This window comes from Humulus lupulus, chromosome 4, assembly GCF_963169125.1.
Source record: "Humulus lupulus chromosome 4, drHumLupu1.1, whole genome shotgun sequence".
Taxonomy (NCBI): Eukaryota; Viridiplantae; Streptophyta; class Magnoliopsida; order Rosales; family Cannabaceae; genus Humulus; species Humulus lupulus.
The window spans coordinates 244139837-244283665 of record NC_084796.1 but is presented as its reverse complement, the minus strand read 5'-3'; the positions used below and the strand labels follow the sequence as shown (position 1 = coordinate 244283665).

The window sequence follows — 143829 nt, the reverse complement described above, 5'->3', positions numbered from 1 at the left end:
CAGGATAATCATTCATCAAATTGATGGACAACGGTTGTTGCAGCGACTGATAAATATCAGTAACAAATTCCGGAACACCAGCCTTACAGCACAACATCGTGGTGACAGATCCATGGGCCAAACCTCCAGTGGTGTGCCCCTTTTCAATAAAATTAATGTTGGACTTGATCCATATACCTAGATTAACACTCATGCCCATCATCAACGCGTACATCAATAAGACTCGATCTTTAGTCATATCAGACACATGACTAACCGGCATAAATCGAGCACACACAAAAAACGCCCAAAATCTCGCCTCAATGTTAAGCTGGCACGATGCTATACTCTTAGGTAGACTGCCAGATAAATTCCAGGGAGCACCTTCAAAGCATAATTTATCAGCTACAGCCGTAAAATCTATAGATCCATTCAAGAACTGAGTGTATTCCTCCTCATCCTGTTTTATGTGCGGGGCTTTGAACACCTTATTTATAGCTTCAGCAGTGAAAGGCACCCGTTTACCTCGAACAAAAACTGTATCATTGTGTTTATCTCTTAAATTCGCATAAAACTCATATACCAATGATACATTAGCCTGTGCCAATTTAGTCACAAAATCTTCCCATTTTCTATTCATAAGATTTGCCCGAACCCGTTCAAAAATCTGATGAGTAAAAGGTTCAGACTGATATTCCACTTCACGCTCAGGAATCAAAGGCTTTCTAACAAATTTCTCATAGCGCTCCTGAGCCTTAAAATTGATAAACCTAGTCTCATCATACTCGTGCTCTGAACTATCCTCCCTTGGTTGAGAAGCAGATGCTTGTCCCTTTCCTTTATCCTTATTTCTACCCGCTCTACTCTTGGGAGCCATTATCCACACTCTCACCACCCCACAAGACAGAATTTTGACAGCACCTCCCCTACAAATGAACCCTTTTCCTCTTCACAAACACTTACAAGATGCACTCTTTCAAACAAATAAACTAAGATCCCCAAACCCAAACCACAGAAGGGATCCACCCTCAACAATCAATCAAAGCAATCCAATCCCAAATACCACAAAAATTTGAGGAGGAAAAGGAGAGGAACCACTTACCAAACCATTACAATGGACTCCCTTATGCTTGAATTAGAACATCCCCTTGAAAATTTCCATCTTCATCAAGAAATTAAATCAGTGAATTTCTAGGGTTTCAAATGATTGGGAAAAATTTGAATGGGTTGGAGAAGAAAGCAAAGAAAGGAGAGAAATAGAAGAAAAAATGAATGAGAGAGGGAGAATGTGTGGTGAAATTTCTGGGGAGAGGTTGAAAGGAAAGATCTATGGGGCTATGAAGGAGATGGGAGAGAGAACAAGAAATGAGGAAAACAAAAAAGTAGAAGGAATGAGGGAAAAATCGAAACCCCTCTGTTATTTAAAAATAATTATGGTCATAGCGCTGTAGCGCTATGTGTATAGCGCTGTAGCGCTATGTGTATAGCGCTGTAGCGCTAATACCCGATCTGGGATTCTGGCCTCTGGAACCAGTGCTGTAGTGCTAATTAACCCCCAAACTTTTTTCTTCTCTGAGAATAGCGCCATAGCGCTACGAGTATAGCGCTATAGCGCTATGGCACCTCCAATCACCACATTTTTTTTTCTTTTCACGATTTTCATGGTTCAACCAATACATTAAAATAAAAATAACAACTAAAAACAAATTTTCTTCATTGTTCAAAAACAAATAAAATAAAATAAAATGAATTGACAACTGAGAACTGAGAACTGCCTCCTCAAAGAGCTGTCTTTAACGTCATTTAGCCGGACGCTGAATCCCTCTTCATAGAGGCTTCAAAAGAAGGATCGACTTTGCTTGATCAAAATGACCACCCAAGTAGGGCTTCAGTCTCTGACCATTGACCTTAAAAGAATCACCTGAGTTGCCCTGAACTTCCACAGAACCATATGGAAAGACCCGAACAATAGTGAATGGTCCTGACCATCTTGACTTCAATTTTCCAGGAAAAAGTCTCAATCTTGAATTAAAAAGAAGTACCTTCTGCCCTAGTTGGAACTATTTCCTGACTAAGTTCTTGTCATGCCAAGCCTTTGTTCTCTCCTTATAAATCTTGGCATTTTCATAAGCCTCATTTCTGAACTCATCAAGTTCATTCAGTTGCAACGACCTTCGTTCACTGGCTGCACTCCAATCAAAATTCGATTTTTTCATAGCCCAGAATGCCCTATGCTCCAACTCAACTGGTAAATGACACGCTTTACCAAACACCAACCTGTAAGGAGACATGCCTAATGGTGTTTTGAATGCATTTCTGTAAGCCCAAATCGCATCATCTAACTTCTTCGACCAATTTTTCCTTGAACTGTCAACGGTCTTCTCAAGGATACTTTTCATTTCTCTGTTTGAAATTTCAGCTTGCCCATTTGATTGAGGATGGTAAGGCAAAGCTTTTTGATGATATACTCCATAACGAGCCAGTAATGCATCAAGTTGTTTATTCACAAAGTGTTTCCCTTCATCACTAATAAGAGCTCGGGGAGTGCCAAATCTAGTAAAAATATGTTTATGAAGAAAATTAAGCACAGTTTTACCATCATTGGCTCTAGTTGCTGCAGCCTCCACCCATTTAGATACATAATCTACTGCCAAAAGAATGTATTCATTGTTGTAAGATGGTGGAAAAGGCCCCATGAAATCAATGCCCCATACATAAAAAAGTTCCACTTCGAGAATTTAGTGTAAAGGCATCTCATTTCTCCTTGAGATATTACCAGTTCGCTGACATCTATCACAGGCCTTGAAAAAAGCATTAGCATCCTTGAATAATGAAGGCCAATAGAAACCACTTTGTAATACCTTGGCTGTCGTTCTGGATGCTCCAAAGTGCCCACCACATTGTTGAGTGTGACAATGGTTGAGAATTGACTGCATCTCTTCTTCAGGAACACACCTTCTGATAATCTGATCAACACAATGCCTATAGAGAATAGGCTCCTCCCAATAGTAGTGTTTAACCTCAGAAAAGAATTTCTTTAATTGTTGCTTCGACATTTCAGGAGGCACAATCTTGGCAACCAAGAAGTTCACTATATCAACAAACCAAGGGACAGCTAAATTCTCACTTACCCCAAACAACTGTTCATCAGGAAAGTGATCATTGATTTGCACTGCTTTCTTATTTTCAGTCTCCTCCACCTCAAGTCTAGAAAGGTGATCAGCTACCACATTCTCGCTGCCCTTCTTGTCACGAATTTCCATGTCAAATTCTTGAAGTAAAAGAATCCATCTAATCAGGTGGGGCTTGGCATCTTTCTTTGACATCAAGTATTTAATGGCAGAGTGATCAGTGTAGACAATCACTTTATTACCAATTGGATACGGTCTAAATTTATCACAAGCAAACACAATAGCTAGCAACTCTTTTTCTGTATTAGCATAATTCAATTGAGCGTCATTTAGAGTCCGACTAGCATAATAAATAGACCTGAATACCTTGTCAATTAGCTGTCCCAAAACTGCCCCCACTGCATAGTCACTGGCATCACACATCAACTCAAAAGGCAATTCCCGATCTGGAGCTATCACAATTGGAGCAGAACTAAGCTTTTCTTTCAAAAAATTGAAAGCCTTCAAACATTCATCATTAAAATCAAAGACAACTCCATTCATAAGCATATTCAAGAGAGGCTTGGACACTTTAGAGAAATCGCTTATGAATCTTTGATAGAACCCAGCATGACCAAGAAAACTTCTTACACCTTTGACTGAAACTGGTGGAGGCAGTTTTTCAATGGTAGAAATTTTTGCTCTATCTACCTCAATTCCCTCACTCGAAATTTTATGGCCAAGAACAATCCCCTCTTTTACCATAAAATGACATTTCTCCCAATTCAACACCAGATTTGCCTTCTCACAATGATTCAACACGTTTTCCAGGTTACCCAAACAGAGATCAAATGATGAGCCAAAAATAGAGAAATCATCCATGAATATCTCAATACACCTTTCTACCATATCTGAAAATATAGCCATCATGCACCGTTGAAATGTTGCAGGGGCATTACATAGTCCAAACGACATTCTCCTGAAAGAAAATGTGCCATAGGGACATGTAAATGTTGTTTTCTCTTGATCCTCTGGTGCAATAGCGATCTGATGATATCCTGAATACCCATCCAAGAAACAGTAGTAGCTATGGCCTGCCAATCTGTCAAGCATCTGATCAAGGAAAGGAAAAGGGAAGTGATCCTTCCTTGTTGCCTTGTTAAGCTTGCGGTAATCTATACAAATCTGCCACCCCGTTACAGTTCTTGTTGGAATGAGTTCATTGTTCTCATTTTCACTACTGTCATACCACCCTTTTTAGGTACCACTTGCACAGGGCTCACCCATGCGCTATCAGAAATTGGGTAGATCACCCCAACGTCCAACCATTTAAGAATCTGCTCAAGTACGACTTCCTTCATGGCTGGATTGAGTCTTCTCTGGGGCTCTATGGATGGCTTGCTATTCTCCTCCAATAAGATTTTATGCATTACTGTTGATGGGCTTATTCCTCGAATATCCGCCAAGGTCCACCCAATGGCCAATTTATGCTCCCTTAAAACCCTCAACAGTTTCTCCAATTCTATCTTTGACAGGTCAGCTGACACAATGATAGGTAAAGTTTCATTCTCTCCCAAATATGCATATCGCAAATGATCTAGGAGAACCTTCAATTCTAGCTGCGGTGGCTGCTGAATGGATGTTAGCGGTTTATCAGGCACGTCTGCTAATTCTTGAAACTTCTTCCAGTATGGTAGGAAGGAATTTATCCAGTTTACACAATCTCTTATCTTAGCATCATCATCGTCGACCTCATCACCCAATAATACTGCCTCTAAGGCATCACTATTCATCCTTCTCTTCAAGACTGCCTTCTCTATCACATCCACACTATAGCAACTGTCACTAGCCACCGGATACTTCATGGCCTTGAAGACATTAAGGACCACCTCATCTCCTTGAATTGAACTCTAAGCTTAAGCTCTCCCTTTTGAACATCAATAAGAGCTTGACCTGTGGCTAGAAATGGTCTACCAAGAATAATAGGTACATCTTTATCCTTCTCCATGTCCAGAACGTTAAAGTCAGCTGAAAATATAAACTTATCCACCTTCACAAGAACATCTTCAATAATACCCCGTGGATGTGTCACCGATCGGTCTGCTAGTTGTAGAGTGACAGTTGTTGATTTTGCCTCCCCCAAACCAAGTCTTCTAAACACAGATAAGGGCATCAGACTAATACTCGCCCCCAGATCACATAAAGCGTGTTTGCATTCAAATTTGCCAATGGTGCAAGGTATGGTGAAGCTCCCCGGATCTCTCAGCTTTTGGGGTAACTTCCTTTGTAATATCGCACTGCACTCTTCAGTGAGTGCTACAGTCTCATAGTCTTCCATCTTCCTTTTCTTGGACAAAATCTCCTTCATGAATTTCACATAGCTGGGCATCTGCTCCAAGGCCTTAGCGAAAGGAATATTTATATGCAGCTTTTTAAACACCTCTAAAAACTTAGAAAACTATTTATCCAGTGTAGTCTTTCTAAGCCTCTGAGGGTATGGAACTCGAACTGGCTGCTCATTAACAACTGGCGGACTCTTTTCTGAAAGCTGGTGGTCTTCAGTAACCTTTTCTGGATCAGACTGTTCACCCATCTCTTTATTCTGAATCACTGCCTGTGGAGATCTAGGCTGCTCAATTTGCTTCCCACTCCTCAGAGTAATTGCCTGAACTTGCTCCTTAGGGTTGACTTCAGTATTACTAGGCAAATTTCCCTACGGTCTGTTATTAAGCATATTAGCCAACTGCCCAACTTGTGTTTCCAGGTTTCTGATAGAAGATCTAGTCTCTGTCATAAACTGAGTTTGAGTGTTGGTGAGGGTCAGTAATGCAGCTTGCAGTTCATTAGGCCTTTCAGGTGGAGCTTGATTCATTGATTATTGAGGCCTAGGCTGTTGTGATGAAGAGGCTTGATGCATTGGTAGCTGAGGCATATTATTCTGAAATTGGCCCTGAAACTGAGGTTGCTGGCCCTAATTATTCTTCCAAGAAAAATTTGGATGATTTCGCCACCCAGGATTGTAAGTATTGGAGAATGGATTATTGAATGGCCCTTGAAAGTTTCCCACCGCTTGAACCTGAGCGTGATCCATCGGAGTGTTATTATTCATACTGATAGGGCACTGATCGATAGAGTGAGAACCACCACAAATTTCACACCTAACTGCCATTTGAACCACATTAGCAGATATAGTGCTCTATTGTAACTGTTTTGTCAATGAGGCTACTTGTGCTGTTAGAGCAGTGATTGCATCCAGCTCATGCACCCCAGCTACCTTTCTGACCCCTGATGATCTTTCCTCAGACCACTGATGATTATTTGTGGCCATGTCCTCCAGCAGCTCATAAGCACCAGTTGCATTCTTGCTCATAAAGTACCGCCCGCTGCAGCATCAATAATGGTTCTGGTAGTAGGACATAAACCATTATAAAAATTCTGTACTAACATCCAATGTTCAATGCCATGATGAGGACATCTTCTTAAAAGTTCCTTGAACCGCTCCCAAACTTCATACAATGATTCTCCATCATTCTGGCAAAAATTATTGATTTCTCCCCCTCAATTTGGCAGCTTTGGAAGGAGGGAAGAATTTTGATAAAAACTTCTGAACCAAATCTTGCCAGGTAAATATAGAGTTCGGTTGCAAAGAGTTTAGCCAACTTTTAGCTCTATCCCTCAGAGAAAATGGGAAAAGCCTAAGTTTAATTGCGTCATCACTCACCCCATTGTATCTGAAAGTTCCACACAGCTCCAGAAAATTAGACAAATGGGTGTGAGGATCTTCAGAAGGCAACCCATTAAATTTAACAGAGGATTGCACCATTTGTAGAATAGCTGGCTTGATCTCAAAGTTGTTAGCCTCTACAGCTGGTGGGCGTATACTGTTTTGTACTCCCGTCAGAGTGGGTAGTACATAGTCTCTCAGGCTCCTCTCAGCATTGTTCTGAGCCTGACCCCCTTGTGCAATCCCAGGAATTAAAACATTCCTGCCATCTCCATCATTCTGTGCCATCTTCATAGATTTCTGGGCTTCCCTCTTGTTCTTTCTATTTTGCTTGCAAGACTTTTCAATCTCAGGATTCAAAGGAACAAGATTGTCTGCTCCTCTTCTGCTACGCATATAACACAGTTCACCTGAGATAGAAAAATTAAGCAACTAAACAGATTAGAAACAAGAGAAATTAGAATAAAAATTAATCAGACTGATATTGATAATTATTTTCAGTCCCCGCAACGGCGCCAAAAACTTGTTGCGAATTTTTAAGCTATGCAAGTGCACACAATCGCAATTTGTAATAATATGGTAAAAACCAAGTATCGTCCTCAAGGACTGATTTATCAATTACCAATCAATCAAATTTCTTAATTCTATTTGATCAAACAATTTTAGAGATTTCAAACAAAGAAGAATACTAACGAAGCACAATGAAAATTTTAACAAAATAACAGAGAGAATGAAATTAGGACAATTATGATCCTCTATCTTCCACCCTTTTACTTCCTAATGCAAGAATTATATCCCCTTCTCCCTATTCAAGAACAAGTTGCAAAAATAATTCATAATCGGGTTAAGATTTACAAATTCAATCTAAATGACAACTTCCTATATTTCTATGGCAAAGTTGAATCATGAAGAAGGCATTAAACACGCAACTCAGAAAAAAATAAGCAAACAACTTAGATACTTTCGTTCTAAATTGAAATTGCATCCAAACAATCAAAGCATATCAAATTTCACTTTTCAGATTTCAATTTGATTCATGAAACAACAATTAGAGGTGATCAATCAATAATTGCACAAGTAACACAGATTGTAAGGAATTGAAAGAGATGAAGAAGAACATGAATTCTGCATTAATCCATAAAAAAGGTTTCCAAAAGATTCACATAATAGCCCTAAAGGAGAAATTAGCCCATAATATTCATTCTAGCAATCATAGAATTCAATTACAAGCATGAAAAATTAAAGATAGATGATGAAAAACACAAGAATGAATCCTCCAATGGTATTCTCCACTCTCAGTCGTCGTCTCACTCTCCTCAGCCCCCTTCCAGTCGCAACATTATGTTTCTAAAATATCCCTACAAAGTTCCGAGTGAAAGGACCAAATTGCCCATAAAAAAGTGATCAGATATGTGAAAATCGCGTCACCAACACAGTAGCGTTGTAGCGCTAAAGTCAGGAACCCTTGAAGAGAAATCTGGGCACCATTGTTGTAGCGCCCTTATCGTAGCGCTGTAGCGCTACTTCCAGAACCGAACTCCTGAAAAACTGCATGCAAGCACTGTAGTGCTGTTGTTGTGGTGTTGTAGCGCTAAAGTCAAGAACATCAACTCTTCAGATATCCTTCCTAGCGCTACGGCGCTCCCTTAGTAGCACTGTAGCGCTACTTACAGAACCCAAAAGTCCACAAATCCGTCCCAATTTTGTTCCACTTTCACTCATTTTCACTATTTGTATCACTTTAGCATTAATCACCCTGAAACAAGAACAAACGAGCATAATTCCGAAATAAAATAATCCTAACAAATGAAAAATAGCCTAAAAACTTAGACAATAAACGAGCCTAAAACTCGTTTATCACTTTCCTCAAACCCACTTGGAAGTTTAGATAGCTCACCCTCGTATCCATTGCTGAAACTATCTAATCTATCTTCATCTCTCAACACCCACATAAACTTTACCCCACCCTGCTCCAAACCAAGAGCAATCTCTTTGATCTTTTCCTCAGAAAAAGTAGTAGTTGTTCCAAAAGATATATACAATACACTGTTGGGCTCTTGTTTGTCTAGCCACTCCAATAAGCACTTGTCATCATCCCTGGCCTCCTTAAAGACTGTCGTTTGGTGCAAGGGCCCCACTACCCAGATCTTCTTCTCTCCTTTGAGTACGTAGTTTGCTACATGTTCAAGAAAAGAGCCTTCAATAGCCTTACAAGAGTTGTGAAGCTGACCAACCTAACTTTTCATCTATTTAAACTCACGTTTTATAAATTCATAGAACTGATGAGTGTAACAAGATTCCACAGAGGGAATATTCTTTATTGGGATGATGTCGTATTGACCTATGGCAGCGAACGCATAGGTGAACATTGAGAAAACAGAGCCACAATTGACAGCATAGGCTTCTGCGTTTGGTAGAGAAACAAAATCTTGAACCATTGAAGTCATCAGAACATCATGAACAACGACAAGTCATTTCACGTTTGAAGAGAGTGATCGGAGAAGTGCAGCGACTGGCTCGCGGAGGAGCTTGATGGTTTCGGATAACTTTATTCCGGAGCAGAGGTTGGGTGGGAATGGTGTAGTTCAGATTAATGGGAAGTTATGAAAATGGATTTTTGTTAATTCTCTAAGAGGGTTTATGGATCGAAACTTGACTTGAGAATTGTGGAGAGTAGAGCTAACGTAGTGGACAGGGATGTTGTATGAGGAAATGACATGGGAGAGTTGAAGGAGGTGGTTGAGGTGGCTTTGAGCTAATAATGGAACCATCACTACCACAACTGATGATGAATCTTTGAGGTGGTGATCAGTAGTTGCCATTAAAACAGTTGGTTAGGAAAGGAGTTTTTTTTTCTTTTACTTCTTTCCTTAAAATTCTTTATATCATCATATTGAAATTTTCTGTGGGTACAACTTACAATAATTAATATAATTTCCTAATAACAGTGGCAGAGCAAAGATTCAACAAAAAGAAAAAGACATGAGAGAAACTTAGACTAAGTAATCTCTGCTATTTAAACAAACAGCCTACATCAACTGGGAAGCAAGAAACTAGAGGCTGGCAGGAACCATGCACTAACAACTAGAGAAAACTAGGAAGAGCAGACCACAGAAACACAAATCAAAGTGTTACAACTAATCGTATAGTTAGCTAATGGCTCGCTTAGACATTGTTTTATTTAATTCAATTTTTAACAGAGCGTATGACAGTTTAGGCTCGTTGAATTATTATTATTTTTTCAAATGATGCTCGTTACAGCCTAAATTTTTCCAGTGTAGCTTTATTGATATGTAGCTTTATTAATTGTTCATGTCATCTTGTCATTCTGAATAATGTTTTGTGTCTAATTAAATGTATTTGATACTTAAAAGTGCAGATTCATTTGAGGGACTATGGATTCTCAAAGGCAGCCTCCTATTGATACCAACTGGCAGAAGGTCTGCAATGTTTAGTGTTCAAGTTTAAACTATTCTCAAAGGCATCTAACGCTTGTGTAGTTGTTTGTGTTTAACACACGAGGCTATGTTGCATTGATTCACGTTGGATTTAAGAATATGAAATATAAAATGGGGATGTTCTCTTGCTTATTGGTCATTATACATTTCTATTTGTTATATTTGAGCTTCTTAATTCCTATCTGCTATATACACTCACACTGTCACATATATGTTTGTATATCATAAGAACTTGATTGCTCACAAAGTGGAATTGGTGACTTTTATTTTGTATGCCAAGGCCATCATCGACTACAAAATAGACAAAAATTGTTGGACCCAAAATTGGGTATGTTCTAAAATGTAGATTGCAAGTGCACGAATCTTGTGTATAGAATAATGTTCGTGTAAGCAAGGATGTCCAGCCCAAGAGAATTGACTAAAATAAAAATAAAACTATTTTAAACCAAAATTAAATTTATTCTAAGCTAACTCCAATGATTGATAGATTTTGTGTCAAGAAAATAAAATAAAAGATACAAAATAAAGATATTTAAGACAAGAAAAGTGTTGACGCCGTTTTTCGTCAACAGTGAAAGGAGAGCACGTAAATAATAACTGATAATGGCCGATTAAAATATGACAATACAAACACACGATTTTTACGTGGTTCAGCAGTTAAATCTGCCTAGTCCACGAGTCTCTGTTATTAAATTCAAGATTATCTCTGAAAATTCTTAAGCATGAATTCTTCAGAGTTTTCTCTCAAGATCCAGAGTTTCGGTCCATTACAATGGTGCATGACCTCTCTATTTATAGAGAAGGCTGCAGAATACTATCCCACATGTTTTGGGTAGTTACTCTTTTTGTATAAATAAAATAAATGGCTTTAAATGCCTATAATCAGATATAAAAGGAAACGTCCCCTGAAGACCAGGGGACGTATAACTGACCAAATAATATCCCGCGATTCTAGGGGATTTACAGTAATAAATGGAAATTACATCTCGTATGGACAACACTTATAGATATTCAAGGTTTTTATCGTATATCTCCAAGGTCTTAACTTCCCAGGTTTCTCGTCATCTTCCGAGCTAACGACATCTCCCAAGGTCATATGTCTTTCGAGATCGTATGCGCGTCAGGCTCGGAACCACTAATCCGAGGTCATCCCTGAGGATAGATCGATCTCGGAGGTTCCCTTCCGAGATCGTGAATATCTCGAGGTCACCATAATCGAGGTCGTCTCAGTTTTGCAGGCTCAATATTTAATCCTGGAGCATGCTTCAAGCTGTACGAGTTCATTCGCTGAGAATCCAGCTTTCGAGGTCACATTTAACATGGCTCGAAAACTGGGTACAACTTCTTGCCCCCTCAAAAGTATTTGTTCGAATCCTAAGAGAAGGAAACTTTTGAACTACTTTCCTCGGGAACCATACCGTCATACGCTTTTTGAAAATGGACACGTGTCAGCCAGGTATTGCTCATTTTTGATACTTGAGTACCTTGGAAACATACCCACGATCATCCGTCTGCCACCTTTTCGGCGCCATCTTGTCATTGATCCCCATCCGTTGGATTTTACAAGGATTTCGTTCAATGTCCCGGATTAATTCCCCTTTTTCCATCTATATATACAAGACCCCACTCTTCATCTTCTTTTTTATTTTCGTTCACCAGAAGCAAGAAAAGAAGAAAAAGCGAAACCAAAGACCTTCCTATAAAGTTTATATTCTGTGCATGTTTTCTCAGCCGAAGAAACAAAGAAACCCTGGTTTGTTCGAGTCCGTGAGTTCTTATTTGCAACCTCTCCTTCAGTCGACGATCTCTCTACAATCTCCATTATTGTGTAAGTGTGCAATCTTCGTTTTCCATTTTGTTAGTTTCTGTTCATGCTGTGTCTGTGTATATACTAGTTTACATCCTTAGCATAATACGATAGGAGATTTTATCCGTTAGGCTCTTGTGCTTTTTTAGGTTCTCAACACAGAATTTACATCACTGGTTCATACCCAGTTTTGATGTTTGAACAAGATTCCCGTTTTCTGGGTTTTGAAATTTTAAGAGACATTTCTTGTTCGCTAAGATTTCGGGTAAAAAACACTGGCCTTGACAAATGCACGAAACCCAAGGCTGCCTTTTCTGGTTAACCGCCACTTTTTTTTTCCTTGATTTTCAGGATTTAAAAAAAAAAATTATCCACTCTCCTTCCTTTCTCGTGGAACGCACGTCCTGACTCTTTAATAAGGGCCTTAATATGTAGCTTGTTTTGTTCCTAAACCCCGAGCTCGTAACTTCGAGCTCGCAACTCTTGCATGCATGGCCCTCACCATTTTTTCTTTCTCGCTAGATGTCACAGAATCTGGAAAGACGGTGGGGGTCGTTGCTGGCAATCCCTTACGAGCCAAAAACCCCGAGCCCAGAATCGCTGTTCGCCCGGAATCAACGTCGGATAAGGGAGTACGAGCTTGTGCGCGAGCAGGAGGATATTCGAGCTCATTACCGCCGCCAGATAGACGAGGTCATAGAGGGGAAGAGGAGAGTTCTTCGGGAGGCCCTCTATCCGGAATCCAATTCAGGACCTAGGCTGATTCCCCTCGACCCTGCACTGAGGGTCACTGTCGCATACCATCCGAAAGAGCTCCAATTTTCACTAATGGGGGAACCTTCTTCCTCGCAGCCGAGGCGAGAAATGTTTGAAGCCGAGCACTATTGGATCTCGGTTACCACAACCAGTCAGATAACTGAAATCGTGGCTTTCCATGGCCTCAGCTTATCAGGCTCTTTAAAGTGTCGAGCTCCGGTCGACCATGAACGAACCTGCTTCGCCCCTGGGGGCCGCGACGCCAATGTGAAATACGCGGCATGGAGCCAGGAACACATGAGGGTGGGAGCACTGTTGCCCTTGAAGTCTTTTTTCAAAGACTTCACTGATTTCGTTGGGTTGGCTCCGTTCCAACTCAACACCAATTCTTACAGGGTGTTGTCTGCCCTAAGGTCCTTATACCACGAGATGGGGTGGAAAGGACCTTCGCCTCAAGAGATTTTATATCTCTTTTGTCTGAAAAGTAACCCCTCCCGAGCTCGGGGAGGGAATGGCTTTTATTATCTCTCGAGCTATCCCAAGGAGAAGAAGGTCTTTGAAGATCTTCCCAATTATCCGCCTGATTTCAAAAGGGCCTTCTTCTGGATAGACGGTCTGTCCCCGTCTCGACACTACTCGTTCAGGCAGATTCGTAAGTGTTCTCTTTATCTTTATTTCTGTGCTCGAAACTTTAACTCTTAAATCCACACTTAGCTGAAATGTGTCTTGCCCTTCAGCCAATTTTCAGCGTCCCACTGCTGACGATACAATGAAGGGGCACAGAGAGACCTTGCTTCAACACCCCCATGGAAGGAGGTCTCTCCTGTACCTTTTACATGAGGACAGGCTCCGAAAGTGCGGACTTTTGGGGGAGGGACAGTCCACCTTTGACTGGTCCAATAAAAAATATGAACACTTTGAGGAGGTGCCCCTGCCCACAGGCGCCTTTCCTCCGAGGAGAGAAACGAGGCCGCCACTTACAATTCACCCAAGGAGTCCGCTATCAGGGAATGAGGCTAATGATGAAGCCTTGAGCTCAGATTCGGATGAAGGTAAAGCCCTCCCTACCTCGAGAATGTGGTCCCCCACCTTACTAAAACATAAGCCCAATAGGTTAGTCTCATGCCCACAGGATAGATACCACTTCTACATATGGAGTTGGGTAGATGACTGTGTCCATAGGTTTGATAGTGGGCTCAGGAAATACGACACCATGTATACCATGGACGAGGTGTGGAACGGGATAGCTGTTCAGTACGGGACCAACGATTATAGGGACCTTTCGAGGTTATCACCCACATATAGGGAAGGCACTCCCCCCGCCTCCTCTGAAGATGGGGGAATTTCATGGTCCCCAAGCTCGAGCTCGGGGGAGAGTTCCAGTTAGGTTTCTTCTATCATCACTTTATATGTCTGTGATATTGAAACAACTTGTATGCTTCTCTTTTACTGACTCACTCTGTGTTGTGACTTGTGCAGGCAAGATGGACTTCGACCTCGACAACCTCATTGAAAGTGCTGGCGCCAAGAGGAGAAAGCGTCCCAGAGCGGGGTCGTTTAAGACTGACCAGTCGGGCAAGGGCTCCAAGAGGTCCAAGAAAACCCCTCCCCTTGCTCTGCCGGTTTCGAGCTCCATCGCTACGGCGACTTCCCAGGCCGACGCTTCCACAACGGCGCCGTCCTCGCAGGTCGTCGCCTCTGCAATGGCGCCGACTTCGCTGGTCGGTCCCTCCGTTATGGTTGAGTCCCAACCTCCCGTGGTGGTTCAGCCATCCTTGGTCCGCCTTCTAGAAGGCCTTCTGCTTCTCGAGCTCATAAGCTATCAATTTCCACCCACATGGATGCATATGTGGTCGACAATGCTGCTGGGTCCCATGGATCTACGCTGGTCTCGGATGTTATGTCCCGGATCGGCCAGAGCTTTGGCAGTCTCGAAGCTCCCCAATGGCAATGCTTGAACGATACCCAAGACTGCACTGTCCTCTATGAGAAAAGTATCGAGCTCGCTGCCGCGGTGAGTATCCTTCTATAGTCCTTTTTATTTATAATCACACAGTCTTGGTGTTAATGATGACTTTTCTCTTTTTCAGTCTCTTGCCTTTACCGCCCAGCTCAATTATAAGTTGAACAACGAGATTCATTCGAGCAAGTCTCATGCTCAAGAGGCGAAGAATCTCCACCTCAAAGCGAGCGATGATCTGAAGGCAGCGAATGCGAAGCTTGAGGCAGGAGCCAAGGAACGTGAGGACATGGCCACCGAGCTCAGGAAGCTGAAAACTGAGCTCGAGGAGCATAAGAAGGAGATCACCCAGCTCCAGGAGACCAACAAGAAGCTCGAAGAGGAAAAGGCTTCCACCTTTGACATTATGGAGGATGAAAAAGCTCGTCTCCTTGCTGAGTACAAAGAGAAGAAGGATCAAGCGGTTGAATCAGCCATGTACCGAATGTGGGCCTACAATGAAGATCTAGACACCAGCTTCTTAGGTCCTCACGAGGCGACACTCCTTGACAGGTGGAATGCTCGGCTCGAGAAGGAAGAGGATGCTCAGCTCGAGAAGGAAAAGGCTGCTCGGGATGCCGTTTCGGAGGGAGCCCAGGATGACAGCCATGCTCTTCGTCCTGAGGAATCCGGTGCTGCTGATGCCGAGAAGGCCAAGGAGACTCCTCTTCCTTAAGTCTGATTTCGGGGAAACCATCTATTGGGGCTGCGTCCCCTTATTTTTGTAATTATTTTGATTTATGCCCATGGGGCTGATACAATTTCTTTAAATATTACTCATATATGCTTTACACTTCTTGGCTCAAAATATTTTGCACATTTTTTATGGATGAATCATTTATGTTTATTTATTCATACAAACATATTGTGGATTTATGCTCGAAGCTCAATGCATTCACGCACAATTTGTTCAAATTATCCGCTTCCGACCTCGTTATTTTTCAAAGTCGGATATTACTTTAACCATGAACCCAAAAGTACTTGTATGGTATGTAATGTGAATGATTTGGTTATATCTTTTCTGCTTAGTCACTTTTCCTCATCCTCAGTCTTTGCTCCAAGGTTAAGAGTTCGAAACTATTTTTCTTTAAGATATTCCAGCCTCGATCTCGACTTATCTCGAAATAGGTTTAGGTTCCTACTTATCATCGATTAGTTTTTTGGTTGGTTTGTTCCAAACCTGTTAAGTTTGCACATCTGGTTAACTCCAAACATTTTCGGTTTTTGATAATTCGGTTATGTCCGAACTATCTAAGCTCGCGTATTTGGTTATATCCAAATAATTTATGTGTTTTTGATAATTCGGTTGTGTCCGAACTATCTAAGCTCGCGTATTTGGTTATATCCAAATACTTTATGTATTTTTGATAATTCGGTTGTGTCCGAACTATCTAAGCTCGCGTGTTTGGTTATATCCAAATACTTTATGTATTTTTGATAATTCGGTTGTGTCCTAACTATCTAAGCTCGCATATTTGGTTATATCCAAATACTTAATGTATTTTTGATAATTCGGTTGTGTCCGAACTATCTAAGCTCGCGTATTTGGTTATATCCAAATACTTAATGTATTTTTGATAATTCGGTTGTGTCCGAACTATCTAAGCTCGCGTATTTGGTTATATCCAAATACTTTATGTATTTTTGATAATTCGGTTGTGTCCGAACTATCTAAGCTCGCGTATTTGGTTATATCCAAATACTTAATGTATTTTTGATAGTTTTTGTATATGTTATTTTATTTTTTAAGCTGATGGTATATGTACCAATGATGCCCCCTTAATATCATATGAGTGTGACCATAGGTTATTAAATTAAGAGAGATTGCAAAAATAAAAAGAAATAACATATTTGAACGAAATGGATCTTTTATTTGATGAAATTCAAAAACAGACGAGCTTATACAAATAGAAATTCATGGTTACAGGCAACACTTTTCCTACACTACTGATAGTAATGTCTAAGGTGTTCGCCATTCCATGCTCGCGATACCATGCTCCCATCTAATCTCGCAAGTTTGTACACACCAGGTCGGATGACTGATTCTATCTGGTACGGTCCTTCCCAGTTCGGCCCGAGCACTCCAGCTGCTGGATCTCGGGTTGCCAAGAATATGCGTCTCAACACCAGATCTCCCATTCCGAACTTTCGATCTCGAACCCTCTTGTTGAAATATCTGGTAGTTCGTTGCTGGTAGGTAGCATTTCTCAGCTGAGCCTCTTCTCTTCTTTCTTCAATCAAGTCTAAGGTTTCCTCGAGCTGAGTATGGTTTGAACTTTGGTCGTAAATCTGAGTTCGGATCGTTGGGATTTCGACTTCTATGGGCAACATTGCCTCGCAGCCGTATGCTAGAGAGAATGGGGTATGTCCTGTTGAGGTTCGAGCCGTGGTCCTGTATCCCCAAAGGACTTGGGGAAATTCTTCGGGCCACCGTCCCTTCGCTTCCTCCAACTTTTTCTTTAGAGAACTCTTGAGAGTTTTGTTCACAGCTTCGACCTGGCCATTCGCTTGAGGGTGAGCTACTGATGAAAAACTCTTTATTATACCGTTCTTTTCACAAAAGTTGGTGAACAAGTCACAATCGAACTGGGTTCCGTTGTCGGATACGATCTTCCTCGACACTCCGTATCGGAACACGATGCTCTTTACTACGAAATCAAGGATCTTCTTTGAAGTTATTATTGTCAGATTCTTTGAAGTTATTATCCACGGCGACCACAGCATATTTCACTCCGCCTTTTCCAGTCGGGAGAGAGCCTATGAGGTCGATGCCCCACACCGCGAAAGGCCATGGGGATGTCAACATGGTCAGCTCGGATGGTGGGGCTCGGGGTATCGTGGCGAATCTCTGGCATTTGTCGCATTTTTTCACATACTCGAAAGAATCTGTTTTAATGGTTGGCCAGAAATATCCCTGGCGTATGATCTTTTTGGACAGGCTATGCCCCCCGATGTGATCTCCGCAGAACCCTTCATGAATTTCTTCAATGATTTTCTTAGCTTCGGGAGGGGTTACGCACCTGAGTAATGGCATGGAATATCCCCTTCGGTACAGCCTTCCATCCAAAATTGTGTAACGGGGAAGCTGATACATCAACTTTCGAGCTTGGTTCCGATCTTTTGGAAGAACTCCGTTTTCGAGATAATCAACTATTGGCGTCATCCAGGTCGGCTCTGTTTCGATCATACACACGTCTTCCTCTTCTGGCTCGTTAATGCTAGGTGCTAATAGGTGTTCTATGGGTACAACATTCAGCTCTTCACTTTCGGCGGACGTGGCGAGTCGAGCTAAGGCATCTGCATTCGAGTTCTGCTCGCGGGGAACCTGCTTGATTGTATAGAATTCGAAACACTCTAACGCAGATTTTGCCTTCTCCAAATAAGCTGCCATTCTCGTGCCGCGAGCCTGGTATTCTCCCAAGATTTGATTAACCACTAGCTGGGAGTCACTGTAGCAATGTATGGCTTTAGCTTTGAGCTCCTTAGCTATACGAAGTCCCGCGAGTAAAGCCTCGTATTCGGCCTCATTATTCGACGCTTTGAAGCCAAAACTTAGGGCATAATGAAATCTGCTTCCTGCGGGGGTAACCAAAATGATCCCTGCCCCTGCTCCATTTTCATTTGACGAGCCGTCGACGTAAAGTTTCCACAACTCGTGGGCTGTGGTTATTACCTCGTCATCGGCTATACCCGTACATTCCACTATAAAGTCCGTCAATGCCTGTGCCTTAATGGTCGTTCTCGGGTGGTAGGTGATCTCGAACTGACCGAGCTCAACAGCCCATTTAAGAAGCCGACCTGAAGCTTCTGGTTTAGACAGGACTTGCCTAAGTGGTTGATCAATCAGCACATGGATGGGATGTGCCTGAAAGTAGGGGCGGAGCTTACGGGATGAATGAATTAGACTGAGCGCGAGTTTCTCCATCCATGGGTATCTTGACTCTGCCCCTAGTAATCTTTTACTGATGTAGTAAACGGGTCTTTGCACCCTCTCTTCTTCTCGAACGAGCACTGCGCTTATCGCGTGTTCGGTGGTTGAAAGGTATAGGTACAATACTTCTCCTGTTTAGGGTTTTGACAGGATGGGTGGTTCCGCTAGGTGCTTTTTGAGCTCCTAAAAGGCCAGCTCGCATTCCTCTGTCCATTCAAACTTCTTACCTCCTCTCAGTAAGTTGAAAAATGGAAGACCACGATCAATAGACTTCGAGATGAATCTGCTTAGGGCCGCCATCCTGCCAGTCAGACTTTGGACATCTTTGTGCCTTCGAGGTGAGGGCATGTCAATCAGGACCTTGATCTTGTCGGGGTTAGCCTCGATTCCACGAGAGTTCACAATAAAGCCCAGGAATTTTCCTGAAGATACCCCAAAAGTGCACTTCTGAGGATTTAGCTTCATGTTATACTTCCTGAGCACGCCGAAGCACTCTTCGAGGTCATCAACATGGTTCTTGTTGAGTTGAGACTTTACAAGCATGTCATCAACATAAACCTCCATATTGTTCCCTATTTGTTCTAAAAACATCATGTTTACGAGCCGCTGGTATGTGGCTCCAGCATTCTTGAGCCCGAATGGCATGCATTATAGTAGTATAGCCCTTTATCCGTGATGAAGCTCGTATGTTCTTGGTTGGGGGCATGCATGGGAATCTGGTTATATCCAGAATAAGCATCCATGAACGACATCAGGCCATGCCCCGCCGTGGCATCTACGAGCTGGTCAATCCGTGGTAACAGACAACAGTCTTTTGGGCAGGCTTTGTTGAGATCTGAGTAGTCAATACAGGTTCTCCACGTCCCATTGGGCTTTGGGACAACCACCGGATTGGCTACCCAGTCAGGGTAAAAGGCATCCCTAATGAATCAGTTTGCCTTTAGCCTGTCAACCTCCTCTTTTAACGCCTTCTTTCTGTCTTCGTCCAGCTGTCTTCGCTTTTGTTGCTTTGGAGGAAAGCTTTTGTCTATGTTTAGTGCGTGGCTTGCTACATTCGGGCTTATTCCCACCATGTCTGAGTGCGACCACGCGAAGACATCCTGGTTTTTCTTCAAAAAAACAGATTAATTGCTATTTTGCCTCGTCTTGGAGGTGTTTTCCGACCTTCACCTTCTTCGAGGGATCAGTTTCCTCTAGTTGAATTTCTTCGAGCTCTTCTAAGGGTTCGAGGTCAACTTTCTCCTCAATCCTCGGATCAATCTCCTCGTCAATTTCTAAAACCGTTCCATCTTTGTTTTGTATGATAACAAGTGCTTGAGCGTTCGTTTGTTTCTTTCCCCTCAAGGAGATGCTATAGCATTCCCTCCCTGCCAATTGGTCTCCTTTTAATGTCCCGACTCCGCTAGGGGTCGGGAACTTAAGGGCCAGATGCCTTACTGATGAAACTGCCCCCAGCCCGACCAGGGCGGGTCTCCCGAGCAGCACATTGTAGGCAGATGATAAGTCTACTACCACAAACTCCATTATCTTGGTCACCGAGACTGGATAGTCTCCCAAGGTCACGGGGAGCTCAATGGATCCCATACAGGCAGTTCCTTCTCCTAAAAAGCCGTACAAAGTAGTTGCACATGCTTTCAGGTCGCGAAGGGAGAGTCCCATCTTCTCGAGGGTTGCTTTATAAAGGATGTTGACTGAGCTCCCATTGTCTATGAGAACTCGGTGGACCCTTTTATTGGCCAGCTGAAGAGTAATGACCAGCGGATCGTGATGAGGGAACTGAACATGGGAGGCGTCTTCCTCGGTGAAGGTTATTGGTTGTGTTTCAATCCTCTGGCTTTTTGGTGCCCTAGGTTCGGGTTCATAAGGAGACTCGTCCCCTGTCTTTAACTCGTTAACATATCTCTTTTGGGCATTCTTGCCTCCTCCTGCGAGATGAGGCCCTCCCGAGATGGTTATTACATCCTCTCCATCAATCGGCGGGGGCCTGTCTTCTTCCCGAGATCGGGAGTTGTTATTTTGTGTCGTCGGAAGCGCGGCTACTCTCTGGCCCGTGGCCGTCTGTCCAGTACTCTGGTTTTTGACATACTGCTGGAAGTAACCTCTCGAGATCAACCCTTCGATCTCGTCCTTCAATTGCCGACATTCATCAGTTGTATGCCCGGTGTCTCTGTGGAATCGGAAATACTTACTGGAATCCCTCTTGGATTTTTGATTTCTCATTGGGTCCAGACGCCTAAAGGGGACCTGGTTTTCATTAGCCAGGTATATGTTCTCCCGAGACTCATTGAGCTCGGTGTATACTCTATACACGGAGAAATACCTCTCCCCTTTCTTTTTCTTTCCTCCCTCAGCTTCGGGGTTACTTCCTTCGTTCTTTTTCCTCTTGGAGGGGTTCTCCGCGGCAGGCTTTGGAGCTACTGGGTCTGCCGAGGTTGAGGCAGAGTTGATGTTTATCGTTGTAGTTTCGGACTGGGAGGTCGCTTTGAGCGTCGACCTCGCTTCCTCTACATTGACAAACCTCTGCGCTCGTCTGTTAAACTCGGTTATTGACTTACCGGTTTCCCTTGCATGTCGTCCCAAAGGGCACTTCCCGGTAATACACCAGCTCGGATAGCCATTAGGTGCCCACTGTCATCCACGTCCCGAGCTCGGGCTACTTCCAGATTAAATCTTGTTAGGTAACTTTTTAATGTTTTGCCCGGTTGCTGCCGGACGTTAGTTAAGGTGGATGCTTCTGGTCTGACCCCCACCATTGCTCTGAACTTCTTCTTAAAGTCTTTAGACAACTGCTCCCATGAGGTTATTGAGTGTCTCTTATATTTTTCGAACCAACTTTTGGCGGGTCCTGCCAATGATGTTGGAAACAACATGCACCTGAGCTCGTAACCCACGTTACTGGCTCTCATGATAGTGTTGAACATGCTCAGGTGACTACACGGGTCGGTCTTTCCTTCAAACGTAGGGACGTGAGGAATCCGAAACCCTTGAGGAAATTGAGTGTCAGAAATATGGGGAGCAAACGGCTCGAGCTCTTCATCAGAGTCCTCATATCGACCATTTCCTCGTTCATTCTTTAAAAGCCTAAAGGCTCTTTCGAGCTGATTGATTCTTTCTTGGACTGGGTCAGTAGGAGGTGCTATCTGGAATTGATTGTCATTGATCGTGATTCCAGGCTCGCGTCTCCGCGAGGGATCTCTATGCCTATTCAAGCGATCCCTCAGGTCCGGATTTGTTTGATCTCCATTCCCCTGACTCTGATTCAGGTGATTTCGCAGGTCGGGACGATTCTTACGACTTCCAGTATTCTTACGACCTCAGTCGTGTTTACTGACGGACCTGGTCTCTCAGGACTCATCACTGGTGAAACTCATTGCTCGGTTATTTCGCGATGGATTCTTCCCACGTCGCCTCGTCTCCGCAATGCGAGACCGGGACGTCTGACTTCTCTCAGATGGAGCGCCTCTCCGCTCCTAGAAAGTCTCCATGTTTCCTTGTCTTTCCCCCGCACGCCCTTGATCTTGATCTCGAACAGGTTGAGCGTTTCTGTGTGGGGGCGAAGGATATCTTTTGGGTGACGGAGGGAACCGTATATGCGACGATGGCTGCCATCCTTGTCGCGGCCTAGAGGGTCCAGAATTTGCCCGAGATGGGTCAGTCGCATTAGGTGCGCTCCCAGGTACCTGAGTCCGAGCCTTTGCAGGGGTTCGGTTATTCTCAGTTCCTGCAGGCACTTCCACAGGCAGGTTAGCCGGGGCCCGAGCTCGAGTATTCCTCTGGGGCCTAGGTGGAATGGATGGCTCTGCTGGTGCCGGAGGTTGAGTCGGCCTCCTTGTGGCAGCATCCTTTCGCGGACGCCCGCGGGGCCTCCGGGGAGGAACATGCACGTCCCTTGGAGGAAGGACTTGGTTTTCGCGCGGAGGCGGAGGTTGAGCCACCTGCGCCTCTATGGCTATCCTTGTCAACTCCTCATTCCGTTTGTTGGCCTCTGCCAACAGCTGCTTCAATTTCTGGTTTTCAAGTTCCACAATAGGAACGTACCGCTCCGGATTGTAGTACATATCCTCATCCCTTGGTGGAGGCGGTGGTCCCCGGGAATCAGAAGACCCACTCCTCTCCTCAACATCTAGGTTCTCCATTGGTTGTTTTCCAGGACGTCTTGGGTAATTTTCTTCAGGTGTGTTCTGATTGTTTATGGCCATGACCTTTTCAGGGATCAATGCTTGAGGCTCTCAATGAAAGCACCAAACTGTTGACGCCGTTTTTCGTCAACAGTGAAAGGAAAGCACGTAAATAATAACTGATAATGGCTGATTAAAATATGACAATACAAACACACGATTTTTACGTGGTTCAGCAGTTAAATCTGCCTAGTCCACGAGTCTCTGTAATTAAATTCAAGATTATCTCTGAAAATTCTTAAGCATGAATTCTTCAGAGTTTTCTCTCAAGATCCAGAGTTTCGGTCCATTACAATGGTGCATGACCTCTCTATTTATAGAGAAGGCTGCAGAATACTATCCCACATGTTTTGGGTAGTTACTCTTTTTGTATAAATAAAATAAATGGCTTTAAATGCCTATAATCAGATATAAAAGGAAACGTCCCCTGAAGACCAGGGGACGTATAACTGACCAAATAATATCCCGCGATTCTAGGGGATTTACAGTAATAAATGGAAATTACATCTCGTATGGACAACACTTATAGATATTCAAGGTTTTTATCGTATATCTCCAAGGTCTTAACTTCCCAGGTTTCTCGTCATCTTCCGAGCTAACGACATCTCCCAAGGTCATATGTCTTTCGAGATCGTATGCGCGTCAGGCTCGGAACCACTAATCCGAGGTCATCCCTGAGGATAGATCGATCTCGGAGGTTCCCTTCCGAGATCGTGAATATCTCGAGGTCACCATAATCGAGGTCGTCTCAGTTTTGCAGGCTCAATATTTAATCCTGGAGCATGCTTCAAGCTGTACGAGTTCATTCGCTGAGAATCCAGCTTTCGAGGTCACATTTAACATGGCTCGAAAACTGGGTACAACTTCTTGCCCCCTCAAAAGTATTTGTTCGAATCCTAAGAGAAGGAAACTTTTGAACTACTTTCCTCGGGAACCATACCGTCATACGCTTTTTGAAAATGGACACGTGTCAGCCAGGTATTGCTCATTTTTGATACTTGAGTACCTTGGAAACATACCCACGATCATCCGTCTGCCACCTTTTCGGCGCCATCTTGTCATTGATCCCCATCCGTTGGATTTTACAAGGATTTCGTTCAACGTCCCAGATTAATTCCCCTTTTTCCATCTATATATACAAGACCCCACTCTTCATCTTCTTTTTTATTTTCGTTCACCAGAAGCAAGAAAAGAAGAAAAAGCGAAACCAAAGACCTTCCTATAAAGTTTATATTCTGTGCATGTTTTCTCAGCCGAAGAAACAAAGAAACCCTGGTTTGTTCGAGTCCGTGAGTTCTTATTTGCAACCTCTCCTTCAGTCGACGATCTCTCTACAATCTCCATTATTGTGTAAGTGTGCAATCTTCGTTTTCCATTTTGTTAGTTTCTGTTCATGCTTTGTCTGTGTATATACTAGTTTACATCCTTAGCATAATACGATAGGAGATTTTATCTGTTAGGCTCTTGTGCTTTTTTAGGTTCTCAACACAGAATTTACATCACTGGTTCATACCCAGTTTTGATGTTTGAACAAGATTCCCGTTTTCTGGGTTTTGAAATTTTAAGAGACATTTCTTGTTCGCTAAGATTTCAGGTAAAAAACACTTGCCTTGACAAATGCACGAAACCCAAGGCTGCCTTTTCTGGTTAACCGCCACTTTTTTTTTCCTTGATTTTTGGGATTTTCAAAAAAAAAATTATCCACTCTCCTTCCTTTCTCGTGGAACGCACGTCCTGACTCTTTAATAAGGGCCTTAATATGTAGCTTGTTTTGTTCCTAAACCCCGAGCTCGTAACTTCGAGCTCACAACTCTTGCATGCATGGCCCTCACCACTTTTTCTTTCTCGCTAGATGTCACAGAATCTGGAAAGACGGTGGGGGTCGTTGCTGGCAATCCCTTACGAGCCAAAAACCCCGAGCCCAGAATCGCTGTTCGCCCGGAATCAATGTTGGATAAGGGAGTACGAGCTTGCGCGCGAGCAGGAGGATATTCGAGCTCATTACCGCTGCCAGATAGACGAGGTCATAGAGGGGAATAGGAGAGTTCTTCGAGAGGCCCTCTATCCAAAATCCAATTCAGGACCTAGGCCGATTCCCCTCGACCCTACACTGAGGGTCACTGTCGCATACCATCCGGGAGAGCTCCAAATGGGAAAAAAGATTTTATAGCCTAGCTTTGCATGTAGCCCTGTTGTGGCCAAGACCACCACACATACTACACTTACGCTATTTGCGAATGATTTCACCATTCGATGGAGTGCGGTTTGTCTTCCTTCTTCCCACCTTTTTCTTCTTCGGTCAACCAACTGGTTGTTTTTCAAAAGGAGCCCCAACTTGCATTTTCTCTATGTTCTCGAGAACTTCCCAATCATCCTCCTTGCCAGTTGGGTAAATTGTTTCCTTGTAATACTCTCTCCACATTTCAGTAGTGTAATATGGGGAACACAATGAGTAAATGTTGACACCGCGCAGGATGGCCGCAACCACACAATGAACACAAGGGTAACCCATAATTTGAAACATGCAACATGAGCATGATTTTGTCATCAAATTCACCCCACCATCACCATGTGGGTCTACCACATGAAACTCGATCTATTTAATTAGCCATTAAATGATTATATGCATGTTTATGAGAATTATATTATAATATGATGTTAAATGCATGCATGTGGGTCCACATTTTATTACAGGGGTGTTTTGGTAATTTGGCCCGTTGAAGGCATAATTGTATATTTGCATGCATGTCGGTGATATATTGTTGAGACCACATTATAATGTGGGTTTGTTCGAGCTATTCGGCATGAGACGATCTTGAAATATTAATTAGCGGTCTAGTCATAACAGGTTTAAGTTCGGGGCTCGGGGTGAGTCTCGAGGTGATTTTAACGATTAGAGCGTTGTCGGGAATTAATGGGTAACGGGATATGAATTATTGGTGTTTGAGATTATCGAGAATAGCGAGAATTGGAGAGCGTTAATTATGATTAACGAGATAGGTGGGAAATACCAATTTTTCCCTTGGGAGCCTTTAGAAACCCTTAATTGACCTAGGGGTATTTTGGTCTTTTCACCCCTAGGATAGTTATAGGCCATTGAAGGCTGTAGAAAGGTATTGAAAATAGAGTAACTTGAGGAGCTTCTCCCGTACCTTTCCTCCTTCAGTTCTCTTTGTGATTTTTAAGCCATTCTTGAGGATTCAAGCTTGGGAAGTTAGCCTTGTGAGTTTGGGAGTGTGTTCCACCATTGAAGAGCATTATAATTTGAGCTTGAGGTAAGTTTCTAGCCATTAAAATCCCTGCTTTGCTCTGTTTTAGTTCTGGTTTTCAATTGGGATTTCCAGGTTGAATGATTTGTTTTGTTGGGAGTTTGGCTAGGGTTCTTGTGGTTGTGATGCTTGGGGTGTGTGAGGATGGTTTTTGGGTTCATTTGGCACTAAAAATGAGGTTTGGAAGCATTGGAATCAGGTTAGAACTGAAGGAGTCGAAGAAGGAGGTTTCAGGGGAGGATCAGTCTGGGGGTAGCGCTACAGCGCCCATCAGAGGGCGCTATAGCACTACACAGGACTTTTGCTGGGCGGTTGGGGGTTCTGAGTATAGCGCTGGGGCGCTAGGGAGCAGCGCTGTAGTGCTACTCTATTCCTCCAGAAACCCATTTTGAGTGTTTTTAAGGGTTTTTGGCTCATGGTTTCAATCCTTAAGGCCCGGGATCGAATCTACTCACAGTGTGGGCATGTTTCGAGGTCTCGAGAGTGGGGTTTAGGTCAAGACCCTTTCATTGTTGATTTTCCCTAATGGAGGTTATAATTAGTTATGATTAGGTAACCGCTAAGGAACCAAAAGGTTGATCGTTCTCAGGAGTCGTTCTTATTATATTTCTCACTCGAACCGAAGGTAAGAAAACTGCACCCTGTGTATATGACATGCATGATTGTTGTTGAGGCATGTTGGTTGATAAATTTGGACATTGATTGCATATCAAATGCTAGCGGATGTTGTTTACTTGTGTATGGCACTGATTAGTCAGGGACGACACTGGTCGCATATTACTGACCTGAGAGTCAGAAACGGCATAAGCGTCTTGAACGCAGGGCCGACTAAAGATTAGATCTAATCGATATCAACGTTGAATGACTCTAAGGAATTAATGCTGGACCAACCCTAAGGTCGATGAAACTTATAAGTGCTTGACTAGTCTAAGCTAGTTACTCAGAGCCAGGGCCTAAGGTCTAGGTGATTGCTTGTCACATGGCTAGGGAACAATGTTCCATGGTTATGACTCTATGGTCATGAGGTAGGTTATGTTGATGACTAGTCATAATGCACCTAACTTGTTTAAGCTAATGATAGGATCACTTATCTTTAAAGCCCTAGTGACCTTATCGTCACATGGCTATTGGGAACTGAACCCACCTTAGTGAATTTTCCAATCGTCACTTCTCTGTTTTGGACTGAAAGTCCTTAATGATTATTATGATCATTGTTGATATTATATTCATGCTATATTGTGTTTTCTTGTTGGGCCTTGGCTCATGGGTGCTATGTGGTGCAGGTAAAGGGAAAGAAAAGCTCACCCAGCCTTGAGTGGAAAGCTTAGGTGGTGATGTGTATATATGCGGTTGCTTGACCACCACGGCCAAGGAGTTCTCAGAGGAACTAGGGGGTTTACCCTATTTTTGCCGCTTAGGTCGGCAGGTTTGTAAATTTGGAAACAGTAATTTCCATTTTGAGTTGTAAATAACTTGTAAACGTTTTTTATGGGCCCATGAACAGATTTATGTATTAAATAAAATATATCCTTTCCTTTTTATTGTTTTTCCACCTTAGCCTGTTAATAACACTTAGATGCACGTTTTTAACCAAAGGACTCGGGTAGCGAGTCAAATTTCCGGTTCACCGTAACTATTCTGGGGTAACCAAGGCATTACAACTTGGTATCAGAGCATGCCAAGTTTAGGGTTCCTGTAGACTGGCTGGGCATGTACACACATCACTGAAGTCAAGCTCGACTCATGGTTTGGTAATTATTTATGTAGTTATATGTATAACTGCTTAAATATAGTATATATGCTTTTACCTGTATGCATGAGACACCATGTTAAACCTGTGCGCTGAAATATTATATCCTTAGTAATTGTGTGCTAATTAGTACTGAGATTACTGGAACATACTTATCAGTATTGTTGATTGTGAATTATTATGTGATACATGCTGAGTGCTAAATGCTATAAACATGTTTCTGTTTCCATAATTGTATGACTATGGAATATGATAATTGTCTGCTTGTTCTTGGACCGTAAGGCGGCAAGAGGTTTAGTTATTACTACCTGACTGGCCGTATTGATCATTGTTTCTGTAATGCCCCGAATTTCCTAATAAGGGTTAGGACCTTGATTAGAAGGCCGGGAGGGCCATAATTGAATTATGACGCTATTTAATGATCATATGCATGTTTATGTGAATTATATTATAATATGATGATAAATGCATGCATATGGGTGTATTTATAATTATAAGGGCATTTTGGTAATTTGGCCCGTTCAGGGCGTAATTGTGTATTTTTGTGCATGTGGGTGAGTTATGATTGGTACCACATTATATGTGGATTTGTTCGAGCCTTCCGGCATGAGACGATCATGAAATGCAAGTGCTCGGTCTGGTCATAACGGGTTTAAGTTCGGGGCTCTGGTGAGTCTCGGGGTGAGTTTAATGGTTAGAGCATTACCGGGAATTAAAGGATAATGGGATATGATTTATTGGTATGTGAGAATTTTGAGGATAGTAGGAATTAGAGGGTGTTAATTATGATTAACAAAATAGGTGCGGAAGGTCGATTTTGCCCTTGGTGGCTATTAAGGCTTTATTTTAGACTTGAGGGCATTTAGGTCTTTTCCCCCTAAAATATTTATATCAGCCATTAAGGCTGTATGAGAGTACCAAAAATAGAGTCCTATTTTTCCCTTCTCTTCCGATAGGTTTTCTCCCTCATTTATCCTTGAATTTTCAAGCTCCTTTTTTAGGAATCAAGCCAAGGAACCAAGCTGGAATAAGCTAGGGTTATGCTCCACCATTGAAGAGGGTATGTTGCTAAGATTGAGGTGAGTTTTTAGCCATTAGAACCCTAGCTTTTGCTCTATTGTCTTAGTTGAGTTTCAGCTCGTTTTTGGGTTGGAAAGTGGGGAATTGATTGGAGTTTTGGCTAGGGTTCTTGGGGTTGTGATGCTTGGGACATGTGAGGATGGTATTTGGGTTCATTTGGGACTGAATTTGATGTTTGGAAGCTTTTGATTTGGGTTGGAAATGGTATAATCGAAGGAGGAGATTTATGAGAATTTGCTGGTTGAAGGTAACGCTACAGCGCCCAGTGTAAGGCGCTACAGCGCTACCTACAGAGGAGGCTAGGGCGATTTGGTTCTGAGTATAGCACTGGGGCCCTAGGAGGGTGGCGCTATAGAGCTACCCTATTTTTTCAAAACCCTGTTTTGGGTGTTTTTAAGGGTTTTTGGCTCGGGGTTTCAAAGCTTAAGGCCCGGGATCGAATCTACTCACCTTGTGGGCATGTTTCGAGGTCCCAAGAGTGGGGTTTAGGTCAAGACCCTGTCTTGGTTGATTTTCATTAATCGAAGATTGTATTTGGTTATGACTAGGTGACCGCTAAAGGATGAAGGATCGATCGTTCTCAAGGGTCGTTCTTGTTCTAATTCTCGCTCGAACCGGAGGTAAGAAAACTGCACCCTGTGTATATGTGACATGCATGGTTATTCTTGATGCATGTTGGATGTTTAAATGTAATGCAAGAGAAACATGTGATTAGGACATGCTTTGTATACTGAGTATGATATTGTTCAGAGCGTGAGCCTCTGTGTTTATGCATGATCCTAATTGTGCTAGTATTTGTTAAGTAAGCATGCTGAATGCCCTGTATTCGGATATTAGGTATGTGATATATGTTTGGTGGCATTGCTTACTTGTATATGGCACTGACTAGTCAGGGACACTGACCTAAGAGTCAGAAACGGCATAAGCGTCCTCAATGCAGGGCCGAATGAAGATTAGATCTAATCGATATCAGCGTTGAATGACCATAAGGCATTAATGCTGGACCGACCCTAAGGTCGATGAATCTTATAAGCGCTTGGCTAGTCTAGGACTAGTTACTCAGAGCCAAGGCCTAAGGCCTAGGTGACTGCTTGTCACATGGCTAGGGAACAATGTTCCCGGGTTATGACTCTATGGTCATGAGGAAGGTTATGTTGGTGACTAGTCATCATGCACCTATCCTATTTAAGCTAGCGAAAGGATCACTTATCTACTCGACAGGTTTATGCTGGTGACTATTTCACCAGATTCCTATCTTGTTTAAGCTAGTGAAAGGATCACTTATCTATAAGCCCCGGTGACCCTATCGTCACATGGCTATTGGGAACGGAACCCACCCCAGTGACTAGTACAACTGTCACTTTTCTATTTGGGGCTAAAAGCCCTGGATGACTATTATGGTCATTGGTTGATGTGTTATACTCAACATTACGTGGATTTGTTTGCTTGCTGGAATAGGGCTATATCTGCTAGGCGTGTGCCTTATGATCTGATGACATGTTATTACTGTTCATGAGCATATTAGGTTTTCTTGCTGGGCTTCGGCTCAGGGGTGCTATGTGGTGCAGGTAAAGGCAAAAGAAAGCTAGACCATCCTTGAGTTGGAGAGCTTAGGTGACGAAGTGTACATATGCGGCTGCTCGACCGCCACGGCCGAGGGTTGAAAGAGGAACTAGGGTTAAACCCTATTTTTCCGCTTAGATCGGCCTGTTGTAAATATTTTCTTGTAGTAGACTCTGAAATTATATTTTTGGGATCCCAATGTATACAGTAAACGTTCTAATGAAACGTTACATATTAACCAAAATTTTAATCCCTAAACCGCTAATCACACTTAGTTACACGATTTGGGCCAAATGACTCGATTAGCAAGTTTAGCACTGGTTACAAGGCACACTGTAACGGTCCCTGGAGTTTGGGGCGTTACAGTTTCAGCAAGGTTTAACAGATAAGAATGAATCTACAGCAGACAGATACTTCCGCTGGCCAGAGCGATCAAGGCCAGAATAATAATATTCAGGGTTAGGAAAATGACCAGTCATAGATTCCACAGCCAGCTCCTGTAAATTGGCAGTAGATAGTTAGTGATCTGCAGGCAACAGTGTTGAGACAGGGAGAAGAGCTTCGTCTCCTGAAACAGCAGCAAGCGCCTGCAGTGGCTAGTGTATCAGAGGCACCTCCTGTGTCGATGCCAGCAGGAGAGCATCTACCTAAGGTTGGAAATAAATGGGAACCTTTCTATGAAAAGTTCAGGAAGCAACAACCTCCAATTTTTTAGGGTAGTGCAGATCCTGCCAAGGCAGAGCAATGGATGAGTATGATTACCACTATCCTTGATTTCATGAGGGTATCTGGTAATGAGAGGGTGGCCTGTGCCACTTATATGTTTCGGGAAGATGCCCGAATTTGGTGGGAGGTGATTACCCAGACCAAGAATGTTAATGCCCTGAGTTGGGAAGAGTTTCAGACTCTGTTCAATGAGAAATACTACAATGATGCCATCAGGGCGGCAAAGGCTGAGGAGTTTATTAGGCTACTTCAGGGAAATTTGTCAGTCACTGAGTATGCCTTAAAATTTGATCGTTTGGCGAAATTGGCCATGGAGCTGGTGCCCATTGATGGGACCAGAAAAGAGAGATTTTTGTAGGGGCTACAGACCAAATTAGCCCGTGATGTACGTATTACCACTGTGGCTGGGGTTACTACCTATGCACAGGTGGTTGAGAAGGCACTCACAGCTGAGAGTGCAGAGAACAAGATCTAGCGAGGTAGTGTAGCCAGAAAGGATTTCAGGAGGACAGGTTCTCCATTTGTGGGTTCTGGTAGGGGTGTAGGCCCCAGTGAGTAGAAGAGGAAGGTTCCTGACACCTTTCCAGTTCCAAGTCCTGATAGGCGGCCCCTTGGTATTTCAATGGGTCGTCCAAGTTGTAATGAAGCTTGGAAGTCTTATCCTGAATGCCCTAGATGCAAGAGGCGTCATTTGAGAGAGTGTAGGGCAAGGGCCTGCTTCTCTTGTGGAGAAGTGGGTCATCTTAAAAAGGATTGCCCTAAGGCCAGAAAAGAAGAACCCAGGAAAGCGGACAGCTCGGCCCTAGCTCGAGTGTTCGCATTGACACAAGCAGAAGCTGAGGCTTCTCCCTTAGTAGTTATAGGTCAGCTTCTTAGTGCTGGAACCCCTTATAATGTATTGATTGATTCTGGTGCTACACACTCTTTTATTGCTAGTAGTATTATTGATAGACTGTGTAGACCTTGTGATTTTCATGCTGTGGGGTATGGAACTTTGTTACCCACTAGAGAGCTAGTGGTATCCAGGAGATGGGTCAGATCTTTGCCAGTGTTAGTGGAGGGCAGAGAGTTGTCAGTGGATTTGATAGAGTTGGTTATGACTGACTTCGATATGATATTGGGTATGGATTGGTTGGCAAAGTATGGGGAAACCATTGATTGCAGAAGGAAGATGGTCACCTTTGAGCCTGAAGGTGAGGATCCTTTTGTGTTTGTTGGTACTGTGCATGGACCTCGCATACCTATGATTTCTGTATTGAGGGCTAGGGATTTATTGCAAGGAGGTTGTATTGGATTCTTAGTCAGTGTGGTTGATACCACTCAGGTCATGCCAGTGAGGCCAGAGAGACCATACTAGTTTGTGAATTCTTGGACGTGTTTCCAGAAGATTTGCCAGGGTTGCCACTGCACATAGAAATTGAGTTTGTGATAGAACTGGCACCATGGACGGAGCCAGTGTCTAGAGAACCTTACAGAATGGCCCCAGCTGAGTTGAAAGAATTAAAGGTACAGTTGCAAGAGCTGTTGGATTTGGGTTTTATCAGACCTAGTTTCTCACCTTAGGGTGGGCCAATTATGTTTGTAAAGAAAAAGGATGGTTCTCTGAGGATGTGTATTGATTACAGAGAACTGAATAAGCTGACAATTAAGAATAAGTATCCTTTGCCAAGGATAGATGATCTGTTTGATCAGTTGCAAGGTAAGAAGGTATTCTCAAAGATCGACCTTTAATCTGGTTATCATCAGTTGAGGGTCAAGGAGGGAGATATACCAAAGACTGCTTTTTGTACCAGGTATGGGCATTATAAGTTCCTAGTTATGTCATTTGGATTGACTAATGCCCCTGCTGATTTTATGGATCTGATGAACAGAGTGTTCAAGGATTATCTGGACCAGTTTGTGATCGTCTTCATCGATGATATTCTGGTATATTATCAGTCTGAGTCAGAGCATGAGCATCATCTGAGGTTGGTTCTAGAGAGACTGAGGGAACACAGACTATTTGCAAAGTTAAAGAAATGTGAGTTCTGGTTATCTCAGGTATCCTTTCTTGGGCACATTGTCAGTAAGGAGGGGATTAAGGTAGATCCAGTGAAGATTGAAGTGGTCAGAGATTGGCCAAGGCCAAAGAATGCTTCTAAGGTTAGAAGTTTCCTTGGATTGGCAGGTTATTATAGGAGTTTCGTGGAAGGGTTCTCAAAGATAGCTACTGTATTGACTGAGCTGACACACAAGAGTCAGAAATTTGTTTGGTAAGATAAATGTGAGAGCAACTTCCAGGAACTGAAGCAGAGATTGATTACAGCTCTGATTCTGAGTCTTCCGATAGATCAAGAGAAATTTGTGATTTATTGTGATGCTTCTCATTAGGGTTTGGGCTGTGTTCTAATGCAATCAGAGAAGGTAATTACTTATGTTTCTCGTCAGTTGAAGGAGTATGAAAAGAGATATCCCGTTCATGATTTAGAGTTGGCTGCTGTGGTCTATGCTTTATAGATATGGATGCATTATCTTTATGGAGAGAAGTGTGAGATTTATATAGACCACAAGAGCCTGAAATACTTCTTCACCCAGAAAGATTTGAATATGAGACAAAGGCGTTGGCTGGAGTTAGTAAAAGATTATGATTGTGAGATTTTGTATCATCCAGGAAAGGCCAACATGGTAGCTGATGCTTTAAGCCAGAAGGGTTCAGGACAGATTTATGGTATGAGGCTGATAGCCAGTGAGCTAGCAGATGATATGACCATAGCTGGTATAGAGTTGCTCATGGGCCAGTTGGCTAATATTATGCTACACTCTACGCTGTTGGAAAGAATCAAGGAGGGTCAGTTGAGTGATCCACAACTGATCAAGATTAGAGAGGATGTTTTGGCTGGAGCATCCAGAGATTATACAGTGTCTGAGTTAGGCTTGTTGAGATACAAGGGTCGGATATGTGTTCCGTTAGACACTACTTTGAGGCGAGAGATTCTGGATGAATCTCATACTACACCTTACTCTTTGCATCCAGGCACCACGAAGATGTATCAGGATGTGAGATTGTTGTATTGGTGGCCAGGAATGAAGAGAGATGTAGTGGAGTATGTGGCTAAGTGCTTGACATGTCAATAGGTCAAGGCTGAGCATCAGAGGCCGGCAGGGTTATTGCAGCCTCTGGATATCCCAGAGTGGAAGTGGGAGGACATCACGATGGATTTCGTGGTGGGCTTACCCAGGACTGTTGGTCAGCATGATTCTATTTGGGTGATAGTGGATCACTACACCAAGTCAGCTCACTTCTTGCCAGTGAGGACTACTTATACAGTTGATCAGTATGCAGATCTCTATGTGAGAGAGATCGTGCGCCTCCATGGAGCTCCTAGGTCGATCGTGTCAGATCGGGACCCTACTTTTACTTCCAAGTTCTGGGGAAGTTTGCAGAAAGCCATGGGGACACAATTGAAGTTCAGTATTGCTTATCATCCTCAGACAGATGGGCAATCTGAGAGGACGATCCAGATATTGGAAGACATGCTGCGGGCATGTGTGCTGGACTTTGGTGGATCTTGGAGTAAGTATCTACCCTTGATAGAGTTCTCCTACAATAACAATTATCAGTCTACCATTGGAGTTGCACCTTATGAGATGTTGTATGGTAGGAAGTGTATATCTCTCATTCATTGGGATGAAACAGGTGAAAGGAGATACTTAGGTCCTGAGGCAGTTCAAAGGACCAGTGAGGTCATTGAAAAGATTAGAGCTCGGATGCTTGCTTCTCATAGTAGGCAGAAAAGTTATGCAAATCCCAAGCGCAGGAACGTGGAATTCCAAGTTGGAGATTATGTCTTCCTTAGAGTCTCGCCATGGAAATGGGTGAGAAGGTTTGGGAAGAAGGGCAAGCTAAGCCCTAGATTTGTAGGTCCATTTGAGATCCTGGAGAGGGTTGGTCAAGTGGCTTACAACTTGGCTTTGCCCTCGGCGTTGTCAGCTGTGCATAATGTATTACATGTTTCAGCTCTTCGGAGGTATGTATCTGATGTGAATCATATTTTGAGCTATGAAGATCTGGAGCTTGAGCCAGATCTCTCCTTTGAGGAGCAGCCAGTTCAGATACTTGACATAAAGGATAAGGTACTCAGGAATAAGACGATACCTTTGGTTAAGGTATTGTGGAGGAATAGCAAGGTCGAGGAAGCGGCCTGGGAGCTGGAGTCAGATATGTAGAGTCAGTATCCCAAGCTGTTCAGGTAAATTTCGAGGACAAAATTTCTGTAAAGAGGGGATAGTTGTAATGCCCCGGAATCCCTAATGCGGTTTAATGGATGGATTAGTAGGCCGGGAGGGCCATAACTATTTAATTATGCCATTAAATGATATATATGCGTGTTTATGAGAATTATATTATAATATGATGTTAAATGCATGCATGTGGGTCCATATTTTATTACAGGGGTGTTTTGGTAATTTGGCCCGTTGAGGGCATAATTGTATATTGGCATGCATGTCGGTGATATATTGTTGAGACCACATTATAATGTGGGTTTGTTCGAGCTATTCGGCATGAGACGATCTTGAAATATTAATTAGCGGTCTAGTCATAACAAGTTTAAGTTCGGGGTTCGGGGTGAGTCTCGGGGTGATTTTAACGATTACAGCGTTGCCGGGAATTAAAGGGTAACAGGATATGAATTATTGGTGTTTGAGATTCTCGAGAAAAGCGGGAATTGGAGAGCGTTAATTATGATTAACGAGATAGGTGGGAAATACCAATTTTGCCCTTGGGAGCCTTTAGAAACCCTTAATTGACCTAGGGGTATTTTGGTCTTTTCACCCCTAGGATAGTTATAAGCCATTGAAGGCTTTATAAAGGTAGTGAAAATAAAGTAACTTGAAGAGCTTCTCCCGTACCTTTCCTCCTTCAGTTCTCTTTATGATTTTTGAGCCATTCTTGAGGATTCAAGCTTGGGAAGTTAGCCTTGTGAGTTTGGGAGTGTGTTCCACCATTAAAGAGCATTATAATCTGAGCTTGAGGTAAGTTTCTAGCCATTAAAATCCCTGATTTGCTCTGTTTTAGTTCTGGTTTTTAGTTGGGATTTCTAGGTTGAATGATTGGTTTTGTTGGGAGTTTTGGCTAGGGTTCTTGTGGTTGTGATGCTTGGGGTGTGTGAGGATGGTTTTTGGGTTCATTTGGCACTAAAAATGAGGTTTGGAAGCATTGGAATCAGGTTATAACTGAAGGATTCGAAGAAGGAGGTTTCAAGGGAGGATCAGTCTGGGGGTAGCACTACAACGCCCATCAGAGGGCGCTATAGCGCTACACAGGACTTTTACTGGGCGGTTGGGGTTCTGAGTATAGTGCTGGGGCACTAGGGAACAAAGTTGTAGCGCTACTCTGTTCCTCCAGAATCCCGTTTTGAGTGTTTTTAAGGGTTTTTGGCTCGGGGTTTCAATCCTTAAGGCCCGGGATCGAATATACTCACAGTGTGGGCATGTTTCGAGGTCCCGAGAGTGGGGTTTAGGTCTAGACCCTTTCATTGTTGATTTTCCCTAATGGAGGTTATAATTGGTTATGATTAAGTAACCGCTAAGGAACCAAAAGGTTGATCGTTCTCAGAAGTCGTTCTTATTATATTTCTCGCTCAAACCGGAGGTAAGAAAACTACACCTTGTGTATATGACATGCATAATTGGTGTTGAGGCATGTTGGTTGGTAAATGTGGACACTGATTGCATATCAAATGCTAGCGGATGTTGTTTACTTGTGTATGGCACTGATTAGTCAGGGACGACACTGGTCGCATATTACTGACCTGAGAGTCAGAAACGGCATAAGCATCTTGAACGCAGGGCCGACTAAAGATTAGATCTAATCGATATCAGAGTTGAATGACTCTAAGGCATTAATGTTGGACCAACCCTAAGGTCGATGAAACTTATAAGCACTTGACTAGTCTAAGCTAGTTACTCAGAGCCAGGGCCTAAGGTCTAGGTGACTGCTTGTCACATGGCTAGGGAACAGTGTTCCATGGTTATGACTCTATGGTCATGAGGTAGATTATGTTGATGACTAGTCATCATGCACCTAATATGTTTAAGCTAATGATAGGATCACTTGTCTTTAAAGCCCCGGTGACCCTATCGTCACATGGCTATTTGGAACTGAACCCACCTTAGTGAATTTTCCAATCGTCACTTCTCTGTTTTGGACTGAAAGTCCTTAATGATTATTATGATCATTGTTGATATTATATTCATGCTATATTGTGTTTTCTAGCTGGGCCTTGGCTTATGGGTGCTATGTGGTGCTGGTAAAGGGAAAGAAAAGCTCACCCAGCTTTGAGTGGAGAGCTTAGGTGGTGATGTGTACATATGCGGCCGCTTGACCACCACGGCCAAGGAGTTCTCAGAGGAACTAGGGGGTTTACCCTATTTTTGCCGCTTAGGTCGGCGGGTTTGTAAATTTGGAAACAGTAATTGCCATTTTGAGTTGTAAATAACTTGAAAACGTTTTTTATGGGCCCATGAACAGATTTATGTATTAAATAAAATATATCCTTTCCTTTTTAATCTTTTTCCACCTTAGCCTATTAATAACACTTAGATGTACATTTTTAACCAAAGGACTCGGGTAACGAGTCAAATTTCTGGTTCACCGTTCACCGTAACTATTCTGGGGTAACCAGGGCGTTACAATTCGCAATGCCTGAGACATTTTTCTCATATATTGTTGCTGATTTGGATGTGCACTTCAGTACCTCCTCACGATGTGCAGCAAACCATGACTGAATTGTGAAACGAATGAATTCCACAAAAGTAGTGATTAGGTAGGTTCTTGCGTCTCTGGTTTTGTAGTTGAAACTTTCAGCGTAGTTTCTTGTTATTACATTGTATCGATTCCCAGGAAAGTAAGCACGAGTCCACTTATCAAAGTCAATACCCTCAAGATATTGAGATATGGCTGGATCCATTTGCTTTATATTTTTGAAGAACCTGTGAAATTTTGACTTCCGAAATGCATATGCCGCATTCAACATCTCCTTGTGACAATGATTAGTCTTGAACTTAGCGATTACATTCATACTTATGTGATTGTAGCATGCACCGTGGTAGGCATCAGGGAAGACCAACACAAGAGCATGAATAATTCTAGCATGCCTGTCTGATACAAAAGCTAGATTATCAACAACTCCAATGACTTCCTTCAATTTCATCATGAAATACTTCCAAGAAGCATGATTCTCACTGTCAACAATCGCAAACACAATTGGATAAATATGGTTATTCGCATCCAATGCGACAACACACAACATGTGGCCACCATACCTTAACTTCAAGAAAGTGTCGTCCATATATATAACAGGAGTACATGATGTACATCCCCTTCTACAAACTCCAAGTGAGAAGAAACAGTAAAGAAAGCGACTGTCATCTGTGACAAAATCAGTTATTGTACTTGTATTCTTTTGCTGCAACATGTACAAGTAAGAAGGTAACTTGGAGTACGATTCTTCAGGTGTCCCCCTGACCTACCCGAGTGTCTTCTCTCTGCATCTCCAAGCCTTCATATAACGCATATCGATCCCAAAATTATTCTTCATATCCTCATTTATGTTGTTTGTTGGGTAGCTAGTGCCATCAGTAGCTTATTTGTTCTTGATAAGGAGCCCAATGACCCAAGGTGCTGCTTAACGGTGGTCTTTCTGTCGCAATTCTAGTGAGCAAGTAATTGCACTATTATAAACAGTGAACTCAAACATCTCCGATCGTGCTACTTTTTTCCCTCTTATTCTCCAACCACAATTAGGATCCTTGCAGGTGATATACAAATAATCAGTACCAGACTTCTTAATCATAAACTCAAAATTATTCTTCATTGCAAAGAGAGCCACTTTGGTATTCAATTCCATCTTGTTCTCAAGAGTCTTCCCAAGGAGTAGTTCTCCTAATGGTACATCAGATGAGGGTCTTTCAGATCGACTAGAAGCCATGATATCTTCTTTTATAAACATGGGAGCAATCCATTTTCTGTGATTTTCTGTTGAAAATATTGGAACGTTCCCTGTATTGTTATATTCTATTCCACCAGGACGACTAGAGCTGGTGCCAAGTGTTTGACGTCCTTGACTTGGTGGGTTCCCCTGTGCAATAGGACATATTGGATGTTCTTGTGCTTGTTTGACTTGCAAATCATCAGACATGTCAATCGGCACTTCTGCACTATAATATGCCTTTGAATTGTATCCTGAGTGCTCATTATGTTCAGCTACTGAATCATCATTCACATAGGGGTTGAACTCATACTGGTTGTCCCTCAGGTCACCAATAGGACATCCTAAAGTACTTGTTGCTCCCTCAGGTACGGGAGCCCTTTCTTCGAGGTTGTACGACCTCGTTTGGTTCCACGGAGTTTGGGGGGTTGTCCCAAGAGGTTGTCCAGTTTTGATTCCATGTCACCTGAAAAGCACGAGGTATATTGGTCAAGTCGAGAATGAAAAAATCATACACATTTCTATAAGTAAAAATGAATAAGTGTCAAGAACCTACCTGGAAGACTCACTAGAGCTCGAACTTGGGGACTAAGAAATTACCCTGTCTTTTGATGAGGCTATGGGAGTCCCCTCCCTAAAGGTGTGGGACATCCTCGAGAGGTCCCCATAACCGTTTATGCCGTATTGCACTGCTACCTCATCCCAAACCTCATCTAGGCTATACATGGTTTGGTATTTACCTAGCCAACTATCAAACTTATGGACTCTAAGGTCTACCCTCGACCATGCTAAGAATTTATCCATGGGGTCCTCGAAGAGGATCATTACGTTAGGCTCGTGCTTAAGTAATGACAGAGACCACATGGATGAGTCGACCATGACTTTACCTCTTGACGAGCTCGTTGAGGCCTCATCCTGTGCCTCGTTTCCTGAGCCTGAGGGTTTGAAGGGGCGAGGTTTATGGGCTTGAGAGCTTTGACCAGTGTGTTTGCCTCTCACGGGGAGCTTGGTGGTAGGTACAGGCACGTCTTCCCATCTCGCATACTTGCGATTTTCGAAGTCGTCAGTGGTATCGCCTTCTTCTAGAAAGTTGCACAGCCGAAGCTTATCCTCGTGAAGAAGGTAAGAGAAAGATCGTCGACCATAGGGTAGCTTGAGGATGGCTTCCCTAAGTTCCCTTATGGCATCCGTAGGCTGAGGACGATGGTAGGTGGCTATATAAAAGATTTGAGTAATTCAGCCGGGCTCGCAAATTAAAAGAAAATTTAACCAAAAAATTCGAGGAACTTACGAATTCTCTGAAATGAGTAGAATCGAGAGGGAGCGAGACCGTTTGTCTAGAAGAAGGCACTCTTGAAGTTCAGAGGGTGGTTTAGAATGTCCTCGATCTGTCGCTTCTCTTTTAGGTAGCTGGACAGATAATAGAAAGCATCCCCGCCATGAGCTCGAGAAGGTTGCTTTTGAGGCAAAAAAGATACAAGTACTTGTGTGTTGTGGGCTCCTCCCACTTCATCTCCATGTACAGCAACTTCAACGGAGACAGAACCCTGTACGAGTTCGTCTAGAGTTGGAACGGGGCTATGCTGGTATATTCCAGAAAGCTCTGGAAATAGTCCTTTAGGGGCAGCAAGGCCCCAGCTTGTAAGTGCTCACGGCTCCAGGCCGCAAGCTCAACCTTTCTATCTAGATTGTCTTTTCTAGATGCAAAGCAGCTCCTGTCATCGGAGTTGGCAAGGCGACAAACTAACCTTCGAGAGAGCTTCAACCCATGACAAGAAAGGAGCTCAGAAATTTGTCGAGTCAAGGTTATGGATAGTGTTCGCCCATAAAGAAATAACTCTCCAAGATCAGGATAGAAAGGGATTTGGGAGCTTTAAGTGGTTGGTTAGAAGGACCCTCCATTAGTCTGAATACGAGCTTACCCGGTGGAAAGGCTACAATAACCTTGAATCTGGGGTCTAGTGGAATAGGCCTGATTTCGAGCTCTGGGTCGGGATAGGCTGCCACTCGGATTCTCTTCATTTTTCTCTCTTCAACCTTGTTGATCTGACGTCGAAAGTGGTCTCGTATATCCTCTTGCTCGCACCATTCTTTGTGCTTGTGGATCAATCGCTGGTTTCGAGTGAAAGGCGATTCAGGATTGAGAGTTGATGTGTTGTAGGGGATAGCAAACATGGGCCCCCACCGATTCTCATAATACTGCGACATCTTTCAAGGAAGAAAAAGGCGAGGACCCATTATATAAAAAAAAATAAGAGGAAGGGGTTAAAATTTTGATAACTCAAGCTCGAAATCTCGAGATAACGAGATTACCCTAATCGAGCCTGAAGGCTAGAAAAGGTGAGCTTGACTCAGATGTGTATCCCAAACTATTGTGTAGTTCGGGCATCGAGCGTGCACCCACACGAGAGTGGGGCAGTTATTACCAATTTAACAGAATCCTAGATTTCCAAGGAAAAAGTTGGCAATTACCCGAAAAAGGCGATGTTTTCGGGATACGTGCATTAAAACCTTTAACCAAAACCCTATTTCTTAAGCTACACAGAATCTATGGCCAAAAAACCCCATAACCAGAAAAACTCCATTTTTACATGTTTCTACCATAAAATTTTTGGTCTAAACCGTGATTCTAAGCATGCCAAAACTACTCAAAATCAGAAAGCTTGCCTAATGCAAGAGAGGAGCCATAAAAATTTGGTAAAAACCAGAGGCATCCTCACGAACAGATGAAACACGTTAAAAAAAATACCAGAGGAAGATTAGAGAACTTACACCAAGAGGACGGTGGGTATGAAGAGATTGTCGATTGAAGGAGTGGTTGCAGGAATGATCTCACCGAACCAAAGGAGGAAGGGCACTCTGTTTTTTGGGTTTAGAGAAAATTCAATGACAAGGAAAACCTTGGGCTTTTTCTATGGTTCGTGATTTCTGAAGGATAAAAATGAAAGTGACGAAGATGAAGGGGGTGTACATATATATATCCCAGTGGGGATGTCAAAGGTCGAGTGGATCTGGGCCCTTGGTTTGAGTTGAAAGATGATCTAATGGATGGAGTTTTATTCTAACATTGGTGACAAAAAGGGTCATATGAAATAACGTGTGCAGATAAAGAGAGTACTTGAGTACTCCTAGTGTGCAATCCCCAAGTGACGCGTGTCCACACTTGAGTGTGGTAGGTGGCACGTTTTTCGAAAATGGGAGTTCAAAAGTTTCCTTCTCAAAGGATTTGAACCAACACTTTTGAGGGGGCAAAATCTTACACCCAAATTTCGAGGATGAATAAATAGGCCTCGAAATGTAGGCTCGTAAAGCGTAAGCTCAAAAATAACAAGTTGTGGCTGAACACTTGTATGAATATGCATGATCCATGACCTGTCGACGATCTAGCACAAGATTAATGGCTCGAGCTTAGGTTTCAAGTTCGAAAGAAAGAATCTTCTCTGAGGCATATGAGTATTATTCGAGCCTTAGTTTTAGGCTCCAGGGCATTGGTCTCCGAAGATTGAGTTCAATGAAATCGCCAGCTGAGGAGGAGGCTGACCGAAATAACAAGCTCGAATTTATGTTGATCTCAAAAGCGTGTTAACCTTGTATTCGAGGCCAGCAACGCATTTTGGATACAACAACTGTTAAGAGATTCATATTCTTTAGGGATTTGTTGTTATCTGATAATTACATCCCAATTATCATGGGATATTATGTATTTAATGTATATATTTGCATTTATTTCAAATTTGAATAATTGATTGTAACTTCTCTGAATCAGTGGAAGATATTCTCCTAACCAGACCTATAAATAGCCTCGTATTTTTTAATTTTATATTCACGCACAAATTGGTACTAATTATACTCTGTTGAATTTCTCTGAGAAATCTTTGAGAGTATTACAAATTAATAATATTGACTCGTGGACTAGGCAGATTTTACCTGCTGAATCACATAAAAATCCTACTGTTTATTTCTTCTTTTTGAAGAAATTGTTTAGTGCTCTGCAAATTTAAGTTGACGAAAAACAACATCAACATATATATATATATTTTAACATCTTGGACCTCCAATTATTAAAATTTTCTATTTTATAAATAAATTTATACGTAAATTGGTATTTTGATTCCATGTGCCAAATTAATTTCAACTAAAAATTAAGTATGATAAAATTTGACGAAAGATATTAAGTGTGAGAATTAATTTAACCTTTCATTTCTTTACTGTTAATTCAACTATCTTAGATAATTAGATTTTTTTATATTAATGTTTCATACTTTTATAAGTAATGTGTTTGCTTGGTTTTATTTTTAAAAAAATATTTAATATATTTATTAAGTTTTTATCATTGCCATATAAATTTTAAATAAATAAATAATATTACATATATATATAAAGATAAGATTGAATGACATAAGCATATTAAAAGAAAAATTAAACATAAATATTATTTATGGTTTTTTTAAAATAAATATATAATAACATTTTAGATCATAAATTATACTATTTAATGTATAAAACATTCGTGATATTATTCAAATCACACATTTATAATTGGATAAGAAGCTTGTTTATTCTTGATAGAAGATAAATGATATTCTAATTTCTTATGTAGCTATATGTTTTCTTTATGAATATAAATAATAATAATATTTTATAATATTTGAATTTATATTAATATAATTATTAAATATCTAGTTTTGTATTAAATATTATTATAATAAAAATATTTTATAATATTTGAATTTATATTAATAGAATTAATAAATATCTATTTTTAATAAATTTTAAATGTCTATTTTTGTTAAATATTTGTAATATTATTTCGTTAAAATTAACTAAAAAAATTGTTAAAACCAAGAAGTTATGCTATCTACACATTTTTTTTATATAGAAGAGATATGAAGAGGTTTTTTATATTTCATATACCAATTGTTTCTCTCTTTCAAATTAAGTATAATAAAATTTTCAAAATTAATTTAAATAATTTTTTTTACCATTTCATTGCTTAATGTTAATTTACCTATCCTTGCAAAAAAAAAAAAAAAAAAGGTTGATTTACCTATATAAAACATGAAAAAAAGAAGAAGTTAATTCACCTATAAAACATATTTACACAAGAATAAATAACATTTTTTCTCCCTGAACTTTTGATACTATACCAGATTCTGCCCCCTAAAATATACGGTCAGTTAAAATTTCTACTTGAACTATTGATACTATCAGATCGTGCTCCCTCTTATGATTTGCATAAAATAAAAAATACTTTTGCCCCCCGAACTTTGACAACTACTGTTGACGCCGTTTTTCGTCAACTTAAAAAGGAGAGCAATTAATCAAGAATATATCAGAGAAAATGAAATAAGAAGATGACAACAAGATCTTTTTACGTGGTTCAGCAGTTAAAAATCTGCCTAGTCCACGAGTCTATGTTATTAGTTCTTTGGAGTTTCCTTGAAACTTTCAGAGAATAGTTGCCCAGAGTTTTCTCTCAAGATCTCCAGATTTTGCCCCTTACAAATGGAGTTTCCTTCTCTATTTATAGAGAAGTGTACGCCCTAAATATCCACGGGTTATTAGCGAGCTGGAAAAGGGCATAATCCTATCAGCCACGTGGAAGCCACCTACCCGGAGCTGCTGTTACGAGTCTCTACCTCTTTAGCTCGAGGTAGCCAAAGGTTAGTAAGAACACTCGAAGTCATCGGATCAGTAGTGTGGACACCCCGAGCTGGGACTACATCAAGCTCGAGGTACGACCTAGAGCTGACACCTCCAACCCTTTATAAAGTCAACCACGCAATGTAAACGTGCGCATATCAGACATCACGTGTCTACTCCATTCCTGAATTCTCGGACACGCAGCATAAACGTGCGTGTTCAGGCACCCCACGACTAGTTTGGGCCATGCGGCCCATTATCCCCCTTACCTATTGATTAGACAATACTTCATTGTCAGGTTTTAGGAATTAATCATGAATGTCACAGAAGTGACATGATGGGTAAGAAGGTCACGGGATGACCCCCTTCGCCAACACCCAGGTGTCCTCTCCCTATAAATATGGAGACCCTGGGTGTTGCAAGGGGTTGGCTTCTAATTTGTAAAGAAACACCCTGTAAGGAATACCAAAGATATATCAATAATATTGACTGGTGGACTAGAGAGATTTTTACCTTCGAACCACCTAAAATGAGTAAATGAGTTATAACCTTTCTTTGAGATTATTCACATATTACGGTTCATCATTTAGCACTAATCCATCCCATTTATTCATATAATTATCTATTGCCGAAAAACCGCGTCAACAGTTTGGTGCTTTCATTGAGAGGATTTAGATTGGTGCTATTGCAAATACCCAACCATGGTGGTTTCTCGCTCAAGGCATGGTAACGAAGTGGATCAACGTGATAGGCAGGAGGCCCACCATGCCGCCATATCCGATGAGCAAAACCCTGAGGTTCCGCAGCAACCGGGAAAGCAGCCAATGGGCCAAGATGACACTGGAAGTTCGGCTCCCCGACCGCCCAATCCTAACCTGGATTTCTACACGTCAGTAGAAATGGAAAATGCACAGTTGAGGAGTTAGCTAACGAAAGCAAACAAGCAAATTGAAGAGGTTTTGGCCCGATTACCCCCTCTTACAACTGACGCTAACGTCGGAAAGAGGCATGGTGGGACTCATAAGTCCCGCCGGGGTAACCGATCCAGGCCTAGTCGGTCGGTTAGACCCTCAACATCAAATTCTACTCCTACGTCACACCACCAGGAAACTGTATTTGAGGAACTTCCTAGGGCCGCTCAGCAATTCAGCCAATCGGTTCGGACCTCAACTCCTAGCTTAGTTCCACCCACGAGTGCACCCAGGAGGGCCCGAGGCAGCTCGCGAAGGAGATCTGGGGAGGGCTCGTGATGACAGCCCGCCCCGGCCAGCCGTCCTGCACCACGATCAGACCACCGAGCGCAGGACGCGGGGGATGGTAGAGCGAAACGGTCGCGACCTAGCTTAATCCGCCCCGACGGGACCAGGATCGCATCACCAGTTAGGCATCCCCCGTCACCAATAAGATACCCATCTCCTCCTAGTCCTGTCCGAGACGTTCCGACTCATGGGAGTAGCAGGAGAAATCCTCCTTCCGCCGGACCTGCCCATCGCAGCCGAGCGCGCGGGGAAATCCCGGATCCTCACCCTCAGCGGCGAGCTCCGAGCTTTTTAAATGGAAGTTACTGGACCGGGAGCCATCAAAGTGGCATGTCCGATGAAGACTTGCGCCATCGTTTGAGTTCGGCACAAATCCCTCGAGCCACCCCGAGGGCCGACCTCCGAGATCGCCTAAACTCCCAGAGAGGAGACCCAGCTAGAAACGGTAGTCATGCTCGCCAAGGGGAGGGTCTGTCGGAAGTACGTGACAGCGGGAATGTCCCACATAACCTATCTCAAGATAGGAGGGACAATAACCCACCTAACGCGTACAATAGAACTGGAGCTATTGAACAGCCCCATAACAACTAAGGAAGTAAGGACCAAACCCTGGAGCGGCTGGCTCAGATGGAGGAGCTGATAAGGAAGCTCCTATCGGAAAAAGAAAAAGATGAGTACGACTCGGGGGACGAACTCGAGCTCTTTGCTCCCAGCATAGCAGCCATGACATATCCACCTGGTTTCCGTATGCCACACTTGTCCAAATTCAATGGAGACGGGGACCCGTCATATCATTTGGGTATGTTCAACACCCTGATGATGGCCCACAACATCAGTCCCGAGCTGAGGTGTTTAATATTTCCTTCGACCTTGACTAGGCCGGCCAGGCAATGGTTCAAACAGAACAAAAAGCAGTCCATCAGCTCGTGGAAAACCTTTTCTGCTGACTTCAAAAGGGCATTCCGAGCTTCTCAGGCTGCCCGCGTCAAAGCCGACACCCTGGCAAACGTAAGACAACAGCCCGACGAACCTTTGAAAGCTTACCTGAGCAGATTCGCAAACGTCGCAGCTCAAGCCAGGGACGGAGACGATAGTTCCAAGCTTATGGCCTTGAGGACTGGGATCCTTGTTGGAGGCGAACTCTGGGAAGAGATACAGAGAAAAGGTGTCAGCACCGTGAACGAATTCCTAAATAGGGCCCAGGGATGGATAAACCTAGAGGAGGCGCGAGCATCAGCCGCAGGAACCAGCCAAGCCTCTGATTAGCCTGCTGGAGTGGGAACAGATGTTGTGACAGCGACCCAAACCATTACACAGAATAACTAGTTGGGTGGAGGCAAGAGAAAAGGGAGCAGCGAGGGCAGCCAGCACGGCCCGAAGAAGAACAAGCCTGCAGAAAAGTTTAACCCAGTCTACGCGACTTATACCGAGCTCACAAACACTAGGGAGAACATTTTCCTAGCAAACTATGCTCGCCTCCCCTGGAAGAAGCCAGAGCCTTTGAAGCACTAGAAGGCTAAGCGGGACCCCTCCAAGTTTTTTCGATTCCACAACGACATTGGCCACAACACTGACGACTATAGGCATTTGAAGGATGAGATCGAGACTCTCATCAAAGCTGGACCCTTGGCTCAGTATGCGCGGAATAGAGTTCCCGCCGGTCAACCAGCTCCAGAAGTTCCGATAAGTCAGCCCGGGTCTCGGATAAATCAGGATACCCCTCCTCCCGTGATAGGAGGAGAGATCTCCACGATCTCTGGAGGCCCCCATCTGGCAGGCACGAGCAGAGGTGCCCACAAGAGATATGTCAACGAACTGAAAGCTCATAACGAAGTGGAGTTCGTCCCAGAGCAGCATCTACCCAAACAGCAACGACTGGAGAGGCAACCAATCATATTCACCGAGGAAGATGTCAGTCACATCCAGTTCCCTTATAATGACCCTTTGGTCATAGCCGCTCAGCTCACTAACTGGAGAGTTAGGAGGATACCGGTCGATAATGGGAGCTCGGTGAACCTGCTGTTCCGGTCTTTGCTGGAAAAGATGGGTCTATCTGTCACCGAGTTGAAAGCCACCTCCATGATGCTATATGGATTTTCTGGAGAAGGGTCGGCAGCAATAGGAACAATCGAGCTGGTGATTACCTTGGGAGAGGGACCTCGGACTATCTCAAAACTCCTCGAGTTTGTGGTCATCGATTGTCCCGCCACGTACAATGCTATTTTGGGACAACCTACATTGATAGCGTTTGAAGCCATAGCCTCCATCCGCCACCTCGCGTTAAAATTCCCCTCTTCCACGGGGATATGCACTGTCCGAGGTAATCAGCTCGCTGCCAGAGAATGTTATAGCATTTCTATGAAGGGAAAATCAAAACCCGGGCAATAGACGATGACCATCCAAGGCGGGAATGAGGAATCTCAAGAACTTGTGCCTAGTCCTGAGATTGAAAAACCCCAGAATGCTAAAGGGAAGGATATCATCTTAAATAATGATATCGACCCCAGAATAGGCGAGGATAGATCCGAGCTCCAAGCCATCGAGGAGCTTGATGAGGTAGCTATCGACCCACAAGACCCCTTGAAGGTGGTAAAGCTTGGGAAAAATCTATGTAGCGAAAGGAAGGCGGAGCTGATTAGGTTTCTACGAGAAAATCAGGATGTGTTCGCCTGGTCTCATGGAGACATGATAGGGATCAGTCCGAGCGTCATCATGCACACCCTCCACTTGGATAAAAGCGTGCCTGCAAAGTCCCAGAAACAAAGGCGCCTAGGAACAATCCGAGCTAAGGCCCTAGAGGAGGAGGTAGCCCGGCTCTTAAAGTGCGGCTTTATCCGCGAAGCAAAGTTCCCGATCTGGGTCGCCAATCCTGTGTTGGTCCCGAAGCCCAACGGGAAATGGTGGACCTGCATCAACTTCTCCGATCTGAACAAAGCCTGCCCCAAAGATTGCTTCCCCTTGCCAAGGATCGACCAATTGGTCGATGCCACGACGGGGCACGAGCTCATGTCCTTTTTGGATGCATACTCGGGCTATAACCAGATCGCCATGAATCCAGCATACCAGGAACACACTAGCTTCATCACCCTAACTAACGTTTATTATTACAAGGTCATGCCCTTCAGGCTGAAAAATGCAGGAGCTACGTACCAGAGATTGGTAAATAGGATGTTTACCAATCAGATCGGGAAGAATATGGAAGTGTATGTTGACGACATGTTGGTCAAGTCCAAAACTGCCGATAACCATGTCTCCGATCTAGAGGAATGCTTCAAGATTCTGAGAGAATACGGCATGAGGCTAAACCCCCAAAAGTGTACTTTCGGGGTCGCGTCAGGAAAATTCCTGGGTTTCATTGTCAATACCAGAGGAATAGAAGCGAACCCTGATAAGATCAGGTCGCTACTCGAGATGCCCTCACCCCAGTCATGAAAAGACATTCAAAGTCTGACAGGAAGGGTGGCGGCCCTTAATCGGTTTATTTCTAAATCTACCGACAAGTGTTTGCCATTCTACAACCTGCTCCGGGGAAATAAAAAATTTGAGTGGACCGAGGAATGCAACGTGCCTTCCTCGACCTGAAAGCACATTTAGCCGAGCCGCCCGTATTATCCAAACCAACGGCAGAAGAGCCTATTTTCCTTTACCTAGCTGTCACAGAAGATGCAGCTAGCGCCGTATTAGTCCGAGAAGAAGACCGATCTCAAAATCCAGTCTAATACATCAGCAAGAGGCTTCTCGGGGCTGAATTCCGGTATCCGTTGATGGAAAAGATGGCTTTCTGCCTTATTACGGCCTCCCGAAAGCTCAGGTCGTATTTCTAGTCCCACTCAATACACGTCATAACTGATAAGCCTTTAAGGCAGGTTTTGCAGAAACCTAAAGCATCAGGGCGTCTGTTGAAGTGGGCTATCGAACTCAGCCAATTTGAGATATTGTACATACCACGAACTGCAATAAAAAGCCAAGCCCTGGCTGATTTTGTGGCAGAGTGCACAGGGTTCCGAGAAGATCATGTAGAAGAATCAGCTCAGGCCTCATGGAAGGTCTTCGTAGATGGCTCGTCTAACGAGAACGGATTCGGGGCTGGAATCATATTGATATCCCCAGAGGGACATTGATTCCACTCGGTGTTACGATTCGGGTTCAAAGCGTCTAACAACGAGGCCGAATACGAAGCTTTACTGGCTGGGCTAAGGGTGGCCCAGGAGCTAAGGGCCAGCTCCGTCCAGTGTTACAGCGATTCCCAGCTCGTGGTAAACCAAGTGTTAGGAGAATACCAATCACGGGGAACCAAGATGGCTGCTTACCTGGCCAAGGTAAAGAAAGAGCTATCCGCATTTGAGCGCGGCTCAATCGAGCAGATACCTCAGGAGCAGAATGCCAACGTGGACGCCCTGGCAAAGCTCGCTACCTCTGGGGAGGCGGAGAATTTCTGGCTAGTGCCGGTAGAGTTCTTGGAAAGACCAAGCATAGAGGAAGTCGGGGCGGAGGTCGAAATGATTGACACCAGACCGACTTGGATGACTCATATCCTCGAGTATCTCACAGCAGGAAAGTTACCCGAGGAGCGAAATGATGCAAGGCGGGTACTTTACCAGGCTCCAAGGTATACAGTGGTAGATGGGATATTATACAAGCGTGGACACTCTTTACCTCTCCTACGGTGCATCCTGCCAAGCGAGGCGAAGACCATTTTGCAGGAAGTGCACAAAGGCTTTTGCGGAGATCACACTGGGGGGCAAAGCCTGTCCCTGAAGATACTAAGGCAAGGGTATTATTGGCCCACTCTGTCAAAGGACTCGATCTCCTACGTCAAAAAGTGTGACAAGTGCCAGCGATTCGCCATAATTTCCCGGGCTCCTCCGGTCGAGCTGAAGATGATCTCGTCCCCATGGCCATTTGCGGTCTGGGGGATTGACCTGGTTGGTGCCCTCCCTACTGGAAAGGGAGGAGTTCGCTACGCAGTGGTGGCTATCGACTACTTCACAAAGTGGGCAGAAGCAGAGCCCCTGGCGGCAATCACTTCAAAGAGAGTCATCGACTTAGTGGTCAAGAGTATTATCTACCGCTTCGGGCTGCCAAAGAAGATCGTGTTGGATAATGGGACGCAGTTTGATAGCGACCTCTTCACCGAATTCTGCGAGAGGCACGACATTGTTAAAAGCTTCTCCTCCATGGCCTATCCTCAGGCCAATGGGCAGGTCGAGGCTGTCAATAAGACACTAAAGGCAAGCCTTAAGAAAAGACTGGATGAAGCCAAGGGAGTCTGGCCTGAACAGCTCCCCTAGGTACTGTGGGCATACCGAACCTCACATCGAACGTCGACGGGTCATACTCCCTTCTCCCTAGCTTTCGGGAGTGAGGCTGTAACGCCCTAGTTACCCCAGAACAGTTACGGTGAACGGTGGACCGTAAATTTGACCCGCTACCCGAGTCCTTTCGTAAAAAACATGCTCTAAATGTAATTATCAGGTTAAGGTGAAAAACTAATTAAAAGGAAATGGATATTTTCATTACAAATTGCTCTGCAGAGCTAATCAAAACATTTACAAGTTGTTCTCAGTACAAAATGGTCGTTACAGTTTTAAATTTACAATTCCGCCATCCTAAGCGGCAAAAATAGGGTAAACCCCCTAGTTCCTCTGAGAACGTTTTGACCGTGGTGGTCAAGTGGCCGCATATGTACACATCACCACCTAAGCTCTCCACTCAAGGCTGGGTGAGCTTTTCTTTCCCTTTACCTGCACCACATAGCACCCATGAGCCAAGGCCCAGCAAGAAAACACAATAAGGCATGATATAATATCAACAATGATCATAATAATCATCCAGAACTATTAGTCCCAACAAATAGGTGACTATCGCAAGAGTCACTAATACAGGGACAGCACCCTCCAGCCATGTGATAATAGGATCACCAGGGCTTAACAGATAAGTGAGCCTTTCATAATTTTGAACAGGATAGGTGTATGGTGAATAGTCACCAACATAACCTTCCTCATGACTTTAGAGTCATAACCCTGGAACAGCGTTCCCTAGCCATGTGACAAACAATCACCGGGGCCATATGCCCTGGCTCTGAATAACTGGTCTTAGACCAGACAAGCGCTTATAAATTCATCGACCTTAGGGTCGGTCCAGCGTTAATACCCCATATGAGTCATTCTTGCTGATATCGATTAGATCTAATCTTCATTTGGCTCGGCGTTCATGACGCTATGCCATTTTTGACTCTTTAGGTCAGTGTCCCTGACTATTCGGTACATATACAAGTATTCAACATTTGCTAGCATTTAATAAGCAATCCATGTCCACATTTATCAATCAACATGCCCCAATAATAATCATGCATATCACATATACACAGAGTGCAGTTTTCTTACCTCCTGTTCGAGTGAAAATTAATATAAGGACGACCCCTGAGAACGATCAATCTTTTAATTCCCTGGCGGTTACCTGGTCATAACCAAAATATAGGGTTCATCAATGAAAATGATAACAAAGGGTTCCCAAACCAAAACCTAGCCTCCGAGACATCGAATCTTACTAAACCGGGTAGTAGGATCGATCCTGAGGCCTAAGGCTTGAACCCCCAAGCTAAAAACACATTTCTAGCCAAAAATGCCCTTATGGGCCGCGGCTCACCCCCCTGACAGAACCATTTCTCTCACAAAAATGTATGTAGGCCGCGACTCACCATAGCCATGCTGCGGCCCTTTGCCAAAACCAGCAAGCACCAGCTTGCTTTCCCCTGCATTTTCCCTCGGAACCAAACCTTCAAACCAGTTCCAAACCTCTTCCAAACACCCAATCCAACCCCTAAACATCACCTATATCAAACCCTCGTCAAAACCCAAGTCAAACATCAATCACAACTTCCATTAATCCAAACTTTCCTCAACAAAATCATAGGCTGAAAACTAAAAGAAAACAGAGGAAAACCAGAAAACTTATGGCTGAAACTCACCTTAAACTTGAGATTAAACCCCCTTCAATGGCTGAACCAAGTCTACAAACCCAGCTCCTTGATTTCCTTGCTTAATTCCCCAATTCAAGCTCAAAAACCCCAAAGAGGAAATGGAAGAGAATGATGTACGGGAAGGAGAAGGAAAACCCTATTTTTGCTCTATTTTTCTACAGTTAACTAAAGCTTCATATACATCCAAACCAAATGACCCAAATGCCCCTAGGTCACTTAAGGTTTCTAAAGCCTTTCCCAAGGGCAAAATTTTCCTTTCCAACCTATACCGTTAATTATAATTAACGCTCTCCAATTCCCGCTAATCTCGATAATCTCAAACACCAATAATTCATATCCCGTTACCCTATAATTCCCGGTAACGCTCTAATCATTAAAATCACCCCGAGACTCACCCCGAGCCCCAAACTTAAGCCTGTTATGACCGAACCGATAATTTATATTTAAAGATTGTCTCATGCCGAATAACTCGAACCAATCCACATTATAATGTGGCCTCACAATATATCATTGACATGCAAAAAAATATACAATTATACCCTCAATGGGCCAAATTACCAAAGTACCCCTGTAAACAAATGTGGACCCACATGCATGCATTTAACATCATGTTATAACATAATTCACATATACATGCATATGTAGAGTCCAAGAACTTTACTTAGCTAATTATTTAGTAGTATTATAGTATGTATAGTATTATCTTTGTTACTGTGGATTTTTGGTTCAGACCAGGAATTATTTGGACACTCATAGTAGTACTTGTAGATTTTCTAAGTTTAACCTATAGTTTAAGAATATTAAGTTTAACCTAAGGTTTGATTATATGACTGATATTAAGGATAATATTTAATATACTATAAGGTTTAGATATCAACCAATAGGATTTTTAAGCATATGTTATGAATGGGTGATTAAGGATTAAGTATTTTGAGGATTAAATTTAATAAGGAGTAAAGTTTGAATGCTATAGGGTCAGTCAGCAGCTTTGAATACGTTGAGGGCTTAGTCAAGGCTGTTTACTCCATTCAAACTTAGCTAAAAATGTGTCATTTTGTGTTTAAATATTCAGCGTGTGCCGATATATCGCAGCTATAGGGGGCGATATATCGCAACACGTAGATACGGAAAACACGAAACGATGCACGGTCGCCTCGGGCATACTGGCCCAGGCAATATATCGCCCAGGCGATATATCGCCTACAGGGGGCGATATATCGCCTCCTTCAGCATAATTCAAATGTTTTTGAATTCTTTTTCCTTTCAGCCATTCAACTTCTTCATAAGTCCAGCATCTTTTGAACGAGTCTTCAGCCTCTGCTGAACGATTATTCAAATTATTTTCACCTAAAAAGCTATTATTTTTATTCAAGTAAAATTAAGATTCCTTCATTCCCAAACTCTATAAATAGGACCTAGTACCCAGCCATTATTCACCTTTTACTCTAAGTTCAGAAGCTGCAAGTGCTAGGAAAGTGTGAGAGTTAAACACTTGGGTGGGGAAATCATAAGCTTAATCATCTTAAGCTTATCAAACACTTTGGGAAGTAAGATTTCATAGTATTTCGGTTCGAGGATTAGATTGATCTACAAGTCCTCAAGGTATTCAACACACTCTAGTTCATTGGTTTTATGTCATGTTTCCCTTCTCTTAGTCTTCTACTCAGTCTTCTAACACTACAAGAAAAAACATTTAGAATAACTCTGAAAAAGTGCTATAAAAAACAGTTTATAACACTTTATCAAATGTTAACATAGGCCGTGTTATTAAAAGTCCAAACATTTTTATAATAATTTTCAAGTGTTATCAATTGTGTTATAATTAACTATTATATAACATTTTTTCTTTGTTATAATATACATATAATATCTATTTATCAAGCTTATAAATATGATGTCAAGAGCAACTAATTATGCCTATTTCATAACATTATTTAAGAGTTATAAAAAATGTTATTATAGATTTTTTATAACATTTCGTGCTTGTTATATTATATTAATGATAACGTTTGGTTATAGTTGTAATTATCTAAACTAAGCACTATAATATGTTATAAATGATGAATTTATAACAATTTCTTTTTGTTATATTATAAATGTAATAGCACTTATTATTGTCATATATTTTAAAACAAATTATTATATTTTATTTATATAATATTTTAATAAATTTTATTATGTATATATTTTGATCAAATATATTACAAAAACAAATATTCAGTAAATATTAATATCATTACATTAGTAATTAGTAATTAAGTGCAATACAAAACATTTCTAAAATATTAACTAAAAAGTTAAGCTAATATATAAAAGTAGTACACCACAAAATAAAAAATAAAAAAAAACACTTCTAAAATTTTGTAGTCGAACTCGAATCTGTCATCACTGGATCATGTGGTATACTCCGAAGAAACTTTATATAGTAGGAAGTACCTGACCAAATTTAGAACACAAACTTAAAACCAATAAACCAGGTCACAACAAGTCTAATTAACATGTCTCAAGTAAAAAAAGTTTAGGATATAATTTTTTTTTTTATAAAATGTAAGGTTCAGTAGCATAACAGCTATTTTTCAATAAATCCTAAATTTACATAAGTAAATTACTAGCATTTGTATAGTACAAACTTGTGTTAGTGTGAGAATTTACACTAAAAGCATTGCAAACAAAACAAAAGGATCAAGAGCACAAACCTCAACCAGATGTGGAACTGAGAAATGTAGGTTTCAAGAGTAACCTTTCCAAGCCATCTACATATAAATTGTCAAAAGTATAACGTTAAAAAAATTAGAAGAATAAATGATCCTGATGTTTGAGCCTTTTTAAGGGTTAGACAATTTATATGGAGAAATTTCGGAACTGCTGGGTGAAGTTCCGCAAACTTATATAACCCTGGTAAAAAAAAAAGAAGAGAAATTAAAGACAGAAAGAAGTGTCCTGTGAATCTATGCAAATGATTTATGTCATCATAATATTATCCATATTATTACTCATGTATAACACGCACGTTATAGGGATCCATGAGGTGTAGGGATGGAACTTGTTATATGAAACCTTGTCGAGCTTGTAAATGTACTCGAACCATAAATAACCAACCTACACAAAGGATCATGAATGAAGTGAGAAGAATATATATATATATATATAAAAGAGCCATAAAAATCATCACTGGCATTATATAAGCTCATGATACTAAAATTGTTGTCACATAAATGCTACTCACAAATACGGAAACAGCAACTACAATCCCTTTGATTGAAACTCTCTTCTTGGTTTCTGTTTCCTCCAATTTTTCCATCCACTTCTCAACCTAAGATAAAACAATATTGTTCAGCTAAAGAAACCAAAAGGAAAAATAATTATTAGACAGGCGAGCATGAACATTCAATGATTTACATTTGGATGACAATATGCATATATCATTCCAATGATCCATATATAACGATCAAGTCCAGATCTGAAATGCCACTCATGCAGCCGAGAGAGATCTGGCTTTGCAGGATCGGTATACCCTGCATGGTGCAGAATAAGGAAAGATATGAGATTACTTTAGTTTTAGTCTATTTTTTTATTTTTGGCGATAAAAAATCTATTGTTAGAAAATACATATGACTCATTAAATGGAAATGAAATAAAAAAAAAATCACCTGAGTAAAACGTGCAAGACTAAAATCTTTTCTGATGTAATAGTAGGAAAAGTTGCCAAATCCAATCATCCAAACATATGCAGCAATAAAGACACGGATCACATTATATATCTCAGTTGCAGCAAAGTAATGATACATCAAAAATAGGACCTGTTAATGGGAAAAAAATAGTCATGGTCATAAGATATGGAAATTTTAATCAGAAACTGTTCGCAGAAATAAATTTTCAAAATAGGAATTTAATAATTTCAAGTAATGTAGGATCAAATAGGGTTTGCAGGCTTAGTTCTCAGAACTGAATACTTTTATGGTTCCAGACTCCTAGAATAATCAAAGAAAAAGAAATAAGATAAAAATGATTTATCTTTGTTATGGCCACATGAAACTTAGTGCCATTAATTCGATCAACCAAATATGAGTTTATATATGTATGAATATATATATATATAGAGAGAGAGAGAGAGAAAACAGAGAGACAGAATATATATATCAAGAATCGGTGAAAGAAGGTGCAAAACAGAGGTTTGTGCTCTTGAATAATTAAAGCATTGCAAAGAATTTCAAACTACTGGGAATTAAAAGCTTATTGATGCTGCAAAGCAAAGCAAAGATAATTGGATGATTTAAGTTAATTACAACTTACTGAAGTACCTTTCTGATTGAAGTATATATGCTATCCTTTGCTGTACTTGGTTCTCATGTCTTGGTACACACAACACAATCAATCTGGGTAATGCAGCCACTTATTCCCTAATTTGTACAATGCTAGTTACGGAACATAAACTATATGATGAGAACTCACTACTAACACTTGTGTTTTATCAACCTTCATATAGCCTTTGATCAAAGTGAATCTGGTAAACCCCGTTTGATAACATCAGTTCATATAACTCTTTCAGTTTCTCCACTTTGCAAAGAGAATCAATTACAATACTATATGTACATACATCAGCTAAAATTTCAGAATCAATCATGTTGATTAGGAGTCTATGGGCTTCTTCAAAACTACCAAATTATATAAGCAAATTAATATCAATCACTTGAAACTTTAAAGAAGGACCCAATACCCTTGCCCAAAGACATGTTTCCTTTTCCTTTAGTTCTATCTCAGTCTACCAATGCCTAGGCCTGTTTACCATCCCAGACATACCAATTGTTTGAGCTGCTAGCTGCAATGACTGATTTATTATCATGAGTCATAGTCAGATCAAGAACAAAACCAAGGCAACAGTAGAGTGTGCGACTTAATGATCCAATATTGGTATCTAAATGTGTGTTACGCCAAGAACAAACAGGTTTCAAAGTTAGAGAGAAAACCTGAGAAACTAGAGGCTTCGATAGAGCGATATAGGCCAGAGCATGAGCGCCTTCTTCAATCCAAAGTCGCTTTTGCTTAATACATGCTTTATTGCCTCCCTGGCTATTTCTTCCTGCGATCTAGATAGATAACAATCCCACCAAAACCATAGTCAAAACCAACACTAACACAGCTCCATCCACAGATCATCACTGTGATCACTGAAACCAATTCGATAGTTTCCCCAGAAAATGCAGGCAAAATTGAATAAAATCCATAAATTTACTCAAAGCAAAATCAATCCCCAATTTCTATAATTAATAAACCAAGGCAGTCCTTTTTATATAATAAACTTTCCAAAAACCAAACAGAAGAAGAGTTGAAAAACCACATTGCTAATCAAAAAACTTACAAAACGATCGAACTGGAAGATTTTTCAGCGATCGATCGAAGCTTACAAGGAAATGGGTTTAGGTTTTGGCAAAAAGAATTGGGAACTTGGGATTAGAACTAGTATAAATGAATCGTGAGCTTGATAATAAGGTTATCATCACCAATTTCCAGCGATTAGATTGGCGGCGAAGTCACCGTCGGTGAGGAGAGCAAGTGGAGAAGATCTAGGATACTTCGGTCATAGAGAGAGAAGAGTTTTTTTTTTTTGTATGAACAGGCTTTATAATTTGCCTTATTATATTTGTCAGCCCAATATTCAAAAGCCAATGGTATTATTTTTAAGATATTGACCCAGTTTTTCAATAATAACACTTTTCAAAAAGTGTAATTTTTTTAATGTGATATAAACTCTAAAATGTTGTAGTGTAACCTCATTCTTATTTTGGTTAGGGAATCTAAGTTCTTGAGCACATAAGTTTTGGTAAGTGTGACTTTCAATGGTTTAGTCTTTCCATTCCTTTCATTTCATCTCTTTTTCTTCATTAGATTCACCTTGTTATATATGGTTTTAGGAGTGTTCCAAAAAGTCCCAACACTGTCCTCTTATCCCGGTAACTTTGGTAAGGAAAATAGGGTAGAATCAATATGTTATATGCTTATGTTATCTTATGTTTTATGTTATTAAATGTATTATGATATGTATGTATGTATGTAGGCTTGGGCATATGACCCATATGACTAACAAGACCCCAAAAGATTATGGGCATATGACCTACTTAGCTAGTAGGACCCCACTAATCTAATGGGCATATGACTTGTTTAGTCTATGGGACCCCAAGTAACAATGGCAATTATAGTATGTGTATGTTATAAGTATTATGTTAAGTCTTTATGTTTATTATGAAATTTATGTTTATGACTATGTGTTAGATTTTCCTTGCTGGGCATTAGGCTCATTCCTTTTTGTTTTATGTGCAAGAAAATAGCTTTAAGAGGCGGTAAGATTTGTGGACGCTTAGAGAATGTGTATCGATGGTGAATGGAGTCAAGGAGCCGAGCGTTATTCGATTCGAGGATGTAGTTTTGTTTTATGTCTTTTTACATGTATTTTCCGCACTATTTATGTAATGTCTTTTTATTTTAAATCATGTTTTGTTTTTTAAAGACAATGGCATCCCATATCATTTTTGGTATTTATGTAAGTAACTTTTATTTCTATAAGTTTTCTAATAAAATTATGGTATTTTCGCAAATGTAAGTTTTAGTAAGAATTTGTATGTATAGTATCGTTAATGGTCCAAAAGTCTAGAGTAGTGGGTCATTACAGCATAATATCATTTAATGGCATAATTAAACAAGTATGGCCCTCCCGGCCAGCTAATCCCGCCATTAAACCACACCGGAGAATTCGGGGCATTAAAGAGGCAGTCCTTCCTGTCGAAGTAAAGGTAGCCTCACATAGAATCTAGGCATTTGACCAAGACCAGAATGACAAATTGCTCTGCGCGTCGCTCGACCTAATTGATGAAAAACAAGAAGATTCACAGCTGTAGCTCGCGCACTATCACCAGAAGGTCACTCGTTATTTCAACTCAAAGGTCAAGAAACGCGTCTTTAGCGTTGGCGACCTGGTACTCAGAAGAGTCTTCCTGGCCTGTAAGGATCCCAAGGACGGAGTGTTGGGACCAAACTGGGAAGGGCCCTATCAAATAACTGAGGTCGGTAAAGAGGGAACCTACAAGCTAGCTCGGCTTAATGGAGAAGCAATCCCATGGACTTGGAACGCTATACACTTAAAGAAATATTATCAATAATATCTTTGTAAGGCTTAGTTAGAAAAGCCAATTTTGTTTATTAAGTGATAAGAATTAATATTTTTGCATTATCATATATGTTTGTGGATGTAACGTCAAGTAACCACGAAAGACCCTTTCCTGATTACTTGGGGGGCATATATCCTGGATATAACCAGGTCCGAAAACTTAGAAGTTAGTTCAAATTGATTGATCGACGTGTTTCTTAAAAAGCGCGAGATATCAATAAAGGATTAACACGAACTAAGTTTTTAAAATTAATATCCTGGATATAACCAGGTCCGAAAACTTAGAAGTTAGTTCAAATTGATTGATCGACATTTTTCTTAAAAAGCGCGAGATGTCAATAAAGGATTAACACGAACTAAGTTTTTAAAATTAATGTCCTGGATACAACCAGGTCCGAAAACTTAGAAGTTAGTTCAAATTGATTGATCGACGTTTTTCTTAAAAAGCGCAAGATGTCAATAAAGGATTAAAACGAACTAAGTTTTTAAAATTAATGTCCTGGATATGACCAGGTCCTAAAACTTAGAAGTTGATTTAAATTGATTAATCGACATTTTTCTTAAAAAGCGTGAGATATCGATAAAGGATTAATAGAAACTAAGTTCTCACCAAATGCATTGAAGAGGAGTAAAAATAAGGTCAAAACAAAAATATGTAAATAGATTAAAATAAATCTGAGGATACCAATTGTCTCGAGGATAAAAAACCTCGTAATGTAAAGTTACAAATAAAAATAATAAGAGAAAGGAACAAAAATCCTAAGCCTCGCCAGGCCGCTCCGATGAAGTCACCCCCTCGGCAGCCTGCTCGGTTGCAGTGGAAGTCTCCCCGGTCTCAGAGGGCACCTCTTGTTGAAGGCAAGCTTTGAACTTCTCCAAGAAGGAGTCCCACACGTCCAGCCCCAGGAAGGAAAAGTCACCATCCAGGTTGAAGGCCCAGTAATGGTACAGCATGGCCTCCATGGAGGAGCTGGAAGATGCCCTCTCCGCCACAAGGGCGGCCTTGACCTCTTCAAGTTCAACCTTCGTGGTGTCCAGGGTGACCTTAGTAGCCTCGGCCTCTAGCAGCTTGGCTCGAGATGCCTCCAGGTTGGCTTGCAAAGCAACCAAGGCAGCCTGCGCGACCTTCTCGTTTTCCCGGGCAGTCGCCAGGGCAGCTTTGGCATCCTGCTCCTGTTGCTGAGCAGACGCAAGGGCGGCCTGGGCAGCCTGGTGCTCTCCCCTGATCTCATCAATCCTGGCCCTGGACCGAGATACGCTCCGATGGAGAGCCAAAGCCGCCTGCAAGATAAAAAGATAATAAGGCAAGTGCCTTAGAGAAAAAAAAAACATAAAGAACCGGTGGTAAGGCAAACTTACAGTGAGGGTCATCCCCAGTGAAGACTCCATCACATTCTCGGGGCTCCTCATCTCGATCTCCCGCAAGTCCCTTGATGTGGCGTTGTAGCAGTGGCCCACCATGTAGGTCGCGGTTTCGTAAACCGTCCCCCTAAAGGCCTCGGGGATTTTCTCCAAGGCCTGAGGGTTGACCAGGACGCGCACGCGGGGAGTCGGGGCTGACAAGGTTGCGGGGGAGGTGGAGCCATCTTCTCTACTGCAGGAGAGGGTGGAGGCACCTTTTCTATGGCAAAAGGACCCTGGCTTTTCCCCTTGGCAGGAGACTTGGAGTAAGTCTCAGGGGTTATCTTGGCCAGCCGGAGCCTCTTCACCAAGGGCTCGGACGACCCAGAGGAAGGATTTCCCCCTGGAACATAGATCGCAGAACGTTGTCCCCGGGCTGCGACATCTCCTCGTCTGAAACAAAGACAGCAAATCATTAGTATGCATGTAAAAATATTTTGATTGCAAAAAATCTAAAGAATGTATTGAAAAAGGTTCTACCCTCCGAGCTAAAGGAGAAATCTATTGTCAAGACTTCCGGCCCCGAAGCTTCTACGGGGGAGTCTAAGATAATGACTTCACGAATGAGGGGAGTGTAACGCCCTAGATAGCCAAGACCGTTACACTGTGTACTTATAAAGGTGCAATTCTTGCTAAACAAGTCATTATTTTAAAAACGTGTTACTAAACATGTAAGAGCTAGGGTTAAAAAGGTTTGGTCTCAAAAGACTCATTTAATATATTTAAACTGTAGTAAACATGGGATCCCATAAGATAACAAAATTAAAATAAGTTTACAGACTCCCAAAAGTACATGAGTATTCACTAGCCATACTAAGGCAAAACAGACAGCTTCAGGTTTCATGTCCTTGCCTAGACCTCAACCGTGGCGGCCGAGCACCTGGGTATGTACATTTCACTCGCTGCGCTCTCCAATCAGGGCTGGTCTAACTTGCCCTTGCCTTTACCTGCACCACGTAGCACCCGTGAGCCAAGGCCCAACAAGAAAACATTTTAAACAACTCAACCAATAAAAAAAACAGACAATTAACTCATTAAGCATGTATTCCCATCAGATAATACTCAACAGATATTCAGCACATATAATCCAATTCAAGATACAATTTGTCACGCACTGCATTCATATAACATAATAATCAGGGCCGAAGACTTAGGCCGCACCCTCTGTTTAACCCACTGACTCCGGCCCGCTTAAACCGAGCTCAGTGCATAATAAGCTGTCCTCGGCTACCAGTGGCCGAGCCGCGCCCTGTGCGCTAGTGAAATCCTTGGCACCCTTAGGCCATTGGTTCACTAAATGGCTTGCATGGCATAATACCAACTTTTCAAGCATTTACAATAGGGAACCCTTAGTCCCGTCACATATATCCAACCAGGTGCAGTTTTCTTACCTTTAGTCTGTACGGTTTTCGAATTACAAGCAACACCCCTCAAGCACGATCTGTTTCCGAGCCTAAGCTTTTATCACCTAGCCACAACCAAAGTATAGGGTTCCATTAATACTCCAATATAGGTTTCCAATTACAGAACAAACTCCCGGGATTCCAAATTCCACCAAGCACGGTGGTGAAACCAAATCCGAGCAAACTAGACCACTTTCCCGTGCTTAAAACCCCCAAAAATTCATGTGTGCAACCAAGGGCTGCGGCCCCCAAAGCCTAGCCGCGGCCCTTCCCCAAAATAGAATCTACTTCCACACTGAACCACACACGCGCCGCGGCCCTTGCCTTGGGCGCCGCGGCGCGCCCCCTTGGCCGAGACTCCTTGGCTTCTTTGCATGCTAGGGCCGCAGTGCTCTAGAACAGAGCCGCGGCCCTCCCCTTCAAACCCATAATTTACACCATTTCTAAGTCTGAAACCTCGCCTTAAACCATCCCAAAGCTTCCCAACTCTTAACCAATTAATTCCCAACTTCTTTAGCATGATCTAAACAACATAATTCCCAAGAAAACACAGCCTAACACACTCTAACCTCCTCCTTTCAATTTCTGAAACCCAAGTGCTATAAACACTCAAACCAGCCACTCAAACTCAATTTAAAACCTCTAAACTTGGAGTCAAAACTTACCTTTGCTGTAGAATCACTTCACCAAGCTATGGCCAAGCTAAGCTCCCAAGTTTTCCCTCTTAATTCTGCCTTAGAACATCAAAACTATACTTGTTTCAGCACTTAACTAAAACTCAGTTAGAACTCAGAATTCAGCCACAGAAAATAGAGTTAGATGCTTACCTTAATCCCTGCTTCAGTTCCTTGATTTTCCCCTGAGCTAAACCTCCAAATTCTCACCACCAAACTTAGAAATCCTAACTTGTTTCCCCCTATTTTCTGTGTTCTTTTTCCTTCCCTTTGTTTTCCCTTAAGCGTGAGAAAGAGCTGAGGCTAAGTTTAAGTCGGTTTGTGTTTTTCTTCTAAAGGCTTCCTTAAGTCTATCTCACACATTAAGTTAATCCCGAGGCTCGGGGTGCCGGAACCGTCCCCGAGGCCAAAATGGTAAAATCCCCCGATATTCCCGCCTAGACATTCTAACCTCAAATATATCTCCATATATTTATTTTCATGACCCGATAATCCAAATTGCTACCCGCTATCTAAAATTATCCCCGACTTCTCCAAAGTCATATCTTAAACCCCGTTGTGACTTTTCCCGCTATCTGACCCTAGAATCGTCTTGAGTTGTGCCCAGCGAACCTGTCCACATAATAATGTGGTTCTCACATATATCACATATCATATTACCACATAATATAATCAATTATCATATAAACATTATTAAACATATAATTACTCATTAAATCTCAATTATTCCATTAATGCCCTCCTGGCACACTAATCAAGGCCCTTAAGCCTTATTAGCGATTTTGGGTCGTTACAAGGAGGCTCTGGGTCTAGATCCGCCTCAGGACTGGACTCCTCTACATACTGCCTAAGACCCGAAGCTACTACACCCTCCAGAAGGGAGGGCCACGACCTAAGGTTGGTCCTGTACTCCTCAAAGAAGGCCGACCTAAAGGCCAGGGTATTATCTACTACTACAGTACCCCTAGGGCGGCCCATGTCATGACGCAACACTAGCTGGTCAACACACTAGAGTAGAGTGATGTTGCGATCTGGGTCTCTTTGGTGGCGGTGAACGAGTTGGCTGGGGTTAAACCTAGCAAGCCGTAGGTCTGCGGCGGCCCTGTCTAAATCCCTAAACAAGTAAGGGTTACCTTGGCCGGAGGGGCCGGCTGCTGCCTCGAACTGGGTCCGCTCTGCATTGACCTCTTGGGCGAACTCAAGAGCCCGCTTCCGGCGCACGAGGGGCACCTCGTCCTCCTCATCATCCGCGGCCTCCTCCTCGGGGATGGGCGCCATCTCACGAGCTGCGAGGATGGTTCGCAACCTCCTCAAGGCCAGAGTCTGGCCCAGAGAAATTAACTTACACGCTAGCATCGTCTCATCAAACACGAGCTGGCGGTAGTCTTTTTCACTTGGGGGGAGCCTCTCCAAGGTTTTGTATTGACCCCCAAGGGTCACCGACTTAGTTGTCCTCGCAAAAATAGCTGCACGATAGTTTTCAAGTCAATAATGAATGGAAAGAAACTAATCAGCAACGATCTTGCGAGCTAAGGTTAGAAGGAACTTACGAGGATGGTTGAAGTAATGGTGTTTGCAGTTGCGGAACCCCGTCGACATGAAGAATTGATCCTTGAAGTCATTGGGGTGGCTGGGCAGCTCGTGACCGCGGCCGAGTTGGGAAAATGGGTCAGGTAGTAGAACCCGTCACCTTGCCCCCGTTGATTCGGGCTGGCTTTGAGGTAGAAAAAGTAGAGGATGTCCGCCGATGGGGGGACCTCCCATTCCTGCTTCAGGAACAGGCACCTCAACCCCGCTAACAGACGGTAGGAGTTAGGGGGGAGTTGAAAGTGGGCCAGCTTCACGATGTTCAGGAATTCCGCAAAGTACTGGTCCAGGGGAAGAAAGGCCCCAACCTTGAGGTGTTCGTTGCTCCAGGCCGCGAACTCCTCATCGAGCGGTGCGCAGCTCCACTCGCCCTCAAGGGGAGGGCGGGCGACCAGAGCGCCCTTCCCTATCTCGATGTTGTGGAAAGCATGATCTTATTGACTTTCCCCTGGGTTATAACCTTCGAGGCAATCTTCTCAGCCTCGAAGAAGGCGTCAGGTCCCACATCGACCTCCTTCTCCACGGTGGGACCGAAGTGGGGAATGGGGGAGTCTGTTGCCACCTCTTTCCCCTTGTTGGACTGTTGGGAGGACGAGCTGGCGACACTCTTCTTGGGCATACTCTTCCTGGGTCCCATCTGGTCGCCTAACGAACAAAGATGAAGAAAGTTTAGAAAAGGCGACCTAAGTATAAGAAAGAATCTAGCGCGAAGAATGGTTTCCTTTACACGGGCTTAGGTAATCTCAGCCCGCGGCGAGTGAGACCACGCGGTTCTATGAACACGCACGTTTATGCTCCCAACGGGTCCCCGATTGCTCAGGATCCGTGTGTCAGGAGGGTCAGGATAATGTTTGCCTTGGAGGGAAAGTTTCAAAAGGCAAAACCGCCTGGAAAGCGTGGCCCCTAAGCTACCCAGTTTTTGCACCCCAAAAACGTGTTTCCTTCCCCTCTCCAAACAGGCACTTAAAAAGATTACCCAGAAAAATCACCCCAGAATTTTGTCCTATGAGTCATGTTCCTAAGCATTCTTTTTCCTACGGTCGATACCCCTAGGATAAAAACCTACCCACAAAATACCAGCAAAGAAAAACAACCTACAGTATGCGGCTAAGAAGGAAGTTTACCTAAGCAAAGAAAAATGGAAACATTTAAAGCATACAGTAGGCAGAGGACTTACAGAAGCTTTTTGCTGCGTAAAAACTGAAAAGAGCGTAGGAGTTGGAATCCTGGTGAAATCTTTGGAACCGGAGTCACGGAGAAACCCTCGTGTCTGGAACTCAGGAACGTCTGGAACAGTGACCGGAAGGAAAAAGGGTTTTGAAACTGAGAAGAGAGAAGAAAGAAGATGAGAAATTTTTTCAAATAAAAGGTGGCTCGTGCAAAAGGTGGCCAACCTTATATATACGTAAAAGGCAAAAGAATAAGGGTCGGTCGATCGTCTTGATGTGGGATACGAGGGTCATAACTCGAAAGACGAAACGACGGCCGAAGATAGGCTAGGCCATTTAATGCGGTTCTCGGAAGACGGACCGTCACCAACAACGATGCCCCACGTGTCCAATACCAGCGCAATGGGCGGGACATGAAGAGTCGACAAGGAAGCCTAAAAGCCCCCACTGTGGCCACATGTGACGTCATATGCCACGATCAGGGGCTTGGGGGGCAAATGTACGCCCTAAATATCCACAAGTTATTAGCGAGCTGGAAAATGGCATAATCCTATCAGCCACGTGGAAGCCACCTACCCGGAGCTGCTGTTACGAGTCTCTACCTCTTTAGCTCGAGGTAGCCAAAGGTTTAGTAAGAATACTCGAAGGCATCGGATCAGCAGTGTGGACACCCCGAGCTGGGACTACATCAAGCTCGAGGTACGACCTAGAGCTGACACCTCCAACCCTTTATAAAGTCAACCACGCAATGTAAACGTGCGCATATCAGACATCACGTGTCTACTGCATTCCTAAATTCTCGGTCACGCAGCATAAACGTGCGTGTTCAGGCACCCCACGACTGGTTTGGGCCATGCGACCCATTATCCCCCTTACCTATTGATTAGACAACACTTCATTGTCAGGTTTTAGGAATTAATCATGAATGTCACAGAAGTGACATGATGGGTAAGAAGGTCACGGGATGACCCCCTTCGCCAACACCCAGGTGTCCTCTCCCTATAAATATGGAGACCCTGGGTGTTGCAAGGGGTTGGCTTCTAATTTGTAAAGAAACACCCTGTAAGGAATACCAGAGATATATCAATAATATTGACTGGTGGACTAGAAGGATTTTAACCTTCGAACCACCTAAAAAGAGTAAACGACTTATAACCTTCCTTTGAGATTATTCACATATTACTGTTCATCATTTAGCACTAATCCATCCCATTTATTCATATAATTATCCGAAAAACCACGTCAACAAGAAGGTTTCAGAATTCTTTCCCACGTATTTTGAGAAGATATTATGTGAATTAAATGATATAATGCCACCTAATGCATTATCTTTTATGTGCATGATAATATCCATAAGAATGTGGGATTGGATAACTAATTACATCATATCCCTTAAACATAGGAATTTTACAACAATAAATACGTTCACACGTAACCGACTATCTTAGATATTGGGTTTATTATGCCCTCGAGATTATTTGTCAATCATGAGCTAGTCATTCTTGCTTCGCCTTTGCTCCCAACAAGTTATTGATGGAGTCATCATATTCGAGCTTATGCCTCTCGAGCTCGGATCATCTTGTCTGAGGGCAAAAGATACATCACAAAATATATACAAGTGTCGAACCCTTTGCTGTTGCGAGCTTTCCTCATAAGCTCGAAGCTTTTCCGAGGCTACATACTGCACGAGTTCACGAGATCGTTATTTACAGCGAAACTGTCTGACTGGAGGATCATATATGAGGACTGTGCATATTTCGAGCCTACACCTAACGAACCTAGATTTCGGGATCATAATTCCTCATGCTCGAAATCTGGGTGTAACAACTACCGAATTGTGCCCCCTTTAATTATAAAATTTTAAAAATATATTTTTCTATTAGTTCTTAAAAAAATATTGAAAATTTATTAAAAAAATCAATAAAAGACTAAAATTATTTAAAATTCCTTTTAAATACATTTAAGTGTAAAAATATTTTTTAAAAGAAAAACTAAATTGTTACAATTAAAAAAAACATATTCCCTTCTTCTTCTTTATTCTGATTTTATTAATTTTTTTATTTACTTTTTATTCTTTCATTATTGGCCCCTAAAATTATTTTAATAATTAAATATATATATAATATTACAAATTTAAAATGTACTAATTTTAAAAGAAATATATAAAACTTAATTAATTAAAGGGAAATTTACGTCAACCACCATTTTACGTTGAATTATTTATTTTTTATGGTCTAACTGAATTTTTTTCTTTTTTACTTTTTTTTATTCAATTTTTACATTTTTACGGCATATCCACTACACTACACTATCCTTAAAGCCCCTCACCAGTCAATACATTGTCATCACAACCCATAGCTGAATTGATCCCAACCAAAGATCTGTCATTGGCGTCGTTGTTCGACATTGAAGAGTTTGATAAATGGTCCTTTCAAAGGGCTATCATTGTTTTGTGTTGTGGCCACACCTTTATTCTTGTACGTCACTATTTTGAGAGTCATCGGTTACAAAAGCCAGACTGATCTAGCGCATAGCACCGATGCCTGTGGTGACATCAGAATCTTGGGTATTGCTTAGGCCTTCGGTAGCATGATGTTTGTTTTATTATTATTATTATTATAAAAGTATGCTTGGTGTTTATACGAATAACATCCACATTTACAATTACATGACTCATACATATTTATTATTAAATAGTCTTATCATTTCTCTTTTCTCTGTTTTTGAATTGTTTAGATTTATGTATAGAAGTTTTCATGTTGTTTTTTTAGTTGTTTAAGTTTATATATAGTTGTTCAGTTGTTGTATTGATATCTAATTATTGTTTAGTTGTTTTCAGATATATTATGATTTTTTTTATAAAAAAAAACATGTTAGTATGCTATGGGTTGACTTCTAGTTGTTGTCCAATTGTTGTTTTTTAATTATTTTTTAATGTGTTAGTGTGTAGTGGGTTAATGTTTAGTTGTTTTCCAATTATTGTTGTTTTTTAGTTTATTTTGGATATATGTTTAGTTGTTTTGAGATATATTTTTAATTTATTTTTTACACATTTAAAAATGCAGGGAAAAATTATTTTGAAGTTGTTTTTAGTTTATTTTGAGTTAATGCAATGAATTGATGTCTAATTGCCTTTTCAACACTGTATTGTTGTGACATTGTTGTTGTGTTGCATTTCAGTTGCTTTTTTGATATTGTCTTGCAGTGTGTTGTTTTTTTAAAATGTAAGAATGAGTTTTTTGATGTTGTTTAGTTTTTTTTTGTAGGTGCAATGGGTTGCACTATGTTTTCTGAGGTTGTTGTCGAGTTGCTTTCTTTTTGTTTGTTTAACGTTATATTTTATGGGTTGATGTTTAGTGTAAATCGTATTTTTGTAATTTTGAAATATTAAAATCATATTTTTGAAAACTTGAGTTAGTAAAAATGTAAAAAAAAAATGAAGGATCATAAAAATGTAAAAAAATCATAAAAAGTGAGTATTTATGAAAAAACTTCTTAATTAAAAACATTGAGAAAAATGAAAGAATAATATTAAAAAATATATTAAAAAAGAAAGGAATATGTTTTTTTATTTAGTTTTTCTTTTAAAAATATTTTTAAACTTAAATATATTTAAAATAAATTTTAAATAATTTTACTCTTTTATTAATTTTTTTATTTTTTAATATTTAATTAGAAAATTAAATTTTAAAATTTTCATAATAAAAAGGGGCACAATTTTGTAGTTGTCAAAGTTCGGGGGTAACAATGTTAATTATTTTATGTAAATTATAACAGTGGGCACGATTTGATAGTTTCAATAATTCAAGAGAAAATTTTAATAGACCATATATTTTAGAGGTCACAAACTAGTAGTGATAAAAGTTATTCTTTACACAATTTTGAATTCTTAAATCAACAAGTTGGCCGGCCATACTTCACTTTCATTAAAGAAATAAGTGGAATGTATATGTGTTTGGATTATCTAAACAAAAAAAAATTATTAATTTTTTGTAGCTATTAATTTAATATGACACACTGATCAAACTATAGATTTTCGTTCAAGGGCAAAATTTTGTAGTTGTCAAAATTCAAGGGTAAAATTGTTAATTATTTTATGAAAATCATAACATGAGACATATTCTGATAGTTTTAATAGTTTACGGAGAAATTTTAACAGATCATATATTTTAAGAGATACAATCTGGTAGTGTTAAAAGTTTACCGGGACACAAAAATACTATTTATTCTTTACACAATTTGAATTCTTAAATCAACAACTTGGCCGGCCATACTTTTCTACATACAATAAATTTTTTAATTCCATATATCTACTTCATTTTCATTAAAGAAATAAGTGGAATGTATATGTATTTGGATTATCTAAACAACAAAAAATAATTCATTTTTTGTAGCTATCCATTTAATGTGACACACAGATCAAAATATAGATTTTAGTTCAATTATTTGAATAACACTTGTCGTTTAAAAACGAGAAAACACCACCAAAAAATAAAAATAATCGGTTTCTTACCTTCTACAACCCCAACAACATATTATATGTATTATCATATAGAAAGGTACGGCAAAATATAAAAAAAGACCGGAGACTTGATGACCGGAGATCATATATATGAGCTAGCTGAATTTGTGTACTTGTAACGAAGCTCTGAAACTCTCTGTAAGACCTGTCTTGAAGCCATGGCGGAGTTGATCCTCTCTCCGATTGCTGACAAAATCATTGGGCGTTTGGGATGTGAAGCTGTGAAGCAGATCTCTCGAGTTTGGGGTGTGAAGGATGCGCTTGAACAGCTCAAAGAAACCATTTCAACAATCCAAGCAGTGCTTCTCGACGCTGAGCTGAAGCAGTCCCACAACAACCAAGTCAACAACTGGCTCCACAGGCTGGGCAATGCAGTTCTTGAAGCCGACGACTTGATGGACGAGATCAACACTGAAGCTTTGCGATGCCAACTCATGTCTCCCAACCAAATGGCCAACCGAGTATTTTATAGTGAAAACCGATCTTTGTAGTTTAATTTATATTTATACTAGATACAATCTATATATATATATAGCAATTACATGTTAGTTAAATTTTATTATTTATAGAATTTATAAATTTTAATTAAATAAATAATATTAACATATTATATGAAAAATTAAACCAAAATATTATTTATGATTTTTTTTAAAAAAAATTATATAATATGATAACTATTTTAAAGGTATAATATAATTTTTTTTAATAAAAATTAAGATTATGTATTATATATTATTATATTGATATTTTATAATATTTAAATTTATTTCTTCTATATAATAAGTGTGTAGATGTAATACCCTAAATTCTAGCTTTAATTGTAGAAAATAAAGATGTTGAAAAATAATAGTAAAAAACATTGCCTTATTTATTTATAATTTAAAATAAACATAATCCGGGTTTAAGAAAAATAAATAATAGTCTTTACAATAAAATAAAATTAAAACTAGGCAACATTAAATCATAAAATTCATAATTTCCCAAGAAAATAACACACGGTTATACGGCCCCCAAGAAATTTAAATTTAAAATCTATGTATAATTGTTGCTAATTCAGAGTAGATTATAATTTAAGTTTCTTGCTAGTTTTTTTTTAAAAAAAAAATAATTGTTGCTAATTCAGAGTAGATTATATTATATGTTTAATATGATATTATTCTAAGAAGTGAGTTTAAGTTTAATGAAATTTTATTTAAATTATAAAACGTATGATTTTATTATTTTTAAATAATTATCATTGTAAAATATTTTAAAAAATATCATCTTTTAATTTGTTTAATTATTTATTATTTTTAAATAATTATCACTGTAAAATATCTCAAAAATACCTTATTTTAATTTGTTTAATTATTTATTACTTTTAAATAATTATCATTGTAATATATCTCAAAAATATCATATTTTAATTTTTAAGAAAATTTATTTTATTTAAGTTTAATTGATGTTTACAAACTACCGTTAAATATAAGAATATTATGTTAAATATAAGAATATTCTGTTAAAATTAACATTAAAAAAAAAACTGTTAAAACCAAGAATTTCCGTTATCTACGCACTTATTATATGTAAGAGATATATAATATATATCATAAAAGATATATATATATATTATTCATTAAGTCTATTACCACTTTATAATTTAATAATTTTGAATAATTATTTAAATAATCGTTCAATATATATATATGCCACTCTACAGGTACGCACTTTCTTTTCCAGTTCCAACGAACTTGTTTTTAAGTTCAAGATGAGTTGTAGAATAGAAGGCATCAATAAAAATCTAGCTACCATTTCCAATGATAGGAACTTCCTTTTGGAGAAAGGACGTGAAAAGACCCCGAGTGTTAGGAAAGTGAGAGATACTCACTCCTATGCACGTAAGGAAGATGTTATTGGGAGAGAAGAAGATAGATCAGTTATCATAAATAAGTTTTTGTTGGAAAGTTGTGAATAAAGTGTCTTGGTGCTAGCCATTGTAGGCATAGGTGGGTTAGGAAAAACCACTCTTGCTCAAAGTGTTTTTAATGATGAACAAGTCCAAAAGCATTTCGAGTTAAAGATTTGGGTATGCGTGTCTGATAATTTTGACTTGGAATTAATTGTGAAAAGCATCATTGAGTCTGCGAAAGGTGAGACTAGTGTGGGAAACATAGGAATGGAGCCGCTACGGAAGAAACTTGGGGAAGTACTTGGTGGCAAGCGGTATTTTCTTGTACTAGATGATATGTGGGAGGACAATCGTAATAAGTTGTTGGAGTTGAAAACTTTAATCACAAGTGGTGAAAATGTAGGGAGTGGAGTTGTAGTAACTACTCGGAGTGAAAAGAGTGCTAAATTTATAGCTAGCAAACAACAATCATATCAATTGAGGATTCTTGATGAAGATCAATCTTGGTCTCTGTTTAGAAAAGTTGCTTTTGAAGATGGATCACAAGAGCTCGAAAACAACACTAGTATCGTGAAGATTGGAAAGGAGATTGTGGAAAGGTGCAAAGGAATCCCCCTAGCTATAAAAACAATAGGAAATCTACTATATGGTAAAAGTAAGGAATCAGAGTGGTCTTCCTTTAATAAGGAATTTTCAAAAATATCATAACAACAAAATGATGATATCTTACCCACCCTTAGATTGAGCTATGATCATCTTGCCTCCCATTTGAAACTTTGTTTTGCCTATTGTAATTTATTTCCTAAAGATTATGAATTTAAGGTGAAAGATTTAGTTAGCCTTTGGATGGCTCAAGGATTTCTTAAGCTCTCAGATCCAAGTCAAGAACAATGTTTGGAGGATGTGGGTTGTGACTGGTTTATGAATTTGTTGGAAGGATCATTCTTCAAGATGTTAAAGTGGATGAATGTACCATTATAAAAAAATGCAAAATGCATGATCTTGCCGTTCAAGTAGCAGGAGCAGAATGTGCTACTTTTGTAAGTTCAAATGGCCAAGCATATATCAAGGAAACTACTCATTACGTGTCCTTTGCAAGTAATACCAACTCAAAAAGTGAAATTTCAGTTTCGTTGGCTCATGCCAAAAAGATCCGAACAATTCTTCACTTTTCTGTTTCAAAGGACCAGACATTTTGCGATGCAATCATATCAAATTGTAAGTTCATGCGTTGTTTGGGTTTGAATGATTCAAGTATGGAGTTAGTATCAAATTCTATTGGGAAGTTGAAACACTTGAGATATTTAGATCTCTCATGTAAATTTGGCCTCAAGATACTTCCCAATTCTATTACTAATTTGCTGAATTTGCAAACGCTGAAACTCAATTATTGCTCACAACTCCAACAACTACCTAGAGATATTGAGAAACTCATCAATCTTAGGCATCTTGAACTTTCTTATTGTAGACGATTAAATTCTTTGTCGAGTGGACTAGGTCAGATACTGCAATTGAGATACTTGGATCTTTCTTGGAATAAGGGTCTATTGTTACTACCGGATTCAACTAATTGTTTGTCGAATTTGCAAACACTGAAACTCAATCAATGCTCACAACTCCAAGAACTACCTAGAGATATTGAGAAACTCATCAATCTTAGGCATCTGGAAATTTCTGGTTGTGATAAATTGGAGTATGTGCCATGTGGATTGGGTCAGCTAATTAATCTTCATACATTATCAAAGTACGTGCTGATGAAGAGAGAGAAATCTATCCCAAGGCATGGTGGTGAGCTAAAAGAATTGATGAGACTTAACAACTTCAGAGGGGAATTGGAAGTTATAAATTTGAGCCATGAGAAAGATGTGGCAGCAGAGTATGGGAGTGCAAAATTAAAGGATAAAAAATATCTTCGATCTCTGACGTTGAAGTGGGATTCTCATGTTGAAATTGATAATACAGAAGTGATTGTTGGTTATGAAATGTCAATGGAAGGCCTTCAGCCACACGAAAATCTTCTAGTACTGAGGTTAAAAAATTATGGGGGTGTCAAGCTCTCTAGCTGGCTCTCATCACTTACAAACTTGGTCAACTTAACTTTGAAGGATTGCAAGAAATGTGAGTATCTAGTTCCATTGAATCAACTCCATTGTCTCAAGGTTTTGGCACTTTGGAGGTTGGAGTCTTTAGAGTACATATCAAACAACAATTGCAATGAAGACTTATTAGGGTCAACAAAATCATTACTGCCATCTCTACAGAAACTTAAGTTGATTGGGTTGCCTAATCTAAAGGGATGGTGGAGAGAGATTGTAATTAGTGGTGAAGAAGAAGTTGATCATTCTTTTGATGCTGCAAATGAAGAAGACAAACACATGTCCTTGCCTTGTCTCCCTTCTCTTTCTAAATTAGAAATACAAGATTGTGCTAGGCTGACTTGCCTGCCACTTTACCCACATTTGGAAGAGCTGACTCTGAAGAATAGCATATTGAAGCCATTGGAAGAGACATTAAGAATGAAGATGAGCAGTAGCGCTGCATCTTCTTTCTCTCCTCTCTCCAAATTGAAAACTCTATGTCTAACTAACATTGAGGATCTAGAATGTCTTCCGGATTGGTTCGAAAGCCTTACTTCTTCTCTCAATAAATTGTATATTTGGGATTGCCCTAAATTGAAGGATTTGTGTCCAGGTATTCTACATCTCTCGTCACTTCGAAATCTGTGGATTTCAAATTGCGAGGGGTTAGCAGACATGCTTAATGGTGATGATGGCATTATGTGGAAAGCCCTAAATGGAAGACTCCACTCGCTACAACTATGGTTGTTGCCAAATATAGTGACTGTTCTTCCTAAGGGTATCCAATATCTTACAAGTCTGCAACATCTTCAAGTTTTTTCCTCTAAAGTCTGACAACAATTCCAGAGTGGATCGACAACCTCAAATCACTTAAGAAACTTGACTTTGATAGATGTCCCAATCTGGCATCATTCCCTGAAGGTATTCGAAGCCTCACCACTTTGAACTCATTGGCCATTAGCAGATGTCCCATGTTATTGAAGAGATGCAAAAGGGAAATAGGTGAAGATTGGGATAAGATTTCTCATATACAAAACTTGGAGTTAGATGAAGAAGAAAATGAGGTAGAAATGTTAATGTCAATTATTTGTAATTTTTATAAAATAAAACAGAGTGCTCAGTTTATTTGACACTACAGAATGCATCGGAAGAGGCGGGCGAGACAAAGGGATGCAACCTCTTCTTGAACAAGTTTAGGGTATGCAATATTATGAATACAACAAATCAAGGATAGATATATGTGTAGGTAATTATTCTGCAAATCCCTTCTCCCTGTATACAATTTACAAATCTCAAAATAAAATAAGATCCAATTGAAAGTAAAAAAACAGAGTAAAATTGATGGACTAAGAAAATATGTTTTTCTTTTCTGTTTAATTCAAAATTTTGAGCTTATTATTGGATTGTTAAGAACTTCTTACTTTATTTATTATTTTTTTCGGTTCTTGAAAGACTGAAGCATATTAAAATCCCATTTTGTGGCGATAACATGTTGGTAATATAGAGGATTGGCTATGGGTTCAAATTACATTAATGTTCCACTTGGGACTAACTTGCCATTCTTGCTACTCCTGATCATCGGATTTTAAAACCAGGCATGGAGTGAAGCTAGTTATCATTGTGAATGTACACTGTCTAGAAATTTGTCCATTAGCTGATTTTACTGAACTAATGAGAATTAGAATATAAGCTGACATTGCTCTTGATTGAAAAGTTTTGAGTCCTTCCATAATGATGAGTTCATTTTGGTTTTGAATAATTCAAGTGCTTTGAATTGTTTTCTGAAATGGATTTCGGTTAAAGATGAAACAAAAAATATAACATAAATTTAATTGGGTTTTTGGTGTTCAACTATCAACTACTTTCTTGGAAGGAATTTGAAGATTCTTTTCTTTTGGGATTTTGATTTGGATGGAATATTGGCAACCACCTTAATTGGGTGTGTTTAGTTATGGCTATTACATTTTAAATTATCTTGTTCTGTTAGTTATCCGATATCATTGTAATATACTCTATACATAACTACTCTATTTTATTTTTATCTTGTCACAAAATGACTCATTCATTCTGGTTTAGTTATCAAAATATTATACTTTTTTTTTCCTTCATAATCGCAGAGATTTTATTTTGGGACCTTTTTGTGTGCGTTTGGGTTTCTGTTTTGAAAGCCCAACTGTATTAATGTTCTAATGTTCTGTTTCAGGTTACTTTGGAGAGGATGCATGACCATGAGGGTTATAGAAGCAATGAGATGATCCAAAGAAAAATATGAAGCTATTATGGCTATTATCATTTCCATTTAGGAGGTTTAATTCTTGTTCTAGCTCAGAAGTCTCGCTCTCACTTACTGACTTAAATCTGACTCTTGCTTTAAGATAAAACTAGCTTTTTTCTCATTCTCCTTTCCAAGTTTTGTCAAAGATACAAAGCTTGTAGGGCTAGAGTGTTGCACATTTAAATGACTTCGCACTTTACAAATGTTGCATTGAAAGGGGAATTTTTACTGTATGTATTCAAGTTTGTTCAAGGAAATTGTTCTTCTTTCCAAATGGAGATGGAACTACATTATCTTCACTGCTAGATGAGGTTGTGAAAACTGTTGGAGTTACTGCATCGCCATCAGAGGATTCTATACCAGAAAGGAGGACATTGGAGTACCTTGAGATGCAAGAAGAACTTCTTAAGGTGATACTTGCTATTCTTGTGCGCTATCTAATAAAATATGGAGGTTGTCAAAACAATGTGTTTCTCTTCTAAATGAGATAGTTTTGTGCATTGCTTTTTGATTTGTTACATGTATGAACTAACAGAACAAAGTAAATTAGGAAATAAATATGAAGTAATGATCAGTCAGCTCCATTGCTCTCTTTTAGCTAAGTTAGCAAATGTTGATGGTGCCTTAAGTTAAGTCTTTTTTTTTTTTTTTTTTTGCTTTTTTATGTCACCTTCTAATTGCAAAGGTTCTTCAATGGGCTGAGCTGATTCTCTTCCTTGGGGGTTTTCTCATGCCGTTGGGATGTTGGCATTCTACTCTTGTTGTTTAGCTTCTTGAAACTAGACTCCTTGGTGTTTGAGTCCAATAATAGTTCATGTTTGAATCTGTAACGACCAATATTTTGAGTATGACAAACTAGGTCCAATTGCGTCTGGAATGGACTTTTGTTATGTCTGGAGTTTATTCGTTTTTAGTTAGTGTCCACGTCAGCAGGTGTGTAAAGCAAAGCTGTTAATGAGTAACAACTATTAGTTGGTTCGGGATTATACCTAATTGCAGCCAAGGATATATATTGATCTGGTTAATTAGTGTTAACCAACTCTCTTTGTTCGATAGATTCGATTGAGTGTTTTTGCTCTGTTTTCTTTCTTTTTCTTCCATTGATTTTTGCAAGTGTTGGCAAGAAATTCCATTGAAGATGGTTGAAGGTTTCTGTGCAAGCACTGGAATCAAGCCGTGATTGCTGACGGAGTTCAGCTGGGTCTTGATGCTATAGATCCGAAGGGTTTCAGATTTATGATATTGTTGAAGGGAGTTCAACATTGAAGCAAGGGGATCTTGCATTTATAACCAAGGGATTTGGTTGTTTAGGGTAAAAATCTTCACTGTATTTTGAGATAGTTTGTACAGTTTTTACATATTGATTCTTGAACTGGTTTATGTAAATTACTTCTGAATATAGTGAGAGTTATTACCCTGGTTCAGGGAACCCAAGCACTAGTCGGCTGGAATGAGTTTTCAGTGCAGACGAAGCTTGTAATTTTGTGTGTCAACTCTTATGATTGTGTTGTTAATGTTCATGTATGTTTCAAGATACAACCTAGATGAATATTGTAAAACTGGAAAGATAGGCTAAAACTTAGGTTTTTCAATTGGTATCAGAGCCAGGTTGTTCTAATTGTTTTTCTTTCGATCCTCCTATCTTTTGTGTACTGAAATTGATTTTTGATTTTTTCTCGTGTAATTCGCAATTCTTGTTTTTTCTGGGTTCTCCAGTTGACACTAACCCCTTCTGAGTTTCGACTCTGGGAATATATTGTCTTTTTTTTTTTGTTCAATTGTTTGTACAGAATGGAGATGTTCAGAGAAGGAGGTTCCACATCTCGACCCCCAATGCTTGAAGGGGCAAATTATCCTTACTGGAAGACAAAAATTCGTGCATTCTTGAGAGTTGTTGATGAACGGGTGTGGATGGCTGTTGAAGATGGATGGAAGTGTCCAACCGTTGTTGAAGATGAGGTTGTTAAGCCTAAACAAATGAGTCTATGGACTACAGAAGAGATGGAAAGGGCCAATTTTAATTCAAAGGCTATGCATGCTCTCTTTAATGTAGTTTCTACAAATCAGCTGAAAGTCATAGCCAACTGTGAAATTGCCAAAGAAGTTTGGGAGAAACTGAGAATAAAAAATGAAGGAATTGATGCTGTAAAGAAGTCTAGACTGAGGGCTTTGGAAAAAGCATTTGAAAATCTATCTACGGAGGAGGAAGAAACTGTAGCGGAGTTCCATGCCAAATTGTGCGATATCTCAAATGAATCTTATGCACTTGGAAAAACTTACTCAAACGTAAAACTAGTTCGCAAGGTGCTTGGAGTTCTGCCTCGGAAGTTCATGTCAAAGGTTACCTCTATAGAAAAAATGAGAAATGTCAAGGAACTTGATCTTGATGAGTTAATTGGGTCATTGCAAAACTATGAAATGAGTCTCACCCGGTGGAAGAAAGGCAAGAAGCATAAAGATCCCGAAAAAGAAAAAGCTGATAATAGTCTTGCATTTGTGCATAAGGAGGAAAAGAAGTTGATCTCAGATGCATCTGAGGGTTTCTCTGATGAGACTTTTGCGCTGCTGACCAAGAATTATGCTAAATTCTTGAAGAGGAATTACAAGAAAAACTTTCTAGGAGGAAAAGAGAATGGTCCCAGAAGAAACTTTGGTGGAAACAATAAGCAAACTCAGCAATTTGGTGACAAGAAAAACAGGGGAATACAGTGCCGAGAATGTGACGGTTTTGGACATATTCAAGCTGAGTGTGCCAACACTCTTAAGAAGAAGAAAGCCTTAGCAGCTACATGGAGTGATAGTGATGAAGAAAAGAGCTCCACCTCAAGTGACAGGTCTGATGAAGAGAAACAAGTGGTGGCTTTTGTGGCAAAGAGTCATCAATCAATGTGTTCAGAGGAAGATGGAAATTCAAGCTCAACAGATGAGGACAGTGATGGGAGACAACATGCATATGAGGAGATGTTCGCTCAATGGGAGTATATGGCTAAACAAATCAAAGGTCTCACTAGTGCCAACCAACAACTTGAATCTGAGAAGGATGGGTTGGAGGACACTGTTAAAAAGCTCACAAAACAGCTTGATGAGAAGGACAGTGAGATTTACAAACCGACTGCAGATTTAATAAGGGCTAGACAATCTCTTGAATTTATCCCTCCAGGAACTGCTGCAATTAACCACACCTTGCAGTTACAAAAACCATATGGAGATAGAACATCCATTGGGTACAAAATGCTTTACAAGAAAGGGGAAATTTTGGGAATTAATGATCCCTCTTCGTCCAAGAACAAGGAAGATAAGACTCATGATGAATCAATACACAATACTTTTAGTCCTGGTTTTCCAGATTCCACTAAACAGATCAGTGTCTCATCTGGACCCATCAAGTTGAAATACGAAGGAAGGAAGACTATCCTGGATGGTCAGGTTCAAAAGGAGAGATTTGTTCCCATCTGTCATTTTTGTAACAGAAGAGGACATATTAGACCCAGATGCTACAAGTTGCAGGCGTATTTGAAAGCTATGATCGATCGTCCAAATAGCTTTCAACAATTAAATCGATTTACGGGAAAGTTGTCATCTAGTGAGTGGAAACCAAAATCTAATCTTAACAAGAATGTTGCATTAGTTGCCCACACCTCTCTTTCAGCTTTTCATGAAGATCAATGGTACTTCGACAGTGGATGTTCCCGACATATGACCGGCAACAGAAATGTGCTGGTAAACTATAAAGAAGGAAATGAGGGAGCTGTGACCTTCGGTGATGGGAACAAGGGTCAGGTTTTTGGAAAAAGGTGATCTGATACTAAATGGAGTAGCTCCATTGACTGAGGTGTTGTACGTCAAAGGTCTCAAGGAAAATCTTATTAGCATCATCCAACTATGTGACAATGACTACACTGTAAGTTTCTCTAAAACTCATTGTCTTGTTGCAACTAATGGGTGCTCAGTCTTGACAGGTAATAGAACCAGCGACAACTGCTATGCACTAAGCAATCAAGTCTTATGCAACAGATCCTTTCTTAATAAGCCAGACCTGTGGCACTATAGACTGGGGCACTTTAACTTTAGAGACTTTAAGAGAATTGTGAAACTACAAGTTGTTCGAGGGATACCAGAGATGAAAGTCACTAGAGATAGGTTGTGTGGGCCTTGCCAACTGGGAAAACAGACAAAAGCCTCACATCCTCCTGTAAACATGCTTCTCACCTCCCGTGTGCTGGAGTTGATTCATGTGGATTTAATGGGACCCATGCAGAATGAAAGTCTCAGTGGCAAACGATTTGTCATGGTTCTTGTTGACGATTACTCTAGGTACACTTGGGTAGATTTCCTCAAAGAAAAGTCAGACACTTTTGGACTCTTTTCAGCCTTAGTTCTCAGACTCCAAAATGAAAAGGAATCTAAGATTGGGAAAGTCTATCGACTTCGAAGTGACCATGGAAAGTGAAATTCTGTTTTTAGTAATTACCAAATTAATTAAACCAAGTAAATTAATTAAAGTGCGGAATGGTAATTAACTGTTTACACAGATTACAGTTCTGTCGGGACAGAAACCAAACTTGTCACGACAGAAACTGAACACAATAAAAAGACAGTGCAAAACAATAAAGAACACAACGAATTTTTACAAGGTTCAGAAACCCTTTCGGATAACCTACTCCTTGGGGCCACGCCCAGAAAATAAAACCAATTAATAAAGAATCACAAGTACAAAAACATTGAATTAAACAAAACAAGACTCCCTCTTGAGATTTGCCGCAACTTGTTGTACTTCTCTTCACTAATCTGATCTTGATTGAAACGCTCAACCACTTGAACTCCCTTCAATGGCCAGTGAGTGCTTGCATCCTCCCGACACAAGGCTTGTAAAAATCTTCTCCCGAAGACTATAAATGTTGTGTTCAAATTACAATGTGTATTCACTCATGAACATGGTATAAACTCACCACTAAAAACTAAACACACATAATTCTACAAGATCACATGAATACTTATGATCTTGAATACAAAGAGGAACTCTCACAAATATTACAATAAAGCTCACGAATAATGCACCAAAGAGTTCACTTTTCTCACGGCCTTTAGAGCCCTATTTATAGAGTCTTTTTCGTGCTCACAAAGGCAGAGAAAGAATTCTTCTAATAAAGGCAAGAATCACAGTAGTTAATCTTGATTGATGAAGAGTTGCCTTATTTAGAAGATGCTGATCCGACAAATGCGATATCGGTGGGGACTGCTCAGACCTGTGTCGGATCAAAACAAGCTTAAAAAGGAAACAGTAATTAATGACATTAAGAACTAGTTTCCTGAATGCAATCCTTGAGCTGCACGAAAATATGTCAGCAAATAATCCAAAAAATAACTTTGGGTAAGTATCGAATATTTGCAATAACCTTTGTTTCCTTTATAAACAAAAAGAGACAATATATGCTAAATAAGGAAGCATATTATTGACCAAAAATCACACAAAAGGAAAAGAGAGATTCCGAAAATTGGAATAAAGGAAACCAAATATTTTCCAAACAAATCCGAAAAATATAAGAAAGGAAAACAAATATTTTCGAAAATTATAATAAAAGGAAAACAAATATTTCTGAAAATTATAATAAAAGGAAACAATTAAATCAACCATTTTTCTCTTTTAAGAAAAAAAGATATTTCTATAAAAATGCCAATTATAGGATTTATAGAAAGGAGTTTGAAAACACTGTGTTCTCTGATTTCTGCGATCGGTTAGGAATAAAACATGAGTTTTCAGCTCCAAAAACCCCTCAATAGAATGAGGTTGTTGAAAGGAAGAACAGGACCTTACAGGAAATGGCTCGGGTAATGATGCATGCTAAAGACATTTCTAAGCGTTTTTGGGCTGAAGTAATTAATACAGCCTGTTATATCTGCAATCGGGTTCATCTGAGAACTGGCACGACACAGACCGCCTATGAGCTTTGGAAAGGAAGGACTCCTAATGTCAGTCATATGCACATTTTTGGATGTGTGTGCTATGTCCTACATGATCGAGAACATTTAGGAAAATTTGATCCAAGGAGTGATGAAGGAGTGTTTCTTGGGTATTCGCTTAACAGTCGTGCCTATCGTGTGTTCAACAAAAGAACTCGTTCAGTGGTTGAGTCCATAAATGTTTGATTTGATGACTTGGAAAACTCTGAAGAACCAGTGGCAGATGATGAAGCTCCAATCTTAACTACACCTGTTCCAGTCACAGCTAGAGAAAACCAAATGGTTCCTGACACTCCGTCTGGGTCACTTCATACTGAACCAACCGCGTCAGAGGAACAAGAAGCCGGTCCTAGCGGCTCACAGTGTGATGAGGAATCTACCAGTGCTCTGCAAATGGAGTCTCAACATGCAAAGCTTTATAAAAATGGACCCCCTTCCTGGATTCAGAAGGCTCATCCCCCTGATGTTGTTATTGGAAATCCAAATGCTGCCATGGTCACCAGAAGAAAATTACAAAATTCGATTGCCTTCGCCTGTTACTTATCTCAGATTGAGCCAAAAAGTGCCAAGGATGCTCTTTTAGATGAGTTCTGGCTTGCTGCTATGCAAGAGGAGATGTTCCAATTCAAACGAAATGATGTGTGGATCTTAGTACCCCTACCTGAAGGAGCTAATGTTGTTGGAACTAAATGGATTTTCAAGAATAAATCACATGAGTTTGGCACTGTCATAAGGAATAAGGCAAGGTTAGTTGCACAAGGTTACAATCAGGTGGAAGGAGTGGACTTTGAAGAAACCTTTGCCCCAGTTGCACGGTTGGAATCTATTCGGTTACTTCTTGCAATCGCATGCCATCTAAGAATCAAATTACATCAAATGGATGTAAAAAGTGCGTTTTTGAATTGTATTCTCCAAGAGGAAGTTTATGTGAAACAACCTCAAGGTTTTGAGGACCCTCAGTTCCTTGACCATGTTTTCCAATTGAAAAAGGCCCTATATGGGTTAAAGCAAGCTCCTCGCGCATGGTATGACAGACTTACTGCCTACCTTCTGTCAAATGGATTCACCCGTGGTAGTGCAGATAATACTCTTTTTATCAGGTATCTAACTGATGGAATATTTGTTGCACAGATATATGTGGATGACATAATTTTTGGGTCAACTTGTAAGAGTGAGGTTGCTAGGTTTGTGGAACTTATGCAAAGTGAGTTTGAGATGAGTCTAATAGGAGATCTATCTTATTTTCTAGGACTTCAGATTAAGCAATCAGATCAGGGAATGTTTATTTCTCAGTCTAAGTATACCAAGTCCATGTTAGAAAAATTTGGTTTCACTCAGGTCAAACATGCATGCACTCCTATAGGCACCACCTCTAAACTGAATAAAGATGAATCTGGGGACCCAGTAGATCCAACCCTGTACCGTAGCATGATAGGAAGCCTGTTGTATCTCACAGCCAGTCGTCCTGACATTTCCTTTAGTGTTGGTCTATGTGCCCGTTATCAAGCCAATCCTAAACAGTCTCATCTTACTGCTGTCAAACGTATTTTTAAATATCTTGCAGGGACTATCGAATTTGGTTTATGGTATTCATGTGATACAAATATGTCCCTAGTAAGGTATAGTGATTCTGATTGGGCAGGATCTCTAGATGATAGGAAAAGTACTTCTGGGGGTTGTTTCTATATAGGGAAAATTTTGGTCTCTTGGTTTAGCAAGAAACAACATTCTATTTCACTCTCCACTGCTGAAGCAGAGTACATTGCGGCTGGGCAACTGTTGTACTCAGCTCATCTGGCTCGATAAGATGCTCACCGATTATGGCTATCCCCAAAAGTCATTGACCCTCTTTTGTGATAGCACAAGCGCCATTAACATTTCAAAAAACCCAGTTCAACATTCAAGGACCAAACACATTGACATACGTTATCATTTCATTAGAAACATGGTTGAGTCTAAATTACTAACAATTTCTCATGTTTCCACTAATGCCCAGTTAGTAGATTTGTTTACAAAAGCTCTTGATGCTCAAACTTATGCACATCTCCGAACCAGTATTGGTCTCTGCACCATCTGAGAGGTTTGGTGTTTCGTCTGGTCACATTTTTTTTTCATGCTTTACCAAATTTTATTTTTCCCTAAGTCTGTGTGAATTACTTGTTTCTTGGTCACTGCTTCTTAATCATACTATTTTTTCCAAGATTTAGAATTGAGCCCTTATTTTCTCCAGCTCAAAAGGCTACCATTATTGGATGCAATGGGAAGAGCTTCCTTTGTACCATCATATGCCCTGAGGAGTTTGCTCCTCCTCTTGGTGTTTGATGAGCAAAATAAAAAGAAAGGAGACGGCTATGTTGACTGCGTTTTTAGCCAACGACGTGAGAACGTCAAATACGACAAGCCTTCAAGAGAAATAAAAACGACACAGATGGTTTAATGAACAAAAAGTAAATAACACAAGAGATTTTATAGTGGTTCAGCCCCGATTTTCGGTAATAGCCTAATCCACTTAGAGTTGTGATTTACAAACCTGTACTCAAGATCAGATGGACTGAGCCAACTGAGTTTCTTCAGTACAAATTGCAAAAATACAAGAATTCTCTCTCTAGAATACTCAGACCCAACTTTCTCTCTCTAGAATACACAGTCCCAATTTTCTCTCTCTAGAAAGAATAAGCAGAAGAAGACCCTCTCTCATCCCATAAGCTCTCTATTTATAGGCCTGAGATCCTCAACTGATATCCCCTTATGATAGGGATATTTTATTATATTTATTACATTTAAACATTCAAAATTCGAAATGTAACAAACCCCCCATTTGTGGGAAGAATGAGAGATTCCCGCGTATTTTGTTGAAGCTGTCTCTGGGAATCTTTACTTAGTCTCCTCTAGCTAGTTGATCCACCTCCTACTGACCACTCATGCAAGTGTTGGTCGGACGTGCATGGTGGTAGGACATGTTTTCGTGGGTTGAACGTGCATGGTGGTAGGACATGCACTTCTCTCCTCTAACATGGCACTCTCCTCTAGCATGCCATGTTCCTCCTTGAACCAATCTCCTTGGCTTCTCCTCAGACCAAGGTGGTCTGAGGCAACCTCCTTGGCACCTCACCTTGGACAACATTGAGGCAAACTCCTTGGCACCTCACCTTGGACAACATTGAGGCAACCTCCTTTAGCATCTCCCAAACATGTCTGATCGAACATTGTATAGGCTCTCCTTATCAAAATCTAAGTCTCCATTCTCTTGCATGAGACTCCTCCTCCTTAGCTACTTACCTTGGACACGTTCGATCCAACACTTAGGAAACCTTGGGAGGCTTGCCTCCTACACACCCTTGGGGTCTCTTAGGACCACATCCTCCTTGGGGTCTCCTAAGACCACTTTCTTGAGTTCTCCTCGGACCTCATCCTTGGGCTCTCCTAGGATCACTCCCTAGGGGTCTCCTAGGACCACATCCTCCTTGGGGTCTCCTAGGACCACCCCCCTAAGCTCTCCTAGAATGCATTCTCCTTAGCCTCCTAGGATGCATTCTCCAATTTTTGGGTATAAAATTTGCCCCCCAAGTTTATTATACGATTTCCCTCGTATGATAAACTTTTCTTCTAGCAAAATATTCTTGAGATCATTCAAAAACTTCTATCCGGTTGATAACTTTCCCGTAAACTCTCATGACAGAACTTGTCTTGAACTTGTCTTGTGACTTCTTCAAACTCTATTTTCTTGATACAATGAAAACATAAGCTCCCTTCCTTTGTATATGTTGCAAAATCATCATAGTATAGAGACAGGTTGTTGAATATCCTCGATTTGGTTGCGCTAGGATTAGAATTTTGGTGATCGAACTAGCAATTTGATCCGATCGGACCATGTGTGAGCTCTTTGATCCCAAATGCGTCTGATCGGACCCTTGGATATGGGCTAAGCCAAGGCCACTTGAAACTCTCGGGCCACGCTGCTACTTCTTGGCTCGGACATCAACACCCAGACGCACGCGGGCCTACCTGAACACTTATCAATGTGATCCGATCAGACCTGAACATTCTTCTTGGCATCTTCAACCATGCCCGGTCGGATGAACACTCATCTTGGCATCTCCAACCACGTCCGATCGGATGAACACTCTTCTTGGCATCTCCAACCATGTCCGATCGGACATTGCGTACCCTTGGCCCAAAACTAAGTCCATCTTTTGGCTTGTATGGGACTTCTCCTCTGACTTGCTCCGAGCCAACCACCTAGGAAGTTTACCTCGGACATGCCCGAGCCAAACTTTTGGCACACATGCATGGTCTTCCTTGGACATGTCCGATCGGATGTTAGGACTTCTTGTCTCTCCTCAAACATGGGTCCAAGGCAATCACTTTGGCTCTCCTCGAACATGTCCGAGCCACATATTTTTGGAAGCTCAAACTCAGGTCCGATCGGACTCTTCGTGACCTCTCCTTGGACCAAGGTGGTCCGAGCCAACCATTTGGGACACATGCATGGTCCTCCTCGGACATGTCCGATCGGAGCTTACATGATCTTTCCTCGAACCAAGGTTCAAGTCAATGACTTGGCTTTTCCTCGAACATGGTCCGATCGGAGCTTGTGTGGCCTTTCCTTGGCCAAAATCTAAGTCCAATCTCTTGAAGCTTACCTCGGATAGCTTCGAGCCAACCTCCTTGAAGCTCACCTCGGATAGGTCCGAGCCAAGTAATGTGGATGCTTACCTCAGATAGCTTCGAGCCAACCTCCTTCAAGCTCACCTCGGATAGGTCCGAGCCAAGCACTAGGCTCCTCCAATTATGTCCGATCGGACCGTGTTTGACCTCGTCCAAAATCTAAGTCCATGGGACCTCTCCTTGGACTTGGTCCGAGCCAATCTTTTTGGAAGCTCACTAAGCTAAGGTCTGAGCCAATCCCTTGGCACACATGCATGGCTCTCCTCGGACATAGTCCGATCGGAGATATTCAACATGGTCCGATCGGAGATGTGCAACATGGCTTTCATGACCTTTCCTTGAACCAAGGTCCAAGCCAATGTCTTGGCTTCTCCTCGGACATGGCCCAAGCCAAGCATTTGGCTCCTCCATCAAGGTCCGATCGGATTCTTTGTGGCCTCTCCTTGGCCAAGATCCATCTACTTGGACGCAGCTGGGTTCCTCGGACCAGACGCATCACCTCGGACGAATGCCCCCCACTCCGCTCGGATGCAGCCTAATTGCTCGGACACCAACACTTAGACGCACACGGGCCTACCTGAACACTCATGGCATCCACTCGGCCATGTCCTATCCGATCGAACATAATGTAGCTTCCAACCACTCAAGCATGTTTCTCCTCTTCAGATGCAGCACCTTAGGCACCAATATCTGGGCCTAGATCCTTGGACGTAGGTGAGATGCTCCTTAGATCAACATGCATCCGATCGGCCATCTCAAGGTATGCTTGGACACCACATTTTTCAAACACTTTAAGCACCTGTATTGATCGTGAGCATGGACAAACAGGCATAAGCCGTGTTGACATGAATGCAATGCATGGAACAGTAGCCAGCCTTCTAAGCATGCACATCCGATCGGACATAGGCAGCATCACCATTTGGACGCTTCTCCTTGGAACTAGACACACCTTTCGGACCAAACATGGTATACTCCATGCTATAATTTTTTCAAACATTTCACCTTTAGGCACTCTTAGGTACGTTCAGGAAAAACCATCAAAGCACCTTGTTCGAACCTCCCAAAATTATTTTGAGAGATTGATTTCTCTCAATCAATCTTGGTGAAAACTTGACTTCTCCTCCCAAGGACAAATTTTCACCATGTAGCATCTATTTTGCATGCATTTGTTTGATTCACTTCAGGGAAGTTGATCGATGATACATGCTTAGCCGACGAGGGAAGTTGTATCTGCTCTCCTGAGCAAGAAAACTTTGCACCTGATCAGCTAAACTTGTAGCTATTGGCATTTATACTTTACTTCTCCTTGTTAACTTAAAGCATTCTAAGTCTCCTCTAGACTTAAAAAGTTATAAGTTTTTTGTGAAGAGTAAAGTCACTCTGGTGTATGCCTTAGATTTTCGCATGAGTACTTAGTTTTCTAACTTAGAAATTCTAGACATTTCATAAGTCCATGCTAAGTATACTTTCTCACACTCTTATTGCTCTAACATTTTATGAGCATGATGTTTATGGTCACACGAATATCTGCTCCTAACTTGAAATTTTAAAAAAAATTCCAAGTTACTTAAGCTTTGCCAAGCAAGTTAGCTTAATGGCCTTTTTGGACTTCGAAAATTTACAAGTCAGCCTAAAAACAGATATATTAACTCGTGCTCTTATTGCCTGTGTTAAGTTATATACCAGCATACCCCATGTGCCCCCCAGGTGGTTGAGGGTTGAAAGATCCTTAGTCACTTGCTACCTGACTGAATCTGTTCGAGCAGTTAATTACTCGTGAAACACATAGAATATATGGAAAATACTCAAGCAGTTGAACACTGCTTGAACATATCGACCAGTTGAACACTGCTCGGATAACTAACACACATGCATATTTGTAGCAAGAATCGACCACGCTGCGCGTGGTCTCTTTTATTACTCATAAATTAAAATGGACAAAACATGTCTAATAACGAGTCTTAAACAACCAAAATTGTTCAAAATAAAATGACTGGCTAGCAAATAACCAGTTCATACACCAAACTTAAATTACATGTCTAAAAAACTCGAAATCAAGCTACCACTCTGAAAGCGGTATTTAAAAATAATATCTCCTTCGATGCTCTATATGCACGCCACTCCAGTGATTCCTGCTCTTAGCACTCCTCCTCAGCATACTCCTCCTCTTGCTTCGTTGCTCTCCTCAGCTAAGGGTGGACCTCCACATATAGTGTCTACGGTGAAGTCCACAGGTCCAGGCTGCAAGGGTGGAGATCTTTGTCGCTTGAATCCAGAGTTGCTTCTACCTCCTTCTCCTTGGGTGTCTCTACTCGGTACTTCTTCAACTTGCCCGACCGGAGAAGAAATTCTATCTCGTCCTTGAGGTGGTTGCATTCATTCGTGTCGTGACCATAATCTTCATGGAAGCGACAATACTTGTTCATGTCTCTCTTCCTCATCTCTCTCCTGATGGGTGGAGGCTTCTTGTAAGGAACCTCCTCTTGACTAGCAAGATATATCTCTGCTTGGCTGGTTGAGAGAGTAGTGTAGTTGGTAAATTGAGGCTCATACTTGGTTGGTTTTTCACTTGAACTCAACTTTTCTTTCTTTTCCTCATGGTGGTCAGACCCATTATTTCCACGCTTCTTTCCACCATCACTAGGAGAGTCAGTTGGTTTGCCTGGGTTGTTTATGCCATTCTCCCCCTTCTCTATCGCATCATCCAAATTCATATATTTTTTCGCCCGGTCAAGAAATTGTTGAAGTGTTGAGATTGGATGGCGATGGATGCTATCCCATAGAGGACTCCGATAAATTATCCCAGCAGATATGGCAACCATCTTCCCCTCATCTCCTACAGCGGTTGCTCTATTGGCTTCTCTCATGAATCTCTGTATATAGCTCTTTAGAGACTCATCTTTTCCTTGTTTGATATCTGCCAAGTCGTTGGCATAAACTGGTGGAGTCCGGGCAGTGCTAAATTGTCTACAAAACTCCTTCCTGAATGCCTCCTAAGAGGTAATGGAGTTTGGTTTAAACCTCCAATACCACTCCTGGGCAGTGTCCGTCAAGGTGGTGGGGAAGACTCTACACCGATAGTCATCACTCACCCCGAGCAGTTCCATCTGGTCCTCAAACTTCCCAACATGTTTTATCGGGTCTGCCTTTTTGGTATAAATTGGCAGTACCGGTGCTTTGTACTTTGCTGGTGGTTGGGCTGCTCTTATTCGAGCACAGAACGGGCTGCCACTCCGGTAGTCGATCGCATCTATCTCGGAAGGTCATTTCGACAAACCTTGCACCGCAGCTGCTAGCATGTCAAGCTGGGCTTGGATAGCTGGTGCAACTAATGAGGTTCCAAGGTTTTGACCGCCTGGTCGGGCATTACCATCTGGCGCGCCACCGTCAAGTATTTCTACTTGACTGGTAGGACGGTCCAGATTTTTCCCTTCGACCAGGACGGTCCTCCTCTTGTTGGTGATAACATCCCTTAGATCCTTCTGAGAAGCATGCTCTCCTACCCGATCGAACACCGTACTCTTCGATTTCCCAGTGGGCTTACTATGCGGGACTTCCTCTCTCCTGCTACGCCGCTGGTCGAGGTGCAATGGAGGCTTCTTAGCGTGCTCTGGGCAGTTTTCTCCTCCTTGTGGGTTGTGGTCCTCCTTTTCCCTTGACTGGTTGGTGGGATGACTATCAGCCTCATCCCCACCATGCCCATCTTTGAACTGAGAGGTCCTCCTCTCTCTAGGAGCTTTATTTTGCTCCTGCCCAGGTGGAGTCTTTTTACTGCCCGATCGATGACTTCTGGAGGGGGTTCTAGAGTGCTCCCCTTGGGTTGAGGTAGTGTGCAATCGGACTTCATCTCCCTCACCAGGTGGGTTATTACCACCCCTCCTTGGTCTATCATTGCTCCTACCACCAGCTTCTGTGGTCCTTGCTCCTGGAGGGGGTCCTCCTCGTACTGCAGCTTGGGCATTGGCTTGGGCCAACTGGGTAGCTGCTTCCAAAGCAAGCGTTGCTTCACGATGTTTCCGATTGACCTCCTCCTGTTGTTGTCTGAGCTCCTCACTTCTGGCCTCCATATCGCGTTTTTGCTGCTCTAAGGCAGCTCTCTGCCTGGCCATCTCTTCAGCAAACGCCTCTTGCCTAGCGTGGAATTGTGCCATCTCCTCCTGGAAGGCCCCCATGGTCTCTTGGAGCTCTTCAACTCCTGGAGTCACGTCCTCAAGCATGACTCTAGGCTCATTCTCATGATATTGTGGGCAAGGACCTTCTGATCTAGCAGGCTCTTTAGAGGAGCTTGTCCTCTTGGAAGCAGCAGTGGTGTTCTTAGGCGCCATCTTGCTTCAGGGACCGTCTGTTCTTCTCTTCAAGCTGTCAATGAAAGCACCAAAATGTTGACTGCGTTTTTAGCCAACGACGTGAGAACGTCAAATACGACAAGCCTTCAAGAGAAATAAAAACGACACAGATGGTTTAATAAACAAAAAGTAAATAACACAAGAGATTTTATAGTGGTTCAGCCCCGATTTTCGGTAATAGCCTAATCCACTTAGAGTTGTGATTTATAAACATGTACTCAAGATCAGATGGACTGAGCCAACTGAGTTTCTTCAGTACAAATTGCAAAAATACAAGAATTCTCTCTCTAGAATACTCAGACCCAACTTTCTCTCTCTAGAATACACAGTCCCAATTTTCTCTCTCTAGAAAGAATAAGCAGAAGAAGGCCCTCTCTCATCCCATAAGCTCTCTATTTATAGGCCTGAGATCCTCAACTGATATCCCCTTATGATAGGGATATTTTATTATATTTATTACATTTAAACATTCAAAATTCGAAATGTAACAAACCCCCCATTTGTGGGAAGAATGAGAGATTCCCGCGTATTTTGTTGAAGCTGTCTCTGGGAATCTTTACTTAGTCTCCTCTAGCTAGTTGATCCACCTCCTACTGACCACTCATGCAAGTGTTGGTCGGACGTGCATGGTGGTAGGACATGTTTTCGTGGGTTGAACGTGCATGGTGGTAGGACATGCACTTCTCTCCTCTAACATGGCACTCTCCTCTAGCATGCCATGTTCCTCCTTGAACCAATCTCCTTGGCTTCTCCTCGGACCAAGGTGGTCCGAGGCAACCTCCTTGGCACCTCACCTTGGACAACATTGAGGCAACCTCCTTGGCACCTCACCTTGGACAACATTGAGGCAACCTCCTTTAGCATCTCCCAAACATGTCCGATCGAACATTGTATAGGCTCTCCTTCTCAAAATCTAAGTCTCCATTCTCTTGCATGAGACTCCTCCTCTTTAGCTACTTACCTTGGACACGTTCGAGCCAACACTTAGGAAACCTTGGGAGGCTTGCCTCCTACACACCCTTGGGGTCTCTTAGGACCACATCCTCCTTGTGGTCTCCTAGGACCACCCCCCTTAGCTCTCCTAGAATGCATTCTCCTTAGCCTCCTAGGATGCATTCTCCAATTTTTGGGTATAACAGGCTACATCTCTAATGATGAGTGAAAGCCAGTGCTGGGTATTTGAAAAACTCATAGTGTTTTTTGTCAAAAGAGGATATATCAAATAAAAATACAAAAAAAAAAAAAAATTCATGTTGAGTGAGTGGACCACTTAATGATTTTGGTCCACATGAGGTCTTTTTGCACACACAAATGAAATTAATGGCTCAAATCTCTTGTTAAGAAAAAATTTGTGTGTGTTAATCAGCCAGTGTTTTTCAGAGTGTGTATATCACAAACTTTTCCCATTTTTTTTTGTAAGCATGATGTGTATATTTTGATCAGATATTTTAATCCATGTTGAGCTTATCAGAGTTGTTGTTCATAAATCTCTACTGCCATTCAAGTGTGCATATTTTTTTTACATTGGCTGTTTAGATTCTATTCTTGTTTCATTTTTTTTTTTTAAAACAACAAAATATGTCTTGTTTGGTCTTTCATACATTACCGTGGGTTATTTTTTTTATGGGCTTTGTCATTCTTTTTCCACGGTCAATTTCTTGTAGGGGAATTCATAAGGTCATTGTATAAATATACCATCATTTGAGCTTGTGTGAGTTGTGTTTACAGTGGTCCAATTGCAGAAACCTTAACCGAGTTCGACATTATGAAGCAAAGAGCCAATCGCCGTCATTCCCGTCTCTAATCTTCTCCTGTCGTCGATGTGCCGATCTCTCCTTCTCCGGAGGTGGCTGTCTCATCTTCTCTGGATGCATCTGTGCCCTCTGCAGTCGCCACATCACCCAGTCGAGTTGTGTCCCCTGCTCTTGATCCTAGTGTGGCTATGGCTATTGTTCCGGTTCTGCCTACCGTCGCGGAGTCATCTCCATCTTCTCCGTCGCCGTCCCTTCCAGAGGTGGTGACTGCGTCTGTTCCTCTCATCAGTCCTTCGGTCAATGTCCTCCATGCCCGTCCGCCTTGTTCTGATGGTAAGTCACCTAAACGTACTACTCGTTCCTCTGTTGTGTCTGCGTCTTCCCCTGTTGCATCCTCTCCATTGTCGACCCCAAACACACCATCTATTCCTCCTCTTAAGTCGCCTGTTAAGCCGTCCTTAACCAAAACCCCCAAGACTCGGTCTGCCTCCAAACTCGCACCCCAACCCCAACCTACAACCCGACCCCAACCCCAACCCCAACCCAATCGCACACCAAAACCCCAACCCAAACCTCAACCCCCACCAAAACCCCAACCCAAACCTCAACCCACACCCACCCCCAAACCCCATGTTCCTGTGCAGTCCAAAGGAAAAGCTAAAATGCATGAGTCCTCACCTCTCAACAAACCATCGTCTCCAAAACGTAAGCCCAAGGACACTCAATTTGCAGCCTCTCCTAAAAATTCCAAGCTTACCTCTAGTTCTAAGGATTTTGTGTTGCTTGTTGATCCATCATCTATTCAATACTTTGTTGATGCTACCAAGGCCTCGCATTATCAGAGATGGTTTGCTGTGCGAGACTTGTGTCCTGAATATACTGTTGTCTTAGAAGATTTTCCTGAGTTAGTTGAACTTTTACAGTCTAGGCAATGGGTTAATACCGTGTCTAAATTGGTGTCTCCTCATCCCATTCTCATTAGGGAATTTTATGCTAATTTAGATAAGTCTGTTATCGATGGGAAAAATGAGGATTGTCTTACTGCATTTGTTCAGGGTAGTCGTATCAAATTTGCACCATCCACTATATCTCGTGCACTAAAGGTTCCAAAAGTTCTTAAACCTGAATATAATAAGTCATACCGTCCAGATCAATCTACCATGGGTCATGTTTTAACTGGCCAGCCTGATTATGTGTGGGGAAATCATGAGATTCATGTGACTAAATTGACTCATTTCTATCAGGTTCTTCATCGTGTGGCCCTGTATAATTGGTTTCCTAATTCTCACCTTTCATCTATTACACTTGAGATTGGGAAGTTTTTATATGTTGTGGGTACTGGCGTGTCTATTGATTTGGTTACACTCATTTATGATCGAATTGTTGATGTCGCCTCCTCTACTGGTACTCGTAACAAGTTGCCCTTTCCGAGCTTGATTCAGCAGATTATTCAGCCTGCCAAACCACCGTTGACCACTCATGACTTCTAGGTTCCCAATCCTATTTTGTGTAAAGGATTTCTGGAAACTCTCAACAAGAAGGTCTCCTCCACTGCTCCTTCTTCTTCGCAGCCGTCTAAGCTCAAAGCTCTTATGTTTAAAGGTCTGTCTGATTCTAGTTGGCAAGTCTAGTTATATACTGAGTTCAAGGCATTCACTAAACGTTACAAGAAAGATCAAAAGCGGAAAATGGCCTTTGAAGCATCGATGTATAAGCTTGTTCAAGTGGTCAAGGCTCTGGTTGTTCAGTTTGAGTATGGCTCTCAATTATCACCATCGATAGATGTTTCTTCTCCAGCGTTTCATCGGGACTCCTTTGGTGAATCTTCTTTGCCTCCTGAGTCTTCTGTTCCCATTCAGGGGGAGTCCACTAATCCTGCTCCAGTTGCATCTCATGTGCCCCCAGTCTCATCTATAGTGCCTTCTGCTGACACAGTGTTCGACACATCTGTTCCACCTACGCTTCCTGATGCCTCTACTAAGGCTCCTGATTCGACTGCACCTCTCTAGGGGGAGCAATCAGCTGCTGCTGTCAATTGATTGTGCTGAAAGATTATGCTCAATGAAGGGGGAGATGAACTTCTATTACTTCTCTTGTCGCTTTAATCATGTGTTATTCTTTGTTATTTTGATCACTTAAAACTCTGTTTACTGCTTTCACATACTCTTTTATATTTTGTTCGTATTTTGGCTGTTTAAGACTCTGTTTACTGTTTGACCAGACTATTGTTGGTTGCATAGTTAATCTTTTGATTTACACTGTTTGTTTTTCTTGTCATTGACCATAATTTATCAAGGGGGAGATTGTAAGGACCAATACTTTGAGTATGACAAACTAGGTCCAGTCGCGTCTGGAATGGACTTTTGTTATGTCTGGAGTTTATTCGTTTTTAGTTAGTGTTCACGTCAGCAGGTGTGTAAAGCAAAGCTGTTAATGAGTAACAGCTATTAGTTGGTTCGGGATTATACCTAATTGCAGCCAAGGATATATATTGGTATGGTTAATTAGTGTTAACCAACTCTCTTTGTTCAATAGATTCGATTGAGTGTTTTTGCTCTGTTTTCTTTCTTTTTCTTCCATTGATTTTTGCAGGTGTTGGCAAGAAACTCCATTGAAGATGGTTGAAGGTTTCTGTGCAAGCACTGGAATTAAGCCGTGATTGCTGAAGGAGTTCAGCTGGGTCTTGATGCTATAGATCCGAAGGGTTTCGGATTTGTGATATTGTTGAAGGGAGTTCAACATTGAAGCAAGGGGATCTTGCATTTATAACCAAGGGATTTGGTTGTTTAGGGTAAAAATCTTCACTGTATTTTGAGATAGTTTGTACAGTTTTTACATATTGATTCTTGAACTGGTTTATGTAAAATTACTTCTGAATATAGTGAGAGTTATTACCCTGGTTCAGGGAACCCAAGCACTAGTCGGCTGGAATGAGTTTTCAGTGCAGACGAAGCTTGTAATTTTGTGTGTCAACTCTTATGATTGTGTTGTTAATGTTCATGTATGTTTCAAGATACAACCTAGATGAATATTGTAAAACTGGAAAGATAGGCTAAAACTTAGGTTTTTCAGAATCAATTCAGTCAAATGGAGGTTCGCATTTATCATATTTATCTAGTGCTTAACTGATTAGTTATTAGAGACCTTATATCATTATAGTAATTTTTAAGTTGCAAATTAGCCCAAGTACTCTTTTCTTTTTAGTATTTTTTTTCTTTTATTTTGAGAGGTTTTAGTGAGGCATTTCGTGGTATAATGTTATCCAACAGGATGTTTTTGCATGATCTTGTCTTGGTACTCTTCTAGATTTTTAGTTATTTTGTTTTGGGTTCTTGTAGCCATTGGACATTTTATCTTGCTATAATGTCTTACCTAGTTGGCATACTTCTAGTTTAACTGGATACTTGTTTTTATGAAATGGTTTTCCTTGACAGCATTTATTACACTAGTATTTAATCTCGAACAATATTTATTAAAATTATATACAACTTTTCTTAAAGAAAAATTATAAATATTTTTCAAAGGAAAAATTATTACTGATCAATAAAGATTACTTGTAAGAAATAAAGTTCTTAAATTTAAACGAACGATAAAAAAAAAATATATATATATATATATATACTAAAATAGGTCTAATTACTGACTCGAAACATAAACATTCTTAGCTAATACATATAAGTCAAAACTACTTTTATGAATGACCAAAACAGACGAAAAAGTATCCAGCTCTATCAATCTATCTCGTTATATGGGCAATGAAAGAATCCCATTCCATACGAGTGACTCCTCCTTCAGCTGTAGACTTTCTAACTTCAGCTCCCAACTCCTCAGCCCTCTTTCTGATCTCACCACCTTCCTCTGAGGCCATTAATGTCCTCACAGCTCTGTCAATCATGGATGAAGTCACCAACTCATCTCTCTGACCCCATTCCATAACAGCCACACCCACTTTGAGAACTTCCGTAAGTAAGAGAGCATTCACAGGTTGATCAAATTCCATTGGCCATGCTGCTATAGGTACTCCCATACTTATGCTTTCCATGCATGAGTTCCATCCACAATGACTCATAAACCCACCTATGGATTTGTGCCCTAAAATCTCCACTTGGGACACCCATTTCGTCACCACCATTCCCATTCCCTTTCCCCTCATTCTTTCCTCAAACCCACTTGGAAGTTTAGATAGCTCACCCTCGTATCCATTGCTGAAACTGTCTAATCTATCTTCATCTCCCAACACCCACATAAACTTTACCCCACTCTGCTCCAAACCAAGAGCAATCTCTTTGATCTTTTCCTCAGAAAAAGTAGTAGTTGTTCCAAAAGATATATACAAGACACTGTTGGGCTCTTGTTTGTCTAGCCACTCCAATAAGCACTTGTCATCATCCCTGGCCTCCTTAAAGACTGTCGTTTGGTGCAAGGGCCCCACTGCCCAGATCTTCTTCTCTCCTTTGAGTACGTAGTTTGCTACATGTTCAAGAAAAGAGCCTTCAATAGCCTTACAAGAGTTGTGGAGCTGACCAACCTGACTTTTCATCTGTTTAAACTCACGTTTTATAAATTCATAGAACTGATGAGTGTAACAAGATTCCACAGAGGGAATATTCTTTATTGGGATGATGTCGTACTGTCCTATGGCAGCGAACGCGTAGGTGAACATTGAGAAAACAGAGCCACAATTGACAGCATAGGCTTCTGCGTTTGGTAGAGAAACAAAATCTTGAACCACTGAAGTCATCAGAACATCATGAACAACGACAAGTCGTTTCACGTTTGAAGAGAGTGATCGGAGAAGTGCAGCGACTGGGTCGCGGAGGAGCTTGACGGTTTCGGATAACTTTGTTCCGGAGCAGAGGTTGGGTGGGAATGGTGTAGTTCGGATTAATGGGAAGTTATGAAAATGGATTTTTGTTAATTCTCTAAGAGGGTTTATGGATCGAGACTTGACTTGAGAATTGTGGAGAGTAGAGCCAACGTAGTGGACAGGGATGTTGTATGAGGAAACGACATGGGAGAGTTGAAGGAGGTGGTTGAGGTGGCTTTGAGCTAATAATGGAGCCATCACTACCACAACTGATGATGGTGATGAGCTTGATGAATCTTTGAGGTGGTGATCAGTAGTCGCCATTAAAACAGTTGGTTAGGAAAGGATTTTTTTTTCTTCTTTCCTTAAAATTCTTTATATCATCATATTGAAATTTTCTGTGGGTACAACTTACAATAATTAATATAATTTCCTATTATCAGTGGCAGAACAAAGATTCAACAAAACGAAAAAGACATCAGAGAAACTTAGACCAAGTAATCTCTGCTATTTAAACTAACAGCCTACAGCAACTGGGAAGCAAGAAACTAGAGGCTGGCAGGAACCATGCACTAACAACTAGAGAAAACTAGGAAGAGCAGACCACAGAAACACAATTCGAAGTGTTACAACTAATCGTATAGTTAGCTAATGGCTCACTTAGACATTGTTTTATTTAATTCAATTTTTAACAGAGCGTATGACAGTTTAGGCCAAGATTCATCTAGTGGAAACTGTCTCTGTTAAATTATTATTTTTTTTTCAAATGATGCTCGTTGCAGCCTAAATTTTTCCAGTGTAGCTTTATTGATCTGTAGCTTTATTAATTGTTCATGTCATCTTGTCATTCTGAATAATGTTTTGTGTCTAATTACATGTATTTGATACTTAAAAGTGCAGATTCATTTGAGGGACTATGGATTCTCAAAGGCAACCTCCTATTGATACCAACTGGCAGAAGGTCTGCAATGTTTAGTGTTCAAGTTTAAACTATTCTCAAAGGCATCTAATACTTGTGTAGTTGTTTGTGTTTAACACACGAGTCTATGGTGCATTGATTCACGTTGGATTTAAGAATATGAAAAATAAAATGGGGATGTTCTCTTGCTTATTGGTCATTATACATTTCTATTTGTTATATTTGAGCTTCTTAATTCCTATCTGCTATGTACACCCACGCTGTCACATATATGTTTGTATATCATAAGAACTTAATTGCTCACAAAGTGGAATTGGTGACTTTTATTTTGTATGCCAGGGCCATCATCGACTACAAAATAGACAAAAATTGTTGGACCCAAAATTGGGTATGTTCTAAAATATAGATCGCAAGTGCACGAATCGTGTGTATAGAATAGTGTTTGTGTAAGCAAGGATGTCTAGCCCAAGAGAATTGACTAAAATTAAAAATAATATATATTTTTAACCAAAATTAAATAAACTTTAAGTTAACTCCAAAAATGGATAAGATTTTGTGTCAAGAAAATAAAATAAAATATACAAAATAAAGATATTTAAGACAAGAAAAGTAAACAACTTATGATTTGTAAACAAGTTGAAAGAGAAAAATTATTAAGATACTAGAATCCACAAAATGTAAGTGGAATAATATATATTAGTATATTGATTATCAAGTTTATTGATAGTTAAAATAAATCAAACCATCACATTCAAAATAGATTCATAGTTTAAGCACAAATTATTTATAAGATAAATAAGATTTTTCTTCACTTTTCAAAAATATAATTTCAAAGAATTTAATGTAAATCAACTTGATGACACAAAAAAGAGCCGGTAACAACTCAAAGTCATTGGATACCAAAAATGAAGCTTACCCCTAAATCCAACGACCCACAACTTCTTGAGGTGTGTACATATTATTCAAGATAGGGATGCGCCTCTTTTTTAGCCCTACCAAAGAAAAATCATATTATCTTATTAGGACAATTCTTCTATAAGGGCTTCACATTAAGTCCTACCGGTGGGGCTTTCAGTGTTCTTGACCCGTGAACAGTTTTCGGCACGATTTCTTTTAATGACCGTGTATATTGTAGCTATTTAGAGCATCCTGCAAATTTTCAGAAAATTTCGAATAATTTACAGTACCGAAAACTAAATTCAAACTTGTTTTTACATGCGTAACTAATTTTTTTTATGAGCGTGGAAAAAAATATGTTTAACCTTAGTTTTCAGTACTATAAACTATTCAGAATTTCTGAAAATTTGCAGAATGCTCTAAACAACTACAATATACACGGTCATAAAAAAAAATCGCGTCAAAAACTGTTCACGGGTCGAGAACACTGAAAAGCCCTACAAATAAGGCTTAAAGTGAAGCCCCTACAGGAGAATTCCCCTATCTTGTTATACCACTTTATATTATTTTGCATTTAAAGAATACAATACATTCAACTTATTTTAAATTATTTCATCTCTCTGGTTATTTTTATTAATATTTAATTGTCATATATAAAACAGATAAGGATGAATAATTAATTCATATCAATAAATCATATATATGGTGGAAAATTCAATGATCATTAATTAATTAGTATAATAAAAAGTAATCGGTACTTTAGTCTAATAAATGTTGGGCAATTTTTTAGTCTCTTACTTGTATTTGATGGACTTAGTCTTTCAATTATTTTTCAGCCATTAGATCCATGGTGGACGGTGGGATTGTAGTGTTTGGTTGATGATATGTTAAAATATACATATATCCCTTCATATCCTTTAGCAACCGGCTATCGTTTTGCATATAATTTTTTTTTGGTTATATTTTTGTAAAAATAAAAAACTCTAAAAAACAATGTCTTGAAATCTTGCTAAAAAAAAAATAATAATCAAAGGATTAGTGGGAGTGTGTGATCGTTTCTATTAAATTTCTTGAAGAATAGGTCGATTGTCGTCGTTGATTGGTGATACAGGTCAGGTACGCAGAGTTTGGAGGTTCGAGCGTGGTGGGTTTCACTCATCGTTGTTGGTTCTTAGTATATTTTTCAATCATTTCTTCTAAATCAGAGAGTGATTGGAGCTCTTTGGCATACTAGTAAGTTGTGAAATTGTTTTGGCAGACACTAGTGATTCTCCTTTTCATATACACCATGAATGTGCAATAAATCCACAAATGGAGAAGATAATATATCTAAAAGTAATTTTCATTGTTGAATTTTAGATGACACTCTCTTGTTTTTGTATTGGGTATTGACGAGTGAAAATTTGAAGACTATTTATTTAGGTAATAGGATTGAAAGATTGTTGTTGGTGAAGTTTTTAGAACGAAAAAAAACATGATTAAGAATTATGGAGAAAGCTTATAAAGATTTTTTCTTTCTTTCTTTTGTCTGCTTCAGTGAAGGCTTTAGTAAGATATTTATCGTTTCAAATTTAGTCATTTAGTTATATCCAACTTATGCAATTAGCTTAAATTTGTTGAACTCTAGTTCTCAACCCATTTTTTCGTTGTGTTCTTCTTCAGATTGTGAGTCGCTATTATCCATGGTTGTCTCCGCCAGATTTGTGAGGTAGGTGTGTTTGTCTAGTTCTAGTTTTATTAAATCTTTGTCAAAAAAATTTAGTGTTTTAATTTTGATTTATATGTGTTTAAATAAACCCCAGTACTCTAACTAAATATTTGTTGATTATAGATATTCAATGACTTTGGTTTCAGTCCTCTTAGCCTTAGTGAAGTACCTGAGAACTTGGAGAGGTTTAAAGAATCTGATTATTTTCATGGGCTTTGTTTGTTGTTGTAAGACTTTTAGGTTCAAAACACTCCACTAGTTTGTTAAATTTACTCAACCAATCTTATGTATCATTTTTATGGAAGCAAATTTATAGGAAATTTAAGCTTAATAAAAGTAACACCAGCTTACTACTATTATGTTGCTATTTTCATGAGGTTGGTTTTTAAATTTCGGGTATTGCTTCATGCTAATATTATTTTGTTGCATATCATCTTCATGTGATGATATATGAATTGCTTACATTGAGTAACAAATAGTTTTATGTATATATATATATATATAAATGTATGAACACACACATAATTAGGTTCTCTTTCTATTATTATTTTTTCTTTTTTCAGGTTCTTGGCATTAATCCAATTTAAAGATTTGATACAATAAAGATGAAATATAAGAGGAATCACATGAATGCTGAGAATAGATATGATGAAGCAATGGTGCCAGAAAAAGGTTAAACCTCTCTCTTTAAAATATTAGCTAAATGAAATGTTCATTTATTTAATATTCCTATTATTTATGTGCTTTGTAATCTTTATAAGTGATATTGTAGGCTTAAGGTGCTTCAATCACTCTTTTAGGCCTTCTTTTATTTATTTATTTATTTCTTTTGCATTGTAAGTATAGATCATGGGGAGTTTTGTTGTAACTAATTTCACGCCATTTATTTCAATGTTTCTAGCTTTTTGTAGTTGTGATTTCGAGAGAGCATGTGCAAGTCATCATATTTTGTTGTTAGGAAATAAACAAAAATCCAATAGATTTGATTGCATACATCTTAGATTGATGATAAAAGTTTGCAAACTGATTTTGGTTCGCTGCTTTAATAGAAAAAAAATATATATATTAGTGAAACTCATAGTGCATTATTTGTTTGTTTTATGTCATATCAGTTATCTGCAGCTTTGCCTCTTAGTTGATTAATCAATTTCAAATAGAAAAATGATAAGTTCTTTTTATATTGTTAATTGTGTACAGCAATATAGACGGTAGGATTAAGATTTTATCATGAGCACATCCCAAGAGATCAAATGTTGATGAGGTTTATACTTTTCTAACTCATGATCTCATCTTTTTTATTGTGTCTATATAATGTATAGATGTGTTTCCCCTGTAATAATTAGCAGTTTCATAAATATATATCACATACTCTTTGTCATGTTAAGTTTCATTTTTTATTGATCATTTTTTCCTTTTATTTTTATCATTACTCTCATCGAGTTTTATATTATTTAACTAACTTGACTTGAAATTATATACATTGTAAAATTGTCTTTTGGCTCTTCCCAGAGTATGCACTAATGAATAGTTTTGATGTACAAATTATGCAAATTAGATGCAGTCTGTATTCCTCTACATTAACTTATTGGACTAAAATTCTCATCATAATATCATGTAAGGTTAAAATCTCTTAACTTACTATTTGCTCTCAAACTTTCTCAAATTAGACTTAATCCCAGTTCAACTGTCACAACAGAAAGTAGTAATAACTATAGTTTGAGTATTTGACAGTTTTAGTGGTTGAAAACGATCTTTAGACTCAAGTTGGTCAATAGATTATATTAATAGCTTTATAAAGAGAATATGTAACTTAGATATCATCTTGTATTCAGCATTGACAAATGTTATATTGGGTTCTTGTATTATGTTGATGAGAGTTTGAAAAATAAAAACAAAGTTCTTATTCAGATTATATAACTCTGTACTGATCTCGATTTGTGCTTACTAAAAAGTATTAGTCTCATCCACTCGATTTAGGTCATACTTGTTTGAACCAAGTAAATTTTTTATGTTGTTAACATGAGTACCGTTTATCTAATTATCATTTGGTCGAAAATATATTACTAGTGCAATGTTGTCAATATGAGTAATGCAGCTAATAAAACTCTCTATGATGATCATGAGACAACTAAGGCTCGTGAGGTGTGCTCATTGGATTCTAGTCATTGTTGGTTTTTTTTATTATTATAATAATAAAACCATATTTACTTCAGGCTTTTTTGCTTTCAGCTATAACATTATTACTTACTACTCAATTAAATATTACTTACTAGCATAAAAATGTTACTTATACGCAAAAAAAAAAATTACTTCAAGGTTTTTTACTTTCTGATTCAACGTTATTACTGACTATTTCATTAAAAATTACTTAGTCGCATCAAAAAATTACTTACCCAATATCGTAAATAAGTTCAAACACAATACATATTTTAACTTATTGCACTCAATTGTACATTTTTTGGACTGCTAATTATTTTATTGTCCTTACTTTTTAGAACTATATCAGCACAATTTCTTAGATCTAGTTTAATCAAGTATAAATTTTAAAAAAGAAAAAAACTAAAATGGTTCAAAACTTGATACTAAAATGGCAAATTATATGGGTCCCACTTGTTGTACTAAGTGGACTAAAGAATTTGCCATAAATGTTATATAAATATATATAATGCGTTCCAGAACATATTTGTTTTATATATAAAAACAAAAGATAGAGGCGTTATATATATATATATCTAATGATAGACTTAGATATTGTACCAAGCTCTGAAACTCTCTCTACTGTAACTTCTTCACTACTAGCTCAAACTTCAATCGGATTGGAACCAAGTTTCCAAGCCATGGCTGAGTTGATCCTCTCTCCATTTGTTGACAAAATCATTGGGCGTTTGGGATCTGATGCTGTGAAACAGATCTCTTTGGTTTGGGGTGTCAACGATGAGCTCGAACAGCTCAATGAAACCATTTCAACTATCAAAGCAGTGCTTCTCGATGCCGAGAAGAAGCAGTCCCACAACAACCAAGTCAACAACTGGCTCCACAGGCTGGGCAATGCAGTTCTTGAAGCCGACGACTTGATGGACGAGGTCAACACTGAAGCTCTACGACGCCAACTCAGGATGTCTCGAAACCCAATGGCCAACCAGGTATTTTCATTGAATCTCATAGGACTCTTTTTATTAAATTTTAAATATTTATCTAAATAAATATTCAAATATATATATATATATATGCCACTCTACAGGTATGCACTTTCTTTTCCGGGTCCAACCAACTTGCTGTTCGGTTCAAGATGAGTCGTAGAATAGAATGCATCAAGAAAACACTGGCTGCCATTTCCATTGATGAAAATTTACTTTTAGAGAAAGGACGTGAAGAGACTCCGAGTGTTAGGAGAGTGAGAGATACTCACTCCTATGTACGTAGGGAAGATGTTATTGGGAGAGATGGGGATAGATCTGTTATCATAGATAAGCTTTTGTTGGAGAGTTGTGAGGAGAGTGTCTTGGTGCTAGCCATTGTAGGCATAGGTGGGTTAGGAAAAACCACTCTTGCTCAAAGTATTTTTAATGATGAGCAAGTTCAAAAGCATTTTGAGTTAAAGATCTGGGTGTGTGTGTCTGATAATTTTGACTTGAAATTAATTGTGAAAAGCATCATTGAGTCTGCGAAGGGTGAGAATAGTGCGGGAGACATAGGAATGGAACCGCTACGGAAGAAACTTGGAGAAGTACTTGGTGGCAAGCAGTATTTTCTTGTACTAGATGATATGTGGGAGGAAAATCGTAATAAGTTGTTGGAGTTGACAACTTTAATCATAAGTGGTGAAAATGTAGGGAGTAGAGTTGTAGTAACTACTCGGAGTGAAAAGAGTGCTAAATTTATAGCTACCAAACAACAACCATATCAATTGGGGATTCTTGATGAAGATCAATCTTGGTCTCTGTTTAGAAAAATGGCTTTTGAAGATGGAACACTAGAGCTCGAAAACACTAGTGTTGTGAAGATTGGAAAGGAGATTGTGGAAAGGTGCAAAGGAATCCCGCTAGCCATAAAAACAATAGGAAATCTATTGTATGGTAAAAGTAAAGAATCAGAGTGGTCTTCCTTTAATAAAGAATTTTCAAAAATACCAAAACAACAAGATGATGATATCTTACCCACCCTTAGATCGAGCTATGATCATCTTGACTCCCATTTGAAACTTTGTTTTGCCTATTGTAGTTTATTTCCTAAAGACTACGAAATGGAGGTGAAAGATTTAGTTAACCTTTGGATGGCTCAAGGATTTCTTAAGCTATCAGATCCAAGTCAAGATCAATGTTTGGAGGATGAGGGTTATGAATGGTTTATGAATTTGTTACAAGGGTCATTCTTTCAAGATGTTGAAGTAGATAAATGTGGCATTATAAAAACATGCAAAATGCATGATCTGATGCATGATCTTGCAGTTCGAGTAGGAGGAGCAGAATGTGCTACTTTTGTAATTTCAAATGGCCAAGCAAATATCAAGGAAACTACTCATCACGTGTCCTTTGAAAGTCATACTTACTCAAAAAGTGAAATTTCAGTTTCGTTGGCTCATGCCAAAAAGATTCGAACAATTCTTCACTTTTCAGCTTCAAAGGACAAGACATTTTGCGATGCAATTATATCAAACTGTAAGTCCATACGTTGTTTGGGTTTAAATAATTCAAGGATGAAGTTAGTATACAATTCTATTGGGAAGTTGAAACACTTGAGATATTTAGATCTCTCATGGAATTCTGGACTCAAGGTGCTTCCCAATTCTATTACTAATTTGCTGAATTTGCAAACACTGAAACTCAATCAATGCTCACAACTCCAAGAACTACCTAGAGATATCGAGAAACTCATCAATCTTAGGCATCTTGACCTTTCTTCATGTGATAAATTGAATTCCTTACCAAGTGGACTAGGTCAGTTAATGCAATTGAGATACTTGGATCTTTCTTGGAATGATGGTCTATTGTTACTACCGGATTCAACTAATTGTTTGTCGAATTTGCAAATACTGAAACTCAATCGTTGCTCTGAGCTCCAAGAATTGCCTAGAGATATTGAGAAACTCTTCAACCTTAAGCATCTTGAAATTTCTCATTGTGATAAATTAGAGTATATGCCACGCGGACTAGGCCAGCTAGCTAATCTTCAGACATTATCGAAGTACGTGCTGATGAAGAGAGAGAGTTCTATCCCAAGGCATGGTGGTGAGCTAAAAGAATTGATGAGACTGAACAACTTGAGAGGCGATTTGGAAGTTATAAATCTGAGCCATGAGAAAGATGTGGTAGCAGAGTATGGGAGAGCAGAAATAAAGGATAAAAAATATCTTCGATCTCTGACATTGGAGTGGGATTCTCGTGTTGAAATTGATGAGGCAGAGGCCATTGTTGGTTATGAAATGTCAATAGAATGCCTTCAGCCACACGAAAATCTTCTACAACTGAGGTTAAGAAATTATGGGGGTGCTAAGCTCTCCACCTGGCTCTCATCACTTACAAACTTGGTCGACTTAACTTTGGTGGATTGCAAAAAATGTGAGTATCTAGTTTCATTGAATCAATTCCACTGTCTCAAGGTTTTGAATCTTCAGAACTTGGAGTCTTTAGAGTACATATCCAGCAATAATTGCAATGAAGACTTAGTTGGGTCAACAAAAACGTTATTGCCATCTCTACGAAAACTTGATTTGAGAGGTTTGCGTAATCTAAAGGGATGGTGGAGAGAAGAAGTTGATCATTCTTTTGCTGCTGCAATTAGTGGTAAAGAAGAAGACAAACACAAACACATGCCCTTGCCTTATCTCCCTTCTCTTTCAACTTTAGAGATATGGAATTGTCCTAAGCTGACTTGCATGCCACTTTACCCACATTTGGAACATTTGACTCTGGAGAACAGCAGCTTGAAGCCATTGGAAGAGACGTTAAGAATGAAGATGATGATGATGAGCAGTAGCGCTGGGTCATTGAAAGATCTAACTCTAACAGCCATTGAGGATCTAGAATGTCTTCCAGACTCATTTGAGAGCCTTACTTCTCTCAATTGCTTGTTTATTAATAATTGCCCTAAATTGAAGCATCTGTGTCCAGGTATTCTACATCTCTCGTCACTTCGAAAACTATGGATTTCAAATTGTGAGGGGTTAGCAGACATGCTTAATGGTGATGATGGCATTATGTGGAAAGCCCTAAATGGAAGCCTCCACTTTCTATGTCTTGAGACGTTGCCAAGTATAGCGACTGTTCTTCCCAAGGGTATCCGACATCTTACAAGTCTGCAACAACTTGAAGTTTCAAGGAGTGATAGTCTAACAACAATTCCAGAGTGGATCCACAACCTCAAATCACTTAAGATGCTTAGGTTATATGGATGCTCCAATCTGACATCATTACCTGATGGAATTCGAAGCCTCACCATTTTGAACTCACTCACTATACGGGACTGTCCCATGTTATTGAAGAGATGCAAAAGGGAAATAGGTGAAGATTGGGATAAGATTTCTCATATACAACGCTTGCACTTATATCCAGAGCCCAACCAAGAAGAAAATGAGGTATAAACGTGTATGTTGAATATTTGTTTTTATTTCCTAATCAAATTAAAATAAATCTTATGCAACATTATGAATGCAAGAAATCAAGGATAGATATGTCTAGGTAATTATTCTGCAAATCCCTTCACCCTACTTCATTCTGATATGATTTGAATTACAAATCTCAAAATAAAATAACAACGGTTTTCAGCAATTTGATAGGGAAAAAAAACAGAGTAACATTGACCGACTAAGAAAATATGTGTTTTTCTTCTATTTAATTCAAAATGTTGAGCTTATGATTTGGTTGGCGATTACATGTTGGTAATATAGAGAATTGACTATGGGTTCAAATTGTATTCATGTTCCACTTGGGATTGACTGGTCATTACTGCCACTCCTGGTTATAAAATCTAGGCATGGAGTGAAGCTAGTTATCATTGTTAATGTACACTGTCTAGAAAATTGTCTTTTAACTGATTTTACTGAGCAAATGAGGATAAGAATATAAGCTGACATTGACATTGATTGAAAAGTTGGAGTCCTTCCATGATGATGATGAGTTCATTTTGATTTTTAATAGATATATCTGAACTCGGTTTTGGTCAATGATCGTGAAAAAGATGATTTATAAATTCCTGAAGGGTTCTAATGATCGATTTTGAGTGGGTTTTGTGGTGTTCAACTACTAAGTCCCATGGCTGTCGTTTAGCTGAATTAGCACATGTTGATGGTGCTTTCAGTTATGTCTAAGCCAAGGAATTCTGCAGCCCCTTGTATGTTTCTTTGTTTACTTGATTGATTCTAAATTACTTATTGTAGGAGGAAGCGAGAGAAGAAGAGCAAGTAAGAAAGAAGGAATCTAAGGGTTGTCAGGAGGATGTGGCATTGAGAGAGATGATTGTTCCAACAGCAAGAGAAGCACAAGAGCCAGCGAGAGCAAGAGCAGTTGTGGGAACTAAGTCGTGCATTGGCTGTTTTAGCTTCTGCATCTGTAAGAATTGGATACTTTAAGCTCCCTTGTCCATTCTTTTTGATAAATTTAGAAGTTGTATTTACTTTCAACTTGTTAAATGCAGTCAGTTAGTAGAGAATATGTAGAGTTCCTTGGGCTTGTAAATAGGGAGCTGCATCGCTACAAGGAAATCATTGAAATGGAAACTTGTTATGTTCATTGTGAGGATAATGTCATCTTCAATTTTTTTGTGCATGACCAACTAGAGCAGAGATTAACATCCAAGGTATAAATGTTGTAATTCATATTAATTTACTTTTCTATGCAAGTATATTGACATATTAGGAATTCCTTAATTTATCATCATTAATTGGTTGAATGGATAGCCAAATAAGGATTGTCTACAAACATTTCCACTAGTAATTCTCTACTTTCACTTCTATAAATACTGTTGAAATGACAGTTCTCCCATTTTGGTGATTATCTAGAAATCTTTAAAATATCTCATACTCATACTGCCTCACACAATTAACCATGTATCAACTTTCTAATATTTAGTATTGTGATTTAGAATCTACTGGAGGACAAAGTGAACTTTATTTAATCAAATACATTTATCTTGTCTAGATTCTAGACCTATGAGATATGCATCTATAGGCAATGCAAACATTATTTCTTTTCTTTACCGTACTATTTCCTTATGTAACTATTAATTTTTTTGTTACTTCAATTCGTTTTTGACTTATAATCTTTTACTTTAAATTTTCAAACAGAGGCAACAATGAGTTGTTTCTAGTTCTATTGGTAGCAGAGAAATGTCTTAAAAAGTCAATCAGTCCAATGATCTGCACTCATGGTTTCTAGTTTTTCAGGTATGCAAGTCAATTGTGAATCTGTTATTTGTTCATGCTTTCTTTTGCTTCTGTATGTCACCTTCTAACTGCAAAGGTTTTTCTACAGGCTGTGCTGATCCTCTTCCTCTGGGGTCTTTTCATGTGGCTGGGATGTTGGCATTGATTTGGGTGATTGGGCTTGCTTGGATCAGATCTTGGCTGCAAGAATTTTTATATAAGCTTCTTCTAGTCACGTTTAGCTTCTTGAAACTAGACCCCCTGGTGTTTTGAGTCCAAAAATAGTTCTTGTCTGCATCAATTCAGTCAAATGGAGATTAATCATGTGCTTGATTTATTAGTTTCTTTTGGTATTTAAGTTTCTCACCAACACACTAATGGCGTAATTCTACCAAACTTTGTTTGTTGTTTGATTATTAGAGACCTTGTATCATTTTAGTAATTGTTGACTCACAATTTAGCCTAATTACTCCTTTCTCTGTCTAGAAATTTTTGTTTTCTTTCATTGAGGCATTTTGTGGGATGATGTTATCCAACAGGATGTTCTTGGGAACTCATGTAGATTTTTTGTAGCCATTGGGCAGTGAATATTCTGAATCTGAAATTTCTTTGTAGTGTTCCTCTTTTCAGAGCCTTTTGGCAGTTTATTTTGCTATTTTGGGTGTTGCTGAGCAAGAAATGTTTTAGCTAGCTGGCATACTTCTTCTAGCTTAACTAGATACTTGTTTTCTTGAAATGGTTTTAGCTTGACAATATTCATTACATTACAATCTTATTCTTCTTGACGAAATGGTGAGTATAAGAAATTCCTTGTTCCCTTTTCAATTTTTCTGTGTATTTTAGTTATAAGGATCATGTGGCCCATATTGCTTAGATCAATGATATTGTACAAATAAGGGTTAGTGCAGCTGCTTTTAATGATTTAGTATTTTGAGAAAGAACTTGAACCCAAAAATGCCTTATTTGTGTAAACTATGAGATGAAAGTTCCTTTTTATCACAATCAATTTTTATTGCATTCTCCTTCGGAATCTAAAAATTTGGTTTTGAATAATTCAAGTGCTTTGAATTGTTTTTTGAACTGGAGTTTGGTTTTACTAAATTACTAGAGAGAGAAAAATGTAAGGTTAATTTGATATGGTGTTCAACCGCCTTAATTAAAAATTTAAATTCTCTTGTTCTGTTACCCTGGTATCATTATAATATACTTTATACAAAACAACTCTATTTACCCCTTGGCACTATGAGCCATTGATTTAGGTTAAGTTATTAAAATATTAGTACTGTATTCGATGCAAAGTGCTCCAAGCTTAGTTAGTTGTGAAGTTTTTTTTTTCATAATTGTGACTTATTTTGCGACTTTTTTGTGTGCTTTTTCGGATCTATATGTTACTTGGTACAAGAGGTGCGGGAGAAGAAGGTCAATTGAGCCGGTTTTTGAACGATGAGAATTCGAGAAAGAAATTCTTACTTGAAGCTGCTCACCAGTGTCAGGAAGCTGGATTATATGACAAGGTAATGCTTGCATGTTTTTTTTTTTTGTTTTGCAGCTATGCTTAAATATAATTTTCATACCACTTTCTCTTCTGTTTTTGCCTCTATGATATTCAATTTTATCCACATCTGGACTTCAGTTGAGTTGTTTGAAAAGAAATATATCTTTCTGATTGTTTTACTTTTTTTTGGTCTTCTTCTTCTAATGTCACAATGTGCTCATACTACTTGGGCAGTAGCACTTTTTTGGACTTCTAAACCTTTCCTTTTAGTGCCAAGGCATTTTTCTTTTTCATTTTTGGGTGATTAAAAAGTATGGCAGATGGTGATGACTACTAGCATTATTTAATTTATGATATTTTAGTAGAATACAATATGGTGACACTTGGCTGAACACGAAGAAATTGAACCTAAATGCTTGTTTTATTTATAGTAAAAAGGTTTCATGATTGGAATTGGTTTATTCATATACCCTTTTCAAGGGTCCCTGAAGCCACTGAACCACCGTGGTGAGGATTGATATCATACTGACTATTATAATCATTATTTCCTTACGTAACTGGACATCTGTTCAATGTTACTATTGTTAACTACATACAGGGGCCGGCATTTCAATTTGTACTTTTTGACGCAGAACATACTCATTTTGATATATCAAATCTGACCATTCTTCACCACCATCTGCATTTTATTTGCGGTCTTACTCATTTTTCTGCTGTCTTGTGGAACTTTTTGAAAGTTTGAATATTGTGGTTAGAGTCTGAGTTATCTATCTCATGACCTTATTCTTTGTTTTGTTTTGAATTTTATTGTAACTATTAATCTCTCATCCTTCAGTCTATTGAAATTCAAAAAAGAATTGGGGCATTCTCAATGGCATTGGATACAATTAACAAGTGTCTCTCTGAAGCAATATGTGCCATCTCACGTGGTAGATTGGATGGTGAAAGCCGGACCTCTGGCCTCATTCATTCTGGAAATGAGATCATGGAGGCATACAAATATCACCCTGAAGTCAGGTCATTCCCAACTATATCTCGGTGTCCTTCGTTTGAGTTTGGTTACTGTGGAACGGTTTTCAGGGTTTAGAGAATCCTAAACATTAAAGGCATGCTTACTAATAAATCTTGTCATTTAAGTCATTATAACAAATGAGTCCTATTTCTTAAAAAAAGAAAGGTAATGAAAAGATTTGTAAAGTGAAGAATTCGGAGAGCAACGAGAATGACTAAAAATTGGACTCCACCTCTTAGTTTTTTTATGTTGGAAACTAGACTCCTTGCCTAATTCTACATTATTTGGGGACCAAGAAACTACAACAATTGCTATGTAGGTGCCTAGGAGGGATTCAAACCTCAGACCACGTGAGAACAAAACCTCTCTAAGTTTAAGTATGTGAGATTCCCCAAATCACATCTCAAATGGATAAGCTAACATATGAATTAATATGAAAGGGAAACATTCCACACTCGTAACCTTGGCTAACACTGCGGACTAGAATTCAAACGAATAGGCAATAAAGACTATACTTGTAAATTTGATGTGCATGGATTAAGATTACATGTTTTATTTGGTTGGTATGCATGCTTATTGATTTAAGAGTTTGCAACTGGAATGGATTGCTAATAATAGTTTTTATTATGTTCCCAAAAAGTAATGGGAAGGAATTATTTGAGTGCTGAATATAGTTTCTCTTTCATTTTACTTGGATTGATTTGCGCTCTCGCTGAAGATGTTGAAAATGTGCATATGCAGTCCTCAAGAAAGAGAGAATGTTACAGAACAGCAGATGGTGTTAAGACAACTGGAGGCAATACTCTCAGTTCGCAAGTTGGTTAAAGTGGGTCACTATATTGATGCTCTAAGGGAGGTTGCAAGACTTCCATTTCTTCCTCTGGATCCAAGAACTCCAGATATTGCAGCTGATGTGTTTCAGAACTTATCTCCTCATGTCCAAGCTTGTGTTCCAGACCTTCTCAGAGTTGCCCTTACTTGTCTCGATAATGTGACAGATTCTGATGGATCGCTCCGGGCCTTGAGGGCAAAGGTTTGTGCTTTGATGAATAAAATTGTGTTTTGCATAGTATATGATCATCTACAAGCTATTTTTGTTTATAACCATTTAGTTCAAATATCTGTTTTGATATGCATGCTACCTATGAACATTTGGTTCATTATGTTCTCCTGAAAAAAAAGAACTGTCAATTGTTCCAGTTTGCAATGCTAATTGTTCTGGTTATGCGAACATAAAAGATGAAAACTGATTGCAGTTAACTTCCATTGATTTGTGTTAATGATGGTTGTGATTTGGGTTTTGCAGATTGCATCTTTTATTGCGACTAATTCGAGTAGGAATTGGCCTCGCGACTTGTATGAAAAGATTGCAAGAAGCTTATGAACATAAAATGATTGTGGGGGGCAGTTTCCTTCATATATATATATATATATATGCCTCATTTGGTCAAGTAAATCCAATGGTTATGTATTGTATGAACGATCTTTTTCATGTAAATTTTGGGGAATGAGAATGTGGTGATCTGATCAACATCTTGGTGAGAGAGGCTATTAGTACAAAACAAGTTTGGATCTTGGCAAGGGAAAATCTGACTTGACTTTCAACTTGATGAGTTCAACTGTAGCAAGCCGGGTGGTTTTCTGATGTTTGGTTGGATATGCTATTTTACTAAAATGTTTTTCGAGCTAAACCTTTGTTGCGGTAGATCACTTACAATTTTTTTTTTCAAATCTTTTGCAAAGAATTATTTTCTTGCTTGGCCTTATTCTTGAATGGATTAACTTCACTGTAAAAGATAAAGGGTGACGCAAATAATTCTAAGAGCGGCAAAAAGGATAAGACACAATAATACAATTTGAAATCTACATAAAGTTAATGGGTTTGGATTTATCTTAAACATGTTTGAGTTATTTTTTAGTTGACATGTTTAGTAAACGAGTCGTGTTCAGGTTGACATGCATAATATCAAATTTGCTCGTTAATGATCTTTCTAAAGTCACATGCATATCTATTTTATTAAGCAGTTAATATTTAATTGTGTTAGCCCAAGTGTACTTATTTTTTTCTATAAAACATGCATATTAAATAGGTCAAATGAGTTATAAACAAGTCATAAGTGTGTTGAACATATCATTAATAGTTTAATGGATTGACAAATTTGACATGATTTCAATATAATCCACTTATAAACGTGTTATTGTGTTTGAGTTTTAGTTTTTGACACGATTATTAAATGAGTCGTATTTGGATAGAAGAAATACATATAATACATAAATTTCGATACGGCACGAATACTATCCATGAGCACAAATTATCACCCTTAAATAATTCCATAATACAAGTTAATTTAAACTTGTTCAAGAAGTACAACATAAAGATTTAACCTTAAGCTCTTTGTATTGTATTGCATTTTAGTAACTTTTAAAAGTAAACACAGATTAAAAGATTAATTTTACAATGTTAGATGCTTATAAAAATAAGTTAATAAATTTATGTTAAACTAATTAACTATCTCAAAAAAAAAAGTATATTAAATAAAGAAAAAAAAACAGATCAATAAGTAGAAATAATATATGTATTATAAATGGATGAAGGAAAAAGTAGGCTGTTTTTATTATAACCCACAAAACAAATATTTTGTTACTGACTTACCTTATTACATATACATAATTAGCCATAATAAATATATATTAAAATTCTTAAAATATCATATTTTTAAACAAATTATAAGCACAACGCAAGCAAATACAATAATCTATTTTTCATTATCGAAAACATCAAGATTCAAGAAGAATCAAGAGCAATCTCTATAAGGAAAAGTTTCACATTATATGAACTAAACTTTTTTTGTTCAAAAGTAAAAAATGAAAAATTAATATTGTCAAAATCTTTCGGTCTAGAAAAAGAAAAAGTTGAAATGGAAAGGGCAAGGAGAAGGTGACTAATAATTGAGAGACCCAAACTGATAAGGTGTACTGAATATATATGGTTGCGCATGTTCTACCAAAGAAAATTCTTATTATTTTATTTCACTTTATATTATTTTGCATTTAAAGAATACCATACATTGAACTTATTTTAAATTATTTCTCTGGTTACTTTTATTTGTTAGTGGAAAATAGTGTGTAGGAAAATTCAACAATACATAAGAACATAACTTACTTTACTTATTATCAATTGATTTTGAGAATGAACCTCTTGCTTCTTATTATGCACATCATTCTACTTCTAGATCACTTTCCTCATTCTAATATTGTCTCAAGAGCAAAAAAAAAACTCTAAGGAGTATGTATCCGATCCAAATCCAAAACCAGTAAAAAAGGAGAGCCAAAAAAGTTATTTGTGATTCGGGGATAGTGACCCAAAAAGAGTCAAATAGCCACTTGTAATAAAGTCGTCCAAGATTGGTGAGCAAAAATAGCCAACATTTTGAAGGAGGATATTCGAAAAAAATATCTCACATTAAAAGTATATGGGTATATTCAATAATACATAAAAACATAATAAGTTCATTCAACAATACATAAGAGCATGAGTTACTTCACTTTATCACCACCACCATGCACACCATTATAATAAAAAGTAAACAGTACTTTTAGTCCCCTAATAAATGTTCCAACTGCATGTAAACAGTATATATATTGCGTTCCAGCCTGTGCACGTCCCTACATATGGTCGTGATTATTTGTAACCACATATTTCTTTTCACATATTTATTACATAGTCATAAAATAGATAAGGATCAACAATCAATTCGTATCAATAAATCATATTTGGTGGAAAATTCAATGAACATTAATTAATTAGTATAATAAAAAGTAAACAGTACTTTTAGTCTAATAAATGTTTTAACTGCATGTACACATATTTACAGTATATATATATATTGCGTTCCAGATATGTTCGTGATTGTTTGTAACCACATATTTCTTTTCATATGTTTATCATTATTGTAACCAAGCTCTGAAACTCTCTCTACTGTAACTTCTTCACTACTAGCTCAAACTTCAATCGGATTGGAACCAAGTTTCCAAGCCATGGCTGAGTTGATCCTCTCTCCAATTGTTGACAAAATCATTGGGCGTTTGGGATCTGATGCTGTGAAACAGATCTCTCTGGTTTGGGGTGTCAACGATGAGCTCGATCAGCTCAATGAAACCATTTCAACTATCAAAGCAGTGCTTCTCGATGCCGAGAAGAAGCAGTCCCACAACAACCAAGTCAACAACTGGCTCCACAGGCTGGGCAATGCAGTTCTTGAAGCCGACGACTTGATGGACGAGGTCAACACTGAAGCTCTACGACGCCAACTCAGGATGTCTCCAAACCCAATGGCCAACCAGGTATTTTCATTGAATCTCATAGGACTCTTTTTTATTAAATTTTAAATTTTAAATATTTATGTAAATAATTATTCAAATATGTATATATATATATGCCACTCTACAGGTATGCACTTTCTTTTCCGGCTCCAACCAACTTGCTTTTCGGTTCAAGATGAGTCGTAGAATCGAAGGCATCAAGAAAAAACTGGCTGACATTTCCAAGGATAGAAACTTCTTTTTGGACGAAGGACATGGAGAGACTCCGAGTGTTAGGAGAGCAAGAGATACTTGCTCGCGTTTGCCTCATCAAGGTGTTATTGGGAGGGAAGAGGATAAATCGATTATCATAAATAAGTTTTTGTTGGAGAGTTGTGAAGAGAGTGTGTCAGTGATCGCCATTGTAGGAATAGGTGGGTTAGGAAAAACCACTCTTGCTCAAAGCGTTTTTAATGATGAGCAAGTTCAAAAACATTTTGAGACAAAGATTTGGGTGTGTGTGTCTGATGATTTTGACTTGAAACTAATTATTAAAAGTATCATTGAGTCTGCAAAAGGTGATAGTAGTTTGGGAGACATGAGAATGGAACCATTGCAAAAGAAGCTTCAAGAAGTACTTGGTAGTAAGCGGTTTCTTCTTGTACTAGATGATATATGGGAGAAAAACCATAATAAGTTGTCGGAGTTGAAAAATTTAATAATAAGTGATGCAAATGTTGGGAGTAGAGTTGTAGTAACTACTCGCTTTGAAGACATTGCTCAATTTATAGCTACCAAACAACAACCCTATCGATTGGGGGTTCTTGATGAAGTTCAATCTTGGTCTCTATTTAAGTCAATGGCTTTTGAAGATGGATCACATGAGCTAGAAAATTCCAGCATTGTGAAGATTGGAAAGGAGATTGTGGAAAGGTGCAAAGGAATCCCCCTAGCCATTAAAACAATAGGAAATCTATTATATGGTAAAAGTAAGGAATCAGAGTGGTCTTCCTTTAATAAGGAATTTTCAAAAATATCAGAACAACAAGAGGATGATATCTTACCCACCCTTAGATTGAGTTATGATCATCTTGCCTCCCATTTGAAACTTTGTTTTGCCTATTGTAGTATATTTCCTAAAGACTACGAAATTGAGGTGAAAGGTTTAGTTAGCCTTTGGATGGCACAAGGATTTCTTAAGCTCTCAGATCCAAGTCAAGATCAATGTTTGGAGGATGTGGGTTATGACTGGTTTATGAATTTGTTGGAAGGATCATTCTTTCAAGATGTTAAAGTAGATAAATGTGGTATTATAAAAAGATGCAAAATGCATGATCTTATGCATGATCTTGCAGTTCAAGTAGCAGGAGGAGAATGTGCTACTTTTGTAATTTCAAATGGCCAAGCAAATATCAAGGAAACTACTCATCACGTGTCCTTTATAAGTCATACTTACTCCAAAAGTGAAATTTTAGCTTCGTTGGCTCATGCCAAAAAGATTCGAACAATTCTTCACTTTTTTGCTTTGAAGGACCAGACATTTTGCGATGCAATTATATCAAGCTCTAAGTTCATACGTTGTTTGGGTCTGAATAATTCAATGATGAAGTTAGTATCAAATTCTATTGGGAAGTTGAAACACTTAAGGTATTTGGATCTCTCATTGAATTCTAGGCTCAAGATACTTCCCAATTCAATTACTAATTTGCTGAATTTGCAAACACTGAAACTCAATCTTAGGCAAACACTGAAACTCAAGAGATATTGAGAAACTCATCAATCTTAGGCATCTTGAACTTTCTTCATGTGGCAAATTAAATTCTTTGCCAAGTAGACTAGGTCAGTTGATGCAATTGAGACTCTTGAATCTTTCTTCGAATGGTGGTTTATTGTCAATACCAGATTCAACTAGTGGTTTGTCGAATTTGCAAACATTGATACTCAATTATTGCTCAAAGCTCCAAAAATTGCCTAGAGATATTGGGAAACTCATCAATCTTAGGCACTTGGAAATTTCTGGTTGTGATAAATTGGAGTATGTGCCATGTGGATTGGGCGAGCTAATTAATCTTCAGACATTATCGAAGTACGTGCTGATGAAGAGAGAGAAATCTATCCCAAGGCATGGTGGTGAGCTAAAAGAATTGATGAGGCTGAACAACTTGAGAGGGGAATTGGAAGTTATAAATTTGAGCCATGAGAAAGATGTGGTAGCAGGGTATGGGAGTGCAGAATTAAAGGATAAAAAATATCTTCGATCTCTGACATTGAAGTGGGATTCTCATGTTGAAATTAATAATTTAGAAGTCATTGTTGGTTATGAAATGTCAATGGAAGGCCTTCAGCCACACGAAAATGTTCTAGAACTGAGGTTAAAATATTATGGGGGTGTCAAGCTCTCCAGCTGGCTCTCATCACTTACAAACTTGGTCAACTTAACTTTGAAGGATTGCAAGAAATGTGAGTATCTAGTTCCATTGAATCAACTCCATTGTCTCAAGGTTTTGGCACTTCGGAGGTTGGAGTCTTTAGAGTACATATCCAACAATAATTGCAATGAAGACTTATCTGGGTCAACAAAATCATTACTGCCATCTCTACAGAAACTTGAGTTGATTGAGTTGCCTAATCTAAAGAGATGGTGGAGAGACATTGTAATTAGTGGTGAAGAAGAAGACAAACACATGTCCTTGCCTTGCTTCCCTTCTCTTTCTGAATTATATATAACTAATTGTCTTAAGCTGACTTGCATGCCACTTTACCCACATTTGGAACATCTGACTTTGACGAACAACAGCTTGAAGCCATTGGAAGAGACATTAAGAATGAAGATGAGCAGTAGCGCTACATCTTCTTTCTCTCCTCTCTCCAAATTGAAAACACTACGTCTAACTAACATTGAGGGTCTAGAATGTCTTCCGGAATGGTTCGAGAGCCTTACTTCTCTCAATCACTTGTGTATTAAGAGGTGCCCTAAATTGAAGGATATGTGTCCAGGGATTCTACGTCTCTCGTCACTTCGAAATCTGTGGATTTCAAATTGCGAGGGGTTAGCAGACATGCTTAATGGTGATGATGCCATTATGTGGAAAGCCCTAAATGGAAGACTCCACTCGCTACTACTATGGTCGTTGCCAAATATAGTGACTGTTCTTCCTAAGAGTATCAAACATCTTACAAGTCTGCAACGTCTTGAAGTTTGTTTCTCTCAAGGTTTGACAACAATTCCAGAGTGGATCGACAACCTCAAATCGCTTAAGCAACTTGAGTTTGATGATTGCCCCAATCTGACATCATTCCCTGAAGGAATTCGAAGCCTCACCACTTTAAACTCACTGTCCATTATCAGATGTCCCACGTTATTGAAGAGATGCAAAAGGGAAGTAGGTGAAGATTGGGATAAGATTTCTCATATACAAAACTTGGACTTGTATCCAAATCCCAATGAAGAAGAAAATGAGGTAGAAACGCTAATGTCTATTATTTGTAATTTTATAAAATAAAATAGAGTGCTCAGTTTATTTGACACTGCAGAATGCATCGGAAGAGGCGGGCGAGAGAAAGGGATGCAACCTCTTCTTGAACAAGTTTAGGGTATGCAATATTATGAATACAACAAATCAAGGATAGATATATGTGTAGGTAATTATTCTGCAAATCCCTTCTCCCTGTATACAATTTACAAATCTCAAAATAAAATAAGAGCCAATTGAAAGTAAAAAAACAGAGTAAAATTGATGGACTAAGAAAATTGTGAAGCTAGTTATCATTGTGAATGTACACTGTCTAGAAATTTGTCCATTAGTTTATTTTACTGAACTAATGAGGATTAGAATATAAGCTGACATTGCTCTTGATTGAAAAGTTTTGAGTCCTTCCATAATGATGAGTTCGTTTTGGTTTTGAATAATTCAAGTGCTTTGAATTGTTTTCTGAAATGGATTTCGGTTAAAGATGAAACAAAAAATATAACATAAATTTAATTGGGTTTTTGGTGTTCAACTACCAACTACTTTCTTGAAAGAAATTTGAAGATTCTTTTCTTTTGGGATTTTGACTTGGATGGAATATTGACAACCACCTTAATTGAGTGTGTTTGGCAATCTTGTTCTGTTAGTTATCTGATATCATTGTAATATACTCTATACATAACTACTCTATTTTATTTTTATCTTGTCACAAAATGACTCGTTCATTCTGGTTTAGTTATCAAAATATTACACTTTTTTTTTTCCTTCATAATCGCAGAGATTTTATTTTGGGACCTTTTTGTGTGCGTTTGGGTTTCTGTTTTGAAAGCCCAACTGTATTAATGTTCTGTTTCAGGTTACTTTGGAGAGGATGCATGACCATGAGGGCTATAGAAGCAATGAGATGATCCAAAGAAAAATATGAAGCTATTATGGCTATTATCATTTCCATTTAGGAGGTTTAATTCTTGTTCTAGCTCAGAAGTCTTGCTCTCACTTACTGACTTAAATCTGACTCTTGTTTTAACATAAAACTAGCTTTTTTCTCATTCTCCTTTCCAAGTTTTGTCAGAGATACAAAGCTTGTAGGGCTACAGTGTTGCACATTTAAATGACTTCACACTTCGAAATCTGTGGATTTCAAATTGCGAGGGGTTAGCAGACTTGCTTAATGGTGATGACGGCATTATGTGGAAAGCCCTAAATGGAAGACTCTACTCGCTGTCATTAAGAGAGTTGCCAAATATAGTGACTGTTCTTCCTAAGGGTATTCGACATCTTACAAGTCTGCAACGTCTTCATGTTTTTTCCTCTCAAAGTCTAACAACAATTCCAGAGTGGATCCACAACCTCAAATCACTTAAGATACTTGAGTTTGATAGATGCCCCAATCTGACATCATTCCCTGAAGAAATTCGAAGCCTCACCACTTTGAACGAGCTCACTATTGAATTTTGTCCCATGTTATTGAAGAGATGCAAAAGGGAAATAGGTGAAGATTGGGATAAGATTTCTCATATACAACACTTAACGTGTATTCCAGACCCCAACTAAACGAAGAAGAAAATGAGGTATAAACGTGTATGTGGAATATTTGTTTTTATTTCCTTATCAAATTAAAATAAAGTTCTTATGATTCTGCAAATCCCTTCTCCCCTCCCCACTTCATTTTGATATGATTTAAATTACAAATCTCAAAATAAAATAACAACAGTTTTCAGCAATTTGATAGGAAAAAAAAACAGGGTATGTTCATTGTGAGGTTAATGTCATGTTCAATTTTTTTGTGCATGACCAACTAGAGCAGAGATTAACATCCAAGGTATAAATGTTGTAATTCATATCAATTTACTTTTAAGAAATATTAATTTACTTTTCTATGCAAGCATATTGACATATTAGGAATTCCTTAATTTATCATCATTAATTGCTTGAAGGGATAGCCAAATAAGGATTGTCTACAAACATTTCCACTAGTATTTCTCTACTTTCACTTCTATAAATACTGTTGAAATGATAGTTCTCCCATTTTGGTGATTATCTAGAAATCTTTATAATATCTCATGCTCATACTGCCTTACATAATTAACCATGTATCGACTTTCTAATATTTAGTATTGTGATTTAGAATCTACTGGAGGACAATGTGAACTTTATTTAATCAAATACATTTCCTAATGTATTTATTATTATTTTTTTTGTTACTTCAATTCGTTTTTGACTTGTACTCTTCTACTTTAAATTTTCAAACAGAGACAACGTTAAGCTGTTTCTAGTTCTATTGGTAGCAGAAATGTCTAAAAAAGTCGCAGTTAGTCCAATAATCTGCACTCATGGTTCACAATTTTCTAGTTTTTCAGGAATGCAAGTCAATTGTGAATCTGTTATTTGTTCATGATTATAATGGTAATCAAACGTCAACTATTTGATTAAGCTTTCTTTTGCTTCCTTATGTCACCTTCTAACTGCAAAGGTTTTTCCACAGGTTGTGCTGATCCTCTTCCTCTGGGGTCTTCTTATGTGTCTGGGATGTTGGCATTGATTTGGGTGATTGGGCTTGCTTGGATCAGATCTTGGCTTCAAGAATTTTTATATAAGCTTCTTCTAGTCACGTTTAGCTTCTTGAAACTAGACCCCCTGGTGTTTTGAGTCCAAAAATAGTTCTTGTCTGCATCAATTAAGTCAAATGGAGATTAATAATGGCGTTACTGCATTGCCATCAGAGGATTCTGTATCAGAAAGGAAGAGGAAATTGGAGTGCCTAAAGATACTTGCTATTTTTCTGCACTATCCAATAAGGTTGTGGAAACTTTTGATATCCATGAAAAAGAATTGTGAAGTTATTTGTTTATTGTTTGTGCTCAAGTGAAAGAGGTGCTGCCAATTGTCCCAGTTTGCAATGCTAACTGTTCTGGTTTGTGGTTAAACTTCCATTGATTTGTGATAATGATGGCTGTGATTTGGGTTTTGCAGATTGCATCTTCTATTGCCACAAATTCTAGTAGGAATTGGCCTCGAGACTTGTATGAAAAGATTGCAAGAAGCTTATGAAGATAAAATGATGGTTGATGGCAGTTTCATTCATATATAAAGTAAATCCAACAACAAATGATGCTGTTCTGAAGTTGCCATATTACGTATGAACAGTCTTTTTCATGTAAATTTATGGGGAATGAGAATACCATCATCCGATCAACAACTTGGTAAGAGATGTTCTTAGTACAAAACAAGTTTGGATATGCTATTTACTAACATGTTTTTCAAGCTAAACCCCTGTAGCAGTAGATCGCTAGGCAAATCATACAAGATCAGGCCTAACACAAATAACTCCATGATACAACTTTAATTAAACTTGCCCAAGAGGCAAATAACTTGAGAGTACAGCATAAAGAAATCAGTACTCTTTGTATTGTAAAAAATTAAATCACATAATTTTTTTATATATAATAATTTCATAATAAGTGTTACAGTTATTTATTTTATGATATTATACTTACTAAAATATCAAATTAATATTATGTAATAGTTAAATATTAAGTATAACATTTTTCTTCTAGTTCTATAGTCACTCAATTAGGAGACGTATTAAATGATTGTAGAACAAAAACATTACTACTATTTGACAACTTAAGTGGAATTTTTTTACTACTATTATATATTTAATATCTTAACTATTATATATGTATATATTTTAACATCATGGACCTCCAATTATTAAAATTTTTATATTTTATAAATAAATTTAGACGTAATTTTATACGTAAATTGGTATTTTGATTCCATGTGCCAAATTAATTTTAACTAAAAATTAAGTATGATAAAATTTGAAGAAAGATATTAAGTGTGAGAATTAATTTAACCTTTCATTTCTTTACTGTTAATTCAACTATCATAGATATTTAGAACTTTTTATATTAATGTTTTCATACTTTTCTATATACTAGGTATAAGTAATGTTTCTTAGCTTTATTTAAAACAAAACATTTAATATATTTTTATAATTATCATATAAATTTTAAATAAATAAATAAATAATATTATAAATATATATAAAGATAAGAGAATGACATAACCATATTAAAAGAAAAATTAAATCTAAGTATTGTTTATAATTTTTTTTTTTAAAAAAATATATGAAAACATTTTAGATCATAAACTAACTCATGATATTATTCAAATCACACATTTATAATTGAAGAAGAAGCTTGTTTATTCTTGATAGATAATAAATGTTATTCTAATTTCTTATGTAACTATATATTTTCTTTATAAATATAAATAATAATTCTTTTAATAAAAATTAAGATTTTGTATTATATACTATAATAATAATAATATTTTATAATATTTGAATTTACATTAATATAATTATTAAATATCTAGTTTTGTATTAAATATTATTATAATAAAGATATTTTATAATATTTTAATTTGTATTAATATAATTATAAAATATCTATTTTTAATAAATTTTAAATATATATTCTGTTAAATATTTGTAATAATATTTCGTTAAAATTAACAAAAAAAACTGTTAAAACCAAAAATTTCCATTATCTACACATTTTTTATATAAAAAAGATAATTTTTATATAAAAGAGATATGAAAAGGTTTTTTTATATTTCATATACCAATTGTTTCTCTCTTCACAAATTAAGTATAATAAAATCTTCAAAATTAATTTAAATATTTTTGTTACCATTTCATTGCTTAATGTTAATTCACCTATCCTTACAAAAAAAAAAAAAGTTGATTTACCTGTATAAAACATGAAAAAAAAGAAGAAGTTAATTCACCCAAAAAACATATTTACACAAGAATAAATAACTTTTTTCCCCCTGAATTTTTGATACTATACCAGATTGTGCTCTCTAAAATATACGGTCGGTTAAAATTTCCACATGAATTATTGATACTATCAGATCGTGCCTCCTATTATGATTTGCATAAAATAATTAGCATTTTTGCCCCCCGAACTTTGACAACTACCAAATTGTGCCCCATTTATTTATAAAAATTTTAAAATCTATTTTTCAATTAGTTCTTAAAAAATTTAAAGAAAAATTATTAAAAAAATCAATAAAAGACTAAAATTATTTAAAATTCCTTTTAAATACATTTAAGTTTAAATTCACTACACCAAACACCCATTTCCACAATACACCATTATAATGCTATTAAAAAAGTATCATAGAAAATATTATAAAAGGCGGTAAAGTAAAAAAAGTCTGAAACAAATAGCGGGCCTCAAATGTTTTTAGCGGCAATGTTATAATTTTCACGTGAAGATTAAAAAACTCTTTTTTCCAATGGCTCTGCAGCACTAACACTCTCTCCTTGGTTCCTCTTTCTTCTCGACAAAGCCTTTTCTGTCATTCTCACTTCATGGTGAATCCTCTCTCTCTCCGCTGTAAAGCACTCTCGACTGTTGTCCTTCCCCAGCGAAACCCTCTCATCTATTTTTTCTCCCCAGTGAAACCCTCTCCTTCATTTTCTCTCCCCAATCAAAGCCCTCTTAGCTTCTTTGTCACCTGGTGAAGCCCTCTACCTTGCTTTCTCTTGCCAGTGAAGCCTCTACAAGATCAAAGTAAGAGCACATCTGGAATCATTTCATTATTGAGATATGAGTTCTGATCGTCTGTCAGGCATCTGGCCATCAAGTTCTTGACGTCTAGTGGCATCGGGACGCTGAAGGGAGACTAGCTTGCGCGAAGGGAATTGTAATGCCCTGGTTATCCCAAAACAGTTACGGTGAACTAGAAATTTGACTCACTACCCGAGTCCTTTGGTTAAAAACGTGCTTCTAAGTGTTATTAACAGACTAAGGTGGAAAACCAATAAAAAAGAAATGATATATTTTATTAAGTACATAAAACTGTACATGGGCCCATAAAAAACTTTTACAAGTTATTTACAACTCAAAATGGTCATTACTGTTTCAAATTTACAACCCGCCGACCTAAGCGGCAAAAATAGGGTAAACCCCCTAGTTCCTCTGAGAACTTCTTGGCTGTGGTGGTCAAGCGGCCGCATATGTACACATCACCTAAGCTCTCCACTCAGGGCTGGGTGAGCTTTTCTTTACCTTTACCTGCACCACATAGCACCCATGATCCAAGGCCCAGCAAGAAAACACAATATAGCATGATATAATATCAACAATGGTCATAATAATCATTCAGGACTTTCAGTCCAAAACAGGTAAGTGGCAGTCGCAGAAGTCACTAATGTGGGTACATCTCTCTTTAGCCATGTGACGATAGGGTCATCGGGGCTTAACAGATAAGTGAACCTTTCACTAGCTTAAACAGGATAGGTGCATGATGACTAGTCACCGACATAACCTTCCTCATGACTCTAGAGTCATAACTATGGAACACTGTTCCCTAGCCATGTGACAAGCAGTCACCTAGGCCTTAGGCCCTAGCTCTGAGTAACTAGTCTTAGACTAGCCAAGCGCTTATAAGTTTCATCAACCTTAGGGTCGGTCCAACGTTAATGTCTTACAGTCATTCAACGCTGCTATCAATTAGATCTAATCTTCATTCGGCCCTGCGTTCAGGACACTTATGCCGTTTCTGACTCTTAGGTCAGTGATACGCGACCAATGCCGTCCCTGACTAGTCAGTGCCATACACAAGTACACAACATTCGCTAGCATTTAATATGCAATCAATGTCCACATTTTTCAACCAACATGCCTCAACAACAATCATGCATGTCATATACACAGGGTGCAGTTTTATTACCTCTGATTCGAGCGGGAATGAATAAAAGAACGATCCTTAAGAACGATCTGACTTTTAGTCCTTTAGCGGTCACCTAGTCATAACCAAATATGGGACACCATCAATAAAATGATTAACAAAGGTTCCCAAACCAAGATCTAGCCTCCGGGACATCAATCCCCATTAATCCGGGCAGTAGGAATAATCCCGAGGCCTAAAACCAAGTTCCCGGGGCCAAAACACTCAAATGGGCTCAAACCTGTCCAAGGGCTGTGGCCCTAACTGTTGGAAAAAACTTATACAGGATCTTTATTTATTTTCATGTATATCTAATATTAAACAAATTAATACGAGATAGCCTAAAACATGTTTCTAAAATTGAATTCAAAGAGAAACAAATAATATAATACTTACAGTATACGCAGCGGAATTAAGAGTCCTTCCTTCAGTTTCTCTAACTCTTGTATCCTTTCTGTCGCAGAGTATTATCAAGAAACTGAACCGATTTTCTATTTTCTTCACGATCTTCCAATGTATCCTTAGAACCACCTAGACTAGTGTGGGCAATTCTCAACACATGAGATAGATATGGAGAGAAGAAGAGAAAATAAGAAAGTGGCTTAGAAAATGACTTGTGTTTAGAGAGAATATAAAACTATCAGAAAATCTGACTTATCAAAAACCCTTGTTTTGACTTCTCTATAAGCACTCCTTTTATAGACTCAATTAGGCCATTTAATTTAATTAAAAAATCAATAAAATAGCAGCCATTTTGAAGCCCTAGGTCGAAATTATCATGGGCTATAGGCCCGTGAAATTTCCCATTTGATTATAAGCCCACTGGACTTAAAATCAAGGCCTGTATTATTTTCTATTGATTTAATTAATTAAATAATTATTTAAATCCTTTATCAAATTAATTATTTATAATTTGAACCTTGATTTAAATTTATTTATTAATTTAGATACCAATTTATCTTAATTAATAAATCTGCCATAATTTCTCTTTTCTTCTCAAAATTACACAACTCTGTGAAACTATCCAAAATTGACCTGGTCAACTTTGATAATTCTAATTGATGATTAAATCAATTAATTGAGACTATCGAGATGATTTTATCCAAGGTACAATGGGGACCATGGGCCTATGAAATCAAGCTCCAATAAGTTATCATAAATCTAACAAATAAATTTACTAACTTATTAATTCCTCGTGACTCCACTATAGACTTGGAATTGCACTCTTGAATTCACAGAACGCTCTATAACAAATATAGATACGCTATTAATTATCCATTGTTACAACCATAATTGTCACTCAATCCTCTATAGACGGTCTACAATGAGATAGGACTAAAATACCGTTTTACCCCTCATTGTATTTTATCCTTAAAACACTTAGTTCCTTGTAAATGATATTTCAGTAAACTAATTTAATTACTGAAATGAGATCTCTATCATTTAACACCTTGAACCAAACTAAAAGGAAACCATCGTTTCACTTCTTCATCAGAAGCTATAGATGTTCATATCTATGATTAACACTCCCACTCAATTTTACTACCGAGTTCCCAAGATGTAAGTATGGGCTAGTCCGTAGGGTAAGCTGGTAACGAACAAGTCAAAGAACTCAAATAATACAATCAGTTAGAATACTAACCACTCAGAATTGAGATTGAATTGACCTATGGTCAACTATATGATATGACTAGAATAGATAATAACGCTATGTTTACTTATCTTATCAACTGTCAATATCGGTCCTGTCCGATGTAACAAATACATCCGATCTTATCTACTTTGCTAATGTTCTGGAAAGAACATAACACTGTAATGTGTAAGTAGATCATATCGTAGATTGGCAAGTCAGTGTAAATCCGGTGCACTGACTAATCTTAGGACTAACTTATTTTTGAACATATAATCATATTTATATTCCACTGTGATTACGTCACTATAAATAAGATTAGCTATATGCTCGGGATTTAATAGAAGTTTATATTAAATAAATAATCATGAAAATAAAACATGTGAGCAAAGTGATTGACCAAGTCAAAAAATGATTTCTATTCTTTTATTGATAATAAAATGAGATTACAAAGAATTTGGGTTTTAATTAGGGCATAAAACCCCAACACTAACACCTTGGGCCGCGGCCCCCAGCCACTCCAGGAGCAAGGGCCACGGCGCCCAGCAAGGCCAAACTTGCTCCACCAGCTTCTTCGAGCTAGGGCCGCGGCCCCCAACCCAGAATGTAACGCCCTACTTCCTTAGAGCCGTTACTAAGTGAGTTTTAAGACAAAACAGTGTGCAAAGAACTCGCTAACCGAGGTTTTGAAACAAAAGTGTGACTAATTAAAAGTTAAGGCTGTAATCTTAGAAAATATGCGCTGTTTCAATAAAACTTCTAGTATTAAACATTTGAGATCCCAAAATAAGGTTTGAAAACTATTTACATCTTAAAATAAGTTTACAATTGATCAGTTATAAAAATCATAGATTATTACAGCCATTTTCGAATAAACCCCCAACCAAAGCAGTCGGGCAGGCAAAACATGTACGCGTCGCTTCACGCTCTCCGTACTCATGGTTGGTTGACTCAGTCATTGCCCTTACCTACAACACAGAGCACCCGTGAGCCGAAGCCCAGCAAGAAAACTCATGCAGAACATAACATATGCAGTTTATACAGTTTATCACAACAGATAATCCACAGATAAACAAGTCAACCATTAGACTAAGCAAACACGGCCAAGCCGCCCCAGAGCCTTACCGAAGCCTGGGGTATCGGTTCTCACCGCGAGGATAACTCATGTATCCCTTGGGTCCCACCCTGAATATAGCATAACACATGTATCCACCGGGCCCCACCCTGACTATAGCATCCCATGTGCTAGGTGTTACTTCCGGCCCCGCTGCCGTACCCGGCCTACGCCGCTCTCGGCCCTTGTCGTTCATTCCATTATAATCACACATATAATATAACACAACAACATGCAATCGAATATTAATTCATTTAAGTCTGCACCCTAACATGTGATGCAATATAGGGTCGTGCCCTGCAATCATCTCATCATGCAACATGCAACATAGGGCCGCGCCCCGCAATCATACTATGGGCCCATGCCCTATCCTACGGGTGTTATAGTTTTCTTACCTGTATTCTGAGCCTCCTGATGCACTAAAGCCGCGAGCACGGTCCTCTAGCACGAGCCTCTCCAATAACCTAGTCACAACACACAAGAAATATCCCTCAACACTAACCGCTTCCCGGGACCAATCCCACACTCTCGGGACTCCCAAATCCCTACAACAATTCATCGGGAATATCCCCCGAACCCCCGGAGCAAAAGCTCAAAAGTGCAACTTTTGGTGCCCTGAAAATGGCCTAGCGCCGCGGCGCTGCCCTATAGCACCGCGGCGCCCAGCAAGACAGAAAGCCACCCTCGCCTGGACACAGCCTCGCGCCGCGGCGCCCAAGAACAGGGCCGCGGCGCCCCATCGCGAACCCAGAATTCTGGGTTTCTACTTGCGTTTTTTCCGAACTTCAACCTCTCCAAATCATCCCAAACAAAACCTAAACCCCCAAAATCATTTCAAGACCCCAAATAAACCCTTTAACAACCTATAAACATTAGTAGCAAGATCAAAACACAATCACACTTAAAAAAATCTCATCTAGAGTTTCAAATTCCTCAAACTTTAAACCAACCATCCTATCTTTAAATTCCACACTAAAACTTTGAGAAATTAACCTTGAACCCAAGAAAAAATAGAATATAAATCTTACCTTGAGTAGTCCTAGCTCAAATCTGGTTTTTGGTTCCTCAAATCCCTTTGAATCTCTTCCTAGGTCTCAAAACTTCAGCCCCATCTACACCTCTTCTCCTTTCTTCTTCTTCTCTTCCAATTTTGGTCAAGGCATCAAATGACCCTAAATACCCAAACCGTGACCCACTAAAACCCAGCTGAGAATTGACTATTACCCTTGCCAAATGACCATGCTACCCCTCCAAATGATCCTTTCTCAACTGATTCCTCAAGGGTACACTAGTCCTTTCACTAATATTTCAATTCTACTATTTTCCAACTAAACTTGTTACTCACAGCAGTAACTAATGGTTACCCAGGTTACTCAATCACCAATAACCATTACCCGCTAAATCTCAACTTAGCCATAAAATTCCCAAGGTACCCCTAGGCTCCTCCCGAGCCGGCTATAGAATTCCCGTTGTGACTCTTAAGTTAAATTTGCTCTCTAGGACCGTCTTGGCACGTGCATCACATTAATAACACCACACTCACGTGGTACAAATCACAGAATACAATTATCACATATTAATACAGTTATGCCCAACATGGCCAAAATTACAATTACGCCCTTCTAACATAATCCGGGCCTACATGCATACTAATATACATAGTCATGCATCTCAAATAATCAAATAGTCACATAACACGCTTAAAATTATAACCATGCATTTAACTCATAAAATCACACATAAATCCCAACATGCCCTCCTGGCACACTAATCAAGGCCCTTAAGCCTTAATAGCGATTTTGGGTCGTTACAACTATCCTCTCCTCATAAAAATTTCGTCCTCGAAATTTACCCAAACACACCAGTCAGCAACCCGCAATCTGACCATAATCTCCAAGGTCCACTGCCTTACTTTAGTTCCCAACATCACTCTTTCAGGAGTAACAATCTTGCCCCGCAAGATCTCGTCTAATAGCCATACCTTGATAACTTCTCGATTACACCGCAACCCTGCTGAAGCCTCAGGGTCTGCCTAGATTTCAATGACCAATTCATCGTCTTATTCCTGATTCCAGAGATACTCAAAAGTCATCACCTCTACTAGGTGGGATCAGCTTGAAGGCCCCGCTGGCCTAACCCTTAGTACAACTTCAGAATTTCATGTTGAATTAAGAGTCAGAACTCTCCCTTCTTTCTCTGAACACCTTACAGATCCTTGTCTGTTAATACGCAGAGATGCAACTCTTTCCTTCCGGAGCTTTATTTCCTCATAGTTTAGCAATTTACCAGCTCTTCATTCTTTCAAATAGGCAGACACTCCTGCCTTAAGAATTCCAATAGCCTCTCCGGCTTTCTCTCTGAGCCATTGCCAAATAGTAGTATCCACTATCCTTCACCTTATACCATGTCCTAAGTCGTGTTCCATTAGCAGGACACCAGCAACTGCTACCACGACTAACTCATCAGGGATTACACCGCCCTCAATACCTCAAGTATTCGCCTACTCGGCGCTCAATTCTTTAAGATATCTGATAAACTTTCAGACTGCCATTTCACTTGCAATCCACTGATAATCCCAGATTCCCACTCTGTTCTTTTCGTTCTCTAGGTCCATTCCAAAATTTAAACTACTAAAGGGTCTCAATTCGATATCATCGACGCTCCATCCTGAAACCAGTTCACTCGACCCAATCAACATTAACTCAAACAACCGAGTTAAAACTTTTCATGTCCAAATACCTTACTTAAGGTCTAATGTGGTCTATTCCCATGATACACTACCACATCACCTAAACTCTGTCACCCGCTCAGCCCTCCCGGTACAACGTACCCTAGGAGGTGGAATGATGTCCACTCATAATCCTCATTCAAAACCATATCCTACCTGGATCCTTCACTCGATCCTGGTATCCTACTGTACCACCATGACAGGGTCCTTCCCTGTTTCAACTCAAGCCAACACTTCGGATTCCATAGCTCAGTGACACTCACCAGCTAACCCTTACCTATTAACATTATGCCGATCTCAGTCGTTGCTTTGTCCACCCCATTACAATCTATGGCGCTATTCCCCGACTGACACACGCCTCACAGCTAGGAGTTCCACCTCCAATTATATCTCCCCTCGCTTAATCGAGGATTCAAACACTGATCATCCGTCAGTCACTTTTCACCACATCTGGGTCTCAACGTTATCTTTCTTACTAATACCCAATCCTCAAGCATCTTATGATATCCATAACTGTCAACTTAATGCTCCAAGTATATCAACCGTGTTCATTATTTCTTCTCCCGCAAGGTTCGATCCATTTTCGCGTCAATTTATTCCTGGGCGTGCCCAATCGTGGTACACTCCCACATTTCCATAACCCTACCATAGATCAGGTCCTTTATGCAATCACTCTTTACTTAACCAAAACACACGCAAATTCCATCATCGTCCGTAACCAATCAAATCTTACCTTGTCTTCTGAATTTCTTTCTGATTTTACACCACTCAGTCCGTCTAACCTCAAGTTTTACTGTTCTTCTCATCTCTAATGTAGTTGTCTCCGGAGGTGCTTGTGCAATAGATGACGCGCTTACCAGTCTTGCCATGCTTTCTGTTCTTCAAACGTTCTTCACCAGCTTCTTTGTGACTTCCGATCAAATCTCCTCATGCCTGTCCTTTCTCCTTGTAGCTCTAATCTGAGTACTCCTGACGACGCCCAAACTAACACTCCGTAGAACCTTACCTGTGACTTTGCCTTCTGTGTACAACGTCTTCAGCATAACCATTGCTCACCATTTCCGTATGGGAGTAATCCGCATGCACTGCTCGTGAGCTTGAAGGGACTTGCCCATACCGCTCACGCATTCTCTGCCTAAAGAACTTACCCGTGCTGCTGCAGCTTGAACCATTCTAGAGTCTTTGTTACCAGCTCCTCACACCCTACTTGGTGCAAACTAGACAATTCCCGAAATGTTTCTATCCTTGGTTTCCAGCTGGCAATAATCAGGTCATAGATCAACTCTTGGAGACATCGTCCCATCCTTTATCCAACATTGTACTTTCGTTCTAACCCGACGATGCTAGCAATCCTCGCAGTACAACACTCTGGCTACTCCAGGGCCAAATTCCTTCGATTACTTCAATAGTTTTCTGTCAGTCAGAACCATCTTTTACAACACTCCGTGTACCCATCCTATCTGTAGTCTGACCTTGAAGTATCCCCCAATCTTTCTTTACATACTCACCTACTTTTCCCACTGGTCTGCTCAGCTCCCATTCAGTCTCATTCACATACTCCAGATGATACCCTCTACAATCCATGGTTATTTCTTAACTGCTTAGCTCTCTCACTGTGACTCATGCTAAGGCTTCCTTAAGACAAACTCTGTCATATACTATGCACTACTTGATCACTTGCATCCCGATCCATCTGCCAGAGTTTCAAATTTCTTCTCAATAAGTGTTACTATCATCAGCCTCTCAAATAGCACCTTTGAGGCAACCTCTCTATGTCCATCTCCCTCTCGGGACATTCTCAATACCAAGTCCTTCCAATTCGTTACATGACCAAAGCATAAACCATTCTGTTAAATACTCATCCTCGAGGAATCAGTCTCGAACTTTGAATGTATCGCTGCATTCTAGCTCTCCGCTCCCTCACCATGGGAAATCCATCCTAACATAGCGAGTCCTTATATGTAGAGGTCATGCCCTCACCTTACCTCCTCTCAGGTGGCACCCTCTCCCTCATGCATACCAATAACCTCCCTGGTTCCTATCGCCATCTTGATAACTACCTTTCAATCAGGCTTCTTTCCAATCTCAAATTAGGTGCCCAAGCACTGTCTGGGGTCCTTCTACCTCAAAATTTGAGAATCTGACCTCGCGGCGTTCTAACAACACAAGTACCATCTTATCAATCAGACTTTTCCCCCTTTCTGGCAAACCAGACGCCACTGGACTATCCGGGGTTCCTTTAACTCGATTATCATGAATCTAACTTTACTAATTCCATCCAAAGAAGCACCGCCATAGCGACTCTAGCACTCATGCTCTAGACATCAACCATCAGTTCCTCGAACCACATAGCCCTCTCCGCCATCCACATGCAGACGATAAGTCCTTACATCAGAGCGGCCCAAATGCCTTAGATTATTCCAGATCTCGTATCCTTAAATGGGTCACCATCAATTCCAGATACATCCATCCGTATAAATTTCTGAAATGAATTATCCAATTCACCAATCCCATTGAATTACGCTGTTGTTACCCCCCAACAGTCCAAATCAAACTTATAAGCCCACCAGTCTCCATGGTTCTAATCATGTCTTTAAAATCTCTTCTAACCATTCATCAACTAGGTTCTTTCCAACCCATTAAGCCAGTACCTCAGCCCGAGTACCACTTCCAGGCAACTCTCTGCCTCAACATTTAACACAACCCTCTACTCAGGATCTCTCATCCTCATAACCAAGGGTGGAATTAACTCTGCTCATCTATTGATAAATTCCTTGTCAGCCTGAACTCTCCTCAAAACCCGAGGATAACACCCCTTTAAGCCTTTCACATAATACCCTTATCTGTCCATTCCTCACAGTAAACCAACACTGGTAACCCTTACTGTTAAAGCATCGAAATCAACTATTTCCCCAGAGAAATTCGCTGTTCTGCTATCCCATCTCAACTAACAAACTCCACAGCTAACTCACACACTAGCGACCCTTGCTACTGCTCTCAGGGATAACTAGAGATCTCAACTCCAACCTATATCTAGAATCCCCCTTTTTACACAATATCAGGTCCACAAAACCCTTCTAGGAACCAACAACACGAGTTCATCTGCCAAAACTGACCAAACTCCTGAACTCTGTGGTTCCTACTCTGAACCAAACCACCACTAGGTCCAATTATCCACAGGTATAATGCACACACAAGCATATACTAGTTCAAATCCGCAATGTCACACATTTAGCTACAAGATTAAACATCACCCAGTATATCCAGGTCTCAACATGCTTCATACAAGCTAATAAACGGATATAACTTATGAATTTAATTCAGAAAATTAACCACATACACTCAATATGTAAACCATTATGCCAATATTCATCCACATGCATAATAGTATTATTCAGCATGCATCAATCTCAATATGCAATAATCAAGGGCCCAGCCCAACAGCATCTCATGCATATGCCATTTCATTCCTCATGCTCCATATAAATAAGCAGGCAAACAGGGCATTCATACATATATTCAGACATGTCAATCATTCATACCAACCAACTCTGAGTCGAGCTTGTCACTGACAGCGAGCGTACATGTTCGGTCGATCTCCAGAACCAATAAACCTTGGCTCGCTCTGATACCAAGTTGTAACGCCCTACTTCCTTAGAGTCGTTACTAAGTGAGTTTTAAGACAAAACAGTGTGCAAAGAACTCGCTAACCGAGGTTTTGAAACAAAAGTGTGACTAATTAAAAGTTAAGGCTGTAATCTTAGAAAAAATGTGTTGTTTCAATAAAACTTCTAGCATTAAACATTTGGGATCCCAAAATAAGGTTTGAAAACTATTTACATCTTAAAATAAGTTTACGATTGATCAGTTATAAAAATCATAGATTATTACAGCCATTTTCGAATAAACCCCCAACCAAAGCAGTCGGGCAGGCCAAACATGTACGCATCGCTTTACGCTCTCCGTACTCATGGTTGGTTGACTCAGTCATTGCCCTTACCTACAACACAGAGCACCCGTGAGCCAAAGCCCAGCAAGAAAACTCATGCAGAACATAACATATGCAGTTTATACAGTTTATCACAACAGATAATCCACAGATAAACAAGTCAACCATTAGACTAAGCAAACACGGCCAAGCCGCCCCAGAGCCTTACCGAAGCCTGGGGTATCGGTTCTCACCGCGAGGATAACTCATGTATCCCTTGGGTCCCACCTTGAATATAGCATAACACATGTATCCACTGGGCCCATTGTGATAGTTAGAATCCCGTGATCCGTAAGGGGAAAGACCGGGTAAGCTGTGCAATCCCACACCGCCTGGGTTAGGTCAAGTGTGATGATTCTAAGACTGTGTAGGTATGGGACTACACAGTTAAAGAGGGCTTAAATGGATTGATGGGAACTACCTATATCAACAAGATGCATCTTCTTTTCAGTAATCCATCACTTGAGAACTCCAAAGTTAAGCGTGCTTGACCTGGGGTAATCTAGGGATGGGTGACCTCCTGGGAAGTTTTCCTAGGAAGCATGTGAGTGAGGACAAAGCACGCTGAAAAGACTCGTGTTGGTTTGTAGGGCTAGTCGTCATTCCAGAAAGTAGCCATAGTGACGTGAGGTGTTACACAGAATCATCCCCAAACTCGTTCTCCTTCATCCCAAACCCTCCAAAAACATACCTAAACACTTCCAAATCATCAAATCAAAGTTCTCAAGCTTCCCAATGATCCAAAACCATCAAATCCCAAGGCTCGAACGAACCAAAAACTCAACGATTCACAAAATCCAATTCTAAGCTTAGAAACTCTAAAATCTCAAAACTTAAAACTTAGATTACCTTTGATTGGGTTGTTTCTCGTCAAATCCTTCAGTCAAGAAGCTTCTAATCTTTCCTAGGATCGCTATGCCTCGATCCTCGCTTGATTTCGACTCCTAGAACTCGAGATTTCTTCGAAAATGCCTCGAACGGTAAAAATGAACTAACGGGAAGAGAAAAAAGGATTTCTAACGTACGGTTCTATCTAACAAGCTATTTCAAGCTTAAGTAACGTCAAATAAAACCTAGTGCTCGGGACCCCAAAAACACCCCCGGGGACATTACAGTCAAAACTTCCAGAATTTCCTCCTGATCTCAATAACTCCCAATTTATCATCAAATAACATTCTCATAACTCCATGATACAACTTTAATTAAACTTGTCCAAGAGGCAAATAACTTGAGAGTACAGCATAAAGAAATCAGTATACTACAAAAATGAACATTTTCAGTGACTAACATTTTAGTCACATAAAATCACCACTTGGTCGCAGAAATATTTTTGCGACTAAAATTTTTTAGTCGCTCCATAGTCGCAGAAAGTCGGTCGTAGAAATCTTTTAGCGACTAAATTTTTTTTAGTCACTAAAAGTTACCACTTACTATGACTAAAATTTAGTCATAAATATTTTTGTTATTAGTCACTAAAAATAGATTGAAGTACCAATAAATTGGTCACATAAGCACCATTTTTTTTACTTTTTATGACTAAAAAAAATTATTTTCTATTACTAAAATTTAGTCACTAAAAAACTAATTTTTTATGACTAAATAATTTAGTCACAAACAATTAGATTTTATTAGTAAAATAAAATAAAAAATTGTATAATAATTAGTCGTTATATAGTTTTACATACTAAAAATATTAGTCACTATAGTGAAGCAAACTACACTATTAGTGACAATCATTTAATCTTGAAAAATAAATTATTTTATTTTATTAATTTAGATTTAAAATTTTATTTTAATATAACTTTTTTTTATCATGATAACAAATAAATTGTTCAAAAAAAATATATTTCAATAATAAAATAGCATTTAATGGCTTACATTAAAAAAAATCACTATATAAAAATTAAAATTCCAATACAAAATATAATGTTTTCCTAAAATACAATACAATCAATCAACACATCGATATAGAAAAGATTTTTTTTTTTTACATTTATATACTATTTTCTGCATTGTCACATTCTCTGATATTGCACTCTCCTGACAAGTAAATTTTTGACCATAGCTTCCAAGTACAAGGAATAGAATTCAAGAGCAATAACTGCAAACAATAAAAATAATAATAATAAATTAGTTAATAAATATATATTACCCAAAACTAGTCTTAATTATAAATACATAAAGTAGTTCTTAATGTCACTAAGTACAAGTCCTAAAGCAGCATAAGATACATCCATCCTAAATCAACCATAATGATTAAATATTTATGTGAGATACTTGCAAGTGGCATTAGCACTACAACTACAACTATACTTTTTAATTATGATTTATTGCTTTGCATGTAAAAGGTGATATATATATATATAAATGCACTTGCAGGAATGGCTGGATTTGACTTTTCCATAGAAGATAATTGGTTTCAGTGAGTTTGCTCATCGACATTACCGTGTGCATTTGCCAAAACCCATAACAGAGACCTTCCATTTATTATCCACCTGCAATCAAACTTCTCATAAATGCTTAATCGATTAAAGCAACAATTAAGTACATACCTTGCCTATGACCCAAAATCAGGTACAAAAACTCTTCAGTCTTCCTTCTCACACAAAAAAATGATAAACCATTCAAAACAACAACAATAGTAATGTCAAAAACTAAAGTTTAACCATAACTAAATAAAAATCAGTCTCCAAAACATCATAGAAGACCATACATGCTCAAATGAGCTTGGTATAAGATAAATCCATAATTCAAGAGTAAAAGGAAAGAAGCATGAGCAACAATAAACATATATTTCATAGAAAAGAATAATGGATAAAGGATGTATTTGTCCACATTTCCACATCGCCTAGTAGATCATTATTCCTACAGCTAGTATATATAACAAAAGAAACAGTCAAAGAAAACAGAACAAACCATCAAATCATTGGATTAAAAAAGGTATGGCCATTATCACCTCTCATTAGAATATCCACAAATCCAACCTTTCCTGAGATAAAAATGAACAAAGAAAAGAAAATTTAAAACCAAAAACAACATTTTGGATGCTTCAAAATCAATCACCCGAAACATAAGAACTATTGCTGAATAATTATTAAGGAAGTTAAAGCTGAGAGAAAATGAGCAATTCATTCATAATAGGAACATAACCATAGACACAACAATAAACTAAAGTATATCTTCCATTGACCCACCAATATGCATAACTTATTAATGCAACCAACAGTGAATCAATAAGAACAACACAAATGCTTTTCTACATAACAATGCATATTTGGGTCTAAATTTATATTAATCAAGAAATTTACTGCACCTAGGTATGAAATATCTATACCCTCAAAATCTGCGTAATCAGTAGACAAAAAACTATATTTTCATTTGCAATTATTACATTATAAAAATACAATCTAGAAGAAAATCATATAATAAAAACCATAAAGTTGTTCCATGAATAGGGTCATTACTTACTTAAGAGAGTGAAGAGATCAAGCTTGTGGAATGAAAGATTTCACACCATCAAAACAAATTGGGTAACCCTGCTGCAAAAAAATAAAATAAAGGATAACCCATATGACCAAACGTATGTATGTATATATATATATATATAAACAAATATGAACAGAATCAAATCTAGATAGCACACAACACCTGGAATTTGAAGAGACAGTGCAGAGTGAGATTTTACCTGCAAGCTTTATCGAGTAGTCCCAGGCCGCTGCATCGTCCAGCCCCAACGAGGCCGCGCTAGACCCACGCAACCCCCACCAGCGACAGTAAACCTGCAGAGAGAAGAATGAAATGGAATGAGGGATAAGATTGAGATGAGAAAGAGATGGTGAGCGAGAGGGTGCAGTTGTGAGTGAAATGGGAGCGAAGATAACTCAAGAGAGAGTGACAAAAAAACTCAATTTTTGTTTTTAATTCTCCCGCCCAATAGTTTCAGAGTCCCGCCTAATACACTACCTTCTTTTAATTTTCTAATTTCTTTTATAACTTAACAAACATAAATCATATTTATTCTTTATAACTTTTCTAATTTCTTTTATAACTTAATAAACATAAATCATATTTATTCTTTATAACTTTTCTAATTTCATATATATATTTTAATATTTTTAGCAAAACAAATTTTTCACTTTTATTTTCTTTACATTAAAATATATTTTATTTGACAAATATTAATAAAATTTGTTAAAAAAAATTATTAACCTATATAAATATAAAATAAATTGATTAATAAAACTAATATTAATATGAATAAAAAAAACTATTTTTTATCATCACCCATGAAAGCCTTGTAAAAATATGAAAAATTCATTAAATCAAAATGTTGACAAAGAAAAAGAGTACAATGAAAATAATAAAATGTACTAAGTCATCCATAAGCGTAGTAATAAATAAAAATAATATAATGTACTAAGTCGTTCATAAATAAGTGATCGACATCAATTGACAGTTGCAGGTGGTGGCGGTGGTGGTGGTGATGGCGGTGGCGGCGGTTGGAAGCCAAAAATAGGATGATCGTTAGGTATGTCCATAACGTTCTTTAATTGTTGCAAAAACTCATGTCGTTCATTTCTTACCTCTTCAAGAATCTCATTTCGTATTGTTTCTCGCATATTGGCAACACGATCTTCAACTATTTTCTCAACTTGGTAGTCTGATTTCTTTTTATTAGGGGCGGGTCCTAATCCAGGTATATGACCGCATCTCTCATTACCCAAAACCTCAGCAAGAATTTCATCCTCCATTACTTCTTCATTATTCTCTTGACGTTGTCGCCTTAACTCATCCATTCGTTCCTGCAATTTTAAAACAAATAATGTTAGAAGAAAATTATACAATATAATTTGGAAAAAATATAATAAGTAAAGACATACATATCGTGTCCTTGCTTCCTCATTACACCAACCATTTTCTACATTCCAATGGGTACCCCTAAATAGCTCAATTTCCCCAACATTATTAACTGAAGACTATTCAACAAAAAAAAAAAATTAGTATAAATATTGAAGAAAAAAAAGCCATTTATGTCTTGTAAATAAACTTACTCCTTTTGTTCGATGTTGAATAAAAGACTTGGATCCACCTCGATGGTTATACGGTACTTTAGCTTTATTTTTAGCCGCTGCGACCGAACGTTTCTAAATAATTTAAAAATAAATGACATTATGTTATGTTAATACTATGTCATTAAGTAAATGTATGAAAATATAAATTATACCTGCCAATCATCATTGTTAAAGATATTGTCACATAACCAACTCCAATCTTCATCTGTAACTCTAACATCTGTAGGTCGATTGATTCGTGGATTTTTTCCACTTTTGACAACATCTTTGTGGTGGGAATGAAGCTTTTGTCGATAATTTTTGTAACGATTTGCACAATGGCGTTCAATGACATCATACATGGTTCTTTCATTCCCAGGTTCAATGATGAATTTATCCTACATACACTAAAATAATTAATACATTTATGGCTAGAGAGATGTTATATAGTAGAAGAAATAATATATGAATAAAATAAGTAACCTTAATACGAGTGCGAATCATTGCCTTGTCCTCTTTTGAAACTTTGCTCCACCCTTTCACTCTAAGAGGTGCGTGATTTCGTACAATGAAACCAACTTCAGATGCAAATCGCGAAGCATTGGCTCCGGTAGGGTGAAGTTCTCCGTCTCTAGCTGATATTGGTAATTTTTTTTTTGTGTCAGCAACAACTTTGCTCGTGCCTTTACTCCTGTTAGGTCCACGAGTTCTTTTCTTGGGTTGGGCTATTAAAAAGGGAAAAAATCTCATAAAAACATTAGATAAATATACTAATGCAAACTATAAAAATTTAAATATTAAAAAAAAACATACCAACAGGTTCTAAATCTTGTTGCTCATTTTCAGTACTTCCTCTTGGTTGTGTTGTAGTATAAGTATTAACTCTTGAAATAGGTAGAGGCAGAGTAGTAGTGGGGATCTCCGATGGTTATTCAGAAGTACCTTGGATTGACGGAGTAGTATTGGGGGTCTCTAATGGAAACCATTTTGGTGCCATTTTCCTATACAAAATTAAATAACTAAATTTTAAGTGTTACTAAATAAAAATTTAAAGTATAAAAAGTTATAAAATAACATAAAATAAATAACTTATGAGCTTTCATCAGTTTCATCTGTATTTGAACATTCGCCATGTTGTAATTCCTCATCAATATCCTCTACATCAGTCTCATAATCCCCTACATCATCGTCGTCACTTTCCATTACATTAGTTTCATTCCAAATTTGATCACTATTATTTATTTCGAGATTAATATGTGATGAGTTAATCTCTATCATCTCCGCGTTTTCATGGTGAAGAGGAATTTCAACATTTGTATCATCAAATGTTATTTCAATATCATTCGATCTCTCTTCTTGGTAAGCTTCAGTACAACTATTAGAATTCTCTTCTTGTGCACCTACACTTTCAAGTACTATTTCTGGAATATCCCATAAGTGGCGATGATTTACCTTATCCACCACCCTCCCTTTTCTACCAAATTTGTAATCTTGCAAATATAATACTTGATTTGCTTGGTCTGCAAGGAT

The 143829-nt window shown here is 39.2% G+C and overlaps 11 protein-coding genes, 1 long non-coding RNA gene and 1 other non-coding gene across 23 annotated transcripts; 9 read left to right on the top strand and 4 right to left on the bottom strand.

Annotated features, from left to right (window-relative positions):
- Positions 1 to 5547: 5547 nt before the first annotated feature.
- On the bottom strand, positions 5548 to 9251 carry LOC133833107 (zeatin O-glucosyltransferase-like). Its single transcript, XM_062263365.1, has 4 exons — positions 9074 to 9251; positions 8653 to 8989; positions 8485 to 8569; positions 5548 to 5718 (listed from the first exon to the last, which is right to left on the bottom strand). The coding sequence occupies exons 1-4, from the start codon at positions 9249 to 9251 to the stop codon at positions 5548 to 5550; spliced, it is 771 nt and encodes a 256-aa protein (XP_062119349.1).
- Positions 6547 to 6654, top strand: LOC133833528 (small nucleolar RNA R71). Its single transcript, XR_009892904.1, has one exon. It is a non-coding gene; the product is annotated as a small nucleolar RNA R71 (small nucleolar RNA).
- Positions 9252 to 55423: 46172 nt separating the features above from the next.
- On the bottom strand, positions 55424 to 58223 carry LOC133833106 (protein REDUCED WALL ACETYLATION 4-like; the record flags this gene model as incomplete). The annotated part of the gene is made up of 7 exons (XM_062263364.1): positions 55424 to 55620; positions 55881 to 56079; positions 56178 to 56283; positions 56411 to 56497; positions 56584 to 56699; positions 56801 to 56984; positions 58152 to 58223. Coding segments are annotated over 6 exons (693 nt in total), but the record flags the coding sequence as incomplete, so codon positions are not given.
- Positions 58224 to 71066: 12843 nt separating this feature from the next.
- Positions 71067 to 79261, top strand: LOC133831493 (disease resistance protein RGA2-like). Its single transcript, XM_062261808.1, has 2 exons — positions 71067 to 71563; positions 77561 to 79261. The coding sequence occupies exons 1-2, from the start codon at positions 71261 to 71263 to the stop codon at positions 77651 to 77653; spliced, it is 396 nt and encodes a 131-aa protein (XP_062117792.1). The 5' UTR covers positions 71067 to 71260; the 3' UTR covers positions 77654 to 79261.
- Positions 72850 to 73776, top strand: LOC133830081 (putative disease resistance protein RGA3). The gene is made up of 2 exons (XM_062259991.1): positions 72850 to 72979; positions 73073 to 73776. The coding sequence occupies exons 1-2, from the start codon at positions 72850 to 72852 to the stop codon at positions 73696 to 73698; spliced, it is 756 nt and encodes a 251-aa protein (XP_062115975.1). The 3' UTR covers positions 73699 to 73776.
- LOC133833105 (uncharacterized) lies at positions 79135 to 81141 on the top strand. Its single transcript, XM_062263363.1, has one exon. The coding sequence runs from the start codon at positions 79135 to 79137 to the stop codon at positions 81139 to 81141; it is 2007 nt and encodes a 668-aa protein (XP_062119347.1).
- Positions 81142 to 94260: 13119 nt separating this feature from the next.
- LOC133833104 (uncharacterized) lies at positions 94261 to 95562 on the top strand. The gene has a single exon (XM_062263362.1). The coding sequence runs from the start codon at positions 94261 to 94263 to the stop codon at positions 95560 to 95562; it is 1302 nt and encodes a 433-aa protein (XP_062119346.1).
- A 2246-nt stretch (positions 95563 to 97808) lies between these two features.
- On the bottom strand, positions 97809 to 99203 carry LOC133833103 (zeatin O-glucosyltransferase-like). Its single transcript, XM_062263361.1, has one exon. It carries the CDS (start codon positions 99201 to 99203, stop codon positions 97809 to 97811), a length of 1395 nt encoding a protein of 464 aa, XP_062119345.1.
- Positions 99204 to 105151: 5948 nt separating this feature from the next.
- On the top strand, positions 105152 to 111389 carry LOC133831487 (putative disease resistance protein RGA4). 2 transcript variants are annotated; one of them, XM_062261790.1, is made up of 6 exons: positions 105152 to 105546; positions 105645 to 108977; positions 109779 to 109950; positions 110040 to 110197; positions 110685 to 110783; positions 110872 to 111389. In XM_062261790.1, exons 1-5 carry the CDS (start codon positions 105241 to 105243, stop codon positions 110694 to 110696), a joined length of 3981 nt encoding a protein of 1326 aa, XP_062117774.1. In that variant the 5' UTR covers positions 105152 to 105240; the 3' UTR covers positions 110697 to 110783; positions 110872 to 111389. The 2 variants fall into 2 exon arrangements, with proteins under 2 accessions (XP_062117774.1, XP_062117775.1); XM_062261791.1 differs by having other exon boundaries at positions 110036 to 110197.
- A 732-nt stretch (positions 111390 to 112121) lies between these two features.
- On the top strand, positions 112122 to 115035 carry LOC133831492 (nuclear pore complex protein NUP93A-like). The gene is made up of 4 exons (XM_062261807.1): positions 112122 to 112276; positions 113093 to 113274; positions 114011 to 114302; positions 114576 to 115035. The coding sequence occupies exons 1-4, from the start codon at positions 112148 to 112150 to the stop codon at positions 114651 to 114653; spliced, it is 681 nt and encodes a 226-aa protein (XP_062117791.1). The 5' UTR covers positions 112122 to 112147; the 3' UTR covers positions 114654 to 115035.
- A 2153-nt stretch (positions 115036 to 117188) lies between these two features.
- LOC133831489 (disease resistance protein RGA2-like) lies at positions 117189 to 119339 on the top strand. The gene is made up of 2 exons (XM_062261796.1): positions 117189 to 117613; positions 117720 to 119339. The coding sequence occupies exons 1-2, from the start codon at positions 117308 to 117310 to the stop codon at positions 119337 to 119339; spliced, it is 1926 nt and encodes a 641-aa protein (XP_062117780.1). The 5' UTR covers positions 117189 to 117307.
- A 79-nt stretch (positions 119340 to 119418) lies between these two features.
- On the top strand, positions 119419 to 124502 carry LOC133831490 (putative disease resistance protein RGA1). Of its 10 annotated transcripts, none has more exons than XM_062261803.1 (7): positions 119419 to 121032; positions 121106 to 121165; positions 121898 to 122000; positions 122114 to 122612; positions 123394 to 123447; positions 123527 to 123840; positions 124015 to 124502. In XM_062261803.1, exons 1-3 carry the CDS (start codon positions 119419 to 119421, stop codon positions 121964 to 121966), a joined length of 1743 nt encoding a protein of 580 aa, XP_062117787.1. In that variant the 3' UTR covers positions 121967 to 122000; positions 122114 to 122612; positions 123394 to 123447; positions 123527 to 123840; positions 124015 to 124502. The 10 variants fall into 10 exon arrangements, with proteins under 10 accessions (XP_062117787.1, XP_062117786.1, XP_062117790.1 ...); XM_062261802.1 differs by having other exon boundaries at positions 122105 to 122612; XM_062261806.1 differs by having other exon boundaries at positions 121106 to 121213.
- A 14625-nt stretch (positions 124503 to 139127) lies between these two features.
- LOC133831494 (uncharacterized) lies at positions 139128 to 141098 on the bottom strand. The gene is made up of 4 exons (XR_009892519.1): positions 140934 to 141098; positions 140717 to 140787; positions 139694 to 140237; positions 139128 to 139349 (listed from the first exon to the last, which is right to left on the bottom strand). It is a non-coding gene; the product is annotated as an uncharacterized LOC133831494 (long non-coding RNA).
- Positions 141099 to 143829: the final 2731 nt, after the last annotated feature.

Excerpts from the sequence above, each read along its gene's own strand:
- LOC133831492 (XM_062261807.1), top strand. The coding sequence starts at position 112,148 with ATGTTACTTGGTACAAGAGGTGCGGGAGAAGAAGGTCAATTGAGCCGG. Across the intron at positions 112,277-113,092 it reads AAGCTGGATTATATGACAAG|TCTATTGAAATTCAAAAAAG; the intron begins GTAATGCTTGCA and ends CTCATCCTTCAG. Across the intron at positions 113,275-114,010 it reads AAATATCACCCTGAAGTCAG|TCCTCAAGAAAGAGAGAATG; the intron begins GTCATTCCCAAC and ends GTGCATATGCAG.
- LOC133831489 (XM_062261796.1), top strand. The coding sequence starts at position 117,308 with ATGGCTGAGTTGATCCTCTCTCCAATTGTTGACAAAATCATTGGGCGT. Across the intron at positions 117,614-117,719 it reads CAAACCCAATGGCCAACCAG|GTATGCACTTTCTTTTCCGG; the intron begins GTATTTTCATTG and ends GCCACTCTACAG.
- LOC133831487 (XM_062261790.1), top strand. The coding sequence starts at position 105,241 with ATGGCTGAGTTGATCCTCTCTCCATTTGTTGACAAAATCATTGGGCGT. Across the intron at positions 108,978-109,778 it reads CCAACCAAGAAGAAAATGAG|GAGGAAGCGAGAGAAGAAGA; the intron begins GTATAAACGTGT and ends TACTTATTGTAG. Across the intron at positions 109,951-110,039 it reads CTGTTTTAGCTTCTGCATCT|TTAGTAGAGAATATGTAGAG; the intron begins GTAAGAATTGGA and ends AAATGCAGTCAG.
- LOC133833105 (XM_062263363.1), top strand. The coding sequence starts at position 79,135 with ATGGAGATGTTCAGAGAAGGAGGTTCCACATCTCGACCCCCAATGCTT.
- LOC133831493 (XM_062261808.1), top strand. The coding sequence starts at position 71,261 with ATGGCGGAGTTGATCCTCTCTCCGATTGCTGACAAAATCATTGGGCGT. Across the intron at positions 71,564-77,560 it reads CCAACCAAATGGCCAACCGA|GGGAATTTTTACTGTATGTA; the intron begins GTATTTTATAGT and ends TTGCATTGAAAG.
- LOC133833103 (XM_062263361.1), bottom strand. The coding sequence starts at position 99,203 with ATGGCGACTACTGATCACCACCTCAAAGATTCATCAAGCTCATCACCA.
- LOC133831490 (XM_062261803.1), top strand. The coding sequence starts at position 119,419 with ATGCAATTGAGACTCTTGAATCTTTCTTCGAATGGTGGTTTATTGTCA. Across the intron at positions 121,033-121,105 it reads CCAATGAAGAAGAAAATGAG|AATGCATCGGAAGAGGCGGG; the intron begins GTAGAAACGCTA and ends TTGACACTGCAG. Across the intron at positions 121,166-121,897 it reads TCTTCTTGAACAAGTTTAGG|GTTACTTTGGAGAGGATGCA; the intron begins GTATGCAATATT and ends GTTCTGTTTCAG.
- LOC133833104 (XM_062263362.1), top strand. The coding sequence starts at position 94,261 with ATGGCTATTGTTCCGGTTCTGCCTACCGTCGCGGAGTCATCTCCATCT.
- LOC133830081 (XM_062259991.1), top strand. The coding sequence starts at position 72,850 with ATGAGTTGTAGAATAGAAGGCATCAATAAAAATCTAGCTACCATTTCC. Across the intron at positions 72,980-73,072 it reads AGATACTCACTCCTATGCAC|CCATTGTAGGCATAGGTGGG; the intron begins GTAAGGAAGATG and ends TCTTGGTGCTAG.
- LOC133833107 (XM_062263365.1), bottom strand. The coding sequence starts at position 9,251 with ATGGTTCAAGATTTTGTTTCTCTACCAAACGCAGAAGCCTATGCTGTC. Across the intron at positions 8,990-9,073 it reads GTTCTATGAATTTATAAAAC|CAAACTACGTACTCAAAGGA; the intron begins GTGAGTTTAAAT and ends TTGAACATGTAG. Across the intron at positions 8,570-8,652 it reads GATAAACGAGTTTTAGGCTC|GGTGATTAATGCTAAAGTGA; the intron begins GTTTATTGTCTA and ends TTCTTGTTTCAG.